At 42.4% G+C, this 144179-nt stretch overlaps 2 protein-coding genes across 5 annotated transcripts; both read left to right on the top strand.

The window, feature by feature from the left end:
* Positions 1-32586: 32586 nt before the first annotated feature.
* On the top strand, positions 32587-92293 carry LOC120052454 (guanine nucleotide-binding protein subunit alpha-11). Of its 3 annotated transcripts, XM_038999373.1 has the most exons (8): positions 32587-32659; positions 33568-33804; positions 77160-77344; positions 78510-78664; positions 81630-81758; positions 84239-84368; positions 86310-86463; positions 86866-92293. In XM_038999373.1, the coding sequence occupies exons 2-8, from the start codon at positions 33669-33671 to the stop codon at positions 87054-87056; spliced, it is 1080 nt and encodes a 359-aa protein (XP_038855301.1). In that variant the 5' UTR covers positions 32587-32659; positions 33568-33668; the 3' UTR covers positions 87057-92293. The 3 variants fall into 3 exon arrangements, with proteins under 3 accessions (XP_038855301.1, XP_038855303.1, XP_038855302.1); XM_038999375.1 differs by lacking the exon at positions 81630-81758 and adding an exon at positions 80978-81106 and having other exon boundaries at positions 32616-33804; XM_038999374.1 differs by lacking the exons at positions 32587-32659; positions 33568-33804 and adding an exon at positions 62720-62791.
* A 323-nt stretch (positions 92294-92616) lies between these two features.
* Positions 92617-135425, top strand: LOC120052453 (TLE family member 5-like). Of its 2 annotated transcripts, none has more exons than XM_038999371.1 (7): positions 92617-93561; positions 122028-122116; positions 124799-124862; positions 128901-128945; positions 130387-130449; positions 130794-130868; positions 131937-135425. In XM_038999371.1, exons 1-7 carry the CDS (start codon positions 93535-93537, stop codon positions 132162-132164), a joined length of 591 nt encoding a protein of 196 aa, XP_038855299.1. In that variant the 5' UTR covers positions 92617-93534; the 3' UTR covers positions 132165-135425. The 2 variants fall into 2 exon arrangements, with proteins under 2 accessions (XP_038855299.1, XP_038855300.1); XM_038999372.1 differs by having other exon boundaries at positions 92619-93561; positions 131940-135425.
* The last annotated feature ends 8754 nt before the right edge of the window (positions 135426-144179 follow it).

Here is a 144179-nt window from a genome sequence, read left to right as displayed (position 1 = left end):
CCTATTCCCCCCAGGAGACTGAAAAGATTTGGCATGGGTCCTCAGATCCTCCAAAGGTTTTACAGCTGCACCATCGAGAGCATCTTGACGGGTTGCATCACTGCCTGGTATGGCAACTACTCGGCCTCCGACCGCAAGGCACTGCAGAGGTTAGTGTACATACGGCCCAGTACATCACCGTGGCCAAGCTTCCTTCCTTCCAGGACTTCTATACCAGGCGGTGTCAGAGGAAGGCCCTAAAAATTGTCAAAGACTCCAGCCACCCTAGTCATAGACTGTTCTCTCTACTACCGCACGGCAAGCAGTACCAGAGCGCCATGTCTAGGTCCAAGAGGCTCCTAAATAGCTTCTACCCCCAAGCCATATACTCCAGAACAGCTAATCAAATGGCTACCCTGACTATTTGCATTGCGCCCCCCCCCCCCCCCCCCCCCCCCCCAGAATGCTGCTGCTGCTCTGTTATTATCTATGCATAGTCACTTTAATAACTCTACCTACATGTACATATTACCTCAGATACCTCAACACCGGTGCCCCCGCACATTGACAATGACTCTGTACCAGTACCCCCCTGTATATAGCCCTCGCTATTGTTATTTACTGCTGCTCTTTAATTATTTGTTATTCTTATCTCTTACTTTTTTTCTCATTTTTTTCTTATAATTGCATTGTTGGTTAAGGGCTTGTAAGTAACATTTCACTGTAAGGTCTACACCTGTTGTATTCGGCGCATGTGACAAATACAATTTGGTTTGATTTGATTTGATAATAGTCTATACATTTTTGTAGGCTGGGGCCTACTGGACTGAATATAAACAAATTCAAAACAGAATTAGGATTGGAATCATAGGCCTATGTCATAAGACATCATCATGTGATATTTATGCTGCAATAGTTTGTGTCGGGGGCTAGGGTCAGTCTGTTATGTCTGGAGTATTTCTCCTGTCTTATTCGTTGTCCTGTGTGAATTTAAGTATGCTCCCTCTAATTCTCTCTCTCTACCTCTCCCTCCCCTCCGGGAGGACCTGAACCCTGGGACCATGCTTCAGGGCTACCTAGCTTGGTGACTCCTCGCTGTCCCCAGTCCACCTGGTCGTGCTGCTGCTCCAGTTTCAACTGTTCTGACTGCGGCTATGGAACCCTGACCTGTTCACCGGACGTGCTACCTTGTCCCGGACCTGCTGTTTTCAACTCTCTCTCTGTCTCTACCGCACCTGCTGTCTCTAATTCTGACTGCTCGGCTATGAAAAGCCAACTGACATTTACTCCTGAGGTGCTGACCTGTTGCACCCTCTACAACCACTGTGATTATTATTATTATTTGACCCTGCTGGTCATCCAACAGCTGGGCCTAAAATAATGTATAAGAGATCATACAAATACTAATCCAAGATGGCGCTGTAGTAGGACGTGTGTATCTGTCTTTGTCTTATCCCGTGTAAATAGCCAGTCTTTTTCGTATATATCTTAATCTCACTTGCTATCTATGAACTAAATATACTTATCCGCAACCCGCCTCACTCAATGTGGTACAGATCTGCTATTTTTATTCCTTATAACTGGAACTTCCATCAGGAGCTTGCCAGCTAACTAGCTACTAGTCTTTGTTAGCCACGGCTTGCAGTCCTCGCCTTTTCTTCCGTCATCAGCCAGCCTTAGCTCGGGCAACACCTGCCAGTCTGCACAGCGCGATATCAAGACAGAGCATATTGGACTGCTTCTCACTACCATATCACCGGATTCCTGCCGCTCTGGATCATTACTCTGGATCATTGCAGCTAGCTAGCTGCAAACGAGTGGCTACTGTTAGCTAACACCTCTGTCCCGAAGCAAGCACCAGCTTGAGCTAGCCTAGAGCTAGGCCCATACACCAGCTAATTCTAGTGCTACAATTCCTCCTTTGCCAATTAGCCTGGACCCTTTATTGTCGACACGGATCCCGCCGATCCATCACGACTGGACTGCTGACGTGATCGCCCGATGTGGTCTCAACAGGCTATACTGTTACGAGGTTGCCAAAAGAACCATCTACTAGCCCCGGCCCGCTAGCTTTTCTGAACGCTGTGTCCCCTTGCCTAGCGTAGTAGTGGACTACCGAACGTCACCCTGATTCACCTATTGCTGCTCTTTTGACCCTATGATCACTCGGCTACACAGCTGATGCCCCCTGGACTGTTTCAATAACACGGTACCTCATTTTGTATACCTGTCGTCCCCAGCCTCAAACTCAGGTTCTGTATGTACCTAACTGACCCGCATCGCCATTTACCCGTTGTTGTCTTAGCTCTCCTGATCAGCAACTGTGATTGCTTTATGCCTCTCTCTAATGTCAATATGCCTTGTCTACTGCTGTCTTGGCTAGTTTTTACTATTTTATTTCACTGTAGAGCCTTCAGTGCCACTCAAAACGCCTTAGATAGCTCTTTCGTCCCACCCCACATATGCAGAGACCTCGCCTGTCTTAACTTGTCCCTCCAGAGACAAAATCTCTCTCATCGTCACTAAACGCCTAGGTTTACCTCCACTGTACTCACATCCTATCATACCCTTGTCTGTACATTATGCCTTGAATCTATTCTACCATGCCCAGAAATGTATTCTCTGTCCCCAACGCACTAGACAACCAGTTCTTATAGCCTTTAGCCGTACCTTTATCTTACTCCTCCTCTGTTCCTCTGGTGATGTAGAGGTTAACCCAGGCCCTGTAGCCCCCGTAAAAGCCATGGTTTCATGCATTTTAACATCAGAAGCCTCCTCCCTAAGTTTGTTTTATTCACTGCTTTAGCACTCTCCGCCAACCCTGATGTCCTAGCCGTGTCTGAATCCTAGCTTAAGGCCACCAAAAATTCTGAAATTTCCATCCCCAACTACAACATTTTCCGCCAAGATAGAACTGCCAAAGGGGTGGAGTTGCAATCTACTGCAGAGATAGCCTGCAGAGGCCTGTCATGCTATCCAGGTCTGTGCCCAAACAGTTCAAGCTTCTACTTTTAAAATCCACCTTTCCAGAAATAAGTCTCTCACTGTTGCCGCTTGTTATAGACCCCCCTCAGCCCCCAGCTGTGCCCTGGACACCATATGTGAATTAATTGTCCCCCATCTATCTTTAGAGTTTGTACTGCCTCATTGCCTGCGTTCCTAACAGGTCCGCGGTCAAACGACCACCCCTCATCACTGTCAAACGCTCCCTAAAACACTTCAGCGAGCAGGCCTTTCTAATCGACCTGGTCTGGGTATCCTGGAAGGTAATTGACCTCATTCCATCATTAGAGGATGCCTGGTTATTCTTTAAAAGTGCTTTCTTCACCATCTTAAATAAGCATGTCCCATTCAAAAAATGTAGTACTAAGAACAGATATAGCCCTTGGTTCACTCCAGACCTGACTGCCATTGACCAGCACAAAAACATCCTGTGGCGTACTGCATTTTCATCAAATAGCCCCAGCGATATGCAACTTTTCAGGAAAGTTTGGAACCAATATACACAGGCAGTTAGGAAAGCAAATGCTAGCATTTTCAAACAGAAATTTGCATCCTGTAGCACAAACTACAAAACGTTCTGGGACACTGTAAAGTCCATGTAGAATAAGAGCACCTCCTCCCAGCTGCCCACTGCACTGAGGCTAGGAAACACTGTCACCAACGATAAATCTATGAAAATCAATCATTTCAATTAGCATTTTTCTACGGTTGGCCATGCATTCCACCTGGCTACCCCTACCCCGGTCAACAGCTTTGCACCCACAACAGCAACTTGCCCAAGCCTCCCCCACTTCTCCTTCAACCAAATCCAGATAGCTGATTTTCTGAAAGAGCTGCAAAATCTGGACCCCTACAAATCAGCTGGGCTAGACAATCTGGACCCTCTCTTAAATTATCTGCCGCCATTGTTGCAACCCCTATTACTAGCCTGTTCAACCTCTCTTTCGTGTCGTCTAAGATCCCTAAAGATTGGAAAGCTGCTGCGGTCATCCCCCTCTTCAAAGGGGGTGACACTCTAGACCCAAACTGCTACAGACCTATATCTATCCTACCCTGGCCTTTCTAAAGTCTTCGAAAGCCAAGTTAAAAAACAGATCACCGACCATTTCGAATCCCACCGTACCTCCTCCGCTATGCAATCTGGTTTCCGAGCTAGTCATGGGTGCACCTCAGCCATGCTCAAGGTCCTAAACAATATCATAACCGCCATCGATAAAAGACAATACTGTGCAGCCGTATTCATCGACCTGGCCAAGGCTTTCGACTCTGTCAATCACTGCATTCTTATCGGCAGACTCAACAGCCTTGGTTTCTCTAATGACTGCCTCGCCTGGTTCACCAACTTCTTCTCTGATAGAGTTCAGTGTGTCAAATCGGAGGGCCTGTTGTCCGGACCTCTGGCAGTCTCTATGGGTGTGCCACAGGGTTAAATTCTCGGGCCGACTCTTTTCTCTATATACATCAAAGATGTCGCTCTTGCTGCTGGTGATTCTCTGATCCACCTCTACGCAGACGACACCATTCTGTATACTTCTGGCCCTTCTTTGGACACTGTGTTAGCAAACCTCTAAGCAAGCTTCAATGTCCTACAACACTCCTTCCGTGGCCTCCAACTGCTCTTAAATGCAGGCAAAACTAAACGCATGCTCTTCAACCGATCGCTGCCCGCACATCTAGCATCACCACTGGACGGTTCTGACTTAGAATATGTGGACAACTACAAATACCTAGGTGTCTGTTTGGATGGAGAGTTTACAGTCTAGACTCACATTAAGCATCTCCAATCCCAAATTAAATCTAGAATCGGCTTCCTATTTCACAACAAAGCATCCTTCAATCATGCTGCCAAACATACCCTCGTAAAACTGACTATTCGACCGATCCTCGACTTCGGCGATGTCATTTTCAAATTAGCCTTCAACCCTCTACTCAGCAAATTGGATGTAGTCTATCACAGTGCCATCCGTTTTGTCACCAAAGCCCCATATACTACCCACCACTGCGACCTGTATGCTCTCGATGGCTGGCCCTCGCTTCATATTCGTCGCCAAACCCAATGGCTCCAGGTCATCTATAAGTCTTTGCTAGGTAAAGCCCTGCCTTATCTCAGCTCACTGGTCACCATAGCAGCACCCACCCGTAGCACACGCTGCAGCAGGTATATTTCACTCTTCACCCCCAAAGCCAACTCCTCGTTTGGCCGCCTTTCCTTCCAGTTCTCTGCTGCCAATGACTGGAACGAATTGCAAAAATCACTGAAGCTGGAGACTTATATCTCCCTCACTAACTTTAAGCATCAGCTGTCAGAGCAGCTTACCGATCATTGCACCTGTACATAGCCCATCTGTAAATAGCCCACCCAACTACCTCATCCCCGGAATTGTCTGGAAATATTCCATGGGAAGTTAAGCCCCAGAATTTGGGGACTTTTGCTTCAATTCATCAAAAAAAGTTAGCATATAACAGTGAACCTTTTTTGTGGGATACACATAAGGCAATTCTAGGTCTTGTGGCATATTTTGGTTAAACTTTTCCCAAATCAATGGAATTGCAACCCTCTGCATGCACAGTTCATTCTTCCATTACATGTGCAGTACACTCTTACATCACATGTACAGCTGATTTGCAAGATCTTGCATACCAATGAGATGCTATTGAGCCTACACTACTACAGTGTCTGAGCCAAGGACTACATACTTTCTCGTAAGTTTTGATTGCAATACTGGGTGGGGTGAATATATTTTATATGACATACATGATTCTTTTGTTAACTAGTAAATAGTAGCCTACAGAAAAGTGTGTTTAAATCATTTCTAACTTGTTAAAAATTTCTGCTAGTTAGTTTTTGCTACAATGTGGGTTTTAGCTTGCTTGAGCCTGCTAACTGAGGAGTGTTAATTCACCTGTTTCCATACAGGTTTCATTTTAAAACATTTATCTTACAAAGGAGTTGTTTAATCTAACTGCTTTACTATTTATCTGTAAATGGAATTGTATTTTGTTTTTTTACTCATTTATTTCTAATCTTTACAGGTAAATGCCACAGGCACTATCTGATGTGTGGAGACATTTCACTGCAGCTCATGTAGAAGGAAAAGCTGTGTACATTTACAAATACTGTGCCAAATCATATGTGAAGAATGCAACAAAGATGCAGAATCATCATGCCAAGTGCATAAAGTTCCCTCAGCATTCACAACAAGCAACCTCTGACAAAAGTCCCTCTACTTCTATTCAAGGTGAAAATGATGAATCAGACACCTTATCGATAACAACAGCTCATGGTCCTCCTGGAATCAGAAGTTGTTTTTTGACTCAATGGAGGAACGTAGTCAGAGAAATGCTGATGAATGTCTTGCTCGAGCTGTGTATGCAACTGGTTCACCTCTGATGCTCACAGGCAATGTGTATTGGAAGAGATTTCTGAATGTTCTTCGCCCAGCATACACCCCTCCAACCAGACATGCTTTATCTACTAATTTGCTGGATGCAGAGTTCAGCAGAGTTCAAGTAAAGGTCAAGCAAATCATAGAGAAAGGAGACTGTATTGCAATCATCTCTGATGGGTGGTCAAATGTTCGTGGGCAAGGAATAATTAACTACATCATCTCCACCCCTCATCAGTATTCTACAAGAGCACAGACACAAGGGACAACAGACACACCGGTCTCTACATTGCAGATGAGCTGAAGGCAGTAGTCAATGACCTTGGACCACAGAAGGTATTTGCACTGGTGACAGACAATGCTGCGAACATGAAGGCTGATTGGTCTAAAGTGGAGGAGTCCTACCCTCACTTCACACCCATTGGCTGTGCTGCTCATGCATTGAATCTGCTCCTCAAGGACATCATGACACTGAAAACAATGGATACACTCTACAAGAGAGCCAAAGAAATGGTTAGGTATGTGAAGGGTCATCAAGTTATTGCAGCAATCTACCTCACCAAGCAAAGTGAGAAGAATAAGAGCACCACATTGAAGCTGGTGTCGTCATCATGTTTGACAGTCTCCTGGAGGGGAAGGAGTCTCTCCAAGAAATAGCCATATCGCAGTCTGCCGATATGGACAGCCCCATCAAGAGGATCCTCCTGGATGATGTATTTTGGGAGAGAGTGGTAAGCAGCCTGAAACTCCTGAAACCTATAGCAGTTGCCATTGCATGGGTTGAGGGAGACAATGCCATCCTGTCTGATGTTCAGACTCGGCTTGAAGATGTAAGAGAAGAAATACGTACCGCCCTGCCCACTTCAGTGTTGCACCAGGCAGAGCAAACTGCAGTTCTGAAATACATCAAAAAGTGTGAAGACTTCTGCCTGAAGCCCAAACACGCCGCAGCGTACATGTTGGACCCCAAGTATGCTGGCAAGAGCATCCTGTCTGGTGCAGAGATCAACAAGGCCTATGGTGTCATCACTACCGTGTCTTACCACCTTGGCCTGGATGAGGCCAAATTTTCCACGTGCCAAATTTGAGGCATTTTGAGCCTAACAATGAGCCATCCTCAACAAGGTTGGAAAGTAAGAGTGAAGATGAGGCCTCAGTCTGATGTTCAACAGGTGGACATTGAGGAGGTCCAGGGAGAAGACATGGAAGCCTGAGAGGAAGACAACCAAAGCTTTAGTTTCTAGTCTATCATTTTACAGAAATATGTTGATATGCGATGGATCATTGGGGATCATTCAATATTCCCTTTCTTTTGTTGTTTAGTGAAATCATCCCATGTGAAGAGTCAACTCATTTAATTAGTTTTTTTATTTCTATGGGAAGGATTTAATCATTTGCAATTATGTTTACTTATGATAAGGTAAAAGGTTTATGTTTCTGTCTCCATATTATATGATAAATATATCCAATGCAAAAAACATATACATTTAAATGGTATTAATATGAATTATTTACATTAATTCCCATAAATTCCCCTTTAATTCCCACTGAAAGTTTCCACCTCTGAATATTCCCCAAAATGTGCAACCCTAATAGCGAGTATGCACTCTAGTCAACTGTCACGTGTGCTCCCTCTCCGGCCTCTAGGTCACCAGGCTGCTCATTATGGAGCACACCTGTCACCACCGTTACGCGCACCTTTGCCGGATCGCCAGGCTCCCCTGCTTCCACCGGCTCGTCAGGCTCTCATGCTTTTGCCGGTTCGCCAGGCTCCCCTGCCTCAGCCGGTCTGTCAGGTTCCCGCGCATCAGCAGGGGTGACCGGTCCGCTCCTGATCCCCGGGATCGTCCCTTTGGTTGGCGTCCTGAAGCTGCAGCTGAACGCGCCGGGAAGGGGGTACCGTCACGTATGCTCTCTCTCCGGCGCGCTAGGTCGCCATGCTACCGCGTCTCAGCCAGATTGACAGGTTTCCCGCGCCTCAGCGGAGGTGACTGGTCCGCTGCTGATCCCCGTGATCGTCATTTTGGTCGGCGTCCTGCAGCTGGAGCCGCGGGTCCCTCTCCAGCCTCCAGGTCACCAGGCTGCTCGTTATGGCGCACACCTGTCACCATCGTTATGCGCACCTGCACGTCTTCAGACTCACCTGGACTTAATCACCTCCCTGATTACCTTCCCTATATATGTCACTCCCTTTGGTTCCTTCCCCAGGCGTTATTGTTTCTGTTCCAGTGTCATGTCGGTGTGTTGTTTGTGTTTCTTGTTTTGTATTTAGTTGCATTTTATTTATTGAAACACTCACTCGCTGAATTTGCTTCCCGACTCTCAGCGCACTCCTTATATCAACAGCTCGCAGATAGTGTGGGTAGGACTATAGCCTACATGATGAGATTATTGTGGACAAAATAATTGCAGCCAAGCACGCATCGATGCTCATGTCACCAGAATAAGACCCTCGATATTTATTGGAAATTATAATCAAGGTCATGCAACTTGCAACTTCACCACCCTGTGAAGTTCATTTAATCTGTAGCCTAATAAACTGCATGGTTTCCAGACGAGTTGTAGTGGGAGCACCACATAACATGCCATGACTCAGAGCAGCGGTCTACCCTAAACCTCAACTAAATATTTGAATTAAAAATGTGGAAATTAAGCACGTTGAGACTAAACTGCTTGGTGTAACCCTGGATTGTAAACTGTCATGGTCAAAACATTGATGAAACAGTAGCTACAATGGGGAGAGGTCTGTCCGTAACAGCGCTGCTCTGCTTTCTTGACATTGCTGTCAACAAAACGAGTCCTCCAGGCCCTAGTTTTGTCACACCTGGACTACTGCCCAGTCATATGGTCAAGTGCAACAAAGAGGGACATAGGCAAATTACAGTTGACACAGAACAGAGCAGCATGGCTGTCCCTAAAATGTACACGGAGAGCTAACATCAATGACATGTCAATTTCTCATGGCTCAAAGTAGAGGAGGGATTGATTGCAGAGATTAATTGCATCACTACTTCTCTTTATGAGAGGTATTGACATGTTGAAAGCACCAAGCTGTCTGTTCAAACATCTAGCACACAGCTCAGACACCCAAGCATACCCCACAAAACATGCCACCAGGGGTCTCTTCACAGTCTCCAACAAATGCAGCCAAATATGTGATGAAAAAAGAAACCAACTTTGCATGATTCTAAAGCTACAGGGGATACAAATGAAAAGTGATATTTGAGACCTCTCTCTAACAAATTAATTGTGCACAAATAGTTTTTCCAGTTTGTGAGTGTGTGATATGGGGGCGGAGAAAAGTTTATTTTGACATTATATAGACAAACCTTTATAAACAATAACAGCTATGTTGACCACAGGGGGTTGGTGGTACCTGAATTGGGGAGGACAAGCTTATGGTAATGGCAGGAGTGGAATCAGTGGAATGTTATCAAATACATCCAACACATGGGTTCCATGTGTTTGATGCCATTCCATTTGCCCCTTTCCAGCCATTATTATGAGCCGTCCTCCCCTGAGCAGCCTCCACTGATGTTGACACTGCCATGTTGAGCTGAGCCTTGCTGTTGGAGATCCACTACAGTGTCCTTCCGACTTTCGGCTGTCACAGATGCACCTCCCCCAACTTCACTCCTAGATTTTTGTCTACAGTCGGTTCCTTTCGCCTTACCACTCAAACAAGCCCATTGTTAACAAGCTTATCAAGCTATAATCTTATTGGTTGAAGAATTATTCCTACCAAAAAGCACATGAATGCAACCAGAGAGAAAGAGGCGAAGTGATTTTTACGCCTCGATCACACTGACAGCTTCATTGCACAAAATGGTACGCAGCATCATCTGGATATGTGTGCAACAAAAGTTCAACATTCACCTACTGCTACCATTTCTGTCAATCCGTGTGTGCATACAATTTGATGCATACGTTCGATAAATCCAACGCATGCACCACACAGAACGCACTGCAAGTGCATCTGCAATGCTGCAAGGCAAACGCAGCGTTCCATTGGTGTACTAAAATACAATGACGCTGCCGGTGTGATTAAGGCGTTACTCCACCCAAAATCTGTCCGTGATAATAAGCCCACGAAGTGAGGAATTTTGTTTGGAGGTCAATGAAAGTGTCGGATTTGGTCAACCAAAAATGTAATTGCTAATTTGCTACGCAAGGCTTATTTGATCAACTAGAAGTTTCGTAATGGTTAGGTTCTTCTGAATGCACTGACATAAGTTTGAGCACATGACATCTCGGCAACTTTGAAAAAAACTATTTTATATTGGAGTTGTGCCTGTTGTCATAGAGATAGATGCTCATCATGGATATAAGCCGTTTTAGTGTGAACATTGCCATTGAGAGCTTTCACCATTTTAAACTAGTTAACTGTGTGGGGATTCCTATGAGTTGGGAGCAATCAGCCAAGGAAGAAGAAGAAAATTTACTACTTTAAAATGGAGATAGCCTCAATGGCGCGGGCCTCTATTTCTATGGCCTGTTGATCACATACGTATCTGCCTTCTCATCGGCTAGAATGGTCCCATCTGATCTCGCCTCCTCCCACCTGCCTTCCATCTTTGAGGACCTGTATTACCGTTTTTCTTCTACTTTGTTGGGGTTTTACGGCAGACTACATCCAAAACGTTATATTGCCGCCGCCTACTGTGTGGGATGAAAATAGGCGGCGGAGCCGGTGATTTTAATGCAGGAAAACTGAAATCGGTTTTACCTCATTTCTACCTTCATGTCACCTGTGCAACTAGAGGAAAAAAACTCTAAATCACCTTTACTCCACACACAGAGATGCATACAACATTTTCCCTCACCCTCCATTTGGCACATCTGACCATAACTCTATACTGATTCCTGTTTACAAGCTGTGAAGGAAATTTTACTTTGTGCATCTTGGCTTTGTTGTCATAAACAATAATTGGTTCTTGCCTGTGCCTGGTAAAGATATGAGGGGGGGGGCGTCATGACCTCCTCATTTAGAGTATTTGGCAGAATGCCCAGAATATGTTCTTTAAGTTAAGATAGGAGACGGTGCCAGAGACATGCCGGAACCAACCCTATAAACTATGTCTATGTAACGTGTCTGTAACCAGAATATAAGGGACCCGTTAGAGCTCCTGACAGACGTTCACTATGGTGTATCAAGTTTGTTGGAACCTCTCCAGTTAACTGATAATAAACAATGATTAATTTAAGATTGACTTTGGGTGTCCCTGTGTAAGAATTTCCATGACAAAGCAAAAACTCAAACAGGAAGTACCAGTGGCGCGCTCAATACAGAAGTGGTCCGATGACGTGGATGCTAATTTACAGGACTGTTTCGCTAGCACAGACTGGAATATGTTCCGGTATTCATCCGATGGCATTGAGGAGTTTACCACATCAGTCACAGGCTTCCATAATAAGTGCATTGACAATGTCGTATCCACAGTAACAGTACGAACATATCCCAACCAGAAGCCATAGATTATAGGCAACAACTGCACTGAGCTAAAGGCTAGAGATGCTGCTTTCAAGGAGAAGGACAATAATCTTGACAATTATAAGAAATCCTATAATGCCTAAGATTGAATCCTACGACACCGGCTCTGACGCTCATCGGATGAGGCAGGGCTTGCAAACTATCAAGGATTACAAAGGGAAATCCAGCCGAGAGCTTCCCAGTGACGCGAGCTTACAAGAAGAGCTAAATGCCTTCTATGCTCGCATCGAGTGAAGCATCACTGAACCATGCTTGAGAGCCCTAGCTGTTCCAAACGACTGTGTGATCACGCTCTTCATAGCCGATGTGAGTAAGACCTTTAAATAGGTTAACATTCACAAGGCCGCAGGGCCAAACGGATTACCAGGATGCGTACCCGGCCCATGTCTTCACTGACATTTTCAACCTCTCCCTGAACCAGTCTGTAATACCTACATGTTTCAAGCAGATCACCATAGTCCCTGTGCCCAAGAACGCCAAGGTTACCTGTCTAAATGACTACCGACCCGTAGCACTCACATCTGTAGCCATGAAATGCTTTGAAAGGCTGGTCATGGCTGACATTAACACCATCATCCCAGAATCCCTAGACCCACTCCAATTTGCGTACTGCCCAACCAGATCCACAGATGACACAATCTCTATTGCACTCCACATTGCCCTTTCCCACCTGGACAAAAGGAACACCTACGTGAGACAAAAGGAACACCTATGTACATCAGCGTTCAACACCATAGTGCCCTCCAAGCTCATCACTAAGCTAAGGTTCCTGGGACTGAACACCTCCCTCTGCAACTGGATCCTGGACTTCCTGACGGGCCGCCAGCAGGTGGTGAGGATAAGTAACAACACATCCGCCATGCTGACCCTCAACACAGGGGCCCCTCAGCGGTACGTGCTTAGTCCCGTCCTGTACTCCCTGTTCACCCACAACTGCGTGGTCACTCACGACTCCAACACCATCATCAAGTTTGCCGAGTAATGCAAGGTCTCTTTCATGATCATGTAAAACGTCAGTTGCTATGGAAATGGGATGTGTTTTTCAATGATGTTAAAGGTAATTATGATGCAACTAAATTTATGACGGTGATACGATATGGATTACAATTATCATCATGAATATTAAGGCTATACTCACTTCATGATACACACAGACACTCAACCATGCAAATTGGCAGAGTTATTATTTATTTGGACAGCACACATTATAGTCTTACTCTTACTCACATTATAGTCTTACATCGTACACACTCACTAAATCACATCCAATATCATACACATCAACCTATTCAGATTTACTACACACATAATATCTTGTCTCAATTTTCTAACATCTGTGGCATTGGCTCACAGGCAAACAAACAGGCAAGGGAATAAAACAAATATTGATAGAACCTATTTCTTGATTTCTAAATATCAGACATTTGAAAGCTCTAATTTTGACCGTCATAACACCTCTGATGGCAGTAACTTTACAAGCACTAATTATGGTCAGTTTAGACTGAGAATAGTATCTACTTATGGTAAGGGGTGAAATAAGTATAGCCAGTTATAATTGCAATGGTTTAGCAGATTATTAAAAGAAAGAAGATCAGTCTTTACGTGGCTAAAAGAAAAGGAATATAACATCTATTGTTTACAGGAAACTCACTCTACATCCTTAGATGAAGTTGCGTGGGAAAAGGAATGGGGTGTTGAAATCATTTTCTGTCATGGACAAAGGAACTCAAAGGGTGTGATGATATTAATTAACAAAAATGTTGATCTGAATGTGCAAATAGTCAGGAATGATTCGCAAGAAAGGTGGATCTTTTTGAATATGAAAGTGGATGAAAAAGAGATTTGGCTCATTAGTCTATATGGTCCAAATCAGGATGATCCATACTTCTTCGAAAACATTTATACCAATATATTGAACTTATAGGCAAAAAATGATTATATCATTATGGTAGGAGATTATAACACAGTGTTATGTACTTCAATGGACCGTAAAGGTAATCACCCTAGAAACTATCACCCTTTCACCCTAGAAACTACCACATATCCCTCTCTGGGATATGTGGGACGGTAGCGTCCCACTTGGCCAATAGCCAGGGAAAATGTAGAGCGCCAAATTCAAAAAAATGATATAAAATCAATCTTTCATTAAATCACACATGTAAGATACCAAATTAAAGCTACACTCGTTGTGAATCCAGCCACTATGTCAGATTTCAAAAAGGCTTTTCGGCGAAAGCATAAGATGCTATTATCTGATGATAGCACAACAGTAAACAAAGAGAGTGTAGCATATTTCAATACTGCAGGCACTACCCAAAACGCAAAAATAAAATCATGCCTTACCTTTGACGAGATTCTTTTGTTGGCACTCCAATATGTCCCATAAACATCACAACTGGTCCTTTTGTTCGATTAATTCCGTCCATATATATCCAAATTGTCCATTTATTTGGCGAGGTTGATCCAGAAAAAAACAGCTTCCAATTTGCGCAACGTCACTACAAAATATCTCAAAAATTACCTCTAAACTTTGCCAAAACATTTCAAACTACTTTTGTAATACAACTTAAGGTATTTGTAAACGTTAATAATCGATCAAATTGAAGATGGGTCTATCTGTTTTCAATACAGGAGATCAACAAACTAACGCTACTTTTCTAGTCTTGCGCAACTCTCAAACAGTACACATGACGTTACACTGTTTCCAGGTGGCCTTACTTCTTCATTGCACAAAGGAATAACCTCAACCTATTTCCAAAGAGTGGTGACATCCAGTGGAAGCGGTAGGAACTGAAAACAGGGTGATTTGAAATCCAGTATTCCAATGAAAACTCATTGAACAGACAGTGACCTAAAAAAAGAAAATAATTAATGGTTAGTCCTCGGGGTTTTGCCTGCTACATAAGTTCTGTTATACTTACAGACATGATTCAAACTGTTTTAGAAACTTCAGAGTGTTTTCTATCCAAATCTACTAATAATATGCATATTTTATATTCTGGGGATGAGTAGAAGGAAGTTGAAATTGGGCACGCTATTTATCCAATAGTGAATTTGCTGCCCCCTTTCCTAGAGAAGTTATGGAAATCACAAATATTATGGACACATTAGAAATAGTTGATATTTGGAGACTAAAAAACCCTGACCTAGTGAGATATACATGGAGAAGACTTAATCAAGCTAGTCGTCTTGACTATTTTCTTGTCTCTTTCTCTCTTGCATCAAAGGTTAAAAAAGTTTTAATAGGAGACAGAACGCAATCAGATCATCATCTAATTGGCATTCACATAACTCTTATAGATTTTCCACGTGGACGGGGATATTGGAAATGTAATTAAAGTTTACTGGAGGACAACTTATTTTTAACTAAGACAAAATAATTTATAACTGAATTTTTCCAGTATAATATAGGTTCAGCAAATCCCCTTATTGTTTGGGATACTGTCACGTTCCTGACCTGTTTTCTGTTAGTTTTGTATGTGTTAGTTGGTCAGGACGTGAGTTTGGGTGGGCAGTCTATGTTTTCTGTTTCTATGTTGGTTTAAGGGTGACCTGATATGGCTCTCAATTAGAGGCAGGTGGTTTTCATTTCCTCTGATTGAGAGTCATATTAAGGTAGGTGTTTTCACACTGTTTGTTGTGGGTGGTTGTCTCCTGTGTCTGTGTAAGTGTATGTTGCGCCACACGGGACTGTTTTCGGTTTTGTTTGTTCGTTCGTTTTATGTAGTCAGTTTGCCTGTTCATGCGTTCTTCGTGTTTAATGTAAGTTCGTCGTCCAGGTCTGTCTACGTCGTTTATTGTTTTGTAGTTTATTAAAGTGTTGTCGTGTTTTCTGTTTTGTAAATAAATATTATGTCGAATCGCAAAGCTGCATTTTGGTTCAATCCCTGCTCCTCCTCTTCGGATGAAGAGGAGGAGGAAAGCCGTTACAGATACCTTTAAAATGTACCTCCAGAGGTCATTCTATTCAATATTCATCAATAATAAAAAAGCAGTTTCTAGCTAAAGAGACAAGACTAACAAAGGAAATCCATGAACTAATAGTACAGGTAGATAGCAATAAAAATGATACTACAGAGATACAAAAGAAGTTAGAGGAAAAACAAAAAGAACTTGAGGATGTCACGATCGACCATGGAAGAGAGAGAGGACCAAGGCGCAGCGTGTAAAGAATGCATCTTCTCTTTATTAAGGAGATGACCAAACGAAGCAAAACAACAAATCGAAGACCGTGAAACTAAAACCGACTAAATGCAAAACATGCAAACTTGACACAGACCTAGACACAGACTAAGACAATGACCCAACAAACACATGATGCCTATGGCCGCCTAAAATATGGCTCCCAATCAGAGACAAATGAAAGACATCTGTCTCTGATTGAGAAACCACTCAGGCAACCATAGACATACCTAGAAACCCTCACTAAACCATAGACATACCTAGACATATTCACTCAACACAAAACCACACACACAAAACCCAACAACCCCTTAACCATATAATCACCCAAACACAAACCTCCCCCATGTCACACCCTGACCTAACAAAAATAATAAAGAAAACAAAGATAACTAAGGCCAGGGTGTGACATAACCCCCCCCTTAAGGTGCGAACACCGGGCGCACCAACATAAAGTCTAGGGGAGGATCCGGGGTAGGCCTTAATATGGCGGCGGCTCGGGTGCAGGACGTGGCCCCCACTCCACCATAGTCGATCTCCGCTTCGGTGTCTCTGGTAGATCCTGGCTGAATGGCGGATTCAGCCGATCCTGGCTGGCGGGCCACTCTGGCTGATCATGGCTGGCGGGCGACTCTGGCTGATCATGGCTGGCGGGCGACTCTGGCTGATCATGGCTGGCGGGCGACTCTGGCTGATCATGGCTGGCGGGCGACTCTGGCTGATCATGGCTGGCGGGCGACTCTGGCTGATCATGGCTGGCGGGCGACTCTGGCTGATCATGGCTGGCGGGCGACTCTGGCTGATCATGGCTGGCGGGCGACTCTGGCTGATCATGGCTGGCGGGCGACTCTGGCTGATCATGGCTGGCGGGCGACTCTGGCTGATCATGGCTGGCGGGCGACTCTGGCTGATCATGGCTGGCGGGCGACTCTGGCTGATCATGGCTGGCGGGCGACTCTGGCTGATCATGGCTGGCGGGCGACTCTGGCTGATCATGGCTGGCGGGCGACTCTGGCTGATCATGGCTGGCGGGCGACTCTGGCTGATCATGGCTGGCGGGCGACTCTGGCTGATCATGGCTGGCGGGCGACTCTGGCTGATCATGGCTGGCGGGCGACTCTGGCTGATCATGGCTGGCGGGCGACTCTGGCTGATCATGGCTGGCGGGCGACTCTGGCTGATCATGGCTGGCGGGCGACTCTGGCTGATCATGGCTGGCGGGCGACTCTGGCTGATCATGGCTGGCGGGCGACTCTGGCTGATCATGGCTGGCGGGCGACTCTGGCTGATCATGGCTGGCGGGCGACTCTGGCTGATCATGGCTGGCGGGCGACTCTGGCTGATCATGGCTGGCGGGCGACTCTGGCTGATCATGGCTGGCGGGCGACTCTGGCTGATCATGGCTGGCGGGCGACTCTGGCTGATCATGGCTGGCGGGCGACTCTGGCTGATCATGGCTGGCGGGCGACTCTGGCTGATCATGGCTGGCGGGCGACTCTGGCTGATCATGGCTGGCGGGCGACTCTGGCTGATCATGGCTGGCGGGCGACTCTGGCTGATCATGGCTGGCGGGCGACTCTGGCTGATCATGGCTGGCGGGCGACTCTGGCTGATCATGGCTGGCGGGCGACTCTGGCTGATCATGGCTGGCGGGCGACTCTGGCTGATCATGGCTGGCGGGCGACTCTGGCTGATCATGGCTGGCGGGCGACTCTGGCTGATCATGGCTGGCGGGCGACTCTGGCTGATCATGGCTGGCGGGCGACTCTGGCTGATCATGGCTGGCGGGCGACTCTGGCTGATCATGGCTGGCGGGCGACTCTGGCTGATCATGGCTGGCGGGCGACTCTGGCTGATCATGGCTGGCGGGCGACTCTGGCTGATCATGGCTGGCGGGCGACTCTGGCTGATCATGGCTGGCGGGCGACTCTGGCTGATCATGGCTGGCGGGCGACTCTGGCTGATCATGGCTGGCGGGCGACTCTGGCTGATCATGGCTGGCGGGCGACTCTGGCTGATCATGGCTGGCGGGCGACTCTGGCAGGTCCGGGCTGAGGGACTCCGGCAGGTCCGGGCTGAGGGACTCCGGCAGGTCCGGGCTGAGGGGCTCCGGCAGGTCCGGGCTGAGGGGCTCCGGCAGGTCCGGGCTGAGGGACTCCGGCAGGTCCGGGCTGAGGGGCTCCGGCAGGTCCGGACTGGGTGGCAGCTCATGACTGGGTGGCAGCTCATGACTGTAGGGCAGCTCATGACTGTAGGGCAGCTCATGACTGTAGGGCAGCTCATGACTGTAGGGCAGCTCTGGCAGCTCCTGACTGTAGGGCAGCTCTGGCAGCTCCTGACTGGCTGGCGTCTCTGGCAGCTCCTGACTGGCTGGCGTCTCTGGCAGCTCCTGACTGGCTGGCGTCTCTGGCAGCTCCTGACTGGCTGGCGTCTCTGGCAGCTCCTGACTGGCTGGCGTCTCTGGCAGCTCCTGACTGGCTGGCGTCTCTGGCAGCTCCTGACTGGCTGGCGTCTCTGGCAGCTCCTGACTGGCTGGCGTCTCTGGCAGCTCCTGACTGATGGACGGCTCTAATGGCTCGGGACAGACGGGCGGCTCTAATGGCTCGTGGCAGACGGATGGCTCAGAAGGCGCCGGGCAGACGGATGGCTCAGAAGGCGCCGGGTAGACGGATGGCTCAGATGGCGCCGGGTAGACGGATGGCTCAGATGGCGCCGGGTAGACGGATGGCTCAGATGGCGCCGGGTAGACGGATGGCTCAGATGGCGCCGGGTAGACGGATGGCTCAGATGGCGCCGGGTAGACGGATGGCTCAGATGGCGCCGGGTAGACGGATGGCTCAGATGGCGCCGGGTAGACGGATGGCTCAGATGGCGCTGGGTAGACGGATGGCTCAGATGGCGCTGGGTAGACGGATGGCTCAGATGGCGCTGGGTAGACGGATGGCTCAGATGGCGCTGGGTAGACGGATGGCTCAGATGGCGCTGGGTAGACGGATGGCTCAGATGGCGCTGGGTAGACTGGCAGCTCTGACGACTCGGGGCAGACTGGCAGCTCTGACGACTCGGGGCAGACTGGCAGCTCTGGCCGGCTGAGACGCACTATAGGCCTGGTGCGTGGTGCCGGAACTGGAGGTACCGGGCTGGGAACACGCACCTGAAGGCTAGTGCGGGGAGATGAAACAGGGCATACTGGACCCTGGATAAGCACATTAGGCCTAGAGCGTGGTGCCGGCACTGGTGGTACCGGGCTGGGAACACGCCTCTCAAGGCTAGTGCGGGGAGCAGCAACAGGACACACTGGGCTCTTAAAGCGCACTATAGGCCTAGTGCGTGGTGCCGGAACTGGGGGTACCGAGCTGGAGCGGGAAGGTGCTACAGGAGGAGCAGGACTAGGGAGGCACACAGGAGACCTAGTTCGTGGAACTGTCATTCCTAGACGGTTAGCACGCAACTCAGGACGAGCATGGAGAACTGACTCAGGTAACATCACCTCCCGCACACGCTCTGTCGGGTGGATGTCGTGCCTCACGCACCAACACAGCAGCTCCCTCCTTTCACTCTCCTCCAAACTCCTCAATAAATCCTTAACAGTCTCTGTATCAATCCCATTGCTCACCTCCAATCTCCGAACCACTGGCTCTGGTTCCCTCCTTTCACACTGCTTGGTCCTGAATGGTTGGGTCATTCTGTCACGATCGACCATGGAAGAGAGAGAGGACCAAGGCGCAGCGTGTAAAGAATGCATCTTCTCTTTATTAAGGAGATGACCAAACGAAGCAAAACAACAAATCGAAGACCGTGAAACTAAAACGGACTAAATGCAAAACATGCAAACTTGACACAGACCTAGACACAGACTAAGACAATGACCCAACAAACACATGATGCCTATGGCCGCCTAAAATATGGCTCCCAATCAGAGACAAATGAAAGACATCTGTCTCTGATTGAGAAACCACTCAGGCAACCATAGACATACCTAGAAACCCTCACTAAACCATAGACATACCTAGACATATTCACTCAACACAAAACCACACACACAAAACCCAACAACCCCTTAACCATATAATCACCCAAACACAAACCTCCCCCATGTCACACCCTGACCTAACAAAAATAATAAAGAAAACAAAGATAACTAAGGCCAGGGTGTGACAGAGGAACTTATTCAAGAAAGATCTAATGTAGTCTATTACAAAAATTAAAGCAAACTGGATGGAATATGGAGAAAAATGCACATAATTCTTCCTGAATCTCCAATACAGGAACGCTAAGAAAAATAATTTGCAGAAACTCGTTGCTGAAGACAGAGTCGTCTATGATTCTCCGAATGATATTTTAAAAGAGGAAGCTAATTATTTTAGGCAGATGTTCTCTTTTCCATCTCATCCCCTCCCACTGAATGAAGATTACAGTAAGGAATTCTTTCCAAGTAATATAAAAATGGAAAATTAACAAATGTACAGAAAGATCAGTGTGATGGCCAAATTACAGAGGAATAACTTTTTGAGGCTATTAAATCCTTTCAGTCTGGAAAAACCCCAGGGCTTGATGGCATACCGGTAGAGGTATATCAAGCCTTTTTTGATATACTAAAAGCGCCATTGTTAAATTGTTTAAACTACTCCTATAGAAATGGTAGTCTATCAGGTACTCAGCAGGAAGGTCTGATTTCTCTATTATTAAAACAAGATCCAGATGGCAAATATAAAGACCCAGTCTATCTAAAAAACTGGAGACCCCTTAGACTTCAATGTTGTGATGCAAAAATACTAGCAAAATGCATAGCTTTCAGAATTAAAAAGGTTTTACCAGGTATTGTTCATCCTGACCAGACAGGTTTTTTACATGGACAATATATTGGAGATAATATACGACAACTACTAGAAATAATAGAACATCATAAAACATCTAAGAAGCCAGGCCTGGTATTTATAGAGGATTTTGAAAAGGCATTTGATAAAGTAAGACTGGATTTTATTTATAAATGCCTGGATATTTTCAATTTCAGTGATTCTCTTATAAAATGGGTAAAAATTACGTATAGCAACCCCAGGTGTAAAATAGTAAATAACGGCTACTTCTCAGAGAGTTTTGAATTGTCAAGAGGAGTTAAACAAGGGTGTCCGCTGTCACCATATCTATTCGTTATGGCCATTGAAATGCTAGCTATTAAAATCAGATCCAATAACGACATTACAGGATTAGAAATCCAAGGCTTAAAAACAAAGGTGTCCGTGTATGCCGATGACTCAAGTTTTATATTAAGTCCACAAACTAGATCTCTGCAATGTCTCATTGAAGACCTAGATAACTTTTCTGTACTCTCTGGACTAAAACCTAATTATGTGTACAATATTACGTATTGGATCTTTATAAAATACAACTTTTACATTACCCTGCGCAGTTTACCTATAAAATGGGCTGGTGGTAAAGTAGACATACTTGGTATTCATATCACAAAATATATAAATAAGCTCTCCACAATGAATTTCAATAGAAAACCTGTAAAAAAGATCCTGCAACCATGGAGAGGTAAATACCTGTCTATTTATGGAAAAATTGCCCTGGTTAACTCCTTAGTCATATCTCAGTTTACTCAGTTATTTATTGCGCCGCCTACTCCTGATGATTCATTTTTTCAAATCAGATGAGCAAATAATATTTTGCTTAATCTGGGACGCACGCTAAACCAGACAAAATAAAGCGTGCCTATCTATAAAATGAATATGGATGGGTTGAGATTATTAAATATAAAAGCACTAAACCTCTCTTTTAAAGTTTCACTTATTCAAAAGTTTTACTTGAACCCTAAATGTTTCTCAAGTAGATTACTAAGAAAAGCTCATCCATTGATAAAAATGGCCTTTTTGCCTTCGATTAATTGAAAATTATAGTTTTTTCAAAATATCTCTCTTTTTCTAACAAGCATTGCAGAGCTGGCTACAATTTCAATTTCATTCCCCTGAAAAGATAGAATAAATATTACAACAAATATTATGGCTGAACTCAAATGTGCTGGTTAATAAAATACCTGTATTTATGGGAAAGATGTTTGAAAAGGGTATTTTGTTCTTAAATGATATTGTAAATTGGAATGGTAGAGTTTTGTCGTTCATGGAGTTATCAGAATTGTACGGGAAGGTCTGCTTTAAACAACCAATTGATTACAGCATTACCCCAAAAATGGAGGAGGCAGGTGGCAGCGGGAGGAGGTAGGGAACTGGTCTGTCTGCCCAATATAAAGGATCAAAACTGGCGATGGAATAAAAATAGCATAAATAGGAAAGTATACCAGTTTCATTTGAGGACCAGGATGTTGACAACTGTGCCATACAGATTGCAAAATAGTTGGGAAGAGATTTTTGATGTACCGATTCCATGGTACAGGGTGTATAAGTTGATATATAAAACAACGCAAGACTTCGTGCTTTTCAGCTAAAATTATTATATAGAATTCTTGCCACCAACAAAATATTGAATATTTGGGGCATAAAATCATCGAAGCTCTGACGATTTTGTTGTGAAGATACAGAATCAATAGACCATTTATTTTGGTATTGCCCTTAGGTAGCCTGTTTCTGGTCTCAGGTTCAGGAATGACTGAAAATGCATAGCATTGATCTAAAATTGACCCTAGAAATAGTACTGTTCGGAGATCTGGAGAGACCAGGTCAGTCAATTACTAATATACTAATACTCCTGGTAAAAATATTTATCTTCAACTTGCAATCTGTTGATTCCATTCGATTAGATAGATTGAAATTGTACATTAAACATCACAGCATAGTTGAAAGATATATGTTGCGTAGAAATCCGAAGAGGGTGGCCAGCAGAGATAGGTGGGATGGGCTGAGGGAAGCGGAGGGTTGGGATGTGGAATTGGAGACAAGTGGGAGTGGAGTTGCTGTGCGGGAGATAGAATGATGGTCAAAGACAAAAGTCAAAAATAAAGTAAAAATAAAACATAATAAAAAGTATGTTTGAATGACACTGAGGGGCAGTGATTTTACAGCTAATGCCAGTTTGCCTGAGGCTGATGCCGTGCAGGTGTTTGTACACATGCATATACACACACTCTTGTTCAAATAAGCGCATACAAGAACACACACATACATGTAATGGTGCCAGACATGCACACAAACATACAGTTGAAGTCGAAAGTTTACATACACTTAAGGTGGAGTCATTAAAACTTGTTTTTCAACCACTCCACAAATTTCTTGTTAACAAACTATAGTTTTGGCAAGTCGGTTAGGACATATACTTTGTGCATGACACAAGTAATTTTTCCAACAATTGTTTACAGACAGATTATTTCACTGTATCACAATCCCAGTGGGTCAGAAGTTTACATACACTAAGTTGACTGTGCCTTTAAACAGCTTGGAAAATTCAAGAAAATTATGTCATAGCTTTAGAAGCTTCTGATAGGCTAATTGACATAATTTGAGTTAATTGGAGGTGTACCTCTGGATGTATTTCAGGCCTACCTTAAAACTCAGTGCCTCTTTGCTTGACATCATAGGAAAATCTAAAGAAATCAGCCAAGACCTCAGAAAGAAAATTGTAGACTTGCACAAGTCTGGTTCATCCTTGTGTAACGGATGTGAAATGGCTATCTAGTTAGCGGTGGTGCGCGCTAATAGCCTTTCAGTCGGTGACGTCACTTGCTCTGAGACCTTGAAGTAGTGGTTCCCCTTGCTCTGCAAGGGCCGCGGCCTTTGTGGAGCAATGGGTAACGATGCTTCGTGGGTGTCAGTTGTTGATGTGTGCAGAGGGTCCCTGGTTCGAGCCCGGGTATGGGCGAGGAGACGGACGTAAAGTTATACTGTTACATTGATGCTGTTGACCCGGATCACTGGTTGCTGCGGAAAAGGAGGAGGTCGAAAGGGGGGTGAGTGTAACGGATGTGAAATGGCTATCTAGTTAGCGGTGGTGCACGCTAATAGCCGTTCAGTCGGTGACGTCACTTGCTCTGAGACATTGAAGTAGTGGTTCCCCTTGCTCTGCAAGGGCCGCGGCCTTTGTGGAGCGATGGGTAACGACGCTTCGTGGGTGACTGTTGTTGATGTGTGCAGAGGGTCCCTGGTTCGCGCGAGGGGACGGACGTAAAGTTAAACTGTTACACTTGGTAGGAATTTCCAAACGCCTGAAGGTACCACGTTCATCTATACAAACAATAGTATGCAAGTATAAACACCATGGGACCACGCAGCCGTCATACCGCTCAGGAAGGAGACGCGTTCTGTCTCCTAGAGATGAACGTACTTTGGTGCGAAAAGTGCAAATCAATCCCATCCCAACAACAGCAAAGGACCTTGAAGATGCTGGAGGAAACAGGTACAAAAGTATCTATATCCACAGTTAAACGAGTCCTATATCGACATAACCTGAAAGTCCGCTCAGAAAGGAAGAAGCCACTGCTCCAAAACCGCCATAAAAAAAGCCAGACTACGGTTTGCAACTGCACATGGGGACAAAGATCGTACTTTTTGGAGAAATGTCCTCTGGTCTGATGAAACAAAAATAGAACTGTTTGGCCATAATGACCAGCGTTATGTTTGGAGAAAGAAGGGGGAAGCTTGCAAGCCGAAGAACACCATCCCAACCGTGAAGCACGGGGGTGGCAGCATCATGTTGTGGGGGTGCTTTGCTGCAGGAGGGACTGGTGCACTTCACAAAATAGATGTCTTCATGAGGAAGGTAAATTCTGTGGATATATTAAAGTAACCATCAGTCAGGAAGTTCAAGCTTGGTCGCAAATGGGTCTTCCAAATGAACAATGACCCCAAGCATACTTCCAAAGTTGTGGCAAAATGGCTTAAGGACAACAAAGTCAAGGTATTAGTATGGCCATCACAAAGCCCTGACCTCAATCCTATAGAACATTTGTGGGCTGAACTGAAAAAGCATGTGCGAGCAAGGAATCCTACAAACCTGACTCAGTTACACCAGCTCTGTCAGGAGGAATGGGCCAAAATTCACCCAACTTATTGTGGGAAGCTTGTGGAAGGCTACCCGAAACATTTAACCAAAGTTAAACAATTTAAAGGCAATGCTACCAAATACTAATTGAGTGTATGTAAACTTCTGACCCACTGGAAATATGATGAGCGAAATAAAATATGAAATAAATAATTCTCTCCTATTATTCTGGCATTTCACATTCTTAAACTAAAGTGGTGATCCTAACTGACCTAAGACAGGGAATTTTTACTAGGATTAAACATCAGGAATTGTAAAAAACTGAGTTTAAATGTTTTTGGCTAAGGTGTATGTAAACTTCCGACTTAAACTGTATAGATGGCATTGCTGTTATGATTTTAGTTGTCCTTGATGTCCTTTGTGGTTTTTTTTGCATTGTTGTTTGCTGTTTTCTTTTTTTCCCTTTTTTTTCTTCTTTTTTCTCTTTAGTTCATTCTCTTGGTTGTTGGTGCATTGGGGGGTTCTTGCGGGTGGGAAATGGAATGAATTGTATTATATTTTTCTTCTTCGGGGGGGACTGTGGGACGGGTCTTGAATGATTGAGGGACAGCTGTTGGGGAACTGTGGGGGGATCTTGGAGGGTTCGGGTTCACGTTTTTTGGCCTGGTGGGAAATCTGTCAATGTGCCCTTGAGCAGGGCATTGATCCTGGATGCTTCTGTGTGTCGCTCTGAATGGGAATCTGTTGGATGACTGGTATCGTGTAGTTGTTGAGCAGCTTCACTGCTAGTATATTGTATATTTCGGATATTCAATAAAAAACTGTAATTTTTTTTTAAAGTTTGCCAATGACACGACAGTGGTGGACCTGATCACCAATGACGCTGAGGCAGCCTATAGGGAGGATGTCGGAGACCTGGAAGTCTGTTGCCAGGACAACAACCTCTCACTCATCATGGACAAGACAAAGGAGCTTATTGTGGACTACAGTAAGCGGAGGGCTATTCTCTCTGCTACCGCACAACAAACGGTACTGGAGCACTAAGTCTGGGACCAAAAGGTTCCTGAACAGCTTTTACCCCCAAGCCAAAGGACTGCTAAATAGTTAGTCTGGGTAGCTACTTGATTACCTCAATTTCCTCGTACTGCTACCCCATGTATAAACCCAAGCTATCATTGCTCATTATGTATTTACTCTTGTGTTACAATTTTGTTAAAAAAACAAACTATTTTTTACTATTATTATTATTCATGATGCCCACTGCCTTCTTCCTTTGTTCCTCAGACACACAATTAATCAGGACCTGGTCACTGATTGATCCTACTTTTCCCCGCACAAGATTCACCTTCTTCGAGACCCCAAATGGGTCTCACAGATTACCATCCTTATCAAAAATTGCGTCCCAACAAGAAACAAATCCTTGTCTGACATATACTTATCATCCCCTTCAGTTTTCAACACTTTCTTCTTTATCATTCCATTATTTGATACTACTGTTCTCCATTCTTCTTCTACAACTCCACTCAACTCACGTCTCGAAGTCTGATAGCCGAAATGGCGGCGAGTAGTGCGGACGAAATGGAGGAAATGGAGAAGGTTGGAGAATCAACAGCTGTGCTGGAATGTGAACCGTATGGGTGTCAGTTTTGATGATATGGGAGGATGAGGGTCAAGGACCAGAATGGTCTGTAGTGGAAAGACATAGGAAGAAGAGATATCATGATACAGAAAGCAGTGGTGCGCATAGTAAAGAAAGTATAAAGAAAGCCAAGGTAGGAAGCAAGAGTAATAATGTTTTGGAGTGGAAAGTGGTGATGGTGTTTGATAAGACCACAGGGCCTCATTTACACCCTATCCGACTAACCAACGCTGTAGAGAAAGAGATAGGTGAAGTCAAATGAGTTCATTGGAAATGGTAGATTGTTAATATGTTGTGTTAGCCTGGCTCAGCAAGGGAAGATTCTGCAAATGGAAAAGCTTAAAGGGAAGAAGATTAAAAGTAATGTTCTCTTATACTAGTGGAGTCATCACTGGGGTCCCAATATCTATTTCCATAGATAATATTAAAGAAAATGTGAATTGAGGCAGAGTTATTGAGGTTAAAAGGTTGATCAGTAGGAAAGGAGGGTCAAAGAAGTGAAAGCTTATCAGTGCTGCTGAAGTTTGAGTAGGTTTTGCCTGGAAAAGTACAGACATAGTGGGGCAAAAAAGTATTTAGTCAGCCACCAATTGTGCAAGTTCTCCCACTTAAAAAAATGAGAGAGGCCTGTAATTTTCATCATAGGTACACTTCAACTATGACAGACAAAATGAGAAAAAAAAATCCAGAAAATCATATTGTAGGATTTTTAATGAATTTATTTGCAAATTATGGTGGAAAATAAGTATTTGGTCACCTACAAACAAGCAAGATTTCTGGCTCTCACATACCTGTAACTTCTTCTTTAAGAGGCTCCTCTGTCCTCCACTCGTTAACTGTATTAATGGCACCTGCTTGAACTTGTTATCAGTATAAAAGATACCTGTTCACAACCTCAAACAGTCACACGCCAAACTCCACTATGGCCAAGACCAAAGAGCTGTCAAAGGAACACCAGAAACAAAATTGTAGACCTGCACCAGGCTGGAAAGACTGAATCTGCAATAGGTAAGCAGCTTGGTTTGAAGAAATCAACTGTGGGAGCAATTATTAGGAAATGGAAGACATACAAGACCACTGATAATCTCCCTCGATCTGGGGCTCCACGCAAGATCTCACCCCGTGGGGTCAAAATGATCACAAGAACGGTGAGCAAAAATCCCAGAACCACACGGGGGGACCTAGTGAATGACCTGCAGAGAGCTGGGACCAAAGTAACAAAGCCTACCATCAGTAACACACTACGCCGCCAGGGACTCAAATCCTGCAGTGCCAGACGTGTCCCCCTGCTTAAGCCAGTACATGTCCAGGCCCGTCTGAAGTTTGCTAGAGAGCATTTGGATGATCCAGAAGAAGATTGGGAGAATGTCATATGGTCAGATGAAACCAAAATATAACTTTTTGGTAAAAACTCAACTCGTCGTGTTTGGAGGACAAAGAATGCTGAGTTGCATCCAAAGAACACCATACCTACTGTGAAGCATGGGGGTGGAAACATCATGCTTTGGGGCTGTTTTTCTGCAAAGGGACCAGGACGACTGATCCGTGTAAAAGACAGAATGAATGGGGCCATGTATCGTGAGATTTTGAGTGAAAACCTCCTTCCATCAGCAAGGGCATTGAAGATGAAACGTGGCTGGGTCTTTCAGCATGACAATGATCCCAAACACACCGCCCGGGCAACGAAGGAGTGGCTTCGTAAGAAGCATTTCAAGGTCCTGGAGTGGCCTAGCCAGTCTACAGATCTCAACCCCATAGAAAATCTTTGGAGGGAGTTGAATGTCCGTGTTGCCCAGCAACAGCCCCAAAACATCACTGCTCTAGAGGAGATCTGCATGGAGGAATGGGCCAAAATACCAGCAACAGTGTGTGAAAACCTTGTGAAGATTTACAGAAAACGTTTGACCTCTGTCATTGCCAACAAAGGGTATATAACAAAGTATTGAGATACACTTTTGTTATTGACCAAATACTTATTTTCCACCATAATTTGCAAATAAATTCATTAAAAATCTTACAATGTGATTTTCTGGATTTTTTTTTCTCATTTTGTCTGTCATAGTTGAAGTGTACCTATGATGAAAATTACAGGCCTCTCTCATCTTTTTAAGTGGGAGAACTTGCACAATTGGTGGCTGACTAAATACTTTTTTGCCCCACTGTATTTATCTTAATTTCAATTCCTGAGAATTTGTCCAATCCCCATTGCGGTGTTTTAAATGCCAAATAATGGGACATATAGTTGTTCAGTGTAAAGGAAAGGAAATATGTGCCAAGTGTGGAGAGGGACATGATTACGGTGAATATGGGAGCAATGTGAAGGTTAAGTGTTGTAATTGTTAAGGGGAACATAGTGCAGCATTTGGTGGATGCCAGGTGCAGAGAGGCTAGAGAGGCTCACAGATATAGAATCAGTCATTATGTATTGTATGCAGAGTCTGTAAGATAGATAGGTGGAACTACAGTGCGGAATGATGGAGCTTCCATGGCTGCTCCTGTACTAAGTGGACCAAATGTCGTGCTGGTGAATCTGCTGGTCCTGGCATGGTTGAGACCTTTTCAGCAAATCTTGCACTCATTAATGTGCTGTGTCAAAGGACACTTTGATAGTGAATAAAGTTAACTTCATAGCTTTCATTGGTAAGGTTATCAACACGACTTGGGTTGTGGAAAGCAGAAATGCCAGGTTGAAGGTTATTGTGGATACGGCAAAAGAGTTACTGGGGGTAACAGATGTTACTTTTGAAAAGGTTGTAGACATGCTGAATAATCCTAATTGTTTCAGCATGATATAGATTAAGTTTAATGGGTTGGGGGGCTTGGGAGGTTGTTGTTTCACTTTGGACATCCACTTCCGCCATGCTCCTTCACCTTGTATGGTGTCTTATTTCCATTGTTAGAGCGGTAACTCTAATATCTTATAGGGTGTCCAATCAAAAATGCTTTTTTTGACGAATGGGTAACATAATGTTAATTGTGTAGATACTCTAGGGAAAACAAAGGTCTGAACCTCATGTCTTTACCATAATCCGTTCAAAAGTCATTGGAGTTTTAACGCTTGTAGGATGGCTAGAATTAGGGTGATTAAATCAATTGAGGCCAGAATGAAATCAGGAAAATTGCATCGCGTCAGCTAGAATGGGTTCTGTGCAAGAATTAAGGCTAATGGCTACCTGACACGCCCACTTTCCTAATGAACTCATCATCTTACTTTACGAATCTGCAGAATACAAAACAATATAGAGGTAAGATGGATATCGATTTTCAGACATGACATAGTATTTTCATGTTTTAGTAAACGCTTGTCCTATTAATTCAAAATTCCTGTTCTTTTTAGAAGATTTCTCACAAAAACAAGTGTATCTCAGTGAAATGTCAACGGAGCACTGAGCATATCAAGCTTTTTATTTTCAAAGCCTTTTACATTTAATTCAGCTCCTGTCATGCTAATTTTGCTTTTTGCGACCCGCAGAAACAACTTTGAAGACAACAACCAAAAAGTGTAAAATCCTCAAAAGCTGTTACTAGAAACCTGCACCGCTACTGTCAACAGAGCTCCATGCTTATTTTCGGATGTATTAGGTTACAAAATTGCCTAAAAACACTTTTTGGATATAATGTTAATATGTTAGAGAAAGACCCCACTGAACGATTCAGAACCTTAATACTCATATTTATCTTGCCAAAACTGATTTTATACCATAAGGAAGTTATATTCCACTACTGAAGGGGGTTTCATCACCTAGGCAGATATACAGTACCATTCAAAGGTTTTTCTTTATTTTTACTATTTTCTACATTGTAGAATAATAGTGAAGACATCAAAACTATGAAATAACACACATGGGATTATGTAGTAACCAAAAAAGTTCAAAGTAGCCACCCTTTGCCTTGATGACAGCTTTGCAGAATCTTGGCATTCTCTCAACCAGCTTGATGAGGTAGTCACCTGGAATACTTTTGCAACAGTCTTGAAGGTGTTCCCACATATGCTGAGCACTTGGCTGCTTTTCCTTCACTCTACGGTCCAACTCATCCCAAACCATCTCAATTGGGTTGAGGTCGGGTGATTGTGGAGGCCAGGTCATCTGATGCAGCACTCCATCACTCTCCTTCTAGGTCAAATAGCACTTACACAGCCTGGAGGTGTGTTTTGGGTCATTGTCCTGTTGAAAAACAAATTATAGTCCCACCAAGCCCAAACCAGATGGGATGGCGTATCACCGTAGAATGTTGTGGTAGCTATGCTGGTTAAGTGTGCCTTGAATTCTAAATAAATCACAGACAGTGTCACCAGCAAAGCACCATCACTCCTCCTCCTCCATGCTTCACGGTGGGAACCACACATGCGGAGATAATCCGTTCACCTACTCGGCAGCTCACAAAGAGACAGAGGTTGGAACCCAAAAAATCTCATTTGGACTCATCAGACCAAAGTACAGATTTCCACCGGTCTTATGTCCATTGCTCGTGTTTCTTGGCCTAAGCAAGTCTCTTCTTCTTATTGGTGTCCTTTAGTAGTGGTTTCTTTGCAGCAATTCGACCATGAAAACCTGATTCATGCAGTCTCCTCTGAACAGTTGATGTTGAGATGTGTCTGTTACTTGAACTCCGTGAAGCATTTGTTTCTGAGGCTGATAACTCTAAAGAACTTGTCCTCTGCAGCAGAGGTAACTCTGGGTCTTCCTTTCCTGTGGCGGTCCTCATGAGAGCCAGTTTCATCATAGCGCTTGATGGTTTTTGCGACTGCACTTGAAGAAAATGTCTAGTTCTTGAAATTTTCCTGATTGACTGACCTTCATGTCTTAAAGTAATGATGGACTGTCATTTCTCTTTGCTTATTTGAGCTGTTCTTGCCATAATATGGACTTGGTCTTTTACCAAATAGACATATCTTCTGTATATCAACCCTACTTTATCACAACACAATTGATTGGCTCAAACGCATTAAGAAGGAAAGAAATTCCACAAATTAACTTTTAACAAGGCACATCTGTTAATTGAATTGCATTCCAGATGAATACCTCATGGAGAAGGTTGTGAGAATGTCAAGAGTGTGCAAGCTGTCATCAAGGCAATTAGTGGCTACGTTGAAGAATCTCAAATATAAAATATATTTTTATTTGATTAACACTTCTTTTGGTTACTACATGATTCCATATTTGTTATTTCATAGTTTTGATTGATTCACTATTCTAATACAAACTAGTAAAAATCAGGAAAACCCTTGAATGAGAGGTGTGTCCAAACTTTTGGCTGGTCCTGTATATATAATAGACAATCTTTTATTAAACCATGTTGTATTCCTGACATCACAACTAGGAAATAGTAACTTCGATGAGTATATGAACATGGGCGGCAGGTAGCCTAGTGGTTAGAGCGTTAGGCCTGTAACCGAAAGGTTGCTGGAATAAATCCCTGAGCTGAGAAGGTAAAAATCTGTCGTTCTATCCCTGAACAATGCCGTTAACCCACTGTTTCCCGGTAGGACGTTATTGTAAATAAGAATTTGTACTCAACTAATTTACCTGGTAAAAAAAAAACCGCGGCAGTGACTAACAACGTTTGACAGGGGATGGGCGTTGTCCATCCAGTCATATCTGGAACGGTGGTTGACGTTCCTCGAAAGAATATAGTTCGTCACTAGTTGTCATAATTATATCTAAACCACGCCAATTTCTACAAATTACCGTCTTAAACTGTGATTTCAAACCTAACTATAACCACTGCTAACCTTTATATAATGACCAAAAAGTACATGTCTGATTTCATGAATTTGTACGAGCCAATTTCGACTTTGTGGCTGGGGTAACTAGTGACAACCAAAGGAAAGAGTTTGTAGGTTTCTCTAACAAACTTTTGAAACCTGCCCGTAGACAGCGTAAACCCCACCCATTCACTTATGATTAACCACCCCCATTCTCCGTTTTGATTTGCTTTCGCTCTGTCAGTCACTTTTTCCCGAAGTGTCGCCAGCAACAAAGTAGTGTGTACATCACACCGAGGGATGAAGGAAAAAAATTCAAAGGGGGGCGAAAAACAGATAAGGTCATTTTTGCTGTCAGTTAGGTTTTTATACATTTTTGATAGCTAGTTTGAGTCTACCTAGCTAGCTACGTTTTTGGAAAATGTTACCACAATGAAGAACGTTAGCTAGCCAAATTTGGCGTTTTAGCTGGGCTAAATGTAATATAAATGGCTAGCTATCCATTTTAGCCAGCTAGCTAACGTTACAGCTAGCGGGTAAGCCATATTTAGCTAGCTTGCAAAAGCAACACACGAGATAGCTAGCTTGCTATCCTAGCTAAATAATAAAAAGATTTAAGGATTATTTTGCGGCTTTTATCTTTTTCTTAAATCCCTGTTGTGGTTTGCCTTTTGACAACTAGTTACTCCTTTAGTTAGCTGATGGACAGTTTCACAGACGTTCTTTGTCACTTCTCGGGCGTTTTAAGGTAACGTTATTGGTTCTGGGGCGGCTAGGCGAAGCAGGAGACTGTACAGATGTGGCAGCCAAGTTTGTCCCCTTGTCTCCGAGACCTGGGTTGGTAAGCACACGGCAATTTAGATGCGTTGGAGTTGATGCTACAGCCAACTACAACATTTGGCAAGAAATGTATTGTTCGTTTTTGGAGAGAAACGCAAAATAGCTAGCTAAGTTAGTTATCCAGATGACTGTCAAGTGTTAAGCTAGCAAATTCAGCTGTCGTCGCTGGCTAGTTGCTGTCGAGTTTAGCAGAGCTAACTGGGCCCTATTATCTATATTTGTGTCTGCTTCAACTATATTAACTCAAACTTGACAGTTGCACGAGACTTGCAGGCTGTGAAATATTCGGTGTAGCTGCTGCCAATGCTACAGTAGCTCGCACACAGGCGTCTTCGAAGGAGGGCAAACTTAATCGTAGGTAACTGACTACATTTGTTGCATCCACAACACTCATTTGTTTTTACCACAGGACTGTCCATTCTGATTTACAAAAGGGATCAGAACAATTATTTGCTACTAAGTGTGAGGCGTGGGCGCCCCATTCAAGTCGGGCTTTTAAATACTGCGGTGATGACTTTAGAATCCATGATGGCTTGTTGCCTGAGCGAGGAGGCGAAGGAGTCCAAACGAATCAACGCCGAGATCGATAAGCAGCTTCGCCGAGACAAGCGAGACGCGAGGAGGGAACTCAAACTGCTTTTATTGGGTACAGTAACATTAAACCATTCTTCCTCCATACACACCCCAAACCCATAATTGAATTACGCAGAAAGATGCCTGAATTCTTCAATTGCTTGAATTTGTATGTGTTTGCTCTAAATGTCGGAGTCAATAAGGCATCATTGCTGAAGTGATACCATTCATCAGGGCATAAATTATGCTGTTGCTATGTCTAATGACATGACAGTGTATTTGCTGTATAAATATTTATAGTATGCAAAGCAAGTTGCCCCCAATTACATAACAGGACTGCTGAAGTAAACCACAGTTTCCATATGTTGATAACGTTATCCGATTTATATAAAAACGATTTCACTTTATAATTTGAATGGCATTGAGAAGAACACAGTACTCGAAATCCTGCTACTACATAGGCCCAACACCCACGATTCTACACAAATTATGGTAACATTGAAATGGCCCATCTGTCAAAGCTGTACATTCAACAACACCAGTGATGTAGTGGTGCCTGGAGAAGTGGCTATACTGTAATTTTGCCAAAATGTTTTCCTATAGTTTTCTTTTTTTCTGATCTTTCAGGTTTTCACTCTCAATCACATTTTTGTTGTATAGAAAAAGGACACGTGATGTAAGTCCTCAACAATGCTTATCATCAGGAGACCATTTTTGAGGTCTGGGAAAAATGTGATTTTTTTGTTGTTGTTGTTACTGTATTGTTGTCATATTTATAAAAAAAATGTAACCTTTATTTAACTAGGCAAGTCAGTTAAGAACAAATTCTTTTGAACAGTGGGTTAACTGCCTTTTTCAGGGGCAGAACGACAGATTTTTACCTTGTCAGCTCTGGGATTTGATCCAGAAACCTTTCGGTTACTGGTCTAACCACTAGGCTACCTGCCGCCGTATGTGATGGCAGAGTTTGCAAATCAAATGCCATCCCGATTGATACAAATCATCATTATATCATTCTACCAATGATATAATGCAGTCAACATTTTAATTGGAAGGTTATTTTGGGAAAGCCTTAAGACATTTTTATTCAAACAGAGGATGATGACTGAATTACGCATGGCAAAGATTCAACCAAGGCTTCGGACCAAACTTATTCAATACCTGGTTAGAATATCCTGAGTTACCATTTACTGGTAGATATCATAAGTTCAAATTATTTTCTTACCAACCCTACTGGCTACCGATGTCGTTCTTCTCCGAGCTGCTCCATGCAATAACCAGTTGAGAGCTGTGCGCTCTTGCTGCCTAGATGCTAGTCTATTCCACTGAAACGGTGCGCATGTGAATGTATATTTCACGTTGGTTTGTGTAGGCAACTTTGTGCATGATTTCTCTCTTGTACTACATTTTTAATACGGCGTATACCTCCACTACACTACTTTGGGATTAAGAAGTGAAAAAGTGCCCACTGGAAGAAAAAGTGGGTATACCTGCGTATAGCCTCAACGACACCACTGAACAACAAACACTGGCTCAGTTGACCTTAGTTCACTCTAGATTTGTCCTCTGTTTTTATCAAAGATTAATTATGTTATCATAGATGTCTATAGTTTGAATGGCAAACTGAAATCAACTTTGCATGCATTACTAGAGTATAGGCTAGTTTACGCTGTTCAGTAAGTAAGCTACAGTGGGTTAAGTCTCATGGGTTCTGTAGTCAGAGCTAATGTCTCTTCAGATCGTTTTTGTGTTTTTATAGTTGGGGGAAAAGGAGCAGCAATTAAGAAAATAATTAGATCAGAGACGTAATCTGGAGCTTGGGTCACAAAATCAGACATCCTCGTGGTGGGACTTTTGTGCCTCTAGGGCTGACATAACTGAGCTGTATCACAGTGACTGTCAGGTTGATGACATGGTTGTAAAAAATACAACATAGAGGCTTCGTGGACAACATAGAGGCATCACACAACTGACTTCACCTTGTTCATACTTTTCTCTTACACGCAGAGGAGTTTAGTAGGGAGCGAAGTGCCATAATTTAACCCATTGGTGATGGTAAGTAGGGCCATAAGTTTTACCTGACCACATAAACTCTGGTTTCTAGTTATAAATTATCAGGTTTTCTTGGTGAGGTTAGGAAAAACTAATGGCCCTAGTAATGGCTGGTTTGATCCTGATGGTTTCTGTAATAGTAGCAACTGACCTCTATAAGGAGTGACCAATGTACAGTATGAATACCAGCATGGAAATAGTTTACTTTTACACAGCACTACAGCTTGGATCAGCACAAATGCTGGTGGAGTGGACATTAGTGTTGCGCTTATACCGAAACTGGTACTTTTTCAATAAATGGTTTGGTAGTAGAATTTGTTACGTTCGGTACTTCAGTCAAATGTGGCTCACGTGATAGACAGACTTGATCCTCTCAATCTGTGCAGCCCCTTTTATAGTGCAAAGTGTCTACTCTACTTACTCATTCATTGCTAGAGCTGTCTGGGCTGCATTGTTAGCTCCCCACTCATGCTGTACAGAAGTTAACACACTTCAATAAATGCAACACGGCATGTAGAGATGTTAAAACTGTTCATTACTGTTTTCGAAACAATGTCCATACAGGCTAGAACACTTTCATTATTTATTATTATTATTTTATTTTTTATTTTTTTTACAATTCAAGAGATACCAGTAGCTTCCAGCTTTAATTGTAGGCTAACTTTCCATGCTAGCTTACAGATGAATTCATTACCCTAGTACTTTTGTTTGTGATCATATTTAAACCGTAATGCAAAATATTCTGATTTCTAAGATGATTGTCACCAAAAAAGTATTAATTCACTTAGTCTCTCAACAAACTCATTCATGTCTTCGTCTCCGTCTCCCTCTCCTCCTGTCTGGTTTCCACTAGATTCCATAGCCACATTCTGCCTTGGAAATTACATCATTACTTTCTTAAAGAGACAGCGCACAATTTTATAAAAGAGAGCTTTTTGATGCAAATGTTGTTGATCAGTACAATAAAATGTTATATCAGTTGCCTATAAAATAAGTCCTAAATGGAAGGGATTGTCTCTAGCCCAATGAAATCACCTAATACAAGCTCAATAACTCTGCAGGCACACACTCCTATTGAGTAATAAGCATTCACCTGTGTTGTGAATAGACCTAGGCTACATCTTGATTTACACAGTTTATGAATAGAGATTTACCATTGTTTTGTAGTTAGATTTGTAAAAAACAAAGTCAAATTGATTCATTAATGCATACATGGCTGTCTCAAAAAAAATGGACATACAATTTTTCAAGTGTAATGGTGTGGAACTCAAGATGCCCAACGATTGAACAGAGCAGTTGCTGAGTTTCTGTCTGGATCAAGTGCCATTCTATGACTTTGGCTAATAAACTTTCTTTTTTGTTGTTGTTGTGGTATCGCAAAGGGCTTCAGTTAGAGTTCAGATATCAGCATTTTCAAAACGCAGACATCAAATAAACTTTTTTAACTATTTCACCTGCATTTGAAAGTCTTTTTTTGGTTCAATATAGTGATCAGGAGCGTGCAAATATAGTTTTCCTTTACAGAAAATACATTAGTGCAACACATTAGGCAGAAAATAGCTTAATTTTCAGAAGATGATGACAGAAATGCAACCCTGTTTGGCTAGCAGCTGCAAATTAATTGACAGTTAAAAAGCAAGGTAGGTTTTGCAAAATTGATGCATGGTCATCATATTTAATGTTTATCATACAATGTATGATATATATATATTTGTGATAATGACAATTACAACAATACTGACAACACTTATTTTAACTTAATATAATACATTAAAAAAAAAGTCTCAAATAAATAATGAAACATGTTCAATTTGGTTTAAATAATGCAAAAACACTGAAGAAAGTACAAGTGCGATATGTGCCATGTAAAAAAGCTAACGTTTAAGTTCCTTGCTCAGAACATGAGAACTAATGAAAGCTGGTGGTTCCTTTTAACACGAGTCTTCAATATTCCCAGGTAAGAAGTTTTAGGTTGTAGGTATTATAGGACTATTTCATATACCTTTGGCTATTGGATGTTCTTATAGGCACTATAGTATTGCCAGCCTAATCTCGGGAGTTGATAGGCTTGAAGTAATAAACACCGCTGTATTCAAGCATTGCGAAGAGCTGCTGGCAAACGCAGTAAAGTGCTGTTTGAATGAATGCTTACGAGCATGCTGCTGCCTACCACTGCTCAGTCAAACTGCTCTATCAAATCATAGACTTAATTATAATAAACACACAGAAATACGAGCCTTAGGTCATTAATAGTTTCCGGATTTGACCATATCATTTAGAAAACAAAACGTTTATTCTTTCAGTGAAATATGGAACCGTTACGTATTTTATCGAATGGGTGGCATCCATAAGTCTAAATATTTCTATTACATTGCACAACCTTCAATGTTATGTCATAATTATGTAAAATAATTACGGTCTTTGTTAGGAAGAAATGGTCTTCACACAGTTCGCAACGAGCCAGGCTCCCCAAACTGCTGCATATACCCTTGACTCTGCTTGCGCTGAACACAAGAGAAGTGACACAATTTCCCTAGTTAATATTGCCTGCTAACATGAATTTCTTAACTAAATATGCAGATTTAAAAAATATACTTGTGTATTGATTTTTAGAAAGGCTTTGATGTTTATGGTTAGGTACGTTGGTGCAACGACAGTGCTTTTTTCACGAATGCGCTTGTTAAATCATCACCCGTTTGGCGAAGTAGGCTGTGATTCGATGATAAATTGATTATTTGCAACGCACAACAAGCTAGTTAAACTAGTAATATCATCAACCATGTGTACCCTCACTTCACACCGATTGGCTGTGCTGTTCATGCATTGAATCTGCTCCTCAAGGACATCATGGCACTGAAAACAATGGATACACTCTACAAGAGAGCCAAAGAAATGGTTAGGTATGTGAAGGGTCATCAAGCTATTGCAGCAATCTATCTCACCAAGCAAAGTGAGAAGAATAAGAGCACCACATTGAAGTTGCCCAGCAACACCCGTTGGGGTGGTGTTGTTATCATGTTTGACAGTCTCCTGGAGGGGAAGGAGTCTCTCCAAGAAATGGCCATATCGCAGTCTGCCGATATGGACAGCCCTATCAAGAGGATCCTCCTGGATGATGTATTTTGGGAGAGAGTGGTAAGCAGCCTGAAACTCCTGAAACCTATAGCAGTTGCCATTGCATGGGTTGAGGGAGACAATGCCATCCTGTCTGATGTTCAGACTCGGCTTGCAGATGTAAGAGAAGAAATCCGTACCGCCCTGCCCACTTCACTGTTGCACGAGGCAGAGGAAACTGCAGTTCTGAAATACATCAAATAGTGTGAAGACTTCTGCCTGAAGCCCAAACACGCCGCAGCGTACATGTTGGACCCCAAGTATGCTGGCAAGAGCATCCTGTCTGGTGCAGAGATCAACAAGGCCTATGGTGTCATCACTACCGTGTCTTACCACCTTGGCCTGGATGAGGCCAAATTTTCCACCGTGCCAAATTTGAGGATTTTTGAGCCTAACAACAAGCCATCCTCAACAATGTTGGAATGTGACAGTGAAGATGATTCCTCAGTCTGATGTTCTCGGTGGACATTGAGGAGGTCCAGGGAGAAGACATGGAAACCTGAGAGGAAGACAACCAAAGCTTTTGTTTCTAGACTATCATTTTACAGATGTATGTTGAAAACGTTTGTGGGAGATCATTCAGTATTCCCTTCTGTTGTTCAGTGAAGTCATCCCATTTCATTAAAGTTCAATTTGTAATTACATTTTGTTTTTCTATTGGAAGGATTTAGTAATTTCAATTATTTCGACTTATGTTATATGGTAAATATATCCAATACAAAAAACATCTCCATTTTAAATAGTAATATTAATTTGCATATATTTCCGTTAATTCCCATATTCCCTTTAATTCCCACGGAAAGTTTCCACCTCTGAATATTCCCCCAAAATGTGCAAACCTAATCGTGATACTGAACCTGGTATCGACGTCAAAATTCTGATATTTCGACAACACTAGTGTACGTAATGTGAATTTGAAAATCAGTCTTTTGTACTTTACCAGGTCATGTTTTTGGTGCTCAAGAATGAAGTATTAGGCTTATTGTAGGTGACTATTTTATACTGGGAAATGTACAGTATTTTGAAGGTGTTACTGAAATGTTAGACAAATAGGCTATGTTTTGCTACATTATCAGGTAGATTTCCCCTCCAGAATGTGTTAAACTTGTTCAGAAACTCTGTCCATGTCTCTACACACACACTTGGAACTGCCAGTTTCCCTCTATTTGCTGCTCATAATTGCACGTCTTAATTGGTTCTTCTCAGTGTTAATGAGATTTGTTTGGAAGCCTATTTCTTAGTGTGTTTAAAACCATAGGCTTTAATCCGGAAACCCTGGATCATCAAGGTCTTTGTATAAGCTCATCTCTGTCAAGGGGCATTGGTTAACTAATAGTTTAATATAGCCAGCCGTTGATTTATTTTTTGACCACTGCCTTATTAATTCTGGAACAGTTATTGCCAATTCATAAGCCAACTAAGGCATGATGGCCTTTTTATGAAAGGAAATGCGAAGAACAAGGCCTAGCTGCTACACACAGTGTGTGAACGGAGGCCAGGAAACATGGGCATTCTGGGAGATTCTAGAGACTGTCAAATCTTTTCTGTGTTTTTATGTTTCAGGTTAATTCAGGAGAGAATATAGTGTTTGGCCTATATCTGGATTAAGGGTGGCTTTTGGGAACAAATGGGTTTCCAGGGATTTGGAGAAAGTTGGGCAAATTGTACACATTTTAATGAATGGCCTTAGGCTGAGTCTACACCTGACATTAAAAATAACTTCTGAAATCCAATTACATTAAACCATTCAGATGACAATCCATTCATGGGCTTTGTTCTGCAAATGTATCCCATCTCAAATATACACAGACATATATACATATTAGTAAATCTAACATCCCGATTCTCGAGCTGCAACACACAGACATGTATGGAGTTTGTGTTAACTGAAATGGAGATTAATACATCATTATTCGACATAACCACCCAGTGTCTGCCCCTCCTACTGTTTGTTGTGATGCTGAGTTTGCCGACTGTCAGCTGTACGTAAACACATGGACAAATCCCTTTTCCACTCTGTGGAAAGGTAAACCCCAATTCGGTGCGTGCTACATCTCCAATTTGCCTCGTGCGTCTGGTACTCAAAAAAATTGGACAGGGTTGGCAGATCTCTACAAATGCATCTATGTTGTGATAGGCTAACACATCTAGAAATTGCTACAAAGCAGATTTAAAACATCCATGTCCATCAGTGGAGGTGGTCAATCACTATTAGATCCCAAGTAAGTCTTGGGATCTAATAGTGTCTTGGGATCTAATAGGGCTAGGCTTAATTGTCATACAAATGCCCACAGTTATTGTCATTTTTGCTGAAACATGTTTTGAGCTTGTAATATATCATAATGCACCTTTTCAAAATTAGCTATGACATACCTAATGAATACAACATCGTTTTGGTGACACCCCTGTCTCAAAAACAAATAGTTTTTACCGCTTGGAACTTTTGGAAATGTAGCTTCTCCTCCTGACTGTGCCATACTGCTGGTAAAATGTGTTATCATACAAGGGTAACTTAAATAAGGCTTTAGACTGGCAAGCAGTGGACTGATTGTCTTGTCAGATAAGGTTTTGAGACACACAGGTTGAAATATACTCAACAAAAATATAAAAGCAACATGCTACAATTTTAACTTTTACTGAGTTACAGTTCAAATAAGGAAATTGATGAATTTACAAATTCATTAGGCCCTAATATATGAATTTCACATTACTGGGAATTCAGATATGCATCTGTTGGTCACAGATACCTTAAAAAAAAATAGGGGCGTGGATCAGAAAACCAGTCAGTATCTGGTGTGACCACCATTTGCCTCATGCAGCACGACACCTCCTTCGCATAGAGTTGATCAGGCTGTTGATTGTCACCTGTGGAATGTTGTTCCATTCTTCAAAGGCTGTGCGAAGTAGCTGGATATTTTGGCGGGAACTGGAACAAGTTGTCGATCCAGAGCATCCGAAACATGCTCAATGGGTGAGTGGAACATTTTCAGCTTCCAGCAATTGTGTACAGATCCTTGCGACATGGGGTTGTGCATTATCCTGCTGAAACATAAGGTGATGGGGTCGGATGAATGGCATGACAATGGGCCTCAGGATCTCGTCACAGTATCTCTGTGCATTAAAATTGCCATCGGAAAAATGCAATTGTGTTCATTGTCCATAGCTTATACCTGCCAATACAATAACCCCACCACCACCATGGGGCACTCTGTTCACAATGTTGACATCCGCAAACCGCTCGCCCACACAATACCATACACGTGGTCTGCGGTTGTGAGGACGGTTGGACATTCTCTAAAGTGACGTTGGAGGCAGCTAATGGTAGAGAAATTAATTCAGTTAACTTGCAACAGCTTTGGTGGACATTCATGTCAATTGCACACTCCCTCAACTTGAGACATCTGTGGCATTGTGTTGTGACAATTGTCCCCAGCACAAGGTGCACCTGTGTAATGAGCATGCTGTTTTAATCAACTTCTTGATATGCCACACCTGTCAAGTGGATGGATTATCTTGGCAAAGGAGAAATGCTCACTAACGGATGTAAATTTAAATATACACTACCATTCAAAAGTTTGGTCACTTAAATGTCCTTGTTCTTGAAAGAAAAAAAAAAAAAGTCTGTTAAAATAACATCATTGATCAGAAATACAGTGTAGACATTGATGTCGCAAATTATTATTGTAGGTGGAAACGGCTGACTTATATTTTTTTAATGGAATATCTACATAGGCGTACAGGGGCCCATTATCAGCAACCACCACTCCTGTGTTCCAATGGCACGTTGTTAGCTAATCCAAGTTTATAATTTTTTTAAATGGTAATTGATCATTTAGAAAACCCTTTTGCAATTATGTTAGCACAGCTGAAAATTGTTGTTCTGATTAGAAGCAATAAAACTGGCCTTCTTTAGACTAGTTGAGTATCTGGAGCATCAGCATTTGTGGGTTCTGAGAAATGAAGGCTATTCCATGTGAGAAATTGCCAAGACACTGAAGATCTCGTAGAAAGATGTGTACTACTCCCTTTAGAGCCAGTTTGTGCTACTCTGACCAGAATAGAAGGAGTGGGAGGCCCTGGTGCACAACTGCGCAAGAGGACAAGTACATTAGTGTCTAGATTGAGAAACCGACGCCTCACAAGTCCTCAACTGACAGCTTAATTAAATAGTACCCGCAAAACACCAGTCTCAACGTCAACAGTGAGAGGTGCCTCCGGGATGCTGGCCTTCTAGGCAGATTCCTCTGTCCAGTGTCTGTGTTCTTTTGACCATCTTAATCTTTAATTTTTATTGGCCAGTCTGAGAGATGGCTTTTTCTTTGCAATTCTGCCTTGAAGGCCAGCATCCCGGAGTCGCCTGTTGACATTGAGACTGGTGTTTTGCGGGTACCATTTAATGAATTTCTTTCAAAAACAAGGACATTTCTAAGTGACCCCAAACTTTTGAACGATAGTGTATAATTGTTTTTATTTAACCTTTTTTTACCTAGGCAAGTCAGTTAATACCAAATTCTTATTTACAATGACAACCTGCTGTTCCCCGGTAGGCCAACTGCCTTGTTCAGGGGCAGAATGACAGATTTTTACCTTGTCAGCTCGGGGATTAGATCTAGCAACCTTTCGGTTACTGGCCCAACGCTCTAGCCGCTAGGCTAACTGCCGCCCCATGTAAACAAATTTGTGCACAATATTGAGAGAAATAAGCTTTTTGTGTGTATGGAACATTTCGGGAATCTTTTATTTCAGCTCATGAAACATGGGACCAACACTTAACATGGTGTGTTTTTTTGTTCAGTGTATGTTTCTGAACGTTTACCTTATGGCTTCATGGAAGAAATGACCACCATGTCACAGTTCTTCTGTCTGTAGTTCACATAAGTTCTTGTCATGACTAGATTAGTCAGTCATGCTAGTTAGCAGCTGACTTTAAGTGTATGGCCCCAGTCATGAACACTGCTTCATACAATATTTCTCCTCAGAGAAAACAAGCCTGGCCTTCCTCAGCACAGTTGGCCTTGGTGAGGTCTCTGCAGAAAAGGAGGAAAGTAATCAAGATTAGACTTCACTGGCCCTTCTATAAGACCATAAAGTCAGGTTTCTTGTCGGTTGAAATGTGATGGGGAATTTCAACAAACCTCATTGGAGTTTTTCTTGATCATGTGACTCGTTTAGGAAAGCTACAGGCTGCATATCTGATTCCTGGCCCTTCCCACTGGTTAATACAGATGTAGAAGGAGCAAGGAAAGACATAAGGTAGGCCAAGGTATAATCTTGCCAGAAGTGTGAAAGGTTTTAGCAGCTCTGTTAAGAGTAAGGTTCCAACAACTCCCCAGTTCAGTGGCAGTGTGCAAGCAGGCATCTGAATTGGCAAGGATATTGTTAAACATTGACTAAAAATATCAAAGTAGAGGGGGAAATATTGCCCCGCTTTTCCTCCCAAATAAATAATGAGATGGTAAAATTAAAATGTTGAAAGATCAACTCTAAATTGCTGTAATCTTTCACTTAGGGGATGGAAAAGGATGTCAAATTTTGTTATTAGTATTCAAAGAATGACGGTGTGAAGCAATATGGCATCAAATGTAGTTTACGGAAGTTCAATCTTTAAGGCTGGTCTGAATGCTCATTTAACTTCATCCAGTAAGCATAACATAATTCACGTTGTTTCCTTTTCTACGGGCATAGTGGGAATGAATACAAACAGATCAGCAGAGCTTCTTGTTTTTTTTCTCTTTCCTGTTATCCATGTGCACATTATTTACCTATTTGCCTCTAAGCACGGCATAATAATGCACATTCCTCATGCTAGCTGTTTAACCTATGGGCTTTTGCAATCATCACCTTTGTCTCTCATCCAATGTGTGTAAATCTTGATGTATTTATGTCAAATTACCCTCGTTCTCGCATAAGGTGATTTTCAACAACAGTTTTCGAAAACCATCCACCTCCCAACCACCAGCAGCTATAACCTCAAGGCCTGTCATTGGAACTCCTTTCCCCCTCGAGGCCCAAACTATTTAAATAATGTCATATTGTATTGCGTCTTTGTTCGTTCATTTAAGCCTGAACTCGATTGAACTTGAGTTCTATCTAATTCATTCTCACTTAATTTAGGATCCATATTCACTACTGTTGATTCTGTAGTGCATTGTGCTTGGTCGTTCTTGTATTACGGTGGCATTTGTCACCCGCCTTTGCAACCATTAAAAACACGGCATGTGTTTTTGTTTATATTGAACGGTTTATGATTAAACAATGCAATTCCTTTATACTGCACATTTTTTACATTATTTTAAGGTACTTAGTGCAAGCAAATTGGGTTGTTTTTGAGAGTCTCTCTCTGCCCTACCGATTATCTCAAATGAGGTATGTGTGTTGCGCACGTGTAATAAACAGTCGAAATAATGAATTAACAGCTTCGGAAATTCATATTTTTCTAATAATTTATATAGCCTAGATAATTGCAATATATATATATTTTTTTACTGACTGGGATAATTGACTGGCCCGAAACATTTCTAAATCTTCCCTGGGCCAGCGGGCAGCCTGGAATGTTGAGCCCTTTTCATTGGTGTTACTGCCTTGAAAATCACTAATTCCAAAGATGAACAAGGACCTTGAGGATTCCCTCCAGTAGCAAACTGTTATCAGGGGAGGGGTCTATATTACTATATATTTGTTTTTAGCTAATCAGTCACATTTGAGAATTACATTGATAATTTGTCTGAATAGTGTTCAGTACACACAATTTGACAGTCTTTGTTACTCAATTTTAATGAGGGAAATTACATTGTGAGCAAAATGATTAGTCATTTCACTTTCATAAATTATTTTTAAAGGGTTAATGAACTTGGATTTGAGCATCTGTGGCCTCCATTTAAGAACGCCGATGTAGTGGTGGTTTTGTTGTGTTTCAGAACAAAATAAATGTGCTGTTGTTATTTGTGCTCTTCTCAGGGGTGTGGCTGATTGTGTTAGCTGTTTAGAGGAGCTGGCAGGCCGGCTTAGGAGGTGCACTCCTCGTTGTAGCAAATGAAAGTCACAAGTGAATAAATGTGTACAGAACTGAGCTGCAGCAGCAACAGCCGTGTATGAGGTTTACTCTGTTACAGAGTCTGGCATGAATGAAAGTGTGTGTGTGTGTGTGTGTGTGTGTGTGTGTGTGTGTGTGTGTGTGTGTGTGTTGGAGTGCATGTAATGTTCTTGTACACATGCCTGTTAGGTAGCTGTAATTATAAGTCAAGACAGATGGTTGCCTAGCCACCCAACCCCCCCGGTCCTACATTTTTGGTGTTTTGAAAGACTCTGCTCTCTGGAACAGAAGGAAGTGTATTTAGGCTGCTGAGCTCCAGACTCAGATCCCAGGCAGCTCAACTTGTTGATGTCCAAGACGAGCTCTCTTCTGGCTAATGAGAGGCTGCTCTGCTGTGAGTGGATTTGTGTCCCCAGCCCCCTCTGCCTCCCACTGGGTGGCCCACCTCTACCTCCCTCCACCGCCACTGTGCCAGGCAGCACATCCACTGACACACTTAGTCCCTGTGCTGGAACCCTCCAAGATATGTGTGTGTGTGAGAGGGAGAGCTGAGTGCCAGGACTCAGAAGTGTGCGTGTTCATCTCTCTGCTCTGTGTTTTCAGCTGACACATCGACTGCAGAGTAGGGATGTAGAGATTCGCCGATATGTATTGGTCCCCGATTTTAGAACATTTTTAAGATCCAGTGCATCAGTCTGCAGACCCCAAACCAATTCAAATGTAGCATGCATCTGTCAGAAAAGCGATTTCATTGTACCTTCCCAAAATACCTAATATTTTGTGACAACTGATGCGTCCTTTCCGCTCTCCTTCAGTGTCAAACTGCGTGTAATTGTGTTGAGTCATTGATCTACAAGTCATTTTGTATGTCGAACAGTCCCAGGCAATATCAGTAGGCTAGTCAAACTGCGCACTGTACTCAGCTTCAGGAGCTGACCAATGTGAGGTAGGTTGCCTGTTCCTGATCTGCGTGGTACTTTCAGCTAAAATGGCTTATGTGATATTGGGCTTTATTAGTTGAGAAACCTATGTAATTTGCTAGGTTATCTACAGTGGCATGAAAAAGTATGTGAACCCTTTGGAATTATCTGGATTTCTGCATAAATTGGTCATAAAATTTGATCTGATCTTCATCTAAGTCACAGCAATAGACAAACAGTCTGCTTAATCTATTAAAACACAAACAATTATATGTGTTCATGTCTTTATTGAACACACTGTGTAAGCATTCACAGTGCAGGGTGGGAAAAGTATGTGAACCCTTGGATTTAATAATTGGTTGACTCTCCTTTGGCAGGAATAACCTCAACCAAAAGTTGTATGTAGTTGCGGGTCAGACCTGCACAACAGTCAGGAGGAATTTTAGACCATTCCTTTTTACAAAACTGTTACAGTTCAGCAATATTCTTGGAATGTCTGGTGTGAACTGCTCTCTTGAGGTCAGGCCACAGCATCTCAATCGGGTTGAGGTCATGGTTCTGACTTGGTCACTCCAGAAGATGTATTTTTTTTCTGTTGAAGCCATTCTGTTGATTTACTTCTGTGTTTTGGGTCGTTGTCCTGTTGCATCACCCAACTTCTGTTGATCTTCAATTGGCCTTAAATTCTCCTGCAAAATGTCTTGATAAACGTGGGAATTAATTTCTATCGATGATTGCAAGTTGTCCATGCCCTGAGGCAGCAAAGCAGCCCTAATCATGATGCTCCCTCCACCATACTTAAGAACTTCTTATGGCTGAGATCCCGTTAACGGGATCAACTTGACAACAGCCAGTGAAAGTGCAGGGCGCCAAATTCAAATAACAGAAATCTCATAATTTAAAATTCCTCAAACACAAGTATTTTACACCATTTTAAAGATAAACTTGTTAATCCCACCACAGTGTCCGATTTCAAAAAGCCTTTACGACGAAAGCACACCATCTGATTGTTAGGTCAGTACCTAGTCACAGAAAAACACAGCCATTTTTCCAGCCAAAGAGAGGAGTCACAAAAAGCAGAAAGAGAGAAAATTCATTACTAACCTTTGATCATCAGATGACACTCATAGGACTTCATGTTACACAATACATGTGTGTTTTGTTCGATAAAGTTCATATTTATATCCAAAAATCTTATTTTACATTGGCACGTTATGTTCAGTAATGTTTTGCCTCCAAAACATCCAGTGATTTTGCAGAGAGCCACATCAATTTACAGAAATACTCATAATAAACATTGATAAAAGATACAAGTGTTTCACATGGAACTTTAGATAAACTTCTCCTTAATGCAACCGCTGTGTCAGATTTCAAAAAAACTTCACGGAAAAAGCACACCATGCAATAATCTGAGTACGGCGCTCAGACACAAAAACAAGCCATACAGGTACCCGCCATGTTGTGGAGTCAACATAAGTCAGAAATAGCAGCATAAGTATTCACTTACCTTTGATGGTCTTCATCAGAATGCACTCACAGGAATCCCAGTTCCACAATAAATGTTTGTTTTGTTCGATAAAGTCCATAATTTATGTCCAAATATCTCCTTTTTGTTCGCGCGTTTAGTTCAAAAATCCAAATTCATGACGCGCAGGCCAGACAAAGTCAAATTCCTTTACAGTTCGTAGAAACATGTCAAACGATGTATAGAATCAATCTTTAGGATGTTCTTAACATAAATCTTCAATAATGTTTCAACCGGAGAATTCCTTTGTCTTTAGAAACGAAAAGGAACGCAGCTACCTCTCACGGGGGCGCGCCTGAGTGAGCTCGTGGCACTCTGCCAGACCCCTTACTCAATCAGCTCTTATTCCCCCATCCTTCACAGTAGAAGCCTGAAACAAGGTTCTAAAGACTGTTGACATCTAGTGGAAGCCTTAGGAAGTGCAATATGACCCCATAGACACTGTATATTGGATAGGTAAACCTACAAACCTCAGATTTCTCACTTCCTGGTTGGATTATTTCTCAGGGCTTTGCCTGCCATATGAGTTCTGTTATACTCAGACATCATTCAAACAGTTTTAGAAACTTCAGAGTGTTTTCTATCCAAATCTACTAATAATATGCATATCTTAGCTTCTAGGCCTGAGTAGCAGGCAGTTTACTCTGGGCACCTTATTCATCCAAGTTACTCAATACTGCCCCCAGCCATAAGAAGTTAACAGTTGGGATGAGGTTATGATGGTGTGCTGTGCCATTTTTTTCTCCACACACAGGTTTGTGTGTTCCTTCCATACGACTCAACTTGAGTCTCGTCTGTCCACAGAATATTTTGCCAGTAGTGCTGTGGAACATCCAGGTGCTCTTTTGCGAACTTCAGACGTGCCGCAATGTTTTTTTTTTGACAGCAGTGGCTTCTTCCATGGTGTCCTCCCATGAACACCATTCTTCATTAGTGTTTTACGTATCGTAGACTCGTCAACAGAGATGTTAGCATGTTCCAGAGATTTCTGTAAGTCTTTAGCTGACACTTTAGGATTCTTCTTAACCTCATTGAGCATTCTATGCTGTGTTCTTGCAGTAATCTTTGCAGGACGGCCACTCCTAGGGAGAGTAGCAACAGTGCTGAACTTTCTCAATTTATAGACAGTTTGGCTCACCGTGGACTGATGAACATCAAGGCTTTTAGAGATCCTTTTGTAACTCTTTCCAGCTTTATGCAAGTCAACAATTCTTAATAGTGATGCAACTATGACATTTTTGCCGATACTGATATCCGATATTTTCCTTGCCCCCCAAAAAACGATACCGCTATTGAAAATTTGAGGCCTTTTTTAGCATTCTATTACAGTTAGACCGCTGTGTCCGTGTGTATTAACTATTTAAGGCACCTCATATCAGTGCAAGAGGCATCACTACAGTCCCTGGTTTGAATCCAGGCTGTATCACATCCAGCCGTGATTGGGAGTCCCATAGGGAGGCGCAAAATTGGCCCAGCGTCGTCCGTGTTTGTCCGGGGTAGGCCGTCATTGTAAATAAGAATTTGTTCTTAATTAACTGACTTGCCTAGTTAAATAAAGGTTACGCACCACACTGACCAAAATGTTATTTTGTTGGCATTTACGTATGTCCCCATTACCAGTAAAACATCAAAACCCATTTCTTTCACTTAATTGCTGTTTCGTTGTTCAGTCGTTTCATTCTCAACCTGGATTTTTATGGAACGCCATTTGGGTCTTTGCATGTAAAAAAAAAAATACACGTCAAATAACACTGTTTGACATGTCAGATAAGCTTGTTGACCAATCAGGACCTGAAAATGACTGCACGTCACATAATAATTTTTTTACGTAATTACTGCACGTCACATAATAATTTAACGTAATTATTGCACATTGATTACACTCACTCGTATTTCTCGTATGCCACAACGATTCATCGATACGTATTAGAGGTCGACCGATTATGATTTTTCAACACCAATACCAATTATTGGAGGACCAAAAAAAGCCGATGCCGATTAATCGATCCGATTTATTTTATTTGTAATAATGACAATTACAACAATACTGAATGAACACTTATTTTAACTTGATTTTACTGATGTATTATATTAATTTAGCCTCAAATACATAAAAAACATGTTCAATTTGGTTTAAATAATGCAAAAACAAAGAAAATAAAAGTGCAATATGTGACATGTAAGAAAGCTAACGTTTAAGTTCCTTGCTCAGAACATGAGAAAGCTGGTGGTTCCTTTTAACATGAGTCTTCAATATTCCCAGGTAAGAAGTTTTAGGTTGTAGTCCTATAATTCCTATAATAACTATTTCTCTCTATACCATTTGTATTTCATATACCTTTGACTATTGGATGTTCTTATAGACACTTTAGTATTGCCAGTGTAACAGTATAGCTTCCGTCCCTCTCCTCGCTCCTACCTGGGCTCGAACGAGGAACACATCGACAACAGCCACCCTCGAAGCAGCGTTACCCATGCATAGCAAGGGGAACAACTACTCCAAGTCTCAGAGCGAGTGACGTTTGAAAAGCTATTAGCGCGCACCCCGCTAACTAGCTAGCCATTTCACATCGGTTACACCAGCCTAATCTCGGGAGTTGATAGGCTTGAAGTCATAAACAGCAGAGCTGCTGGCAAAACACACGAAAGTGCTGTTTGAATGAATGCTTACGAGCCTGCTGGTGCCTACCATCGCTCAGTCAGACTGCTCTATCAAATCATAGACTTAATTATAACATAACACACACAAATACGAGCCTTAGGACATTAATATGGTCTAATCCGGAAACTATCATCTCAAACAAAACATTTATTATTTCAGTGAAATACGGAACCGTTCCGTATTTTATCTAACTGGTGGCATCCATAAGTCTAAATATTCCTGTTACATTGCACAAACTTCAATGTTATGTCATAATTACGTAAAATTCTGGCAAATTAGTTTGCAACGAGCCAGGCAGCCCAAACTGTTGCATATACCCTGACTCTGCGTGCAATGAACGCAAGAGAAGTGACACAATTTCACCTGGTTAATATTGCCTGCTAACCTGGATTTCTTTTAGCTAAATATGCAGGTTTAAAAATATATACTTCTGTGTATTGATTTAAGGCATTGATGTTTATGGTTAGGTGCAACGATTGTGCTTTTTTCGCAAATGCGCTTTTGTTAAATCATCCCCTGTTTGGCGAAGTTGGCTGTCTTTGTTAGGAAGAAATAGTCTTCACACAGTTCGCAACGAGCCAGGCAGCCCAAACTGCTGCATATACCCTGACTCTGTTGCAAGAGAAGTGACACAAATAAATTCATGTTAGCAGGCAATATTAACAAAATATGCACGTTTAAAAATATGAACTTGTGTATTGATTTTAAGAAAGGCATTGATGTTTATGGTTAGGTACCCTTTTCGCGAATGCGCACCGCATCGATTATATGCAACGCAGGACACGCTAGATGAACTAGTAATATCTTCAACCATGTGTAGTTAACTAGTGATTATGATTGATTGTTTTTTATAAGTTTAATGCTAGCTAGCAACTTACCTTGGCTTCTTACTGCATTCGTAACAGGCAGGCTCGTCGTGGAGTGCAATGAGAGGCAGGTGGTCAGAGCGTTGGACTAGTTAACCGTAAGGTTGCAAGATTGAATCCCCGAGCTGACAAGGTAAAAATCTGTCGTTCTGCCCCTGAACAACGCAGTTAACCCACCGTTCCTAGGCCGTCATTGAAAATAAGAATGTGTTCTTAACTGACTTGCCTAGTTAAATAAAGGTGTAAAAAAAATACAGATTTCCAATTGTTATGAAAACTTGAAATCGGCCCTAATTAATCGGCCATTTCGATTAATCGGTCGAGCTCTAATACGTATGCTATGATGCTGGTAAAGTTGTCTCGCGCACCTACAGTGCTGGTCATATTTTTTAAGTTAGCTAGTTCATGGATGCAAACAATGTCTTCCCCAAAAACATAGCAAAACGACATCCTTTTCAGTAGCTATATAGTTAGTTAGCTAGCTAACTATAAGATTCCATTTCATACTCAATGGAGTATGGAAGAAGCAAGGCCAACATGGAAGCCTTAACCAATTAGCCTGATGGTTCAGTCTGTTTTAGCTAGCTAACTATAGCTAGGTGTCATCTAAAATAACCTTAATTTATAAGACGTTCTTATTTGATTAATGGTCGGCCCCATCTATGTGAAGCTAGCCACAATAAGGATTAGCCACAATAGTGGACTTTGCGGTTAGCCTTCAAATAAAAGTATGTAATTGACAGTGATGCAAATGAATACAAATAGTAGAATTATGCCATAATTGAATAGATCATGCTAAACGAGGTTGGAATGTTACTTATTTCATACGTATCTCACTGTACAGCCTTACCTATGGATTGTGGCTCAATGACATGGGGTTTCAGTCTACTCCGTGACACCCAGAGAACATTAGCATTGTAGCTCTTATTGCAGGACTGTGAATTGAGACACATTTATTGTCAACCTATGTGTATTGATAACACTATTCCCGAGGAAAAATAATACTGCATGGTTGTTTGAGTCTGATAACTCTGAGGAGGACGTTAGGGAAAAAATATATTGGGTATTGAGTAGACTGATACCCCATTTCATTGTTCCCCAATCCTTAGGCAAAGCTGTACAGTGCAATATGAATGTCAATTGTAACCTTCTGCATCACTTTCAAAGAGGTACTTTTATTTAGAATGAAAACCGCAAATTCCACTATTGTGGCTAATCCTTATTGTGGCTAGCTTCACAACACACAACCCGGTCAGGTCGAGCCTCACTAGCCAGATGAAGCTAGCTGGCTGCTTATAACGTTAGCTTTGGGCAACAGGGTTAAGTAGCTGGCTAGCCATTTATTTTTATGAACTGAAGTTCAATTTCAATAGGCGAACAACAAGTGGCTACCTGGCTAATACTTAGCAATGATTTAAGAATCATTGTGACTAAGAATAGTGAAAATGACTGCAGTTTCTACTGGTCATTGTTTTCAGGCTGGTTGTATTGGTGCTAGCTAGGTACCAAGCTAAAGCTAGCTAGCTACCCCAGAAGTTGCGGTTGAACAAATAATGCTTTATTGCCAACACGGTATTGTAAACCCATCGTTCGTGGCGGTGTTTGGTTGTTTGCAGACTTTTTTTGTACAGCTTTGACAGTGGTACTGATAGCAGTGGTGGTGCTTGGCTCACACAACATTCTATAATAGAACGGTGTTATTTGACGTGTCAAATTTAAAAAGCTTATTTAACGCGTCAAATGGTGTTATTTGACGTGTATCATTTTTGACACGCAAAGACCCAAACGGCTTCCATAGTATGTCGTGAAGCTAATAGCAGTGACGCTATTACTGTCTAACTCCGGTAGGGCAACATCTGAACAATGGCGCACTTGGTAATGTTGGTGTGTACCGGTGCTCGACCAGTCGCAAAAGCCAGCATCACCCACGACAGAACGGTTGATTGTCAAGGGCAATGAATTCCGTTATCTTGCCGTTAATGGATTTTGCCTTTGAATTGTCTCGCTGAAATGTTTTTACTCTTTCAAATGACATCTCGACTTGTTGACTGCTCGATCCACACAGAAGACATTGTGGGCTAGGTTAGGAATGCTGTGTTGCACGTGTAGTGCAACATTTTATGTGGCGTCATTATGTCATGTACCTATGTTATGTAGGTATGCACGTCAGCTTTGACATCGGTTTTTCACATCGCCGTTAAACTAGACATCGGGCAGATACCGATGTTGGCATTTTTTGCTAATATCGGCCAATTTCCAATATGTTCACCGATATATCGTGCATCCCTAATTCTTAATCTTAGGTTTTCTGAAATTTTGTTCGAGGCATGGTTCACATCAGGCAATGCTTCATGTGAATAGCAAACTCACATTTTGTGAGTTTTTTTTATATTGCAGGGCAGCTCTAACCAACATCTCCAATCTCATCTCATTGATTGGACTCCAGATTAGCTGACTACTTTTGGAGAATTCATTAGTCTAGGGGTTCACATACTTTTCCCAACATACACTGTGAATGTTTAAATTATGTATTCAATATAGTCAAGAAAAACTGTCTATTGTTGTCACTTAGAGGAAGATCAGATCACATTTTTTGACAAATTTATGTAGAAATCCAGGTTAATTCCAAAGGGTTCACATACTTTTTCTTGCAACTGTTGAAAATTGTAAGCTACCGGAGAGAGCTCATCTGGCTATACCTGCTGAACAGCGCTTACAATAGATGTTCATGTTGACCATTTGTTCATGTTCACCATCAGCAATAGTTTTGGTAATTTTACTTTAAAGAATCAGAAAGTATTCAGACCACTTGCCCTTTTCCACGTTACAGCCTTATTCTAAAATTGATTAAAATGTTTATTTCCCTCATCAATCCCTCATCAATCTACACACGCTACCCCATAATGACGAAGCAAAACATTTATTTTAACATTTATTACAAATTTTTCAAAAACTGATTTACATTTTACATAAGTATTCAGAACCTTTACTCAGTACTTTGTTGAAGCACCTTTGGCAGCAATGACAGCCTTGAGTCTTCTTGGGTATGACGCTACAGGCTTGGCACACCTGTATTCTTCTCTGCAGATCCTCTCAAGCTCTGTCAGGTTGGATGGGGAGCGTTGCTGCACAGCCATTTTCAGGTCTCTCCGGAGATATTCGATCGGTTTCAAGTCCGGGCTCTGGGTGGGCCACTCAAGGACATTGAGACTTGTCCCGAAGCCACTCCAGTATTGTCTTGGCTGTGTGCTAGGGGTCATTGGCCTGTTGGAAGGTGAACCCTTTGCCCCAGTCTGAGGTCCTGAAGCAGGTTTTCATCAAGTATCTCTCTGTACTTTGCTCCGTTCATCTTTGCCTCGATCCTGACTAGTCTCCCAGTCCCTGCCGCTGAAAAACACCCCCACAGCATGATGCTGCCACCACCATGCTTCACCATAGGGATGGTGCCAGGTTTCTTCCAGATGTGACGCTTGGCATTCAGGCCAAATAGTTACATTTTGGTTTCATCAGACCCGATCATCTTTTTTTCTCATGGTCTGAGAGTCCTTTAGGTGCCTTTTTTGCAAACTCCGAGGGCTGTCATGTGCCTTTTACTGAGGAGTGGCTTCCGTCAGGCCACTCTACCATGAAGGCCTGATTTGTTGGAATCATGCAGAGATGGTTGTCCTTCTCCCGTCTCAACAGCGGAAATCTGGAGGTCTGTCAGAATGACCATCGAGTTCTTGGTCACCTCCATCTCACTGTGGAAAAAGTGAAGGGGTCTGAATACTTTCTGAATGCACTGTATATGGTCATGTTTTAGATATACAGGGTGAAGTTAATCATTTCATAATGAGGATGCTACAGCAATTGCTTTTGTGAGGCGTACTTCATGGCTGAAGCAAGGGAAGAGAAGACCACTAAAAACTTCCAAATGGTCAAAATCATTCGATTTTGAGATGGGGGGGGGGGATTAAATCCAAAGTTATTGGTCGTGTACACATTTTGTACCAGGTCGGCCCCCCCTTAGCATCCAGAACAGCCTGAATTCTTCAGGGTATGGAAAAGTTTCACAGGGATGTTGGTCCAGCAACTGCACGATGGCATCACACTGTTGCTGCAGGTTGGACAGTGGTACACTACCACCACCAGCATGTACCGTTGATACCAGGCAGGATGGGTCCATGGACTCATGATGCTTACGCCAAATCCTGACTCTGCCATCAGCATGACACAACAGGAACCTTGATTTGTCAGACCAGGCAACGTTTTCCACTCCTCAATTGTCCAGTGCTGGTGATTGCGTGCCCACTGGAGCCGCTTGTTGTTTTTAGCTGATACGAGAGGAACCTGGTGTGGTTGTCTGCTGCAATAGCCCTTTTGTGACAAGGATCGACAAGTTCTGTGTTACGAGATGCCGTTCTGCACACCACTGGTGTACTGCCTCGCTATTTGTCTGTGGCCACTGTTAGCTTGCACAATTCTTGCCATTCTCTTTCAACCGCTCTCATCAAAGAGCTGTTTTTACCTACAGGACTGCCGCTGACTGGATGTTTTTTATTTGTCTCATCATTCTCTGTAAACTCTATACACTGCCGTGTGTGAAAAGTCCAGCAGGGCGGGCGTTTCTGAGATACAGTATCCGGCGCGCTTGGCACCAACAATCATACCCCACACAAAGTTGAAGGTGCAGAGCAGTGTACTGGGCGGAGCCAAGCTAGTGGTGACAATTTAAGTCTGATGGCCTGGAGATCGAAACTGTTTTTTAGTCTCTGTCCCAGCTTGATGCACTTGTACTGTCTCCGCCTTCTAGATGGTAGTGGGGTGAACAGGCTATGGCTTGGGTGTCTGAGGTCCCTTTGCTCTTCATGGCCTTCTTGTGACACCGGGTGTTGTAGATGTCCTGGAGGGCAGGCCTGGTGATGTGTTGTGCTGACTGGACCACCCTCTGGAGAGCCCTGCGGTTGGTGCAATTGGCGTACCAGGCAGTGATGCAGTACAGCCCGACAGAATGCGCTCAAGGGTGCATCTGTACAAATTCGTGAGGCTCTTAGGGGCCAGGATGAATTTCTTCAGCCTTTGTTGTGCCTTCGCCACACTGTCTGTGTGAATGGAATATGTAGCTTTTCACCCTCTCCACTGTTGATGTGGGCTTGATGACTCTGCTGTCCACAATCCGCTCCTTTGTTTTATTTGACGTTGAGGGGGAGAGCTAATCATTGGCTATGACACAGCTAATTTGTAAACAATCAATATTAATACATTAGTAGGTAAAACACTTGGCAAGGTAGTAGGGTGAAGGTGATTTCAGAACCAAAGTGTGTGGGGGGGACAACATGCTACATTGCCCCCCCCCCCCCCAATCTGTTAGTGGGGTGGTAGATGCCTAGTCTCCCTTATGGCTCAACTCATAGTACAGTACATACAACATTTACACACACAGTCAGCTCAGACTGATCCAACTCAGGCTGCGTTTACACAATCAGCCCAATTCAGTTTTCTCTCTCTCCACTAATTGTCCTTTTTGACCAATCAGATCCATTTTAGACAGTTGGAAAACTGAGCTAATTTGGGAATCTCGTCTTGTGTGAGTCATTTTAGGGGAACACTGGTGCAAGTCCCTAGATCCACACCTTTATTGGATGTGGTTGCTGCTGTGTCAGTGATGACCAGTGCATTTATGTGAGTCAGGTCTACCCTAGACATTTCTAGGGGTGTGTGATTCTGCTCAGGGAAATAGACTAACTTATTTGCTTGTACCCCCCCCCAAGAGCTATTCATATTTACTTTGATAGGGCATATGTTAATTCTGTGTGTTTATTTTATGACTGGTTCTGTTTAATTTGCACATACAGCACCTGTTGAGATGCAGAGGAGATTGGGTGGTAAGACAAAGTGTTTGTTTTTCGGCGCACCCAAATAATTGTCTTTGATTTGACACCCATTATGTATTACCAGCAACTGTACTGACTAAGGCACACCACTATTGAGCACCAGGCTGACACTAAACTGCCTCATTTACTCATCCATAGCTGCTAATGGCCCACACACAGGCCCGGTCCTGGCTGTTCTGCTGCCCCCACGTGAGACAAAAAAAAATCCCGCCCTCATGACATTGTCATAAATTTGATCTCCAGCCTGTAGGCTACAGAAAGCGTTAGTCTTTCTATTGTAGGCTATTGGCTACATGATTTGTAAATTTGGTGGAGCGCTACAGAGGTGTGTCTTTCCAACAGAATGCTGTTAGAGAGGGACACTGAGCATGGACAATATTTTGTGCCCCTGCTTTTGATAGTGGGTAGACCTACTGCTTACCCAATAGATAGTTTCATATCGGGAAATTTATTTTTGAGATGTATCGTTTGGACAATATTGCAATATTATTATTTTTGAACGTAGCTTTAGTTTAAGTTCAAATATACATGTGAAATTTCTTTGAAATCATACTACTTAGCAGTTACAGCTACTTTGCTGTACCTGCACCAAAATTCCAGTATTTTTACTTCATAACTTTTTACTTCATAACTTGTTATCCATCTTCTTTTTAAATAGGGAAACAATTTGTTTTCAGCACTTATTTCCATGACATATCAAAACTTGTTTTCTCATGGCTCTCTTGTCCATCTGCAGCAGACATATGGTGAGCATTATGTTTTGAACATCGAATTGCAATCAAATCACAGTATCAAATCGCATTATGTATAGAATCACAATACATATCGTATCGTGATAATATTGTATAGTGAGTTCACTGGCAATTCCCAGCCCTCCTAAATGGTAAGGTAGTCTATATGTGTTGTTGGAGGTGCGTCTTGGTCAGTTTAGCTCGGGAAATGCCGCTCCGTCGAATCCTGCCTAATGGGCCCTGCCCACTCATGAGCTTATTTGAAATATGAAATAGCTTGTACAGCCTGACCTGTCATTCTAGTTTATGGCACACAACATAGCTGTATTAAATACAAATCTAGGATTCTCTATCTGCTTCAGCCAACCACATGCATTTGTTTTGTGTACCAGTAGTCTCACTTGCCATTAATTATGGCCCCATCTCTCTTGAATGCTCTGAATTGTCTTTCATGTGTGAGCTGACTGCTGCTGCCATCAAAATGAATCACCTGATTTTATCTATATAGAAGCTATCAATGGGACGTTCAAGACAATCTCCACCCAGCTATTAATGGAATGTAGGAAATCTTAGCAACATGTTAATCCTGACCCCGGGATGACTCGGCTAAATCTAGAGTACACCTTTGCCCACAGTGGGTGAGCTCAGTCTTCCACAGAGGGATAACTCAAACTGTTGCAGATAGAGGCGTGCCTCTCTTTTGAGATGGGAAGCAGTGGCATTGTTTTTTTCCAAAGTGGTGTATTATCGCTGTGTTAATGTTAACTGGTGGTGGCTACAGTGAGATGAGACCAGTGTTTTTTGTACCATTGAAATTCTTTGGCGGCCCGGCTAAGCATTTTTATTCGGGTCGCGTAAGTCCAAAGTGTACAAAATGGTTTTTTTGCATATTCGGGATGGAAAATACTTTGTCTACTTAAACTTAAAAGATCACCAAAATAAAAGCTATACACTCAAGGAGAATTTGAAAAATCCCAAAGCAATGATTTTAAGAGTATAGATTTTGTTTGAGCAAAAAAACACTGCATTAGCCATGGCAAAATGTGTAGAAAGGCAGGAAATTACCTTTTAAAACGGCACAATTTTCTCTTCTCCATGGCAGAAATATGTAGAATCACAGGAAATGTGCTGTAAAACTGCAACCTATCTCTCAGCTGCATAGCACAATGAGTCGAATTGCAGGATATTGGCTTAGAAATATAAATGTTTCTCCACACCGCCATGATGGGGACTTCTACAATTCAGCTGTGCTGACCGCACCCCCTGCCACGCCCACCACATTTTTGATCCAGAAAAACCCTGGAGACTAGAGGGTGTTTGCATTGGAGCTTTATCGCCATGCAAACTGTAGAGTGGCCCCAGGATTTCCATGTCTAATAATCACTAGCGTCCTAGACAGAGCTGAGACTGACCGGCATAGAACAGTTAGTGGTGGAGGCTGTGAGGTCTGCTCTGCTGCTGCTGAGGTAATGACCGTTCCAATGTCTTAGTGGCTTGGAGTGAGGTGTCAACAGCTGGCAAGTTGTGGCAACACCATGTCACCAAGGTTGTGGGTTTAATTCCTGCCTGGGCCTCCTACTTAAAATACTGTACAGTGTCGCTTTTGATAAAATCGTAAGGTAAATGGTAACCATATTGTAGGTTAACCCACATAAGTATAGGCCTAAAATATATTCACTCACCTTATGGGCCACTGTGACTGCAGTGCTTCATCAATGGAGTTATTTTCATTTTGTTCTAATGAGATGTAGACCCAGCAATCTAGAAGTGTCACATTAGACATGGCTGTGATTTACACACTGACACTGAGCACCTAGGCCGTCCTGAACGGCACAGAAGTGCATATATCAGCCTGTTCTAGGAAGTTATTCCTAGACACCGTGCTTCTACATCTGCATTGCTTGCTCTTGGGGTTTTAGGCTGGGTTTCTGTATAAGCACTTTGTGAGATCTGCTGATGTGAAAGGGCTTTATATATACATTTGATTTGAAATGAATGAACAGACCGCATGAGATTGTGTATTTGGTATGAAAATTGCTCATTGATAACTGGGCAGTACTGTACTCTGTGCGAAGAAAGGCTATGGCCTGGTACTTGTCTACTGAACAAAAATATAAACAACAATTTTACTGAGTTAGTTCATATAAGGAAATCAGTCAATTGAAATAAATAAATTAGGCCCTAATCTATGGATTTCACATGACTGGGCAGGGGCACAGTCACACCCACTAGGGAGTCAGGCCCAGCCAATCGGAATGAGTTTTTCCCCACAAAAGGGCTTTATTACAGACAGAAATACTCCTCAGTTTCATCAGCTGTCCGGGTGGCTGGTCTCAGACGATCCCGCAGGTGAATAAGCCAGATGTGGAGGTCCTGGGCTGGCGTGGCTACATGTGGTCTGGGTTGGACGTACTGCCAAATTCAAAAAAATTACGTTGGAGGCGGCTTAAAGTAGAGAAATGAACATTCAGTTATCTGGCAGCAACTCTGGTGGATGTTTTCTGCAGTCAGCATGCCAATTGTATGCTCCCTGTGGCATTGTCTTGTGTAGGGTTGACCCCATTTAGTCGATTGTTTGCTTGATAAGCTATTGGTTGACAGATTTCTTTAGTTGAGAAGTAGCAAAAAAACATTTTATCATGGTGTATAAGACACCCATCTGATTCGCGCTGAGTGGCCCGGCATTGTGGAGGCCTGGGGATGGCACAGTCCATCAGTCTGACGTGCTGTTGAAATTGTATATGGTTATTTTACATAAACAGTGGTGCAACACTAATAAGAAAATACGGTGTCAACTCTCAGTGATTGCTTTTGTTTGTTTTGTGCATATGAATTGATCAGTAAAAAATATTGAACCTATTTAATGCAACCTTTGTGGTTAATAGATCGCAAAGCAGCATACGACTGACTTTTTTTATTTTTTATTTTTTTTTAATGCATCTAAAGTGCAATTGCACTGTTAAGCTCATGTCTGAAGCCTGGGGGATTTTAGGACGTACTGCGGATCGCTAAAATATCCTAATGATTATGATCACACTTCCTCAATTCAAGTATTATGGCAACACTATAGGAAAGATCGTTTACAAACTTGGGAATCACCTGGACATTTTGAAATACTGTATATTCACGCCTAGATGCCTAGAATTAAAATCCTCCAGGCTTCCATCATAACTGTCAATTTGTTGGGGAAAAAATCAAGAATTACAGGGTTTAGTTTAGAAAAAAATAATCCAGTCCGAATTGTTCTCTGGAATCCTGGACATTCTGGAGTAACAATTACAACCAACGTTCTCTAGTAATACTAGTCCCGTGCGAATAGGTCTTTGGTCACGTGCATTCGATGCATACATTGGTCAGGTAAAGAGAGCAAGGGTTGAGGGAATATGAAATGTTTTAACTAAACAAATTAGGGATTTCAGTAACAACTTTTCAGTCAGAAATGGCTGTAATTATGTTGCAGCTTCAGCAACACTGACAGCACGATAAACACTTATGTGGTGGTTGCTGCAGCAGGGAGCAGAGCAAGACAATGGGTGCTAGTCAGTCACTAATAATTTTTTTGACACAGCTCACCAAGTCTGAGCCCAGCCCGCACAATCAAATCAATTGCTGGTCGGACTCCCTCTAGTCATTTGTGTATTTAATCAAACTGTGTGCTTAAAGCATCAGACAAGCTCAGTGAATATAGTTGATTAAAAACACATAGGATGTGTCAATATATGAAAAAATGCACATTAAATGTTGACCAATCAATTGGTTGAAAGAACAGACGACTCTTAGTCAACCAATATTTTTTTGTAGTCTGGGACAGCCCTAGTTGTGACAACTGCACTTTTTAGTGGCCTTTTATTGTCCCCGGCACAAGGTGCACCTGTGTAATGATCATGCTGTTTAATCCGTTTCTTGATATGCCACACCTGTCAAATGGCTAGATTATCTTGGCAAAGGAGAAATGCTCACTAACAGTTATGTAAACAAATTTGTGCACAAACTGAGAGAAATAAGATTTTTGTCCGAACATTTCTGGTTTATTTTATTTCAGCTCATGAAACATGGGACTAACCCTTTATATGTTGTGTTAATATTTTAGTTCAGTATAGTTCTAACCTGTGTTTGACTGCTCTGTTGGTTGAGCAAACAGTGATATTGACACACCCCGAGTTTCGTCAGTTCTGTGGCAGCTTGTGAAAGCCTTAACCAGATAACCCTCTCCTATGTCACTCTCAGCCATGGCATTGCTGCACACTTGTGTATCCCTGTCTGATCCTCCCTATTGGATCTAAGGTGAGTGAGTCTTTCCAAATGTTAAATTCATTAGGATTATGATGATGCTATGATACCAAAACACTATTACATGACATGTAAGATATGGGGCTAGGCCACCCCTTGTGGCCTAGAAAGGCCTAAACCTTTAAGACCGTGTCTGATGTGTGTCTGCGTTGTCAGGCGTCACCAGCGTGGGCTTCGCTTGCTCAGTCCCTGTGTTGCTTTCTCTGAGTTCCAGAAAGAGAAGTTAGACGGTCGGAGCGCATTTAGATTAACCCAAGGAGAGATTGCAAAGCCCACTAGTCCTTTACCCAGTGGGAAATATGTCTATTCCAGTACTGCTAGTTCTGATTTAGATGGGAACCAAAATAGGCAAAATAGATTGACATCTAAGTCCTTTAGAAGGAAAAGATTGTTGGGAACGCTCTCCAAACTGGAATAGAGCTGCTCTCCACAGAGAGAGATGCTCTCGCTCTCCCTCTCTGTCTCGCTCTGTCCACTCAGTGGATACTCAGATTACTCCTCTGATTTCAGTCAGCGGAACAAACAGAATCTGCTAAAGACAGACGAATCCACCCGGATGGCGATTTCTCCTCTCCGACCCACTCCCTCCCTCCTACCCTCCTGATGCTTATCATTGTGTTAGAGGCACGGGAGAAATGACTGTCATTTGGTCTTGTCGTAAGGCTGCAGCCTGTAGGATCCATGTCCAGGCTGAGGAAGTGCCTTGGCAGCGGGTGGTGAGGCCGGAGCTGCATCTTAAGTCTTAAACAGAGGCTAGGTGAATATGGAGGATGTCTACCAATTTGGTTTCGCCTGTCTAGTTCTTTGATCTTAGTGCATATGGAGGAAAGGAGACAAGAAGAGGACACAACGGAAGACTATTGAGATGTAGGCTACCTAGTGCCTACAAGTCTGCTCCACGCAGGCAGGGACAGGAAGCAGCCTTGACCAAGCTGCTGCTGATACACCAGCACAGACAGAGGGGGAGGAGGGACTGGGGGAGGGAGGGATCATCTTGTGACAGGGTCACGGGAAATGAATAAGGAAGAATTGTATATATCAGTACTGCAAAACTTGTTTGGAGCAGCTGTCCAACATCAAGACGGGAATCTTAAATGCAAATCTCCCCGGCCGGGTGGGTCCCCAAGTGTTAGGGTTTTGAGTTCCTTTAAAACCTGGCCTGCTAACCGCCAAACCCATTGAAGCCTCCCTGTGAACACAGCCTGGGGCCTCGTATCCAGCCAGTGTCCTGATGACATTCTGTTGAACTGGCTGCCTCATCGCATCGCAGGGGAACATTATGGGAATAATTTACAAAAGGGGGCCTTACTCCTCTACTATGTCAAACTTACTGCAGTTTTTTTCTCCTCAGTGAGGAAGCCAACCGCAGCCTCAAGTTATTGCCCTCCGTTAGTTTGGAGCGGAAAAGCATCCCCACCACAAAATGAAATGTATCTGTTTTGACTGATTTCTTTATCACTCCGAGCTCATGGTTATCAGAGAGGTTGAAGCCTGGTTCTGTGGTTAGGCATGACACGTCTCTGCTTCACTAATCTCTGTTAACCCAGAAGTAAAATCTTGCGTAATTTGGTCAGCTGCGTAGTTAACTTCTGTGCTCATAAGTGTTAGAAATTGTTAGAACCGGCAACAGTCTCTACCATCACACAATAATCCTTCCTCCTGATTCGTTTGATTGCTCATGCCTTGTCCAGTTCTTCTAATCGCTGACTCTCACACAGTACCTGGTATGACATCTGGACATTTTTACTAGGTCCCTTCACTTCCCTCCCCGTCTCCCTGGGCTGCCTCCAGGGTTCCATTGACTATCTGAGGTTCCTCTTCATTCAGTAGGATTCAGTGAGAGAGAGCGGTTTCAAGGACAGTGCACGTGAGACTAATTGTGTCCCTCTCATTGAAGTCAGACCGTCTGTAGGAAACACTGTCTAGCCTGAAAACAAGTTAACTGACTAGCAGAGCTCCTCTCTGAGGAAGACAAACTCCAGTCAGGGCTTTGACACATCAATGCAGCTTTATCACAGCGAGGAGAGTAAAGCGTACAGCACTACAACACACACACACACACACTATATATACAAAAGTATATGGTAACACGCGTTCAAATGAGTGCATTCGGCTATTTCAGCCACATCTGTTGCCCACGGGTGTATAAAATCGAGCACACAGCCATGCAATCTCCATAGACAAACATTACCAGTAGAATGGCCTTACTGAAAAGTTGTGACTTTCAACGTGGCACCGTCATAGGATGCCACCTTTCCAACAACTCAGTTCGTCAAATGTCTGCCCTGGTCAACTGTAAATGCTGTTATTGTGAAGTAGAAAAGTCTAGGAGCAACAACTGCTCAGCCGCGAAGTGGTAGGCCACACAAGTTCACAGAACAGGACCGCTGAGTGCTCAAGCGCGTAAAAACACTCACTCCAGAGTTCCAAACTGCCTCTGGAAGCAATGTCAGAACTATTCTTTGGGAGCTTCATGAAGTGGGTTTCCATGGCTGAACAGCCGCACACAAGCCTAAGATCACTATGTGCAATGCCAAGAGTCAGCTAGAGTGGTGTAAAGCTCGCCGCCATTGGACTCTGGAGCAGTGGAAACTCGTTCTCTGGTGTGATGAATCACCCTTCACCACCTGGCAGTCCAACGGGTGAATCTGGGTTTGGCGGATGCCAGGAGAACGCTACCTGCCCAAATTCATAGTGCCAACTGTAAGGTTTGGTGGAGGGAGATATATAATAGTCTGGGGGTGTTTTTTTCATGGTTCGGGCACCTTAGTTCCAGTGAAGGGAAATCTTAACCCAACAGCATACAATGACATTCTAGACGATTCTGTGCTTCCAACTTTGTGGCAACAGTTTGGGGATGGCCCTTTCCTGTTTCAGCATGACAATGCCACTGTGCACAAAGCGAGGTTCATGCAGAAATGGTTTGTCGAGATCAGTGTAGAAGAACTTGACTTGCCTGCACAGAGAGAGCCCTAACCCAATCCAACACCTTTGGGATGAATTGGAACGCCGACTGCGAGCCAGGCCTAATCGCCCGACCTCACTAATGCTGCAAGTTCCTGCAGCAATGTTCCAACATCTAGTGGAAAGCCTTCCCAGAAGAGAAGAGGCTGTTATAGAAGCAAAGGGTGGACCAACTCCATATTAATGCCCATGATATTGGAATGAGATGTTCAACGAGCAGGTGTCTACATACTTTTTGTCATGTAGTGTACACACACACACACACACATTATACGCCTACTGATCATTCCTTTATTAGAGGCTGTAAAAAATAATTCCAGATTAAATATAATAGGCCCTGGTTGGCACATTGTCAAAATGGACAATGTCCTAAAAAAAAGGCTTATGTCCTCAATCCATCCACCTAACACTAGGCCTATCCTTTGTTAGCCTATGTGTTTTTTGTATTTTTTTCTCAGTGCATGAAATGGCCTCGTTTTTAGGGCCTTCCTCTGACACCGCCTGGTATAGAGGTCCTGGATGGCAGGAAGCTTGGCCCCAGTGATGTCATGGGCCGTTCACACTACCCTCTGTAGGCCGAGCAGTTGCCAAATCAGCCAGTGATGCAACCAATCAGGATGCTCTCGATGGTGCAGCTGAAGAACCTTTTGAGAATCTGAGGACCTATGCCAAATCTTTTCAGTCTCCTGAGGGGGAATAGGTTTTGTCGTGCCCTCTTCACGACTTTCTTGGTGTGCTTGGACCATGTTAGTTTGTTGGTGATGTGGACACCAAGGAACTTGAAGTTCTCAACGTGTTCCATTACAGCCCCATCGATGAGAATGGGAGCGTGCTCAGTCCCCCTTTTCCTGTAGTCCACAATCATCTCCTTTGTCTTGATCACGTTGAGGGAGAGGTTGTTGTCCTGATACCACACTGCCAGTTCTCGGACCTCCTCCCTATAGGCTGTCTCATTGTTGTCGGTGATCAGGCCTACCACTGTTGTCATTGGAAAACTTAATGATGGTGTTGGAGTCGTGCCTGGCCGTGCAGTCATGAGTGAACAGGGAGTACAGGAGGGGACTGAGCATGCACCCCTGAGGAGACCCTGTGTTGAGGATCAGCGTGGTGGATGTATTGTTACCTACCCTTATCACCTGGGGGGCGGCCCGTCAGGAAGTCCAGGATCCAGTTGCAGAGAAAGGTGTTTAGTCCCAGGGTCCTTAGCTTATTGATGAGCTTTGAGGGCACTATGGTGTTGAACGCTGAGCTGTAGTCAATGAATAGCATTCTCACATAGGTGTTCCTTTTGTCCAGGTGGGAAAGGGCAGTGTGGAGGACAATAGAGATTGCATCATCTTTGGATATGTTGGGGCGCTATGCAAATTGGAGTGGGTCTACAGTTTCTGGGATAATGGCACTTCATGGCTACAGTTGTGAGTGCTACAGGTCAGTAGTCATTTAAGCAGGTTACCTTAGTGCCTGTGCCCAAGAACACTATGGTGGTCTGCTTAAAACATGTTGGTATTACAGACTCGGACAGGGAGAGGTTGAAATGTCAGTGAAGACACTTGCCAGTTGGTCAGCGCATGCTAGCAGTACACGTCCTGGTAATCCGTATGGCCCTGAGGCCTTGTGAATGTTGACCTGTTTAAAGGTCTTACTCACAACGGCTGAGCAGAGCGTGATCACAGTCTTCTGGAACAGCTGGTGCTCTCATGCATGTTTCAATGTTATTTGCCTCGAGGCGAGCATAGAAGTAGTTTAGCTCGTCTGGTAGGCTCGTGTCACTGGGCAGCTCTCGGCTGTGCTTCCCTTTGTAGTCTGTAATGGTTTGCAAGCCCACTGCTTGCCTTGTCTTGCTGCTCGGGCTTCTGAGGTCTGAAAGGAGTAGCAGCAGCCGCCATGCAGCCAAGTCTACGGAGACAAAGTCTACGGAGACAAAGAGAACAGATGTTAATGGGCTATTTCATGTTGCTCCCCAGCCTGGCATGTGTGCAACGATGGCAGAACAAACAGGGTGAGCGGGTAGCACTCAACACTGAAGAGAGGAAGAAGGACAGTGGGAGGGATAGAGTGGACGAAAGGATGGGTATTGAAGAGGAGACTACGTAGAGGGAGAAAGGAGGAGAACAGAGATCGAGAAGAGCTGCTGAAGCGGTGGAGACAGCCTGGGTACTGGGAGTGGAGAGGATAGCTTGTTGGAGTGGGTGAAGGGCCGACCCTGCCCACCACACGTTTTCATTTGAGGAGGCTTTCCTGACAGAGGTGCGACGGTTTCTGTCATATGGATTCTAAATCTCTGGGGGAATGGGGGTGTCTGGTTTGAAGCATGTCTGTTTTATGGAAATATATTCCCAAATATTTTATCTTTTAAGCTGTGTCTACTGAACTGACATGCATGATAGTTGCTGACACTGATGTTCAGATGAAGGGAATTCTATAATACCCAGTGGCCCTCAACTCAAACAGTGGTGTGAAGCCTACTGTAGCTGCTGGCAAAGTAATTAAAAACTTCTACTTTATCACTCCAGTCAGGATGCAACTTTTCAGTGGTACTGTTTTTGCCATGTAATGTATAAAACAAAATCAGACAACCCCATAGTAAAATAGTTTACCTAGTCGGCTTGTTTGTTCTATGTGAGAGATTCTTCTTGCGGTGTATTCAAGTTACAATAGGGAGGGAAACATGTATTCTGACAAGCAGTCCGTGCACAACAATTCAGTATGCAATTGCGGGATTAAACTTTTGAAAGCAGTTTTGGAAAATCTATTAAAGACTTTTGGACTTTGTTAAAAAATTGGGCTCCCAGTTTTTTTCCTGTTGCTACCATTTTATTTATTTACTCCTTCAATTGTGCAAGTGGCAGCGTTTTACAAATTCAGTTACTACCGGAGTTTCAAGCATGGTTTAGAAGCAGCTGCACAACAATAGTGATGGGTCGTTCATGAATGTAAGGCTTTTAAAATGTTGTTAAGTTTCTTTTTTGGGGAATGTCGGGAACCGAATAGCATATGTGAAAGAGCTGTTCATTTGGCTCCCTGATTTGCATACTTTTAATATAGCTTTTTTTACTCCAGACATCGATTATCTGCAGATAAATTGTAAAAAAATTCTCTGAAGATGGTAATTCCTAAGTGCAGGAACAATATAGTGAGGTGAGAGCCTCATTCTGTTCCACGCTAATTTTTTCAGTGCGTACATTTTTTTTTTTGCAAGTCATCTAATTTTGTCAGGTAAAAATGTCTTAACTCACATTTCACCATCTGACATAATGGTAGGCAATGTTTTAGGCTTTCAATTTTCAAATTTTTTCAAGTTACAAGACTGAACGAAGAGCTGTTTGAAAGCTAAATGATCCGGCTCACAGAAAAGACTCCCTCGCTACCCAACAGAGCTCAAAGGGCACAATGGTGTCTTAAAAGGGCGATGACATTGTAGTAGAAACAAAAAAAATCTAATTTTTCAAGTGAATAACAATCATACATTTTATATATTTAGAATAAAATTACTAATAATCACAATCAGGATGTGTCCAATGGGGTAAATGCAGATGGACAAACCCCATGCTTCAGCTTACAGTGCATTCGGGAAGTTTTCAGACCACTTTTTCCACATTTTATGTTTACATCCTTATTCTAAAATGTATTAATTGTTTTTCCCTCATCTACACACACTACCCCATGAGGACAAAGCGAAAACAGGTTTTAATTTTTTTTGCAAATCTATTTAAAATTAAAATAAAAAACCTTATTTACAAAAGGATTCAGACCCCTTGCTATGAGACTCGAAATTGTGCTCAGATGCATCCTGTTTCTATTGATCATCCTTGAGTTTCTACACCTTGGAGTCCACTTGTGGTAAATTCAATTGCTTGGACATGATTTAGAAAGGCACACACCTGTCCTATGTAAGGTCCCACAGTTGACAGTGCATGGTCAGAGCAAAAACCAAGCCGTGAGATCAAAGCAATTGTCCGTAGAGCTCCGAGACAGGATTGTCGAGGCACAGATCTGTGGAAGGGTACCAAAATAATGTCTGCAGCGTTGAAGGTCCACAAGAACACAGTGGCCTCAATCATTCTTAAATGTAAGAAGTATTGAACCACCAAGACTCTTCCTAGGCCAAACTGAGCAATTGTGGGAGAAGGGCCTTGGTCAGGGAGGTGACCAAGAACCCGATGGTCACTCTGACAGAGCTCCAGAGTTCCTCTGTGGAGATGGGAGAACCATCCACAAGGACAACCATCTCTGCAGCACTCCATCAATCAGGCCTTTTATGGTAGTGGCCATACGAAAGCCACTCCCCAGCAAAAGGCACATGACAGCGCTCTTGGAGTTTGCCAAAAGGCACCTAAAGACTCTGACCATGAGGAACAAGATTATCTGGTTTGATGAAACCAAGATTGAACTCTTTGGCCTGAATGCCAAGCGTCATGTCTGGAGGAAACCTGGCACCATCCCTACCATGATTCATGGTGATGGCAGCATCATGCTGTGGGGAATGTTTTTCAGCGGCAGGGACTGGGAGACTAGTCAGGATCGAGGGAAAGATGAACAGAGCAAAGTACAGAGAGATACTTGATGAAAACCTGCTCCAGAGTGCTTAGTACCTCAGACTGGGGCGACGGTTCACCTTCCAACGACCCTGAACACACAGCCAAGACAATGCAGGAGTGACTTCGGGTCTACTCTCTGAATGTCCTTGAGTGGCCCAGCCAGAGCCTGGACTTGAACCTGATTGAACATCTCTGGAGAGACCTGAAAATAGCTGTGTAGTAACACTCCCCATCCAAACAGACAGAGCTTGAGAGGGTCTGCACAGAATAATGGGAGAAACTCCCCAAATACAGGTGTGCCAAGCTTGTAGCATCATACCCAAGAAGACTCGATGCTGTAATTGCTGCCAAAGGTGCTTCAACAAAGTACTGAGTAAAGGGTCTGAATACTTATGTAAATGTGATTAACCTATTTTTGCTTTGTCATTATGGGTTATTGTGTGTAGATGAGGGGAAAAAACAATTGAATCCGTTTTAGAATAAGGCTGTAACGCAACAATGTGTAAAAAGTTAAGGGGTCTGAATTCTTTCCGAAGGCACTTGTAACTAGGAATAAAGAGGCCTATTCTGCACTTGAATTGCGTTCCCATGCAAAACTAGACAGATAGCTAACAACTAAGTCTTCAATAAAACTCCCAAGGTGTGACTTTTGTTGAATTAATATATTGAAAACGTTTGTTGTGAAACTGCAAAATACAGAAAATAATATACTTTATTATTCAATTCACATCGACATACTGTAGCTGTACATTATATATTTCAAGTTGAAGTTGCATAAATACGAAGCGCGTGCTAATGTACCATGTATCTGGCACGATGCCAAACCATATAACTAATTTTTACTCAATTGGTAATTGGCTAACTCTTTTAATTACTCTAATGTGCAACCACCTCTGTACAATAACAAAGCATATTACACTAGAAACAGTTACAAAACTTCAGTATTGTATGTTTTACAATTCGTTTACATGACGCACGAGCAAAGTAATACAGTTGACGGCATACATGAAAGGCAAGGCAATTTGTGTGAGTAAATGCAACCAACTAACATTGATAAGTAAGCAATTCTATCAATAACAAGATTATCATCACTAGCAATATGCTTGAATCGAACTTACAAACAAATATTTTCCGAGGCTGAAGCGTGACAAGAAATAACTGCACTGAAAGACCTGCACCGTAGCGTTGTTTTTAGCTGATTCTATGCGTGCAGAACGAATTCTCTACTTCTTGTTTTCGTACAGTCTTTCTAAATACCAGAAAGCTCCAATAGGGGGCGATAAACACTATGGAACACAATAAATCCATTTTAACCACTAATAAAATAATCTGTTACCTTCTTACAGGATGGCAGCACATGGCCAATAGTAAACAGTAGCAGCAACATGTGTGATGAGTCAAAAGTTATTGCAAAAATCACTGCAGATAGTCCGGGTAGCAATTTGGTTAACTATTTAATTAACGATTTAGCAGTCTTATAGCTTGGGGGTAGAAACCGTTCAGGGTCCTTTTGGTTCCTGACTAGGTGCATCGGTACCGCTTGCCGTGGCGGTAGCAGAGAGAACAGTCTATGACTTGGGTGGCTGAAGTCTTTGAGTGATGTACTGGACTGTCCGCACTACCCTCTGTAGCGCCTTGCGGTCATACCAAGCAGTGATGGAGCCAGTCAAGATACTCTCAATGGTGCAGCTGTAGAACTTTTTGAGGATCTGAGAGCCCATGCCAAATTTTTCAGCAAATGTAATCATGGTGTTGGAGTCGTTCGCAGCCACGCAGTCGTAGGTGAACAGTACAGGAGCGGACTAAGCTGCTTAAGGGCACCCTTGTTGAGGGTCAGCGTGGCGAATGTGTTGTTGCCTACCCTGTTGTTGCTACCCTCACCTGCGTCCCGTCAGGAGATCCAGTTGCAGAGAGAGGTGTTTAGTCCCAGAGTCCTTATCTTAGTGATGAGCTTGGAGGGCACTCTGGTGTTGAATGCAGATCTGTAGTCAATGAACAGCATTCTCACGTAGGTGTTCCTTTTGTCCAAGTGGAAAAGGGCAGTGTGGAGTGCAATAGAGATTGCGTCACCTGTGGATCTGTTTGGGCGGTATGCGAATTGGAGTGGGTCCGGGGTTTCTGGGATGATGTTGATGTGAGTCATGACCAGCCTTTCAGAGGATTTCATGGTTAGAGATGTGAGTGCTACGGGGCGATAGTCATTTAGACAGGCTACCTTAGTGTTCTTGGGCACAGGAAATATGGTTCTCTGCTTTAAACATGTAGGTATTACAGACTGGGTCAGGGAGAGGTTGAAAATGTCAGTGAAGACACTTGCCAGCTGGTCAGCGCATGTGCCGAGTATGTCTCCTGGTAATCCATCTGTCCTTGTGAATGTTAAGCTCTTTAAAGGTCTTAATCACATCGACCAAGGAGAGCATAATCACACTGTCATCTGGGATAGCTGATACTCACCAACATCTGTAGCACCTTGCGGTCAGGTGCCTTGCAGTTGCCTTACTAAGCGGTGATGCTGTCAATGGTTCAGCTGTAGAACTGTGAGGATCTGAGGACCTTCTGCTGGGTACAATAAAAGGTCACTCTAAAATGTGCACACAGTACAATCCCACAGATGTCTCAAGTTGAGGGAGCATGCAATTGGCATGCTGACTGCAGTAATGTTCCACAGAGCTGTTGCCAGAGAATTGAATGTTCATTTCTGTACCATAAGCCACCTCAAGTAATTTTAGAGAATTTGGCAGTAAGCCCAACCGGCCTCAACAGCAGACCATGTGTAAGGCTGATACACCAGCCTAGGACCTCAATATCTGGCTTCTTTACCTGTGGGATCATCTGAGACCAGCAACCTGGACAGCTGATGAAACGGAGTATGCACAGCCGAAGAATTTCTGCACAAACTGTCAGAAACCGTCTCAAGGAAGCTCATCTGCATGGTTGTCATCCTCACCAGGGTTTTGACTTGACTGCAGTTTGGCATCGTATCCGACTTCGGTGGGCAAATGCTCACATTCGATGTCCACTGGCATGCTGGAGAAGTGTACTCTTCACAGATTAATCTGGGTTTCAACTGTTCGGGGCAGACTGCGTGTATGGTGTCATGTGGATGAGCGGTTTGGTGATGTCAACGTTGTGAACAGAGTGCCCCATGGTGGCGGGGTTATGGTATGGGCATGCATAAGCTACGGACAAGGAACACAATTGCATTTTATCGATGGAAATTTGAATGCAGAGATATCGTGACGAGATCCTGGGACCCATTGTCATGCAATTCTTCCACCGCCATCACCTCATGTTTTAGCATGATAATGCACGGCCACATGCCGCAAGGATCTGTTCACAATTCCTGGAAGCTGAAAAATGTCCCAGTTCTTTCCTGGCCTGCATACTCAACAGACATGTCACCCATTGAGCAAGTTTGGGATGCTCTGGATCGACGTGTTCCAGTTCCCGCCAATATATAGCAGCTTCGCACAGCCATTGAAGAGGAGTGGGACAACATTCCACAGGCCACAATCAACAGCCTGATCAAGTCAATGCAAAGGTAGATGCCGACTGATTTTCTGATCCACGCCCCTACTTTTTTTTAAACGTGACCAACAGAAGCAGATCAGTATTGCCAGTCGTGAAAACTATGATGAATTTATTTCAATTGACTGATTTCCTTTTATGAACTGTTACTCAGTAAAAAAAAAAAATGATTGTGTGTTGCGTTTATTTTTGTTCAGTGTAATATTTGTGTTAACTCTATATAGTTGTGTTTTGTGGGTGGAACTGAGTAGGCTGATACCCCATTTCATAGGTAAGAGTGTAGTATTAATATCCAATATGGACAATAGACTGACTGGGAAGATTATTTTCCACAGTCATCAGTCCTGCAATAAGAGCTAATGTTAATATTTGTGTAAACGTTTGAGAATTGTTTTCTGTGGGTGTCAATGAGTAGGCTGATACATACCCAGTTTCATCAATGCACAAGCCATAGGTAAGGCTGTACAGTGCATATAAACTCAGCAAAAAAAGAAACGTCCTCTCACTGTCAACTTCATTTCAGAAAACTTAACATCTGTAAATATTTGTATGAACATAAGATTCAACAACTGAGACATAAACTGAACAAGTTCCACAGACATGTGACTAACAGAAATTGAATAATGTGTCCCTGAACAAAGGTGGGCTCAAAAGTAAGGCAGTATCTGTTGAGGCCACCAGCTGCATTAAGTACTGCAGTGCATCTCATCCTCATGGATTGCACCAGATTTGCCAGTTCTTGCTGTGAGATGTTACCCCACTCTCCCACCAAGGCACCTGCAAGTTCCCTGACATTTCTGGGGGGAATGGCCCTAGCCCTCACCCTCCAATCGAACAGGTCCTAGACGTGCTCAATGGGATTGAAGTCCAGGCTCTTCGTTGGCCATGGCAGAACACTGACATTCCTGTCTTGCAGGAAATCACGCACAGAACGAGCAGTGTATAATTGTCATGCCAGAGGGTCATGTCAGGTTGAGCCTGCAGGAAGGGTACCACATGAGGGAGGACGATGTCTTCCCTGTAACGAACAGTGTTGAGATTGCCTGCAATGACAACAAGCTCAGTCCGATGATGCTGTGACACCGCCCCAGACCATGACGGACCTTCCACTTCCAAATCGATCCCGCTCCAGAGTACAGGCCTCAGTGTAACGCTCATTTCTTCGACGATAAACGTGAATCCGACCATCACCCCTGGTGAGACAAAACCGTGACTCGTCAGTGAAGAGCATTTTTTGACAGTCCTGTCTGGTCCAGCGACGGTGGATTTGTGCCCATAGGCGACGTTGTTGCCGGTGATGTAAGGCAGGTCCTCACCAGTCCATTCTCTCTCAGCCTATTGTGGACAGTCTGAGCACTGATGGGGGGATTGTGCGTTCCTGGTGTAACTCAGTTGTTGTTGCCATCCTGTACCTGTTCCGCAGGTGTGATGTTCGGATGTACCAATCCTGTGCAGGTGTTGTTACATGTGGTCTACCACTGTGAGGACAATCAGCTGTCCGTCCTGTCTCCCTGTAGCGCTGTCTTAGGCGTCTCACGGTACGGGCATTGCAATTTATTGCCCTGGCAACATCTGCAGTCCTCATGCCTCCTTGCAGCATGCCTAAGGCACGTTCACGCAGATGAGCAGGGAGCCTGGGCATCTTTATTTTGGTGTTTTTCTGAGTCCGTAGAAAGGCCTCTTTCGTGTCCTAGGTTTTCATAACTGTGACCTTAATTACCTACCGTCTGTAAGCTGTTAGTGTCTTAAGGACCGTTCCATAGGTGCATGTTGATTAATTGTTTACGGTTCATTGAACAAGCATAGGAAACGGTGTTTAAACCCTTTACAATAAAGATCTGTGAAGTTATTTGGATTTTTACGAATTATCTTGGAAAGACAGCGGGCGGGGTAGTGCTCTAATACTTAAATGTTCTTTACACCTGCTATTTTATGTGTAGACTCAACATTCTCAAATTTACCATTGTTGGACACAACCGTTAGAAATGTCTATATAAAGATGCAAAAGGTTTGGGACCTGCACTGGGACAGTCTTTCACAACTTCCTTCACTCTCCATGATGAGCTCTGCTATTCTATGGTGCCTGATTCATTTAGTCTCAGGTCTGTAGTAGTAGTAGTATGTGTGGGCATCGGGAATGTCTGCACACAATATCGGCCACCTGAGGCTGTTTCTCTGCACAAATCTCTTCAACCACCCCATGCACTTGTAGCATTATGCACCTGCAGCGTTTTACACTTGTAGCATTATGTGCTAAGCTTTAGGTCTCTTGGTAGAAAGGAAACTGGGTTGCCAGGGCAGAAGTTTCACCTGTGAGTGTGTGTCTGTGTTAGTGCGCCCACTAATTGTCTATGTAAAGTCTTTATTTTCCCCAGGGGGCCATTAATTTTGCAGCACATAGTAAAAACAATGTACAAATTACAATAAATATACTAAAATACAATATGTCCAGCAATATGTAGACAGGATAGCTAGAAAATATTTTTTTGTCATTGTTTTGGCAATTCTCACACAAACGTCAGAATAGGGATGAAGCTTATTTGACATGCTTTTTACATTTGTATCACAAACAATTTTTGGGAAAATCTTGATGAAAGTGGCCATTTTTAAAGTGCCCACTTTTTAGACCTATACATGCCTCCTGAAAGACCCTATGATCTGTGAACCGTACATGATACAGAAAATATATTGGTGTCCTTATACTCTTATAATGTTTACATATGGAATATGTCTAGATAAAGAAAATATATCAAATAAATGTACTAAACATTAAACATCTAGTGTACCTTTTCTATTTAGTTTATTTTAAGACCTACTGTATTGTTTGAAACAATAAACTCTACAGATATATCACATTTCCAGAGTGAGCTCTGCTAATTTTACTTTAATCTGAGATAACTAAAATATTTTCGCCCTAAAGCAGGAATCCACATGAGGTGAAACTGCCACTTGCCTAGGAGCCTTTCTTAATCTTTTTTTTTTGTTTATAAAAGGAGTACTGGAGCATCCATCATTCTTGGTAAAAAATAAATAATAATAATCGTACATACCCTGCTGTTCAACTGCATGTGCAATGATGTCCGAGGGGAGAAAACGTGTTTGTTATTTCAAGTAACTTCCTCGTTGTAATTTTGCAAATGGACATGGCAGTTTCCCGGCTATGGATTCGATCTTAAACATAGGGAGCCTGTATCTGCGCTGTGAGGGATACAACATATTTCTTTGTGAATAAAAGAGTACCGCAGTGTCTTGGATAGTGGACTGCACTCTCAAACTGAATCCATTTGGGAGCCCCTGGTCTAATCTTTCCATTGTCCTGTCTGTCTACTCAGGCACTGGCGAGAGTGGCAAGAGCACATTCATCAAACAGATGCGCATCATCCATGGGACGGGCTACACTGACGAGGACAAAAGAGGCTTCACCAAGCTGGTGTACCAGAACATCTTCACCTCCATGCAGTCCATGATCCGGGCCTCCGAGACCCTCAAGATCCAGTACAAGTATGAACAGAACAAGGTGAGTCTGACTTGGGGATGGGGATTGGGGTCCACTCATTGGACAATGACCATATTGGTCAATGTATTTCATTATATATCTATAGGCTACATTAGGGATCACTAATGGGAGCAGCAAATGGTTAGCGGCCAGTCTTTGCTGATTTCTTTTGATTTTCCCATGATGTCAAGCAAAGACGCGCTGAGTTTGAAGGTAGGCCTTGAAATGCATCCACAGGTACACCTCCAATTGACTCAAATGATGTCAATTAGCCTATCAGAAGCTTCTAAAGCTATAACATCATTTTCTGGAATTTTCCAAGCTGTTTAAAGGCACAGTCAACTTAGTGTATGTACACTTCTGACCCACTGGAATTGTGATACTGTGAAATAAGCTGTCTGTAAACAATTGTTGGAAATATTACTTGTGTCATGCACAAAGTAGATGTCCTAACTGACTTGCCAAAACTATAGTTTGTTAACAAGACATTTTTGGAGTGGTTGAAAAACGAGTTTTAATGACTCCAACCTAAGTGTATGTAAACTTCTGACTTCAACTGTATGCATGTAACTTGGCATTGCATGCAGATATCCATAGCAAGTGAAATTGATGTATTTGAATTAGGACTGGTGAACCGGAGGTGCGCACCCATCAGGACTTCTATAGCCTAGTCATAGTATAGCCTAGGTGGGGAATACTACTATAAAATCGGCTACGGACTAATTCCCTTCTGGCATTGTCTGAATTCTCATCCACTCATAGGACCGCTCACTGGCAACTGTTTGCTGGCAATCTCCGCATCGAATTGTCCAGCCACAGCTTTATATGTCCGCACCATCAAATGCAAACCGTATTCAAATAGACCATAAAAGTAGCTGTAAACCATGCCATAAAACGTAATGGACTGCTACAGCTACTCCAATCTGCTCTGTCCAGGTACAGACACTAAGTCACTGCCGAGGAGAGGCCTGGATGTATCAATGGCAAGACAGTCTGTCTTTAGGCCTAAATCTATCGATAATAATCTGTACAAATGACCTAACATGTTCTGATTTAACTTTGATCAGAATGCAGAAATGTGTAAATAATCCTGGAGCACTGGTACAGTGAATGTGAGTGACGCTGTCCAACCTTTTACTCTTTTCAAACTGTTTCCCCTATCTGGTGTCCTCTTCCTCCCCCCCAGTCCAATGCACTGCTCGTGCGAGAAGTGGACGTGGAGAAGGTGTGTTCCTTCGAACAGCCCTACATCAGTGCAATAAAGATGCTTTGGACAGACCCTGGCATCCAGGAGGCCTATGACCGCAGACGCGAATATCAGCTCTCGGACTCAACCAAATAGTAAGTCTATTTCTGGCATACACACACAATAGCTACAGTGGTTAGAGATTGAGAAGCGTTAGAATGAGAGAGATTGAGATTTTTAAATTGAAGAGAATGAGTTACCATAATAGTGAATATCATCTCTCCCTGACTCTATTAAATAGTGTTTCGTAGGAGAAAGTGAAAGGGATTTAGAGACCAAAAGAAAGAGGAAAAAAACTGATGGAAAGAGGAAGAACAGACGGCAACGTTTCTCATCCTGCTCCACCTTAGTTCTATTTGAACTAACCTAACGAGACCTGAATTTCATGTTTGTTATGTAGAATTATAGGTCTGAATTTGTTCAACCCTAAAATGCAGAGTAAGCACTTTGTCACCATGACTAGTGCTTATAGCTTTCCAGGGACAAAACACTTTGTTGTAATATGACTCAGAATCAATGTAGTGATTAGACTACTCTGTATTTTTATGACTGATAAGGTTATCAAGACTGTAAAAATGAACCCAAATGTCCACATGGACCATTTTAGGATGTTATGATACTTGGCCCTAAAGACTTGCGCTATTGTGATTCAGCCCCCCTAACAGGGTTAGTGATAATTGTTACAAACAGATACTGCCTACCGTTAGTTTGTGAGGAGTAACAGGATACAGCTGTAATATATTAATGTACAGTGCCTTCAGAAAGTATTCATACCCCTTGACTTATTCCACATTTTATCAGTTTGAATTCCAAATGGATTCAATAATTTTTTTCCACCACACAATACCCCATAATGACAAAGTGAAAACATGCTTTTAGAAAGGTTAGCAAATGTATTGAACATTTAAGTACGGAAATATCGAATTTACATAAGTATTCACACCCCTGAGTCAATACCTGTTAGAATGACATTTGGCAGCAGTGAGTCTTTCTGGGTAAGCCTCTTAAGAACACCTGGATTGTACAATATTTGCACCAAATTTTTTAAATTCTACTGTCAAGTTGGTTGTTGATCATGGCTAGACAGCCATTTTCAAGTCTTGCCACAGATTTTCATGCCTATTTTAAGTCAGAACTGTAACTATGCCACTCAAGAACATTCAATGTCTTCTTGGTAAGCAACTCCAGTGTAGATTTGGCCTTATGTTTTAGGTTATTGTCCTGCTGAAAGGTAAATTCATCTTCCAGTATCTGGTGGAAAGCAGACTGAACCAGGTTTTCTTCTAGGATTTTGCCTGTGCTTAGCCCCATTCAGTTAATTTTTTTTATCCTGTAACTCCTCAATTACAAGCATACCCATAACATGATGCAGCCACCACTATGCTTGAAAATATGAAGAGTGGTACTCATTAATGTATTGGATTTTCCCCAAACATAACACTTTGTATTCAGGACAAAAACTTAATTGCTTTGCCACATTTTTTGCAGTATTACTTTAGTCCCTTGTTGCAAACAGGATGCGTGTTTTGGAATATTTGTATTCTGTACAGGCTTCCTTCTTTTCACTCTGACATTTTAGGTTAGTATTGTGGAATAACCACAATGTTGATCAATCCTCAGTTTTCTCCTATCACAACCATTAAACTCTGTCTGTTTTAAAGTCACTTTTGGCCTCGTGGTGCAATCTGAACAGTTTCCTTCCTCTCCGGCAACTGAGTTAGGAAGGACGTCTGTATCCTTGTAGTGACTGGGTCTATTGATACACTCTCCAAAGTGTAATTAATAACTTCACCATGCTCAAAGGGATATTCAATGTCTGTTTAGTTTTTTTTTAACCAATAAGTGCCCTTTGTGAGGCATTCGAAAACCTCCCTGGTCTTTGTGGTTGAATCTGTGTTTGAAATTACTGCTCAACTGAGGGACTTTACAATTATCTGTATGTGTGGGGTACAGAGATGAGGTAGTCATTAAAATAATTATGTTAAACACTATTATTGCACACTGAGTTCCTGCAACTTATTATTTTACTTGTTAATTAAGCAACTTTCTACTGCTGAACTTATTTAGGCTTGCCATAAGGAACTGAAGACTTGACTTTTCAGCTTTTCATTTTTAATTCATTTGTTAAAATTGAAAAACATAATTCCACTTTGACATTATGGGGTACTGTGTGTGTGTGTGTGTGTAGGCCAGTGACTACACATCTTAATTAAATCAATTTCCAAAATCAGGCTGTAACACAACAAAATGTGGAAAAAGTCAAGGGGTGCAATGTATGTGATTATCTGTATGTATTTCTGTTTCCATGAGAAAGAGAGGGTGTGTGGCTGGTTTTTGTCTGTATGCATGTGTGCAAGTGATTGTGCAGCGTCAGGCACATGTGTCATGTGTCCCCCTTCATTCCACAGTTACCTTAGAGATTTAGAGCGAATAGCGACCAAGGGGTACGTGCCCACTCAGCAGGATGTGCTGCGGGTTCGAGTGCCCACTACTGGCATCATTGAGTACCCTTTTGACCTGGAGAATGTAATCTTCAGGTACTGGTGTGAAGTGCTGCCTATACCTGCGCCACTATTCTGGCTCCACCTCCCCCCTACTGCTGCTGGCCGCACAGCCCTGGGTCCTGGTAGCGTGCTCTCTGAGACTCCTTCCTATCAGCAGCTCTGAGTCTGTCTGAGGCCAAATCACTACTCCTAACTATAACCGAAAAAGGGTATTTAGTCCAGATCTTATTGAACTTGCGGACTGCCTCAATTTGAACCCAATATAATAAAGGTTTTATGGGAAAAGTTTGGGGAAAAGCAAAACAAATGCAAGGTTTTGCAGAGTCTCTGAGAGCTGCGATCAGGTATTGTACTCACTTTCTGGGAGATGATTGGGGGGTTTAGTAGGTGGTAGAGGTGGCAGGTGAAGGGTCACCCCCCAGAGCTCTCAGGAATGGGTTCTCCTGTTTGGGACTGACTGGTCCCCTTGCTTTGGAGGGGGGTATCTGCTGTCATACTTCACTCTCTATCTCTGTCTCTCTTTGTCGTTCCTGTCTCTCTCTCTCCCGGTCTCTAGCTATCTAAGCGATCTGGATCGTATTGCTGAACCCAACTTTCTACCAACCCAACAAGATGTGCTTAGGGTTCGCATCCCCACCACAGGGATCATTGAATACCCTTTCGACTTGCAAAGCATCATTTTCAGGTAGAAAGACATTCACACTTTTGCTCCCTTCCCAGTGTTTTGTATTTCCTCTGAAATAAATAATTGTTTCAATATTCATGTTGACTGTGCGTTGTGTGATAACATCAGAGAACATTGATCATTTTCTCCCTCACAAGATCAACATGAGCAATGAATATCACTGAATCACCTGCTGCTTAATTTTATTCCTCATTGTTGTTTGATCTCCAGTTTTTACCCACCCATCATAATTGTCTCAGGCCCATCAAGTCTTTAATTTTCTCTATGTAATCCACGAGATGAACACTAAACAACACTTCAGCCCCTTGCTTTGCATGGTACAATACTGGATGGAGTAGAACGATGAGCTAAATATCAGCTAGTCATCTGAAGATTTAGTCATCATAACAGGGATGTTGAGAAACCGTGTACTCCAGGACTGTAACCAGTCTGGTGTCATTATGATGTAACCAGGCATGCTGCCTGTTAGTGTCGTCTGGGCCAAGCCAGTCGAGCTGAGGGAGGGGGAGGCCTCCTGGAAGTGGCCAGGCGGAAGAGACTGATCACTGGGCACCAAGGTGTAGAACAGCCCCCTCCTCCTCCAAGAAGATAATCATGAGGAGATGAAACCAGCGAACAAGAGCGATTACAAAAGAGTGCAAATCGATAGGAAGCCAGCATGTCAGCCCCTCCTACGCGCAGCAACGCTAGAAATAACTCCCAGGCTCACAATGAGGTTGGACTCGAGGATCCCTCCATCGCTTCACTCTACTGCTACTGGATGGATAGGCTGTGAATCACTACAGCAGTGTTTAAGGACATGTAGCCTATATAATAATATATTACAGAGATATTCCTCAGGATTGAAGCAAATCCAGACGATCCGCATTTAAATCTCAATGAGAATATTTGGCTAGTCAGGGAGAGACTTGTGATGCAAGGAGCCCCCCTCTCCACCCCAACCCAATGTGTGTTAGAGTGATGGGGTCTGGTGCAGCCCAGCCCGGGTTGTACTCACAGCAGCTGCACAAGGCAGGCTTTCATGAGGACAAAGTAAACATGCATGTCTGCTGCGTTCGGCCGTGGCGCTTCCCTCTCTTAATTGCCTTTTTGAAGTGGTTGAGAATGTCATGATTTCTCTGGGCTCATCCTCCATAGGAGAGCCTATCCTTCTAAGTAGGTCACCCATCACTGCTACAGGAAAAGAGGTCGACTGATGCGAAGGAGCTTTTATTTTAGGCAGGCGTCCTAGAGGACCCCATTTATCAACGCCCCCCGCTTCTCACTTTGCGGAAGAGCCAGCCAGGGACGGACAGAGGTAGCTGCTGCTCACTAGGCTAGGAAAGAAACCCTGATCCTCCTTTGATAACATGGATATAGACTAATAGATCTCTCCCATCAACTAAACCACTGTTGGAAAATAGGAGGATTTCTGAGTTGCATGATGGCTAATCTGATCCATCATCTATGAATGCAAAATTCTATGAAATCCATGAAAATAATGTTTGGAAAACAACTGTAGCAGTATTCCCAAATCCTTGCCTCCACTCGGTACCCCTGCTTGATCTGTGATGGAGCTGCCCTCTGCTCTCCCATTCTTCCCCTCTCCCTGTATTCTTTCCTTCCCCCTCTGTATCTTCCCCTTCTCCCCCTCTAATCCCCCTTTCCTCTCTCCTTTTTGCACTGGCCTACCTCCCCATACTGCTGCTGGGCTTGTGCTCTGAATCTGAAGTCACTGGCTGACTTAGATGCTGCTTCCAAGCAGGCTAATGCCGTCCCGATCTGACCTCTCTGGCACACCGGCATCCACTTGGCTAGGAATGGGCTGGGATGTGGCTCTGCACAGTGCACACCTTTTCTTTTTGGTTCAACTTGGGTCGTTTAACTGTCCTTGCACCTTCTTTGATTTACTGTATGTTGCATTAGTGCATAATAAGTTATCAAACTTAATTGTTATCAATTTAAGTTATTGATAGGATAATACATGTCGCATGTACAGTATGCAATGTTTAATTCTCATACGTTAACATATAACTGCCTAACTGACAATCCTGACCAGAAAGGAACATAATGTCCACATAATCATGTTTTCCAAATAGTTGTATATGATGGTGAACACAATCAAGTGTGTTTGAGTGCTTCTTTGCACTGATGTATTTTAAAAGCAGATCAGAAAGGTATACATCTTATTGCATTAAAAGTGTTCTCAATTGTAACTAAAATGCAGTAATTTCCCAATGTAACAATCATTTTAATTCCTTGATATCCATTATATTTTTGCTTTGTTTGACAGTTAGTCGTATTCATTGCTAGATTTTGGGCATTATGAATCCTGAAACGGGACTAACCTCAAATGTTTAAGTTTCACCAAATGATTTAGTTGGATACCCTAGTTACCACAATAAAACCCCTTTTTAAATTGCCATCAATGTCTGAATTTAGCCTAATTTTGAAAACTGCTCTCCTATATTCATCTCTCCATACTGGTCCTGTCCAATCAGGATGGTGGATGTAGGGGGTCAGAGGTCAGAGAGGAGGAAGTGGATCCACTGCTTTGAGAACGTCACGTCCATCATGTTCCTGGTTGCCCTCAGCGAGTACGACCAGGTTCTGGTGGAGTCTGACAACGAGGTGAGATTGAACACACACACACACACCAGGCACACTGTCATTAGTCTCTTATTTACAGTCATTCGGTAGATAGTAGCTTCTTATATCCTGCTTGTTTGTGGATGAGTGTATTTTGTTTTGTTTTCCATTTTGCTGGTGTCCCTTTGACTGCAGCTCCATATGAAATGAGGATAATATGATCAGGCTGTTTAGTCATCGGAGAGAGCTGGTTTAGAACAACAAACTGTCTGATGGGTCATATGACAGAGTGTTTCATACAGCACTGCACCACGTTGCCAGGCGGAGCAGAGCGGAGTATTTGGGAGGGTAGAGACATCCACATCCTCCTGCACTGCTCTCGCTACTGGATCTACCTGATCTGACAGTAAACATCATGTCACAGGAGCAGCAGAGCAGGCCCTCCTTACACAGACAGGATGGGTGCCTCTGCATGGAGAATGGGATTATATAATGCCAAAGATCTGCTCTCACATAGACTTAACGCAGACCACAGCAAACTCACAAGAGCAAAGTTAACCCTAACATGTGCATTACTCCATCCATTATATTTTTCAACTACATATTTATTGATTCCTCCCCCTAAAATTGGTGAACTTATTTGGAGGATGGGAATAATACATCTCATCACTACCCCACCTTTATTTCCTATAAATGCCATGGGAGTCTTTGTAAATTGGTCTCTAGGGTACAATGATATTTTGTAAGCCATATGATTGTTTCACTAGACAATTTCATTGTTTTTATCAAGTGCAGTCAGGCATTTAAAATTACACTGAATTGAGTTGTATGCAGTGGCAATTGGCCATGTGTTTTCTAACCAGATTCTTCTTCTTTTTTTTAGGCTAGATTCACTATTTTGTTAGAACTGCTATTAAATCAAGCCGTATCTTGGATTAATATGAGCTCATGAATGACCAAAGTTTTTATTATTTAACTAGGCAAGTCAGTTAAGAACAAATTCTTATTTACAATGATGGCCTACTGGGGAACAGTGCCTTGTTCAGGGGCATAACAACAGATTTTTACCTTATCAGCTCGGGGATTTAATCTAGCAACCTTTCGGTTACTGGTTCAACGCTCTAACCACTAGGCTCCCTGCCACCAAATATATGGGTATGCTCTAGTAGAGAAGGGGTTGTTTCTTCATAGGAAAAGTAAGATATACTGTCAAGTTTTTTTGGCCCAATAGATGAATTGAAAGCAATAAATTGGTTGATTTTAGGTGATTGAACAGAACAAAATGTTAACACTAATTAGCATATTTGTTAATGTTTTTGCATGACATAGAATAATGAAAACATATGTTTGTTTTTCATTAACCTAATAATCACGCTAAAAACATCACCACTGTTGGCTCATTTCAAAGCAAGAAAACCAATTGCATATTTGAATAATAGCTACATGTAATAAAAGTGTAGGTTTGTTTTACATTACCTCATTTTGTGCCTGCCATTTGTCTGTAGGCTACTCTGCAAGCAAGCTAGCATTTTAGCTTCTCACATCTCCCCCATGTGAAATAATCAGATTTATAATGAAATAATATACCCTGGCAAATATTCTTATACTTGCCAGTGCAACCTACACATTTTTTCCAGTTTTGATATACTGCTTGAATGTATTCGCTCCCATATCATCAAAAATAGAACATTTATCATGTTTGCTCACAGAGAAAAAGCACATTGCTAGCAGCTGTTTTTACCGTTTCAAAATAGCCTGGAATCACGTAGATATTACTTCTAAACAAAATACCTTTTGGGTGGACTTGAAGGCCTCAAAGTTCTTTGGTTTATTGTTTAACAGTCGCTGTGATTATATTTTGTTATCTATGCAAAATAGACTACTTTGTGCATAGCCTATATAAATCAAATAAAGGAACCAAGTGAGTTCTGACCATCCTTTCCTTTCTGTCCCTATCGCTCTACCTCCCTCTTTCTCTGTCAGAATCGGATGGAGGAGAGCAAGGCTCTGTTCCGGACCATCATCACATATCCCTGGTTCCAGAACTCCTCCGTCATCCTGTTCCTCAACAAGAAGGACCTATTGGAGGAGAAGATCACTTACTCCCACCTGGTCGACTACTTCCCCGAGTTTGATGGTAAACAACTCTTTACCTTTATTCTAGCACCTCTCTGCACTGGCTAATGTGGCCATGTCCAGTACCATGGCAGCTACGGAGGCAAATTATCAAATATAATGCATATGATATATTTATTTATTATTGGAACATTATTCATTTCAAACTCTATAGGTGGCATGAACAGACCTGAATGTATTTTTGTTAGTATTTAGTGACACCGTGTGGCTAGACAATGAACTGAAATGTAATACAAATTCACACCATTCAGGATTTTAAATCGCTTACCTTTTGAGATCATGTAACGTCATCCTTTCAATTTGAAATGTTGTGTGTTCGTTGGTAGCACAGGTACAGTGATGTGTCCTGTTGCCTGTAGCTTTGGGATAATGTGTGTGTGTGTGTGTGTGTGTGTACCCCTAGGGCCCCAGAGAGACGCTCAGGCGGGCCGGGAGTTTATCCTAAAGATGTTTGTGGACCTGAACCCTGACAGCGACAAGATCATCTACTCCCACTTCACCTGCGCCACAGACACAGAGAACATCCGCTTTGTGTTCGCTGCCGTCAAAGACACCATCCTGCAGCTCAACCTGAAGGAGTACAACCTGGTGTGAGAGAGAGAAATTGAGAGAAACCGGCAGCCCACGCAGAGTACACATCTACACACACACACCAACAAATGAAACAGTACACACACTAACACACACACCTGCACTAACACACACACATGCAGACACATTCACCAACATGCATTTACACACACACACACACACACACACACACACACACACACACAAACACTCGATCACACATGCGTAATATATTCCAGGTTCTATTCACCCCTGGTCCCAACATCATCCTGCTTCTTGTCTATGGTTTAATTGGATGTGTTTTTCCAGCTCCAGTCATTTCCCCCCACTCCTCTCTTCCCTGCCCACTGCAGCCTGACATCCCTCCTAATGTCACCCGCGCACACAAACACCTATATATTTATAATATATATATATACTCGGAGGCTGCTCTGACTTGACTTGGTGGTTGACAGCTCTCATTTGTCACCTGGTTTGGCTTGCGTATCTGGGTCACCCCTGTTAAAGGAGGGGGGCTTGGGGGTGGGTGGGTAGGTAGGTAGAGGTCTGTTTTGATTTGGTGGCTTGGATGCTGGTGTGATTTAAAGGAAGGAGAGATGAGCTGAGGTGTAGGAAAGCAGGAAAATGCCAGTGTCCCCCCTTCACAGTCAGCAGGGTCTGTCTGCGGGATGGGGGGGACTGGGCACCCACCAGTCTGCAGGGGGTTGTGGGTAACTGCATAGAATATCGTTGGAGCAGGTGCGGGTGGTGCTGAGGAAGCTCAACTCTACATGGTCTTTGAGGTGTGTTTTTTCCAAACCTCACGCTAGGCTAGAAGTCACCTTGCACTGTTGAATGTAAAAAGTGTGTGTTACAATCAAGTGGATGCTCACACAGACAGAGCAAGGGTGGGAGAGATGAAGTAAATTGATCTGTGTATATTAAGAATTATTTTAGGTGAGTTTATTGACTATTACTATTGCTACTACCGCTTTCCCGATGAAGATGTTAATTGAAGATGAACAAGACCGCAGTGTTTCTCATTTCCAAGAGGAAAGTCACAATTATCCAATAGAGGATGTAACCTACATGTTTGGAGACTCTTAGTTTCCTCAATCCACTGCTCCCCGTCCCTTAGACAAAAAATCATTTAAATTTTTCACAGAACCACTTGTTGAATTGGCAGCATCTTGTAACATTCTAAAACTAAAACGACAATATGAATAAACTGCAGCACTATTTATATTTAATTTGTCATGATTTTTACTCCTTAAAATGCTGTACCATTTGCCAAATGTATTATGTTTTGTTTGCTGTAGATACAATCAAGTTGCCAGTATCAGTTACATCCCCCAAGACTGTTCAGATACAATGAACAAAACCAACTTGTTGGGGAATGGGGTGATGGAGATGACTGAAACGAAATGTGTATATTTACATGTGTGTCTTCTCTCATAGTTGCATTGAAAAGTTTGGGACATTAATTTAGGCCAAACTAATTTATATTTGCCGTACTATACAGTTTCTTTTGGACAATTGCCTAATTAATTACAATTGTTTGATACTGTTTCTGTGAATTTTTTTACATTTTGGTTATCTTCCAATGAAGGTAAACAACTTGCTGTACTTGTGCAGATGACATAAAGGAGCAATAGTTTGTTGTAATAAAGAAATCTTTAGTGCTGCCAGTTAACTTAAGTCACAAGTTGGTCCTCCACCCGGTGTCAGTACAGCTTCTCTTTGTTAAAGGTATTGGATATTTTTTCCCTATTTGGCCAATATTTTGAGAAATGGTAGTGATAAATAAGAGTAAGTCTTTTTTTTATTTGTTTAATTTATGGACCAGAGCTCTAGATGTTGTTCATCTGACTCTTCTTCCCTGCTTCCATCTAGAAGTGTCTCCATCAGATGGGAGACTGGGAGAGACGGGGTCCATACTGCTGTAAAAAAAAAAAAAGATTTTATTGGCAAGTGATCTACCTTTAGAGACATCATACTTGGTAGTTGCAGTTATATTCTGTTTCAATTTTGAAATGCTTGAGAATGGGAAGATTCTTTTCTGTTTTGGGTTGGTGCATTATGCAAATAGAAAAAAAGAAACTCATCAGTGGTTGAATTTAACTGGTCTGTGCTTGCATTTTTGTAATTTAAGATTTTAGTTTGGTATTGGTTTTAATCCCATATCTTGTCTTTTGCTTGATAGTTAAGATTCCATAGCTAACAATATGTCGATAGGTTGCTATTTTGTCTTCAACGTAATTCAGGTGAGTTTTCATAACTTTTCATTATAAGGGCTACTACTAGCAAAGTTGACAGATAATTAAAGGACTCTATGGGTGATATAGAGCAATAGGTGCAATTAAAGTGGGTGTTATGAATCAGGGAGCCAGTGTTGGGGTGTGTTGATGCCAAGGGGAAGGCCATTGCCACAGGTTGAGTGCAAACTGTCCAGGGATGCCAATTGGTGATCATTGGAGGATGAATTCTGCTGGCTATTTGCCTGTGAACTTTGACCAGCCCGTTTGGGCCCGAGCAGAGCCTAGTAAAATCACAAGGGGATTGCATAGCTGCCTGCCTCAGCCAATCTTTAGTGTGCTCTTCCGTTCCCACCTGCCATTCATGTCTTCAGCTTGGCTTTAGTCCATTGTTGTGGATGGTTTGTGTTTTATGTGCCCTACTAGTCATGTTTCTATGCTTGACATTTATATACTAAGAAAGACCATGACTGGAAGACGTATGATTGCCACAGTGCTATTTGCACTCCAGAGAGCGTAGGGTGAGAGCGGTTAGGTGAAACTTAACACTTTAGAGAGTTATCATGATGACAGACTTGTTTTTCATATCTTGTATTTTTGGTGCCAAAAATAATGGCCAAATTGAGTGCAGGGTGCCCAAATATTTTTCACATTCTACTGTACATGGCAAGCACTTACCCTGCAAAGTGAAGTTTGTGCTCTGTTTAAGATCTTGCTGTGTGTTTACAATTACATTGAATTGCAACCTAAGAATGTTTTGCCCATAATGTTGGCTTGGGTATACTCTTCAGTCCCCCTTAACTAATGTCCACTGTATACTAGCCTGGCTGAAAGGTCCAACTTTTACCTTTCCTCTACATTGTCTCTACGTCAGTTGTTAAATGGTTTGTGCAATTCATGGAAATATCTATAAATGTTGTTTTCATTGAAGGTGGAAAAGTATTACCTTTTTTTGGACTTAGTTTAATTAAGTGCCACAGTGTTTTAAAAATGTTGAAACATGTTGGACATTTTGTAATAACTTGTCATTTGGCCAACCCACGGTGGATGTGGCCTTGTCGTGAAGGCAGCTTGCGAGTTGTCAGGGATGTTTGGTGTTGCACAACTTGTATTTGAAGGCCTTTCTTTGTTAATTAATGGTCCCACACCTAATACTTTATATACCACATTATTTGTGAACTGTACATAAGAAGCAGAAATATGAATGCTTCCTGTGCAACTGCAGATGAGGTTTTCAACTAAATTTGAAATTTTGTCGTGATTGCATATGTCTGAACGGATGTTTTTGGTTTAACTTGTTGAGCTTGTAGGCAAGTTTTCATTTCTCTCAGGAGTACGAAGGTCTCTTGCCAGGGCAGGCTGGACTGAGATGTTGCCAGTGGTACTTCAGATCACGACCAACAAGGCAGCTTGTTTTTGAATTGTTTTAGAGTGGTTACTGCTTCTCTGCTGCTCTGTTACCTCAAGAAGCACACTCCCTTTGACCTGTGGTTTACTTGCTTAGGTAGAGTAGGGTTTAGTTCTACACATGACACTCATGCTGGGCTCTCTTCATGCTTGTAACCCCCCAGTGGTTTTGCATTAATTTAGTTACATTGTACACCTTTTGCGCTCTTTACTGTTTGCGCTCTTTACTGTAGGTATCTGCATCAGCTTGTGATCCAGTGGTTTTGAGGTGTATGATGTGCTGTGTGGTTGCTTCGCTCCAAAAAACACTCTACGAATGTCTGGCGCAGGCCTCCCTCCCTGCTGTTGGCAGATATGAGAATGCTACCATGGGTTTTCTGGGCATACAGTCAGTGTCAGTTTAAACCAAGTACATTGGTTTTCTCCACATGTGGACTATGGACAGTGTATGTAGCTGTGTTATGTGCACCCTCTACAGCACGCTAATTGAACATCACAATAACTAGTAAGAGAACATGAAAGAAGTACTGTCGTCACTAAAACCAGCACAGTGGGGATTGAGGAAGGGATACACTACTAGAGGCAAGTCCATGCCATAGACTGACTAGCACTACAGTATATACAAACAGTTGCCACCATTTTTCCATACAGTTCATTTTGAAATAAGCCTGTTAAACTTTATTTATTGTAATGCTTTGCCAAGTGAAGGTACCGAAGGGGTAATATACTGTAGCAGTTGGATTCATTGTTGAATGAATGAATATGGTGTTTTTTTAGAATATCAGCTGTTGTCTCCTCTTACTTGATCTTTAATCCTTTCTTTCTCCCGGGTCAATGCACTGAACCTGCGCTGCAGCAATGGGACTTCCTGCATTCATGCAACTTACATGTTCATTCAAGCACGTTTTGTTGGTACTATGAGATGTGTAAACACTTTTGATGGTTAATGCTTTTTCTTGAGATCCATACTGATGTGATGGATGCACAGAAATGCTAAAAGCTATCATTGCATCTTTTTGTTTCTTTTGTAAGGCTGATGCATTACCTGAACTCTTGTATTTAGGAGCACTTAATATGATAGATTTTTAAATAAGAGGTTAAATAAACTTTGTGTAGTGGTGTATAAATTGAAAGTAATGTCTTTTTTTCTTAAGTATACCAAATGTAAATTATGTACAATAATGAATGTGCCAATCCCCTTTCTTTGTAGAGCCAGACTCTTAACAAGTGCCAATGTTGTGAAAAATCATAATAAGGACCTATGTATTTCATGGTCCACTTTTTAAAACAAATAAACACTAAGTATGTGATTTAAGATTAATAAATAAATGAAAAAGGTGAATTTTATTCTGTATTTAATGATAAACTGCTGTTTTTAAAGAAATCACATTTTAATTGCATGTGTTGGTTTGGGTGGGGGGAGGGGGAGAAACTGTATTAATGCAAAGCCCTTCAGAAAAGGGACCTAATGGGTATTGATTTTCAGTATTTTTCTTTTGTATGTTTCATTTCAACCACTGTTGCCTGAACCTCATTCAAACATGAAAATGATTTTCATAGCCTTCTCCTTTAAAGAAAAAGTATGTTTTAAATTGGAATAAAATGTGTTCCTATACTCTGTGCTGGTGTTCTGCCTGTATATTATGAACTCATTTATGAACAATTAGCTTTTGAAATATAGCCTATGCTACACCTTTTAATGAGGCTTTATGATCCTTTATAATCCAGAAGACAAACTTGATACATTTTATGTGGTTGACACCACAGTGGGAAACAATAGAAAACAAAAATTAAATACAGCTAGTGTTTTTATTCAAGGTGGAATTTGTGTTCCCTTCCACGAGGGGCGCTAGTTATTTAGCCATTACATTTCTGGGATGACGTTTGGGGCATGTTTAGAAGTGCAACGTAGAACGTTTCAGATAGAAATACATTTTCTTTAACACCCACTGCGTTCTATTCCAATTGGCATAGAATATGATTTGTTCTGTACGGTGGATATCTTTGTGGGGCGTTTTGTAATGTCGCAACTTGCCTCAGGAATGGAATGTCGACTCTTCAGCCTCAGCCACAAATTCGGATTTCGGCTAGGGACAGATTTGACAGAGGCTGAGCAAGTGTATACTTTAAAGTTTACTATAAGATTTGTTAATGTAATGATTTAAGCTTAAGTCGTTTTTTTGCGCCAACTGTTTGTTTACCAGCACTAGTTAATAAACGGGAGGAATTCAATTTAAGCGAATACGGAGATACATTTTGTTATTTTTGCGAATTCGAACAGTTTTCCCTCTGAAGCGTTGTGTGTTAACGGACATATAGCTTTAGCTGGCTTTGTTGCGTTGGCGAAAACACACGGTGAAAGAAGACCGAACAAAAGAAACCACGAAAAGACCTAGCGTTATCCATAACATTTGTAGTTATATGCATATTATATTTAGCTAGCTAGTGTACTAGTTAAGTTACCTATAAACTGAAAACTAACGTTAGCAACAGCGATTAATCATTTTGAGCGACAGCCTTTGAAGAATTAAGAAAGGACCATTCAAATGGTCGAGGTTTGTATTTCATCACCAACGAAAACGAGATTCCAGCTGGTAGCTACTAGGCTACTTTTGTCGAGTGATATACACCTGGACAAACAAGAGATATTGATTAGCTAGCTAACGCCAGCTGGATCACCAATTTTGGGGACAATAACTAGCGTTCGCTAGTGATCTGGTCAACTCGTGCGATTATTGGCTAGATTCGAGCTTGCAAATACGGACAAAGAGGGGAACAACAAGCCAATATTTTTGTGGCTGCATTTTGAATACTCATCATTCATCGTATTTGGGAAGGAAAACAATAAACAAGGAATTGACATGATGTTTCCACAATCCAGACATTCAGTAAGTGGATTTAATGTCATATTCGGAGAATCACTAGATTATTTTCTGTATTAAACTTGTTTGTCTGCGTGTGCCAGTTAGATTGTATCTAGTTATACAATGAGCATACATTGTATTGCATCAAAGGTTTTTATGCTTTCAGCATGTCACTTCCATCAAGAAAAATGATCGTCACATTTTGTTTCAAATCTGAATTAAGCAGACCCCCTGGGGCAATTTGATTACCAAACCAGACATAAATTAGGGCCTATTTATGCCTAACTACCATGACCCGTATTATGCCTACTTGTTGTGCCCATACATTTGTATGCCGTTTGTTGACTGCGATTTCACAGGTTATTAGTTAAAGTGGAAAAGAATCATGCTCATTTCCAAGTATTTACATCAAACTGTCGGTGACACAATTACAATATTTGTTCTGTTCAATACAGAATCGGCATGATTTGCATTGCTAATGAATTTGGATTGCAAGGCAGATGGGAAATGTAGAACGGATGGCTATTTTACTGTAGCTACAAGTATACAAGCCCGACAACGTAATGCATACAGTGTAGCGATTACTCTTACAGGGAGCCCCAAATGATGACATTGAAGAAGTTGAGGGACTTTGCAGACATGATACAGGAACTGGGGGGAGATTTGGTTCATGTCCAATGTTAAAACATTTAACATAATTAACTTTCGAAAGACAGGCAGTTCTGATATGATTTGTTGGCAATGGAATTTATAGTTTCTTTGACAACGATAAGTACGGCTGTCTCTACATGATTCTCTTGACAATAAAATACTTAAGTTGAGTATCTACCTTAGTATCCAGAATATACTGAGGGGTAGAGCTGGTACTGGCTTGTGATTCATATGGCCTGCAACCCATGTAGTAGGTCTGTGTTGTGCCTTAATAACCACGTTTCCATCCAGTTGTTATGCAAGTATAGTAATGGCGTATTAATAAATAACATGAAAAACACGACAGGTGTTATGGAAACATGAAGTGTCGGTACAATTTCGTTTTTTTGTCGGTAAAATGAATTGTGTGAAAATTGATGGCGTAAACCATCACTTGGAGTCACGGGATGATATGCCAAGTTGTACTACAACAACGTGGGAAAGCATTAAGGGCCTGATTCAGACTTAGGAAATGAACGCTTTTTATAGGCACGCCTTTCATACGAACTTCTCAGTAGTACTTTTTCAGGCTTACGCTTCGAACACACCGGCAGTGTCATTGCATTTTGGTACACCAGAATTACTTTCATTTCCAATGAAACGCTGCGTTTGCCTTGCAGCGTTGCAGTTGCAGTGCGTTTACTCTTGTCTATACATTGGATTTATCGAACCTATGCGTCAAACTATGCATAGATGGCTTGACAGAAATGGTAGCTGAAGTTGAATGTTGAACCTTTGTTGCATACATGTGCAGATGATGCTGCATTCTATTTTGCGCAATGATGCTGGCCGTGTGATCGGCAGCATCATTGCATTTTGGTACACCAGAAGTAATTAATTTCCAGTGGAACGCTGCGTTTGCCTTGTTGCAGTGCGTTCTGTGTGGTGCATACTTTGGATTTATCGAATGTATGCTCAAACTGTATGCGTAGACGACTTGACAGAAATGGTAGCAGAAGGTGAATGTTGAACTTTTGTTGCATACACATCCAGATGATCCTGCATACTATTTTGCACAATGACACTATCGGTGTGATCAAGGCGTTACCTTATGCCGGTGCGTAATAGGCTTTGCAGGCGTTGTTCCCTTGCACGCACTGAATAAATGTAATTCACCTGGTGAAAACCCTCCCACTTGCTGTGTTTTTTCCTCATGGAGTTGTCATTCAATAGGGGTTTCAGTACATTTATATAAAGACATCTTTAAAAAATAAAACTTATTAGAGCATATGGAGAGAATGTTCAGAACATTAGGGATCAATGAGAGAAGGCCATGTAAATACAGACATTCGTCGCCTTTTCAGCACCAATTGGTACATTCAAAATACTCTATTGTATATTATTTGGGGTTAGGAAAGTATTTATGAATAATTAAAAAACAAGTTTGGATGCCTTTACACAAAATATATTGGTTTATCAAAAATACGCTGGTTTGATTCATCCTTAAAATTACCATATTCAACTGTTCAATCCATGACATATTGGAAGGTGAGAAAAGTGTAGAATATGGTTTGAACAGTAGTCTATAAATCTACCTTAATATTCTTCACTTATCATGGAACTGTGACAATGGTCCAGATGTAACGGATGTGAAATGGCTAGCTAGTTAGTGGGTACGCGCCAATAGCGTTTCAATCAGTTACGTCACTTGCTCTGAAACCTAGAAGTAGTGTTTCCCTTTGCTCTGCAAGGGCCGCGGCTTTTGTGGAGCGATGGGTAACGACGCTTCGTGGGTGTCAGTTGTTGATGTGTGCAGAAGGTCCCTGGTTCGCGCCCGAGGTCGGGGCGAGGGGACGGTCTAAAGTTATACTGTTACACAGACATCATGAACCGTGCACCAGGCTCCAGGTTTAAACTGATACATATGGTCTGCATTCCATAATGATTCAAATAGGCTACAAGTCCCAAATTATTTCACAACTTGTAATACATTAGCCTACTATAAACCACTATTGCTAGCGATCCTCAGGAACAGACACGCGAACGTGACAGAGGAAACGTAAACAAACAATATATAATGGTGCAAAGTGTAAGGAAAATAACAAGGTTATAAATGCATGCGGGTATAACTGACAGTGGCTACCGCTAGTGGCTAATATTTAACACAATACATTGTACTTTTTTAAATTATTTTTTTATATATACAGTGAAAAAGTCCAGGCATATAAATTAAACATTCTAGAAATCAAATAGGGTGTATCTGTAGACACATATTAATTTCTTTGATCTCCACCTAAAACAAATAGCGGGTGAATAGCATGCTAATGTCATGCTTAAGATCAAGGTCAGACTACGCATAGAGAGAAGTACTTAACTAGCGTCGGACCCCCCCAACCCCCACCAAAAGAGTTTGATGATGAGCTTGATGCAAATTTCCTATAAATATTGATGGTATTATTTTAATGCTGGTGAGATGATGATCAATGCTTGGCTGCAAGTTATCAAATAAAAATGATATTGCTCTTATCCATATCTTATAACCTACCCTGTCGACTTTATCAGAGAAATGTCTAGAGAGCATGCGGCAAAAACAGATTGGGCAAGTTTGCGACTTATCGCAAAAGATTTAGCAGCCATCGGTAGATGGAAACACATTGAACTTCTTGGTTTTTGCAAAAGTACTTTTTATGTGCACTACGTCATCACACACAGCATTTTTTTTCCTCAATAAGTCAGTTTAATGGAAACACCTCTCGTGGGAAAATGTGAATATTCTTTATGCATATTTTAGAATATTCACCAAAAAAATCTGTCTCCATTTGTATTAAAACCAAGCTATTGTGTGTAATGGAATGCATATTTCCCAGCATGAAAACAACTAACCCTGGTGGGTGCCTTTTTATGACTGGAATAGGCCAAATCTTTTTCCCAAATCCCAATTTCCCATGGTAATAGAAATTGGTCTATGGTATAAAAAAAAAACGGACTCTCAACCCATGATCACATAACTCATATTTGTGTACATATTCAAGTAAAAAATGAACACTTCGGTAAACGTCTATTTGAAATGTTAACATCACTGTCATGTGCTAAACAAGCAATTGCATTTGCACGGTGTTGGTGCTGTGTAGACCCTGTCGTTCACAGCACAAATAAAACCTGAAATGAAAGTTTTGGAATACAATGTCGGCAAAAACTATTACAAGGCTGGATGTGTATGTTACCACGGTGTGCTTGCTCCATAGCAACAATTTGTCACTGCCAGTGCCAACGTAGAAGGGGGAGGAATTGTTTGCTCAGGCTAGAGCCTGGATGTCTCATGATATGAATGGTGTGCCCTTGTGCATGCAGCCGCGGGATGCGTCTCTGTTCTAAGACAGGCAGTGTGTCTGAGAAGACTGCAAAGGTTCCAACCACTTCATCAGTGTGCAGAGGAGAAGGAAAGTGCTCCTAATTGTGTGAGAGACCTAACTGGATCTCCATCCCATTCTACAGAACCCTTCAACTGACTGAGACACTTTTTGTATTTTGAAAGTTATATCTTGAAAACTTGCTGACATGCAAAAAATTGTGGGACTCTTTCAACAGTGCACTAATGAAACAAATACCAAAATATAGTTTGGGAGTTTCCTTTTAAGGTCAACGGCATCATGAACTTTGCAAGTACCAGGACATTTTAGCCAAAAACCTGGTTGCCTCTGCCAAGAGGTTGAAACTTGGCTTCAAGTGAATCTTCCAGAAAGATGTCAACATTGAACCACGCTCCATGGTGGCGGTGGGGTTATGGTATGGGCAGGCATAAGCTACAGACAACTAACACAAATGCATTTTATCAATGGCAATTTAAGTGCACAAAAATATGAGATTGTGAGGCCCATGCTCATAATTTTATTTTAAGGTATCTATGACCAACCGATGCATATCTGTATTCCTAGTCATGTGAAATCCATAGATTAGGGCCTAATGAATTTATTTAAATTGACTGATTCCCTCATATGAACTGTAACTAAGTCAAATCAATGAAATTGTTGCGTTTGAACAAAAACAATGTAATTGAGAGTGAAAAGGAATCTTGTACAGAATCAAAATATTACAAAACAGTCATCCTGTTTGCAACAAGGCACTAAAGTAATACTGAAAAAAATGTGGCAAAGCAAATTAACTTTGTCATGAATACAAAGTTTTATGTTTGAGGTAAACCTAATACAACACATTACTGAATACCATTCTCCATTTTCTTCAAGCATAATGGTGGCTGCATCATGTTATGGGTATGCTTGTAATCGTTAAGGACTGGGGAATTTTTCAGGATAGAAAATAAACAAATGGAGAGTTAAGAAAAAAAGACAGCAGCTAAGCACAGGCAAAATCCTTGAGGAAAACCTGCTTCAGTCTGCTTTACACCCCCAGACACTGGGAAATGAATTCACGTTTCAGCAGGACAATAACCTGAAACACAGGGGCAAATCTACACTGGCGTTGCTTACCAAAAAGACAGTGAGTGGCCGAGTTACAGTTTTGACTTAAATCTATGGCAAGACCTGAAAATGGTTGTCTAGCAATGATCAACAACCAGACTTTTTTGAATTTTGAAAAGAATAATGGGCAATGTTGGTGTGAATACTTACAGTTGAAGTCGCGAAGTTCACATACACCTTAGCCAAATACATTTAAACTCAGTTTTTCACAATTTCTGACATTTAATCATAGTAAAAAATCCCTGTCTTAGGTCAGTTAGGATCACCACTTTATTTTAAGAATGTGAAATGTCAGAATAATAGTGATTTATTTCAGATTTTATTTTGTTCATCACATTCCCAGTGGGTCAGAAGTTTACCTACACTCAATTAGTATTTGGTAGCATTGCCTTTAAATTGTTTCATTTGGGTCAAATGTTTCGGGTAGCCTTCCACAAGCTTCCTACAATAAGTTGGGTGAATTTTGTCCCATTCCTCCTGACAGAGCTGGTGTAAGTGAGTAAGGTTTGTAGGCCTCCTTGCTCGCACACGCTTTTTTAGTTCAGCCCACAAATCTTCTATAGGATTGAGCTCAGGGCTTTGTGATGGCCACTTCAATACCTTGACTTTGTTGTCCTTAAGCCATTTTGCCACAACTTTGGAACTATGCTTGGGGACATTGTTCATTTGGAAGACCCATTTGCGACCAAGCTTTAACTTCCTGACTGATGTCTTGAGATGTTGCTTCAATAAATCCACATAGTTTTCCTTTCTCATGAAGCCATCTATTTTGTGAAGTGCACCAGTCCCTCCTGCAGCGAAGCACCCCCACAACATGATGCTGCCGCCCCCGTGCTTCACGGTTGGGATTGTGTTCTTCAGCTTGTAAGCCTCCCCCCTTTTCCTCCAAACATAACAATTAGAGGTCGACCGATTAATTAGGGCCGATTTCAAGTTTTTATAACAATCGGTAATCAGCATTTTTGGACACCGATCATGGCCGATTACATTGCACTCCACGAGGAGACTGCGTGGCAGGCTGAGTACCTGTTATGCGAGTGCGGCAAGGAGCCAAGGTAAGGTGCTAGCTAGCATTAAACGTATCTTGTAAAAAACAGTCAATCTTAACATAATCACTAGTTAACTACACATGGTTGATGATATTACTAGTTTATCTAGCTTGTCCTGCGTTGCATATAATCGATGCGGTGCCTGTTAATTTATCAATGAATCACAGCCTACTTCGCCAACGGGTGATTTAACAAGCGCATTCACGAAAAAAGCACTGTCGTTGCACCAATGTGTACCTAACCATAAACATCAACGCCTTTCTTAAAATCAATACACAAGTATTTATTTTTAAACTTGCATATTTAGTTAATATTGCCTGCTAACATGAATTTCTTTTAACTAGTGTGCAGCAATTTGGGCCACCTGGCTCGTTGCGAACTGTGTGAAGACCATTTCTTCCTAACAAAGACAGCCAACTTCGCCAAACGGGGGATGATTTAACAAAAGCGCATTATCGAAAAAAGCACAATCGTTGCACGAATGTACCTAACCATAAACATCAAATCATTTCTTAAAATCAATACACAGAAGTATATATATTTTTTAACCTGCATATTTAGTTAAAAGAAATTCATGTTAGCAGGCAATATTAAACTAGGAAAATTGTGTCACTTCTCTTGCGTTCATTGCACGTAGAGTCAGGGTATATGCAACAGTTTGGGCCGCCTGGCTCGTTGCAAACTAATTTGCCAGAATTTTACGTAATTATGACAAAACATTGCAGGTTGTGCAATGTAACAGGAATATTTAGACTTATGGATGCCACCCGTTAGATAAAATACGGAACGGTTCCGTATTTCACTGAATTAATAAACGTTTTGGTTTCGAAATGATAGTTTCTGGATTTGACCATATTAATGACCTACGGCTTGTATTTCTGTGTGTTATTATAATTAAGTCTATGATTTGATAGAGCAGTCTGACTGAGCGGTGGTAGGCAGCAGCAGGCTCGTAAGCATTCATTCAAACAGCACTTTCGTGCATTTGCCAGCAGCTCTTCGCAATGCTTCAAGCATTGCGCTGTTTATGACTTCAAGCCTATCAACTCCCGAGATTAGGCTGGCAATACTAAAGTACCTATTAGAACATCCAATAGTCAAAGGTATATGAAATACAAATGGTATAGAGAGAAATAGTCCTATAATAACTACAACCTAAAACTTCTTACCTGGGAATATTGAAGACTCATGTTAAAAGGAACCACCAGCTTTCATATGTTCTCATGTTCTGAGCAATGAACTTAAACGTTAGCTTTTTTACATGGCACATATTGCACTTTTACTTTCTTCTCCAACACTTTGTTTTTGCATTATTTAAACCAAATTGAACATGTTTCGTTATTTATTTGAGACTAAATTGATTTTATTGATGTATTATATTAACTTAAAATAAAAGTGTTCATTCAGTATTGTTGTAATTGTCATTATTACAAATATATATATATATAAAATCGTCCGATTAATCGGAATCAGCTTTTTTTGGTCCTCCAATAATCGGTATCGGCGTTGAAAAATCATAATCGGTCGACCTCTAATGTAAACTTCTGACTTCAACTGTATATAAGAGATTTCTGTTTTAATTTTCAATACATTTTATGAAAATGTCTACAAACATGTTTTCACTTTGTCATGGGGTATTGTGTGTAGATTTTTTTAATCCATTTTGATTTCAGGTTTTAACACAGTAAAGTGTAATAAGTCAAGGGGTTTGAATACTTTTTGAAGGCACTGTAGATACAATACCATTCAAAAGTTTGGGGTCACTTAGAAATGTCCTTGTTTTCCATGAAAACATACATGAAATTAATTGCAAAAGGAATAGGAAATATAGTCAAGAAGTTGACAAGGTTATAAATAATGATTTGTAATTGAAATAATAGTGTCCTTCAAACTTTGCTGTCGTCAAAGAATCCTCCATTTGCAGCCTTGCAGGCCTTTGGCATTCTAGTTGTCAATTTGTTGAGGTAATCTGAAGAGATTTCACCCCATGCTTCCTGAAGCACCTCCCACAAGTTGGATTGGCTTGATGGGCTACTCCCACAACAGCTCAATAGGGTAGCGATCCTATGACTGTGCTGGCCACTCTATTATAGACAGAATACCAGCTGACTGCTTCTTCCCTAAATAGTTATTGCTTAGTTTGGAGCTGTGCTTTGCGTCATTGTCCTGTTGTAGGAGGAAATTAGCTCCAATTAAGCGCCGTCCACAGGGTATGGCATGGTGTTGCAAAATGGATTATAGCCTTCCTTCTTCAAGATCCCTTTTACCCTGTACAAATCTCCCACTTTACCACCACGAAGCACCCCCAGACCATCACATTGCCTCCACCATGCTTGACAGATGATGTCAAGCACTCCTCCAGCAACTTTTCATTTTTTCTGCATCTCACAAATGTTCTTCTTTGTGATCCAAACACCTCAAACTTAGATTTGTCTGACCATAACACTTTTTTCCAATCTTCCTCTGTCCAGTGTCTGTGTTCTTTTGCCCATCTTAATCTTTTTCTTTTTATTGGCCAGTCTGAGATATGGCTTTTCTTTGCAAGTCTGCTTAGAAGGCCAGCATCCCGGAGGCACCTCTTCACTGTTGACGTTGAGACTGTTGTTTTGCGGGTACTATTTAATGAAGCTGCCAGTTAAGGACTTGTGAGGCATCTGTTTCTCAAACTAGACACACTAATGTACTTGTCCTCTTGCTCAGTTGTGCACCGGTGCCTCCCACTCTTTCTATTCTGGTTAGTGCCAGTTTGCGCTGTTCTTTGAAGGCAGTAGTACCCAGCGATGTACGAGATCTTCAGTTTCTTAGCAATTTATCGCATGGAATAGCCTTCATTTCTCAGAACAAGAATAGACTGATGAGTTTCAGAAGAAAGTTTTTTGTTTCTGGCCATTTTGAGTCTGTAATCGAACCCACAAATGCTGATGCTCCTGATACTCAACAAGTCTAAAGTAAAATCATTTTAAAAAAGAGGCCAGTTTTATTTCTTCTTTAATTAGAACAACAGTTTTCAGCTGTACTAACATAATTGCAAAAGGGTTTTCTAATGATCAATTAGCCTTTTAAAATGATAAACTTGGATTAGCTAACACAACATGCCATTGGAACACAGAAGTGATGGTTGCTGATAATGGTCCTCTGTAGTCCTATGTAGATATTCCATTAAAAAATCAGCTGTTTCCAGCTACAATAGTAATATGCAACATTACCAATGTCTACACTCTATTGCTGATCAATTTTATGTTATTTTAATGGGCTTTAAAAATAAAAAAGGACTTTTCTAAGTGACCCCAAACTTTTGAACGGTAGTGTATGTGTCAGATTAGAACTGTCATGATGGAAGATTTAAACTGGAGATTAAGATGTGAGATGCTCTCTCAAACTGTGAAATGCTTAAAGTAGAATATTTCTCCTTCATATATTTCTGTAATAAACTAAGTATATTCCAAGTTATGGTGACAATTTTAAGTTTACGCTATTTTACCTTGATTCCTATGCAATTAAGGTGTTATAATTTGAATGGTTTTAAAGCCCTATTCACACAGGACTAGTATTACTAGAGAACATTGGTTATGTAAGTATTACCCCTTCATTCTGGGCGTGATGATATTTCAACATGTCCAGGCGATAACAGGTTACACTGATAACGTGAGCTTGGCTTCCCAAGTTTCTAAATCGCACCAAACCGTCTTTGGTGTAGCGTCGCCATAATATTTGAATGAAGGAAGTGTGATCATAATCATTCGAATATTTTAGCCATCCAAAGTGGAAGATGTCCTAAAATCCCCCCAGCCTTCAGATGTGTGCTAAACAGTGCACTTTCACTTGAGATGCATGTGTTATGGATGATAGTGAACTTGTCATTTCAAAAAGTTTACCTTAGTTGAATTGCTGCTTTGCGATCTATTAACAGCAAGGGTTGCATTAAATATACACTTTTTTTACTTGTGCATTTGCCGATGTTCAATTAATTCATTGTCGCAACATATAAACAAAAGCATTCACTGTGAAAGTTTATACATGTAGGCCCTTCATATATAGGCTTTGCACAGCACATTTGTTTTAAGCATTCATTTATTGAATCAGTTGTTTTCTTGCTCAAACTTCGAGTAACACCTGTCAACCTTGGACATGTCTCTCAAAACACAGGGATGTCGAGTCGCACAGGACTAGTAGTATCAGAGGACCTTGGAGTTAGTAGGTTTTCGGCTGGAATTTTCGGCAGATTTGGATGGGACTTAAATTACTGATGTGGTAATTTGTGCTCGTGCACATAATTATCTCCCCCAATAAAACTACTCCCGCGCAAATGGGGTTTAAGAAAGCGAATGTGCTTCCAGTCCATGCGGTACTGTAGCAGTTACAGCATGATATCTCATCTTTCAAGCCCCTGTGACCAGCACCAGGTGGTTAAACCCAGGTGTATTTGCATACATTTGGTTGTGAGTGACTAACACAGATAAGCAAATGGCAGATGATGGATAAAACCATTTCTGCTGTAAGTAGAACCCACAGAACAGCTTGTCGCCACTGCTGCTAAATTTGGCAATATGGGAGTAAAATCTCAAACCTATAGACAATACAAGAAGTTTGGCCTTGATTCACAGGTGCATGATCACACACACACACCCAGCTCATTTAGCTTTATCATGCGTTCCCAGATCTGGTGCCGTGTTGGGAGGGTCAGGGCAGAGGATGCACAGGCATTATTAAGGCCCTTGAATTAATAGTACAGCCCCCAGACTTTCTCTAAAGCCTCCAACCGGGGTTGGGAGCTTAATCCCTGGTCCCCTGTATCGCCCATTAAACAAACTCCCACCCACCCCTGCTCAATCGCTCACTCTCTCTCTCTCTCACACACACACACACACTGTCTCACGCACACACATAAGGGTGCCATCTTCACCTTTCTCTAGCCAAAGCTGACATCCACTTGTCAATGCACTAATGATTGCACACCCATTTTTAAAATAAAGATTTCCCATGTCTTTCACTCTCCTACTCACCCATACACAACCTCAATAACAAGGGTACAGACATGTCTTAAAACACACACACACACAGATATCCTTAGTGGCTTCAATGGTCTCATCTGCTTTCTGTTTTTTTTTAACAAATTAAATGTGGAGTTTGACACACACAGCCAGCAGATGTCAGGGCTGCTCATTAGCATGCCAGAGGGCCCAGTGCCCCACCAACCCCGCGAGGGGGCACAGCTATTGAGGGGCTGAGTGCAGGCCACGGGTCACAGGTGATATGGATTTTTGTGCAGGGCCACACTGGCTGGTTTTTAAGTGACTGGGGTTGGGGGATTGGGACAGTCCAATTCCCCATCATGAACACACACATTCTATGCAGGGTATGCACACCATACACCTCTCCCCATCCTGGGTTCATACATCCCAGTTATGGAGGACTAACACACGAGACTGGTTCTGCCCCCCAAAAAACATTTATTTCACTAAAAGCAATTTCAGTGATTGCCAACTAGATGAAATGCTAACGCTAAATAATGTGGAAAATTTGACTTTGCCATTGCTGCAAGTGAGTATGTAAAAATATATATATATATTTTGAGCTCCTGGTTAGAATTCATTACTTCTCAAATCCTCCGAGAAGTGAAAGAACCACAGCATTTATATTGTGCTACCTGAAAGAGTTGTTTCTCTTATTATTCAGAGACCTGAAGATTGCATGAAGAGACACCTGTTACCGCCCATCTGGCCGCTCTCTCTATGATTGATGTGTATGTGTGGAGGTAGATTTTATGAGCCTCTGTTTTATGTGTTCATAAATAATTGCATGCTTTGTTTGTGGGGGTTGGCCTTTTGTTGTCTGCATACCTTATTCCCGAACCTGCTAAAGTGTGTGTGTGTGAGAGAGGAGAAAGAAAAGGACAAAGTGGAGGATGATGAAAGAGAGAAAGCAGAGCATGATGAGGATGTTTGTATGTGTGTGTGTCAGTGAGGGTACAAGCAGTATGTGTGGGAGTGTGTGAGGAGGGGGGGTTAGAAGTGGAGCAGTGCCTCCATCAGTATTCAGCAGTGGCTGTGTGGGTGGGGGGGTGTAACCGCACCCCTGAGCAGAGCACTGGACTGGAACAAAGCGGCTAGGCGAGGGGGCTTTTGATTGGCCAACCCCGGCACAGGCCCCAGACCTGCCAGAACACAGGCACTGCAGAGGACAGACAAGAGAATTAGCTGTACTCTCTCCCTTCATACACGCAAGGCAGGAGAAAGACTTGAGCAACAAAACACCTCATCTTGGAGCTCATTGAAAACCCCAGAGATCTATGGCAGGAAGCCCTCCCAGACTGGACTGGTAGTGCCCAGGGTTAGGCTGTGGGCCAGCTGGGTCTAACAATCCAGGTAGCTACCTTCGTTGTTTAGCAGATAGGAGTCAGGGTCCAGAGGGAGCATTTTAGTGTCCGATGCATGTCAGGTCTTCCAGCCTTCTACTTTCATTGTCCATTTTTTTATTTGTTTCTGAAGCTGGGAGTAATCATTGTACTGCCCTTTTGGATCCTTGTAAGTAATAACCTTGCTTTTTAGAACGAGACATCAATCACAGGCACAACCACACACACACTAATCTCACAGCCTCCTTCACCAGGATATTTTTAATCTTGCCCATGGTCTCCAAACCTATGGCCCTGTTGCCCTCACTGCTTTCCCCGCTCGTGACAAATTTCCCCTTGCGTGGCTGTCTCCTTCGGCTTGTTACAGCCCCTGTGCTCTTGCCCTGGCGTGTGTGTGTGTGCTGGTATGCCCTCCATGTCATTGCGTTGTGCGTTTGGACTGCCATGCTTGGCCGGCTTTGCGGTGGGGTGGGGGCTGCCTATGTATGCGAGTGCACTTCACTAGAAGTGATAAAAGTAAAATAATCACATTTTAAAGCATCTTAACTGCGTCTCTGGAATGGGGGTAAGCCCCAGCCTGGTCCATGGCGATAATAATCAAATTCCTGGCCCAAACCGGATTAGACTCCCTGTTGCTATGTCTAAAGCCCAGTCCGGCGCTTAAGACACAATCCAATTCCTCAGCCCCTAACATGCAGGGGTTAGCCCTGAGCCAGCCAGCTCACTCTACTGGGTACACTGGCTTTACAACCTCTAAGCTGGGGCGTTTAGATGGAATTGTTTGTGGGAGCTCTTCTTGGATGGAAGATCTTATCGTCCGTTGTAGTGTAGTCCTTGTTATGTAGGTCTGTGTGCAACACTGTAACTTTGGTGGATATTGGGGGGGGGTCAGGGTCAATGAGTTCCAGTGTCAACGCCCCTCTAGGGTGGTCCAAGGGCATGCCCCCCTCCACACCAATGTTTCTATATTACTTTAAACTGTGTTCTTACTCTTAAGTTCAGAAAGTCACCACCCCACCCCTTTAGCGACATTTAAATGTCAACCCATTATTCTATTTGTGCACCCTTTACTACGCTTGTATAGTATATGGTCTTGAATAACTAATTTATTATACCTAGTTCATTTAAAAGGAGTCGAGGCAGTCTGAGTCCAGAAACGTCTTACTTGGTTACATAATTTAATTGCTGTATTAATTCATAAAATAATTCAGTGACAGTCAAAACCTAATGCTTCAATATGGATCAAGCAGTAGACTTCAACATGAACATCAGTATGGCGTCATGCTCAAGCAATAGATTTAAAAAAAATACATAGCAACAACTCATCATTCACCATAAAGTAAAAAACATACACATTCAAAACAGTCAATAACCGGTTGCAACCTTATACAAAGGTGGGCATATAGTGGTACAGAGAGGGGTCAGCTCTATAGCCTCAATTCACTTAAATGCACCAAATACCTGTTTATGCGCGTCGCTGCCAGAAATGAAATTTGGGCATATTGTTTTCCTATCTATGGTATCCAGCTTCTCTTGGTGGATATGACAGACGGCAACAGTTCAATCTGCTTTGTGTCATTGTTAAACGCAGCCACGTCTTCAATCTCCATGACAACCAAATGAAATCAAAATGCAGGCAACAACATTTGTTATAGCATTTGGGCTACAGTCAGTGAAGATGAGTTGAACTGATAGTGCTTTTATAACTCATTCTCACCTGATGACCTGTTCGTCATCTCCCTGCCTCAACGTGAGCGGTGCTCTCTCTCTCTCCTATCTTTGAACCCTGCCATAATCACATGACCAAATACCATTATAATATGAAAAAAAATGGATGGCCTTAACAATGATTGGGTTAGCTTATTAACCAGATTTTTTATTAGCTAAATTATTTATTTACTATGTGGCAATAGGTATAGCTAGTGTCATGATGTTGCCAGGTTGGGGGTGGTTTATGACCCCCCCCCCATAAATACCTTTCCCCTTTTTCTCTCCACTCTACAGAATGGACTCTTGGAAAGCCCTTTGTTAACCTCTCTAGGGTATGTGGGACGGTAGCGTCTCTCCTCATCAACAGCCAGTGAAACTGCAGGGCGCCAAATTCAAAACAACAGAAATCCCATAATTAAAATTCCTCAAACATACAAGTATTTTACACCATTTTAAAGATACACTTGTTGTAAATCCAGCCACAGTGTCCGATTTCAAAAAGGCTTTACGACGAAAGCACACCAAACGATTATGTTAGGTCAGAGCCAAGTCACAGAAAAACACAGCCATTTTTCCAGCTAAAGAGAGGAGTCACAAAAAGCAGAAATAGAGATAAAATGAATCACTAACCTTTGATCTTTATGCAGATGACACTCATAGGACTTCATGTTACACAATACATGTATGTTTTGTTCGGTAAAGTTCATATTTATATCCAAAAATCTGAGTTTACATTGGCGCGTTATGTTCAGTAGTTCCAAAACATCCGGTGATTTTGCAGAGAGCCACATCAATTTACAGAAATACTCATAATAAACATTGCTAAAAGATACAACTGTTATGCATGGAATTTTAGATCCACTTCTTCTTAACTTCTTTGATATAGGGGGCAGCATTTTCACTTTTGGATGAATTGCGTGCCCATAGTGAACTGCCTCCTACTTTGTCCCAGATACTAATATATGCATATTATTATTACTAATGGATATAAAACACTCTGAAGTTTCTAAAACTGTTTGAATGATGTCTGTGAGTATAACAGAACTCATATGGCAGGCAAAAAAAAAAAAAAATCCAAACAGGAAGTGAGAATTCTGAGACTGGTCATTGTTAAACTCATCGCCTATTCAATTCCCTGTAATATATGGATCTGTTTGCACTTCCTACACCTTCCACTAGATGTCAACAGTCTGTAGAACGCTGAATGAAGCCTATACTGTGATGTGGGACCGGATGGGAGGTGTTTGAGTCAGTGGTCTGGCAGATTGCCAGTTCTTGGTCACGCGCATTCCTCATGATATCGCCATTACTAAGAGACTGAAAAGAATTCTCCGGTTGAAACCTTATTGGATATAAATGATAACAACATCCTGAAGATTGATTCTCTACTAAGTTTGACCAGTTTATTCGACTTGTAATATAACTTCAAAAAGTTATTTCGTCCGACGTTTGCCTGCATCTGCGCGAGTGTTTGGACACGTGTACTACACATGCTAACAAAAATAGCTAATTGGACATAAGTAATGGACATTATCGAACAAAACAACGATTTATTGTGGAACTAGGATTCCTGGCAGTGCATTCTGATGAACATAATCAAAGGTAAGGGAATATTTATGATGTAATTTCGTATTTCTGTTGACTCCAACATGGCGGAGAAATGTTGTTAAATCTGAGCGGCGTCTCAGATTATTGCATGGTGTGCTTTTTACGTAAAGTTTTTTTTAAATCTGACACAGCGGTTGCATTAAGAACAAGTGTATCTTTAATTCTGTGTAAAACATGTATCTTTCATCAAAGTTTATGATGAGTATTTCTGTTATTTGGCTCTCTGCAATTACTCCGGATATTTTGGAGGCATTTCTGAACATGGCGCCAATGTAAACCGAGATTTGTGGATATAAATATGCACATTATCGAACAAAACATAAATGTATTGTGTAACATGATGTCCTATGAGTGTCATCTGATGAAGATCATCAAAGGTTAGTGAATAATTTTATCTCTTTCTGCTTTTTGTGACTATCTTTTGCTGGGAAAATGGCTGTGTTTTTCTGTGGCTATGTACTGAGCGTGGCGTGCTTTCCCCGTAAATCTTTTTTGAAATCAGACATGTTGGCTGGATTCACAACATGTGTAGCTTTACTTTGGTGTCTTTCATGTGTGATTTCTTGAAAGATTGATTTTTATAGTAATATATTTGAATTAAGCGCTACATTTTTTTCTGGATTTTGGCCAAGTGAGACGCTACCGTCCCACCTATCCCAGAGAAGTTAATGCAACCGCTGTGTCAGATTTCAAAAAAACTTTACGGAAAAAGCACACCATGCAATAATCTGAGTACAGCGCTCAGAGACCAACACAACCCAAACAGATATCCGCCATGTTGTGTAGTCTACAGATGTCAGAGTAGCATTATAAATATTCACTTACCTTTGATCTTCATCAGAATGCACTCCCAGGAATCCCAGTTCCACAATAAATGTTTGTTTTGTTCAATGAAGTCCATAATTTATGTCCAAATACCTCCTTTTTGTTAGCGTGTTTAGCCCAGTAATCAAAATTCATGACGCGCGATCACTAGGTGCAGACGAAAAGTCAAAAAGTTCCGTTACAGTCCGTAGAAACATGTCAAACGATGTATAGAATCAATCTTTAGGATGTTTTTAACATAAATCTTCAATAATGTTCCAACCTGAGTATTCCTTTGTCTTCAGAAATGCAATGGAACGCAAGCTAACTCTCTCACGTGAACGCGCCTGGTCAGCTCGTGGCTCTCTGGCAGACCTCTGACTCATTCCCCTCTCACAGTAGAAGCCTCAAACAAGGTTCTAAAGACTATTGACATATAGTGGAAGTTTTAGGAAGTGCAATATGACCCCATTTCCACTGTATCTTGGATAAGCAAAGAGTTGAAAAACTACAAACCTCAGATTTCCCACTTCCTGTTTTTTTTCTCAGGTTTTTGCCTGCCATATGAGTTCTGTTATACTCACAGACATCATTCAAACAGTTTTAGAAACTTCAGAGTGTTTTCTATCCAAATCTACTAATAATATGCACATCCTAGCATCTGGGCCTGAGTAGCAGGCAGTTTACTCTGGGCACACTTTTCATCCTCACGTGAAAATACTGCCCCCTACCCAAGAGAGGTTAACATAGAGAGAGTATTGTAACATCAAAAGGTTGGGGAAAAGAACAATCTTTAGGTAATCCAACCAGTTGAAAGTATCCGTTGGTACTTAAAGAATATGATGTCAGATCAGTTGTCGTCTGAGACATTATTACTGATGATAGGATGACATAAACTGTATCTTGGAAAGTCTACACATTCTAGTTATCAGATTCATATAAAATCAACTTAAATGTTTAAATATGAAACTTTGTGAAAAGATTAAATGCAGTTTTAGTTTTTAAAACGAGAGAATTGTTTTCATAAGAAAAAAAATGCTCAATCAGTGGCCACGCCCACGTGAATAGGCATTGGTTGGAAATGATGAACCAACCCCTTTTCTCCACTTCTATAAGAGACCCCGTGACCCAATTGACTGCGAACTAAGCCAACCTCAGCGTGAGCTTTGGTTGCGAATGTTTGAACGAAATAAACATTGTGTTCCCGACGACGTGAGGACTGATGTCCATACGTTTAGAAGGGCGAATTTCAACGTGGAGGTGACGATTGCAACGCTGGAAGGATGAATTTTGACGATACCAGCCAGAAAATAGCATGAGCTTATATTAGGGCAACTTGGTATGAACTTTGAACTCTTATTCAGTAAAGAAGTGATACATCCTAGACGTCGAGTTATCAGCAGCCGCTGTAAACGTGCGTGGCCTAGGAAAGGACGAACAATCTCTTCGGAAAGACCGGGTACTACAACGTATCCGTTCTACCACACGACGACGGTACTACAACGTATCCGTTGTACTACAAGACGACAGACTACAACGTATCCTCCCAGAAATATTCTTCAAAGGACAAGGGAGATCTCTGCTGGGCAACCCAGCCTTCCATCTTCGACCAATCTATTGAAGCGCAGCTCAGAGTAAATATATTTCTTGCATTTTCCTTTTCCGAATGGGCGGTTATTTAGAATGCATACGATTCTGTATTTACGATGGCATAGCTTCATAAGGTCCGATAGAGACCCAATCCTTTTTGTTTCTGTTTTCCCACGCTTTCATTCAAACCCAACCCCCTTTCTTTTTGTAACCAGCCGTCATATCAGTTTCGTCCGCTAGGGATGTTTTCTTTTATGACAATTAGTAATCAATGTATGATCCTTCCTGTGTATATGTAATTCTGTGTGATTTATTTAGTAAATAAATAAATTGTATTGCTGATTCAACTTGTTAGTCAGGGTTCGTGGAGATAACCAAGAATTTACGACGTTCAGATGAGACTGAATAAGGTGACGATTTAATAATTGACTGCTATTGATATAAAAGATTACCAGGTCTTTAAGAGTTTATTCGGAAGACAACAGCTCTATAAACATTATTCTGTGGTGCCCCGACTTCCTAGTTAATTACCTTTACATGATTAGTTTAATCAGGTAATATTAATTAGAAAATTGATTTTATAAAATAGCATGTCATATCATTTAATCCATAGCAAAGACACAACACTAGCTAGCTAACTACATAGTGCCAGTCAATTCTGAATTGTACAGTGAAGTTTGCTAGCTAGCTATGTAGCCATTCATTCAGTTAGTTCTCAGCACTCCTCCCAAAAATATTATGTCCTGCACTTTTATCCTCTTTGACATTGTCACCTCTTTTTAAGGGCTCTAGCTACTTTTTCACTAGAGTGAACAATGACTCACTGAGTGCTGCTCATTTGAAACTGCAGATACTGTGCTAGCTAGCCATCTAACGTTAGCCTAACTAAAATATACAACTTAGCATTGCATCAGTCGGTACAACTCTTTTTACACAATATCTCATCACCAATAGTTTACTAGTTTCACAACATAGGAATACATTTATGAACTGTTCACTTATTTTTAATGTTCAAAACATTTATAGATTGGAACACTCATGAATTTAGCTGCCCAGGGCTAGCGACTTTTTTCATCGTCCCAGAATCGTCCCGAAGTGCAATTTCAACCATCCCAAATTAACATTTGTTGTTTATTTTTGTTTTGAAATGCCAACATGGGTTTACTCATGGACCTAGGTCATTCAGTGATTTTTAAAAGGCGAATAAGAGTACTACTGAAATAAATAAACGGGTCTGTCAAATGAGCAAGAAATTCACATTAAAAAAATGTGCCTCTAAAGAGGCCAACACTGGAATAATATTCAAATAAATGTTTCATAAATGGACAGGTAACAGACAAAATAAAAGAACTTGAGTAAATGAGGGATACAAAGTAGGCTGTATTGAAAGCAGCTGCTTCCACACGGCTGGTTTGTGAGGTTAAGTAATTAATTAACATCCCATCATGCTTAGGGTGATGTATAAAAATGCCCAGTTGCCTATTATTTTGGCTACCATGGCTAGAAGAAGAGATCTCAGTGACTTTGAAAGACACTCTCAAAGGAGCATAGGGGTTTAAAGTGTGTGGAATTTCTTGTTGAAGAATGTTGTTCCAGTCCTCCAATAGAGTTCCTGACACTTGTAGAATCTATGCCACGGTGCATTGAAGCTGTTCTGGCTCATGGTGGCCCAACGCCCTATTAAGACACTTTATGTTGGTGTTTCCTTTATTTTGGCAGTTACCTGTACATAAATAATTTGTCTACATCTCAAAGTGTAACCTATATGATAAGTCCACACCAATGTTAACATGAGGGAGGCGCCAGAAAATGTAACCAAACTTGAATGAGACTTTTAATTACATCAATATAGGCTAAACGCCAGTCATGTTTGACAAATGTAATGTAGGATAATAAACATTCACGTCTAAAGGCTATATTCTGTTGACCCAGGCCTACTCGAGGCACAGTTTGTTCAGAATTAAATGGTCACGAGCGGAGAGAAAGGCCAGTTACTATTGTGCACCGACCACACCCATCACCCACCTTGCAATCTGAGAGGAGGCAGTCAGCATTTTGAAACTATTTAACCATAAATGTAATTGTATTAAAACCTGGAGATTTTGTCATTTTCTGAGGCACGTTTTAGGCCTACCTTTCCAAGTAGCCTTGCCAAATTCAGACCATAGAAATGTTGAGGGATTTTTTTTATAAACACTTCCTTATGCCATTGTAACCAGCATTTCTCTCATGTTCTATTACTTTTCAAATCAACATTCTTTCATTATTCAACAGACACTGCTGTGTGCGCATTGGTGCGCTTATAATGTGAAGAAATACATTTATAATAATTTTAAGCTAAACGTTCTGATCTGTGGCATCAACCTCATTTGCATTTTTAACATGTTTTGATGTAAGCCTACAGTGGTTGTATGGATTTTGGATCTATGGTGCCAGAACCATCCCAGACATATTTTTTACGGCACGCCCTTAATTATGATCCCTGTAGCTACCTCTCCTCAGCGAACACCACAAAGAGAGAGAGCAAGTGCGTGCCGCTGAACTGTTACTGCAGATCAAAGCAATATGTCAGCCGGCTGCCTCTGGGGAACGGGCGCAACCGAAAGCATATTTGGTGGTTGGGGATCCAATCATATACTGAACAAAAATATAAACGCAACATGTGAAGTGTTGGTTTCATGAGCTGAAATTTAATGATCCCCGAATTTTTCCATATGCACAAAAATGTATTTATCTAAAATGTTGTGCACAAATGTGTTTACATCCCTGTTAGTGAACATTTCTCCTTTGCCAAGATAAATAATCCACCTGACCGGTGTGGTATATCAAGAAGCTGATTAAACAGCATGATCATTACACAGGTGCACCTTGTGCTGGGGACAACAAAAGGCTACTCTAAAATGTGCAGTTTTGTCACACAACACAATGCCACAGATATCTCAATTTTTGAGGGAGTGTGCAATTGGCATGCTGACTGCAGGAATGTCCACCAAGGCTGTTGTCATTTTTGTTCAGTATACTTTTGTTTTGTAGAAAATGAGGAACTGAGTCCGTTTTAAAGCCACATAAAGCCAGTAGCTGCCTGGTGCTTTACAGTCTGAAAATATTTTCAAATCCATCAAACTGATCATGGTATAATATTGGGGATGGGGTCAAATTTACGTGTTTCTAATATTGGGGGGGCGTCATGTCCCCGTCCCCCAAATTACGCACATCTGTGTGCTATGTTTGTTTACTGTCGCTATAGGAGTCCATCTAAGGCAGTAAACAATGTGTTTCAGGTAGGTTTGTGTTGAGGTTGTGTTGTCCATATGCGTTAGTAAGCAGATTTGCGTTGCGTATCATATTTCCCTTATCCCCCTCTAATTATTTGTCTATGAGAGATTCCCTGCTGGTTCTGTTCCACCCTGAATGTGGTGATGCAGAAGTTGGTCATGGCAATATCCTGTCATTGGTGACTGATTAGAACCCCCCCCCCCTTCCTCTCCTCCTCTCTCGCTCTCTCCTCAGTCTTCCCGTGGAGATGTAAACAGGGAGCCGGAGCTCCAGGAAATGCAATCCCCACACTGCTGTTCCCCTCAGGCAGGATTTACAATTGAGGAGGATGTTTTCTGATGATACTCTGTGTTATTGTCGGCGTGTGTGCGCATGCATGAAGCATAGCGTGTGGTCTGATCTGCCGAGCAGAAACAGGATTGGGTTTGTAATCCTTGTTAAGATAGACATTATGGTGCGGAGTAGATTTCACTTGGATTATATGATTTTATTTTTTCAATAGTTGGGCTGGGTGGGGGAGGAGTAAAGGGATGGGTGGGGGCTGCACATTTCCTGAAATGATGAATCCCATGTAGTCAGTGAAGACTATTGCCCCACCAGAGCACAAAGCTTTTTAATGCTTTAATTGCATCTCAAAGGAGTGGGGAAGAATCAAATTAGGGATTGTCCTACATTTTGGAGCTGTGTGTGAACAGTACTTGTTTGTGAGAGAGGCAGTGTAAAAGTAGGCTGGATTTATTTATGTATGCGTGTACATGATTCATTCCAAGGACTAGGTGTTGGCTTCACTGGCAGCAGCAGAGCATCTTTATGGAGGCTTATCTCTCTCTGCATTGAGACGTGCTGACTTCACAAACTAAAACACACATTTGCGCACTTACACACTCATACTTACAATACACATTCTCACATGCACGTACACACACGCACACACATTTTACACTCTCACAGCGAGCAGGCACCTTTTTTCGTCACACCAGATGGCATGTGTCACAATATTACAGCAGTATTTCATTAACATTATGTGCATCCATCTGTTGTGTGCTCTAAGGCCCCATAGAGCCTCTTGTTTCGGTCACTTTGCAGCACTGCACCATCAACAGTAGACTCAGTACTACTGCATGTTTATATAGCCTAGAGTACCTCAAATCGAATCAGTTTATTGGTTGCGTACACAGATTTGCCGATGTTATCGCCGGTGAAGCGAAATGCTTATGTTTTTAGTTCCAACAGTTTAGTAATACCTAGCAATACAATAACAATCCACACATAATCCAAAAAGTGAAAAGTAAAAGTTTGACATTTCGTAACGAGTAATATCAGAATGAGCAATGTCAAGGTATATAAATTCTGGGGAAAAATCAGACATCACATGTGGGTGAGGTTAAGGGTAAGGGGCCTACATGGTTGGGGGTGCCCGAGCCACAGATCTAGGATCAGAATACCCTACCTCAAACCCCAGCCTTTACCATTTAGATTGGGGGGGGGAATATGACCCTGTATCAGTGGTTAGGGGTAGCTTCTACCTACTCCTGGTTGGAGCTTTGTTCAAAGCAAGGCTGATAAACTACTGTGGGAGGAACACTGCCCCCCCTCCCCCCCGGAATGCGCTACCTGAGGCTATTGACTCCGATAACCTTTTGGTATATTAAGTTTTTGCATACTGTTACACACTGAGGAAGCCAGAATCCCTCCCCCTCCCCAGTCCTAGCTCTGTCTGGGGGCTACCTGCAGGGTCAGGCTGACTATAGCCACGGTTTGCTTTGTCTTTGCAACGGTTGGCTGGATAGATGTTAAAGGTTAGATCAATTGGAATTTGGAGCCTGTAGGCTATGTTTGTGTAGAGATTTTGCTTAGTGATAACTATGATTGTAATGGATGAGGCCTACTTGTATGTAGCGGTTTTCACTTGTTCTCCAAGTGTTTTGATTGTAGGGAATGTGGCTTAGCATTTAGCCTTCCTTTGTTTTAGGATTGTTAACATACTGGCTATCAAAAGTCTGTAAATCTTTTCAAAGTTAAAACGGGTTTGGCAAAACCTCAAGTCAGTCAATCTGTCAGATCTGGAACCAGTTGTGTTCTTTTTAGGAAAAGGTGTCTACTATTAGGCGTACCTCCTGACGTCACATTATCTACAGCAAGACAGAGGGTGCACATTTCCAAACTGGTTGAATTGTTGAAATTATAAGGAAAATAATTGTGTTTCAACATGTTGTAAGTGTTGTCCAAACTCCCAATGTAGTGAGACTCCTTTTAGTGAAGAAACCCATTTATGATTCATCACAAACTTCAATTCTGCAATGTGTTGAATGGGATTCTGAATGTGACAGGTCATTTTTTTGTATAGCTGTTATTATTGCAGATTTGCAAAATAATATATGCAGTTATGCCTTGCTTTGAAACTCTTTAGAGTGGGAACATTTTAGAGATTTCCCACTTGACCCATTATGCAGTCTGCAAAAAAAAAAAGTGAAAACGTTCCTATTTGGCTTTAAAGCTGCAGTGAGTCTGGCACAAAGACGCAACTAAACTGAACAAAAAAAAACACAACATGCAACAATTTCAAAGATTTTACTGAGTTACAGTTCACATAAGGAAATCCGTCAATTGAAATTAATTTATTAGGCCCTAATCTATGGTTTCAAATGACTGGGAATACAGATATGCATCTGTTAGTCACAGATGCCTTCAATAAAAGGTAGGAGAAAACCAGTCAGTATCTGGTGTGACCACCATTTGCCTCAAGCTGCACGAGATATCTCCTTCGCATAGTTGATCAGGCTGTTGATTGTGGCCTGTGAATGTTGCCCCATTCCTCTTCAATGGCTGTGTAAAGTTTCTGGATATTGGCTAGAACTGAAATGTTGTTGTACGCGTCGATCCAGAGCATCCCAAACATGCTCATTGGGTGACATGTCTGAGTATGCAGGCCATTTTCAGCTTCCAGGAATTGTGTACAGATCCTTGCAACATTGGGCCGTGCATTATCATGCTGAAACATGAAGTGATGGCGGCGGGTGAATGGCACGACAATGGGCTTCAGGATCTCGTCACGGTATCTCTGTACATTCAAATTACCATCGATAAAATGCAGTTGTGTTCGTTGTCTGTTGCTTATGCCTTCCCATACCATAAACATTGTTCCCTCTTAAGCCGCACACCACCTCCAGGACTGCCACGCTGAAGAAATGCCAGGCCGCGCAGAGAAAGACTTCATTGAGTTCGCCCCATTTAGTTTGTACTATATAGATGTTTTTTTCTGTGAGCGAATCAACATCATAGCAGCCCCTTTTTCAATACAACAACAAAAAATCTAACTTTGCAAAATTCAGTCTGTGACTTTGTTGTAGGCAGAGCCAATGTGCAACAGTGTAGAATTCTATTGGCAGGTAGCCCACGAGTGGGCTTTCAATCACCCGTGAGTTAATGCATGTTTCAGAGCAGAGCGTGTGCACATTTATTGATATTCTTTGCTAGTTAGCGAGTAATTAGCCCAATTAATCAGCAGAGGGGTAGCCTACATTGTCTAATTCTCTGTATGGTAATAATAAATCATTTTATTTTGAAGTGGTTTCTTGCATCATACAATGTACAGTTACCTATTTGGCCCATGGCGTTACAGCCTAAGTAAAAAAACATTCAAGCCCTTCATAATGTAAACTTTTTAAGTCTCATGCAATGTAGGCCAGCATTGAACTCCACATATAGGTGTAGGCTATATATGTGAAAATGTTATGGGATTTGCTCCATTGGTTTTGTTGGTATGCCTACATTATGCTTGATAGCCACAATAGTCTATTGGCTACTGTCTATTGATAGTCTATTGGCTACTGTCTAAAACTGTAGGGGTACAGCCTCAGTGGTCACTGTAAACGCGCACTGGAAGTTCTCGCAACGGTCATGGTGCACTCTGTTCACAACGTTGACATCAGCAAACCGCTCACCCACATGACGCCATACACGCAGTCTGCCATCTGCCCAGTACAGTTGAAACCAGGATTCATCCGTGAAGAGCACACTTCTCCAGTGTGCCAGTGGCCACCAATGGCGAGACTTTTCCCACTGAACGCCGAACTGCAGTCAGGTCAAGACAACAAGCACGCAGATGTACTTCCCTGGGATTATTTCTGACAGTTTATGCAGAAATTCTTCGCTTGTCCAAACCCAGTTTCATCAGCTGTCCAGGTGGCTGGTCTCAGACGATCCCGCAGGTGAAAAAGCTGGATGTGGTGGTCCTGGGCTGGTGTGGTTGTGAAGCCAGTTGGACGTACTGCCAAATTCTATAAAACGACATTGGAGGCAGCTTTTGGTAGAGAAATTAACACTCAACTCTGTGGCAACAGCTCTGGTGAACAGTCCTACAGTCAGCATGCCAATTGGACTTTCCCTCAACTTGAGACATCTGTGGTGTTGTGTGACAAAACTGCACATTTTAGAGTGACCTTTTATTGCCCCCCGCACAAGGTGCACCTGTGTAATGATCATGTTGTTTAATCAGCTTCCTGATATCACATACCTGTCAGGTGGATGGATTATCTTGGCAAAGGAGAAATGCTCACTAACAGGGATGTAAACAAATTTCTGCACATTTTAGAGATGCTTTTTGAGACTGGAATATTTCTGGGATATTTTATTTCAGCTCATGAAACATGGGACCAGCACTTAACATGTGGCATTTATATTTTACATCCACTACCACCACTGCTTGTAAAGTGTAATGACCATACAATACCCACTCGTACTGTTGAGTCATTTCAGCAAACCATGACACCCACCATCGCAGATTTTTCTGAAATTGTTTCTGTAGTTAGAAACCGGTAAGATTGACATTATTTTGTATACTTCTTTTAAAATCTGAAAATGTAAGCTAATTGACTGCACCCAAATTGGCCATTTTAACTTAATAGGATTCAAATAAGTTCAATAAATATAGTACCCTACATCCGATTGGGACAAAACTTCTTCCTACCAATGAGTAAGATGAGGGATCCCCCCCCCCAAAATGCTCTAGCCACCCACAGACCCCACGCCAATTCCACCCAACAACCAGTATACAGTATCAGTTCTCTGTTTGACAAGTAGTATGATGCTGGGGCTTGGAGTATTGCTTCTTCATACCCTGTTCAGAGACATTAGCAATTGATGTCTCTTGCATTATTTACCATAAAGTAGTTTGAAAGTATCAGGTTTTGACCACTAGATGCCGCTGTTCCTGCTATACCACCACACTTATCTATTGCGCTGGTCTCTTGTGTTTTTTTATCAACTAGATCACAACATTTCCTTTGCAACTTTGAGTAGGAAACTAAGATTTGGCTCATGATGAAAGTAAATTGTGGTCATCCTCACAATTCAAGCCAGTCCTCCATAAAAGCACATTTCACCATGAGGCCAACGGTGACTTTCTAAAACAGTTAGTTTAATGGCTGTGATTGGGGCGGCAGTTAGCCTCGTTGTTAGAGCATTGGGCCAGTAACCGAAAGGTTGCTAGATCGAATCCCCGAGCTGACAAGGTAAAAATCTGTCGGTCTGCCCCTGAACAAGGCAGTTAACCCACTGTTCCTAGGCTGTCATTGTAAATAAGAATTTGTTCTTAACTGACTTGCCTAGTAAAATAAAGGTTAAATAAATAAATAGGAGAAAACTGAGGATGGATCAACAACATTGTAGTTACTCCACAATACTCACAAAAATTACAGAATGAAAAGCATGAAGCCTGTACAAAATAAAATATTCCTAAACATACATCCTGTTTGCAATCAGGCACTAAAGTAATACTGCAAAAAATGTGGCAAAGAAATTTACTTTTTGTCCTGAATACAAAGCATTATGTTTGGGGCAAATCCAACACAACACAACAACACATCACTGAGAACAACTCTTCATATTTTCAAGCCTGGTGGTGGCTGCATCATGTTAAGGGGATGCTTGTCATCGGCAAGCACTAGGACGTTTATTAGGATTAAAAGAAACAATAGAGCCAAGCACAAAATCCTAGAGGGAATACCTGGTTATCTGCTTTCCAACAGACACTGGGAGACAAATTCACCTTTCAGCAGTACGATTACCTAAAACACAAGGCCAAATATACACTGGAGTTCCTGAGTGGCCTAGTTACAGTTTTGACCTAAATTGGCTTGAAAATCTATGGCTGTCTAGCAATAGTCAACAACCAACTTGACAGAGCTTGAATTTTTTTAAATAATGAATATGCAAATATTGTAAAATCCATGTGTGCAAAGCTCTTAGACTTACCCAGAAAGACTCACAGCTCTAATCATTGCCAAAGATGGTTCTAACATGTATTGAATCATGGGTTTGACTACCTATCTATTCAAGATATATTTATTTTATTTTCCATCAATTAAAAAAATAAACAATGTTTCTTCCATTTTGGCGTTCAAATATTTTGTGTAGGGTCATTGACAATTTAAATCCAATTAAAATTAAAATCATTTACACTTTAATCCCACTTTGTAAAACAATTTTTGGGGGAAACGGTTGAGGGTGTGAATACTTTCTGAAGGCATACTGAGTCCATGCAACATTTTTACTTATGCTTGCCATAACAAATGTGTTGAATACTTATTGACTCAAGACATATCAGCTTTTCATTTTTTATTAATTGGTAAACATGTCTATATAAATCCACTTTGACATTGTGTCACTTGCCCCATAATGCCATAATCTCAATTTAATCAATTTTAAAGTCTGGCTGTAACACAAAATGTGGAAAAAGTCAAGGCGTGAATGCTTTCTGAAGGCACTGTATCTGAATCCTATAATTTTAAATGGTACATTTGGGTGCAATCAATTGGCTTAATTTCTCCTTAATGTTTCAACAGTAACTACAGAAACGATCATCTCAGATGGTTTCTGTCAATCCCCATGTGCTTTTTGAGGTGGAACGACCCTAGTGTGAGCCAGGCCAGACTGGTTTTATTTCACTGACGTGTTTTGATGGTGTTTGTCTGTCTGTCCATCTTGCAGGCTTCATCGCAGCAGCTGAAATTCACAACCTCCGATTCGTGTGACCGAATCAAGGACGAGTTCCAGTTCCTCCAAGCACAATACCACAGGTATCCATTTAGCACTGTTTCTCACACAAACCCTTCAACCAAGGCTTATCTGAGGAACTAGGGGTTAAGATACTAAACCTGTCTGCTATTTGCAAATACTCTGAGCATAACCATATCTTTGTAGGTGAGTGTACAGATTAGAACACTTGAATTATATTCTGCTATGGGTTATGTTGCGTAAGTATACCGTGTACTAGAGTACACTGCTGCACATGGTTCTGTGCAAAAGCCCACTGGAATAACCTACATGATTAGAATATCAAATAAATCACAGCAAGACTAATACATTTTATTTCGCCCCACTGTTTAACCCCCTTCAGAGGCAGATGGAAGCAGGTGAAAGAATACGTATTCTAGGAGTGTGCTGTTGCTCCAGAGGAGAAGACATGACAATAGGGCATATGTTTTAAGAGCAGCCCAATGGATGTGTGTGTCAGTTCTATTTAGAACCCTAGTCTAGAACTTTGTTCTCTTTCATGTAATAGAAAGCACTGTTATTGATGTCCTGCTATAACCACAACCTAACAAAATTGGCAATTGCTAGATGGTACAAGGTCATTTATTTGACCTGGATTGAGATGTACCAGAGAGTACAGTGTATTGCTCTGTTTGATTCATGACTAAATGTGTGGAATTTGTGGATCTCATGTTACCCAAGGAAGGTTTCCGCTTTATGGATTTCTAGCCTTTGAAGCAGCAGGGCTACAACTGCCTCTGATTCCCTCCCTCTATTTACCTGTGGTATAGGAACTAGGAAGTGTATTGGCTGAGGTTTTCTTTCCTCCCTGTTCTATTGAGCTTCATCAGAGGAGAAGCAGATAAAAGCCTGCATGTTTGTTCATTGTGTGAAATTTCTGTCTCTGATCATCAGTCCATTCCTAGTGTAGTAGGAACACCTCAGAGCCTGGGCTTTGGTGTGTAATTCCCTAGACAACCCACCGCCCCACCGTTTAACCCCCTTCAGAAGCAGTTGAAAGAATACCTTTTCTCTACGCCGTATTCAGAGCTTGCATACACGCTGCCTAATGACTTGAGCTGAGGAGCCATAGACGAGGCTTTGTAGAACGCTGCGTTCAGCCCTTTTAGGGAAATGTTCTGCAGGTGGCCTCCTGAGCATAGTAGTGAGCATTGTAACTGTTGCCCCCCCCTCCCCCCTCACATGCATAAATAGATCAGGGAATACATAAATCAAAATAAAGATGACAGCAGGAGCGATTTAGAGGCGGAAGGAGCGGCAATAAAACTCCATCAAAGTGTCGTTTGAGAGTGTCTCTCCTAGCCCCCGGGCCACCTCCACCAATCACAGGCGCACAAAGACAATCACAATCCGCTCTCAGGTAGGGTGGCAGCAGGGGAGGCTGGTCGTCATGACAACCAACCCCTGTGTTTGCGCACGCGCTGCTGCAGATATTATTATTTATTTTAGGAGGGAAAAGCGATTTGGCTAAGTGAAGGCTGCAGGCGAAAGAGGAGTAGAGACGGATGGATGGAGGGAGGGAGAGCTGTCTGAATGAAATGCGCCCCCCTGAGCACTTGTTTGGTCAGAGAATCTGGGGACTGCTGTTGAATTGTAATGAGGTTTATTCTTTAAAGGAAAATATTTGTTTGTAAAAAATAACTAAATTTTAGATGTAAATGGCATGTTATAGAAGGGTCCAGACACCAGTTTTTTTTGGGTGATTTCACTTGTTTTTGATAGACTTACCCCAAACAACGAATCACTTCCTCACTCTCGAACATGAACAAACACAAATGCCTCCTTTTTCGAAAACTGCAAAGCTCTGTGTATTGTCATTCTGAATCTCATCCCTAATCTTCTAGTCCCCTATGCAGAAGTCCAGACCGGGTTTGTCCTTATAGTATAAACTTATGTTTATCAAAAACAAGTGAAATCACAAAGGTGTCTGGACCCATCTATAACATGGCATATACATCAAAAATAGAGATTTGGTTGTAAATCCTTTAACCTTTTCACTTTGGGCTGAGTTAACAGCGCCGCTGATATGATCCCATTTGCATCAACTATTTTTCCATGTCAGTGACGGAATCAGCGGTGGCTATGAGCAGCATTTTCCCAGTTAGGGACAATGATGAGGATTCGCCACAGCTAACGCTCTGCCTAATTTGAGTCTTCATTCACAGTGACGCTGACGGCACAGATCTAGATCCCAAAAACAATCTTAACGTAAACACACCATTATAAACCCTGGTCTGATATTCAGAACTGCTCCCTCCTGGTTAATGTTGATGCACTGGAACGCTCTACAGAGGGGGATGTCAACACTGATGCCATGCCAATATGAAAGCTTGTGATAAGTGGTGTGACAGTAGAGACTTGGCCTCCTTTGTCCTGTCACCTCCTGTAACTCTTGCAGCGAGCGCTGTGACATGATTACAGCTAATGGCTGTCTGCGACGCATCACAGAGCAGAGCTGCACATCCACGTCATCCACATCCACCAACCGTCCACTTTTTATAGACAGGACATTTAAATCACTCTGGGTATACATATGGGTATTTTATTAGGGTTTATTTGGGAGGCTTTTTTAAAAATCTTTTGGTGGATTGACACCTTGATAGATCCGATGAGGGAAGGATGAAGTCATTTCCTGTCTTCCTGAAGAGGTATGAGTGATGCTTCCTGGAGCCTAAAGATTTTCTATTTTGATTTCTTCTCTGCAGTTTGAAGCTGGAGTGTGACAAGCTGGCCAGTGAGAAGTCTGAGATGCAACGTCATTATATCATGGTAAGTTTTTTTTTGTGTGAGTGCTACTGTGAGTGACCCTGCTCTGTCAATGTCACTTTTTAAAAGGACATTCTACTCAAATGCATTAAAATGTAATGATGTTGACACCATCTGAAATATAACTGATGCACTGTAGGGAGATGAGGAGCAAGCGCTCATGTGTGCGACTGCTAGGTCTGTTTGGTACAGATATACACTGAGTACAAAATATTAAGAACTGTTCTTTCCATGACGTAGACTGACCAGGTGAAAGCTATGACCCCTTATTGATGTCATCATATCACTTCAATCAGTGTAGATGAAGGGGAGGAGACAGGTTAAAGAAGGATTGTTAAGCCTTGAGACATAGGTGTGTGTGTATGGGTGCCATTCAGATGGTGAATGGGCATGACAAAATGTTTCATTAAGTGCCTTTGAATGGGGTATAGTAGTAGGTGCCGGGCGCACCGGTTTGAGTGTGTGAAGAACTGCAACGCTGCTGGGTTTTTCACGTTCCACAGTTTCCTGTGTGTATCAAGAATGGTCCACCCTCCAAAGGACATCCAGCCAGTGGTCGAAAACAGATCATTGATGGAAGAGGACAACGGAGGCTGACACAAATTGTGCAGAGCAACGGATGGGCTACAGTTAGTCAACTGACAGTCCAGTACAACATTGTTGCCCAAAGACCCATAAAACAATGCACAACTCGTCATACCTTGACACAAATGGGGTATGGCAGCCGACGACCTTAGCGTTCAACTATTTTCAGCAAAAAGACAAGGAACTGCGGTTCCAGTGGGCTAAGGAACGAAAACACTGGACACTGGAGAATTGAAAAACATTGCCTGGTCTGATGAGTCCCGGGTTCCTGCTCTTTCAAGCTGTACATGCATCCATTATGCCATGTGTTGACATTACAGGCTGTTGGTGGTGTTATGTTGTGGGGTGTGTTTTCATGGCACTCATTGGGAGCCTTGAGCAGTGTTTGAATGCCACAGGTAGGGCTGGGCGATATGACGATATATATCGTGTGACGATAGAAAAACGTCTATCGTTTCATATTATGCTCTATCGTTTATTTTGTTGTCGCAAATCACGCTCTTTACAGCAATATTTTTCGTCAATTGGACGTCGCTTTGCGTTTTTCACCTGTGGAAGGAAATTTGCAACACAAACAAACATGGAGGAGAGTGAACGTGACACAGACCACGGAGACACGGAGCTCTTACCTAAAAGAGGGGCTACTTCGGTCGCATGGGCGTGGTTTGGGTATGAAAAGTCTGACACGGACCAGAAAACCGTCCTCCGCAAAATATGCCGCAGGCCGGTCCCGACAACAGGCTCAAACACCACTAACCTCTTTTACCACCTACGCAAGAATCATGTGAAACAGTACGGAGAGAGTCTACGGATGAGATGCAAAAAGTACAGTTGAGTGCTCAAAACAAACCCCCTACTCAGACGCTTTTGCCCGCGGCACACCATATGGCAAAGAATCACGAAGATGGAAGGAGATAACAGCTGCCGTTACAACTTACATCTGCAAAGACATGGCCCCAATTTACACGGTCGAGAAACAGGCGTTTCGTGAGTTGGTGCTAACACTCGACCCAAGGTACCAAATGCAAATACATTTTATTTGTTGAGTATAATTCAAAATGTAATAAGAAATAGGCCTTTACATGTGGTCATTTTATATAAATTATTTATTCATTGAATTTACAGAATGTATGTCGTGTTATTTATCGGGATATGAAATGAGCGATGTCGGATATGAGATTTTGGCCATATCGCCCAGCCCTAGCCACAGGATATCTGAACATCATTGCCAATCAAGTGCATCCCTCTGCAAATTGTTTTTTTTTTTCGTCTCAGGGAAGCTCATCGCGTGCTTGTCGTCCTCACCAGAGTCTTGACCTGACTGCAGACTGCTGGAAAAGTGTGCTCTTCATGGATGAATCCCGGTTTCAACTGTACTGGGCTGACGGTGTGTATGTCGTCATGTGGACAAGCGGTTTGCTGATGTCAACGTTGTGAACAGAGTGCCCCATGGTGGTGGTGGGGTTATGTTATGGGGAGGCATAAGCTAAGGACAATGAACACACTTGCATTTTATCAATGGCAATTTGGATGCACAGTTACCGTGACAAGTAACTGAGGCCAATAGTTGTGCCATTCATCCGCTGCCATCACCTCATGTTTTAGCATGATAATGCACGGCCCACTGTTGCAAGGATCTCTACACAATTCCTGGAAGCTGAAAATGTTCCAGTTCTTCCATGACCTGCATACTCACCAGATATGTCACCCATTGAGCATGTTTGGGATGCTCTGGATCGACGCGTACGACAGTGTTTCCGCCAATATCCAGCAACTTCACACAGCCATTGAAGAGGAGTGGGACAACATTCCACAAGCCACAATCAACAGTCTGATCAACTCTATGTGAAGGAGATGTGTCACGCTGCATGAGCCAAATACAGATGCATATCTATATCCCTAGTCATGTGAAATGATTAGGGCCTATTTCATTTCAATTTACTGATTTCTTTGTATGAACTGTTGATGAACTGTTGCCTTTTTAATTTTTTGTTCAGTGTATATTTGGGGCACCGCTGCTAAATTAATATAGGGGAAACACTGCATTCATACCACCTACCACCACCTCTACAGGCAGGGTGATGTTTAACACTGCAACAATATGTCAACAAAACATATTTTCACCTTTTATTCTAGGACATTTTTTTTTACAACAAGTCATTGAATTTGGCACCATTTCAGTCTAGCAACTACAACATACAGCAATATTGAAAATACCATCTCGCTCTTTTACCTTTGTCTCCTGTCTATACTCTCCCACCCCTTCCTCTCTAGCCCTGTGCCCATCTCTCTCTCTTTTTTCCATGTCATTGTTCTCTGGCTTTCTGTCTCTCTCCTCCCTCTTATGATTCCTCCTCTAGTCTCTTCTGTGGTTCTTTTGTCTCTGGTGTTGTCATCCTCTCTTCTCTTCCCCCCAACACATACTCTCCACCTCTAGCTAATCTCATTGTCTCTGGCAAGGCCCATGTAGCTGTCTGATTCTGTCTCTAATTGATCCGTTGACTGGCTTAATCTCATCTAATCTGTGCAGTGCTGCACTCGTATCCATCAGCGGATCAGTGTGTGTGTAGCCCCAGCCTGGTCCACCCTCCCTTAATTGCCTATCGGGTTCCCCTGCTTCACCGGCTGCTATCGCCAGCACCTCCATTTCCCCAGCACCATAATTGCTTTAGGGACGTGCAGTTTCGGCTGGACAGCCTGCGTGTTTTTGAACGCTGGAGCCTGTGCCCTCACAGACAGAGCTGGTGATTTAACAGGGCTAATGCTTTCGGGATATGAAAGTGGTGGCTTTCCAATTAAAGTGGTGTTGGAGGGCCAGTAGGAGGCACTCTTTCCTCTGGTCTAAACAAAGATCCCAATGCCCCAGGGCAGTGATTGGGGACACTGCTCTGTGTAGGGTGCTGTCTTTCGGATGGGACGTTAAACGGGTGTCCTGACTCTCTGAGGTCATTAAAGATCCCATGGCACTTGTCGTAAGAGTAGGGGTGTTAACCCCGGTGTCCTGGCTAAATTCCCAATCTGGCCCTCAACCATCACGGTCACCTAATAATCCCCAGTTTACAATTGGCTCATTCATCCCCCTCCTCTCCCCTGTAACTATTCCCCAGGTCGTTGCTGCAAATGAGAACGTGTTCTCAGTCAACTTACCTGGTAAAATAACGGATAAATAAAAAAATGCTGAGCCACTGGCCTGCTCATTAACACCGAACACACACACACACACCATCACTTTCCGTCTCACAGCGACACAGGAGGACAACAGGGTGGGTGGGTGTAAAGGGTTTTACCTGGTGTAACAGTAATGACATGATGCATGACAACCAGGAGATGTCTCTGTGGGACAGAAGGAATGCATATAGCTAGACAATCTGTCTACACTTTACAGGGCATAATGGAGTTCCCCTCTTTCTGTTATTATACTGTATAACAACGCCTCATCTTCCTTCTGCTTTACAGTACTATGAGATGTCCTATGGGCTGAACATCGAAATGCACAAGCAGGTAAGTCTCTGTCTACGTTAATAGGAAACCCTTCTTCAGCAGTGCTGTCAGAGATGGGAATCGGTTCTTATCATCATGCCCCCTGTAGACAGACAGTGAAACATCTCTCTCTGGCATCGCTGAGAAAACATCTAAAGGAAGGAGCAGTACAGTACTGCGCAGGGTAAAGCTCTAGTCTCTGTATATTACTACATGGTCAGTGAAGACAGCAGTATGCTACTCTAAGGGGCTAATCCGGTGCCTACAGATCGGGGGGGTTTTGCTGGGGGGTGTGGGGTGGTAATTTATGGGCCGGCTACTGGGGGAGAGCGATGGGCCTCTGTGGACCCGGCCTTATCTGTGACCTTGTCTGGCGCGCTAAAAGATTGACGGCTCCTCCCTGACAGCCACACCGGCAGCAAAGAACACGCAGTGAAAAATCTAGTCGCACACACACGCTTGAGAACATACAAGCACACAAGCTCATACACACACAGCCCCCCGCTCTGCCTCATGAGTACAATTCATCACCCCTACTCCTTTATCTGGCGGGGATGAAATATTTAGAAAATCAGGGGGGGCGCTGTGTGTGCGCTTGTGTGTGGATCCCCAATTATGTTAGCGTGTGTGTGTGTGTGTGTGAGACTGGGTGCAGATTAACTGTGGCAGCATTAGAGGGTTGAAATTGAAGGGGATGTGTAGAACTGAATGTCGGGGAGAATTCACCTCTGTGTTTTGTGTTCAGCCTGCTCTTTCTCTCTCACTGTTTTCTCTAAATTTTTCTCTTTCTCCATTTTTATATTTTTCTTTCTCTTTTTAATTTTTCTCTTTCTCCCTTTCTTTCGTTCTCATTTTCTTTCGTTCTTTCTCCCTTTTTTTCTTTCGTTCTCTCTTTCTCCTCCCTAAGCTTTCTCTTCTCTCCAGCTGAGGAGCTCCAGACAGTTTAGTCAGCTTGTGCTGGAGATATATTCAAAAGGGGTTATTGTTTCTTCGTCTCCCTCCACTTAAAAAATAAAATAAATCCCATCCCTGCCAGTTGCAAGACCCCCTCTCCGGTTAGCTTGAATGAATTGTTCTCCCACCTGACAGAACATTCGGCATTTCCTCTTACTTTCGTGTGTGTGCATCATATTCTTCCTCACATATAGAAAGAGGCACAACATGCATTTTAAGAGGAGCGCGAGATGTCAGTGTGCATGATGATGGAGTGATAAGTGTGGTGTTTCGTCTGGAATGGCGGTGCGTAGTAAATGAGTGTCTTCTCAGATATCACACTGAATTAGAAAGTAACACAATTAACACTGCTTTGCATATTGGAGCTTGTTATGATAATTACTGCTGGAACGTAAGGTAATATATATGTGTGCTTGTGAAGTGCTCTTTGGGAGGGTGGGGTATATGTTAATGTGAGACTGAGGTGGTGTTAAATGAAGCTAAGGGCTGATGTGTTTTATCTCCTCAGGCTGAGATTGTGAAGAGATTGAACGGGATCTGTGCCCAAGTCCTCCCCTATCTGTCCCAGGAGGTAAGAACACCCTCTAACCCCTGACCCCTAACCCCACGTGGTGCCCTGCAGCCTGGAATGAGATCATTCTTATTTGACTCCTCTCCCCCATATATATCTCCATTCATCATTGCGAGCCCTGTAATGAAAGGGTCCAGAGCGCTCTGCTGTGATCCAGATAAGATATGCTAATTTGTGTCCATGACGAGATGACACATTACAACATGGGAGTGGATCATTGATTCTCCATCAAAGCCCAGCCTTGTGTTAGTGACTTAATAATTGAATGGGCGATGAGCACAGGGTCAGTGTTGGTAGTATTGAGCCATCCAACCCCCCCGCATGTGTGTGTGTGTGTGTCCCAGCACCAGCAGCAGGTCCTGGGAGCCATTGAGAGGGCCAAGCAGGTCACCCCTCCAGAGATGAACTCCATCATCCGGGTAGGCTGCTCCCTCCAGGATGTCCTCTATGGGTTTGACACTCATCACTATCTAGCTATCAATCTATCATTATGATGATGCATCTGATGCTCTGGGTTTTAATGGAGCTTTTGTTTGGTGCTTTACATGATGATGATGATGATGATAAAAAGGTCTTTGTCTGGAATTTGTCAAGGCCCAGTTGTACATTTTGTGGAATGGATGTGCACAGTTTGTACACTTTCTTTTGTAAACTTAAGTTGAAAATTGTAATTTAGCAAATAAAGACTAACGGCATTGACAAAATGATTGGCACCAACGACCAAATGAAGCATTCAAAGACAAGAACACTCTCCCTACAATCAAACATGGGGTTGCTTTGCTGCCCCTGGTCCTGAATGTGTGCAGGACCTTGTGAAATCAGTCAATCATCAAGGTTTTTTGGAGTCCAATGTTTAAAAAAACTGGGTGTCAAAAAAAAAAAGTGTTTATAAACTGTGACTGTTAAAGGTTGTTGGTCATCCAACAGGACAACGACCCCAAACACACATCAAAAGCACCCTGGAATGGTTCCAGAAGAAGCCCTGGACTGTTCTGGACTGTTCTGGAGTGGCCAGTGAAGAGTCCAGATCTGAACCACATCCATAACCTATGGCAAGAGCTAGAAACAGCAGTTGGAGAAGTTTGCTGTAGAAAAGTGGGCTAAATTGCCAATTAAAGTTGCAGCAAGCTCATTGGTGGCTACAATAAGCATTTGTTGGGAGTTATCTTGGCCAAAGGCTGTGCAGTGAAATTACTAGCTCCATGGTGCCAATATGTTTATCCATGCCATTTGTCTTTAATTTTTTACATTTCAAATTGTCAACTTCCGTTTACAATATAATGTATGGTTCTGCGATGTTGAAAATCCAATAACGTTTGGAGACCAAAAGTTGTATTCAATTTGAACTTATTTTCAAAGAAATAGGTAGTTCTTTTAAGAAAAGTGCATGGCTGTCAATATATGTGTGTGTGTGTGCACGTGTTAGAGCCATATGTACCCATCTCTGTGTCTCCCCTGTGTTTGAGCTGTGTGTGTGTTGTCCACAGCAGCAGCTCCAGGCTCACCAGCTGTCCCAGCTCCAGGGTCTGGCCCTGCCCATGACCCCTATGCCTCTGGGCCTGAGTCAGTCAACCCTGCCGGCCGTCACCTCCTCTTCAGGCCTATTCTCCCTCTCCTCCATCCTGGCCTCGCAGGCCCAGCTGGCAAAGGAGGAGAAGGCTTCTCGCGAGGGAGCTGACAGCCACCGTGAGGAGGACGGGGACAAGTCCGACTAGAGCTCCCTTCCGCCCTCCACCGCATATTAACTACCGCTGCGTCAGAGGGCTGTGGTCCTGTCGGTCCTGTATATCTGCTATCTATCCATGCCAGTCCCTCTCCTCTACCCCATCTCCCCCTTTAGTCCTCCCACTTAGAATTCTACGGCCTATCTGATGCATTTGCCGTCATTCCAACTGCTCCAATTTGTGTACAGTATAGATTTTTTTACTATCATTTCTTTCATGTATATATCTTTTTATTTTGTATTTTATTTTTGTGATTTGAGCTTGACTTGTCTTTTTGCTCATTTGTTTTTCCCTCATTCTGCTCCCTTTATGGCCCAGTGGTAAATGGATCTGTGTTTTTACACCACCCTGGCTGAGCGTCTCCTTCCTCTCTCTTTTACCAAGGCCCACCTGGGAGCCTGAATGTCACATAGTATAAGTGGAATAACAAACCAGAAGAGATCCAACAGACAGGCTCGCGTCACCCAGATCTCTAGCCTCTGTTGTGTCAACTTGATTCAGTTGGTTGATGTGGGGTAACTCTCACTACTGTTTTCATAAACAGACTTTTAGACAAGCAACAGCAAAAACTGTCTGTGAATGTCTGAATCCTAACGTCAAAATCCTGCATTGATATCAGTGAGAAAATGTTCTGAAAATTTGTTGTCCTCACTTTGATTTTCAGGTTAGGATTCCTCCCCAGGTTAAGGAGAGTAGTTGAAAGATGTCAGTCTTCTTGGTGAAGCGTGTAACTTGGTAACTCCAGTCCCCAGACAGCCCTGTCTAACTAACTGAGCTACTTTAGATCGCTTCCATGAAAGGCATGCTATCAATACTATCATAACAGTTTGAATGTACAGATCGCAGCGATGATTAACATTGTGCGAGATAGAAAACACCCTTCAGATCTTTTCTCTCCCTGGTGGTGATGCAGTAGGAGAGTGCACGTTGCCTCTTCAACACTAGAAAGCAGTAAGTCTTTTAGAAAGCAGCTCTGACATCCACTGAGTCACCTCTTTTGAACGGGGATCTCTGGTCTATTCTAGGAAACAGGTTGACATCTCGGTCTCATGTTAGGCAGCGGCATAGAACAAAATGTCCACTGCGCACGCTATCTTTTCACTCAAAAGATGAGTCTCTGTAAGAAGAAATGATGCATGATTTAGCTCTCGTATAGAATACATATACAGCACTCACAAATGTGGATGCATTGTCCATGGCCAATGAATAGTTTTAGATGAAAGTTTTTGATCAGTCATTTGAGTAGATAAAGCACAAATCGCCATCATTTTGGTGTGCATTTACATTTTAAAAAAAATATATATATATATATTTTCTACAAACCCCAACATGTTTCTCTCAGCCTGTTGGAGAAAGTGTGCGATTATTAGCTGGACCTGTAAGTGCCGCTGTAGGCTAGAACTAAAGGTCGAGGCATCTTTAGAGCTATGGAGAATGGTATAGAAGATGTGAAGCTGACTGCTGGTTTTACTGTACGATTGGGAAGGGATTGGTGTTATTGTCTAACCATTGTTTTGATCCCAGCCTGTTATACAGCGTGTGATGTATTGTATGTTTTTTGTATTCCCCTTATATTAATAGACATCCTCTCTGTTTGATGGTGGGTTACACTGTGAGGGTGTAGAGATCTGTGTAAATGTCTTAGATAACTGATTTCATAGCCGTATGTGAATGCATTCATAAACCTCTGTAATATAGATTTGAACTTTGGTCAGTCAGTGGTGAACCTGGGATTGACATGTGGCTAATGGCTGACATGTGGCTAAAGTCTAATACTGCTTGTGAACAGCACAACTTACTCTTATCGACATAAACAGTAGTGATATGCAATGCGTGTGGGTAGATGCACACAAACACATGTCTCTTGGAACTGTATTCCTTTCTATTAGCGAAGAAATGTTTTAAAGTTTGGTCCACATTTTCTGTGATCAATACACTTGTTTGAATATTATCGATATGAAATAGAATGAGAGTAAAAAGCTTTTAAAGATTCCGCTAAATTAACAATGTATTTGTTTAGTAGTGGAGGGCCAGTTTATGTATACACTTATACTTCTAAAGCTTTATGTGTACATGTAGGGTGTCCACCCACTCTGCTCAGAGTGGGTGAAAACACGCTTTGGTGATAATTTCACTTATATTATAAAATACATTTTACCAAGACAAAAAAGATTCTTCATGTTCTGAATCGATCAGTGGGGTCTTTAACATATAATTTCCATTATATCCCAAAAGTCTGATTTCGTAAAACTAATTCATCTGATAATAAGCACTGAGTTCTGTTGACATAGCGGTGGTGGTTTCGCATAACAACATTTGAGGATTTGACATTTTGTGGTTGTCTTCAAAGTTTCCGCTGGTCGCATGAAGCTAAATTGGCATGGCATGAGTTGAATTAAATGTAAAAGGCTTTGAAAATACTCTGCTCTGTTGACATTTTGGAGATACGCTTGTTTTTGTCAGGAATCTTCAAAAAGGAATAGGAATTTTGAATTAATATGGAAACTGTATGCTAAAATATGAAAGTACTACATCATGTCTCAAATCGATATCCATATTACCTCTAATTTATGTCCTGCGGCTTCGAGAAGGAAGATGTGTTCAACGGGAAAGTGAGCCTGTCAGGTAACCAGTAGCCTTAATTCTTGCACGGAATCCAGCCTAGCTGACACAATGTAATTTTCCAGATTTTTGACCCTGTTTTTTCTCTGGCTTCCATTGATTGTCACCCTAATTCTGGCCATCCTACAAGGTTACACACTCCAATCACTTTTGAATTGATTATGATAGAGAGATGCGGTTTGGACCAATGGTTTTCTTAGATGAGTAACATTGTTTTGCCAATTGGTCAAAATATGCGTTTTTGATTGGACCACAGGTATATGGCTGCATCTTCTGTGTCTGTCCTGGATGATTCCTGTGCTCTGTTCTACAGTACTAATGTGACACTAGAGGAACTGCAGTACTTTGACCTATACCTGTCCTTTACCCGTTGCCCCGTAGCGTGAACCATTGTAAGCATTTTGAGCTTTGTATAGGTCATTTTTTGAATACATATTTTGTGTATAATGAAAAAAAACTGAAGTTCATACTTTGGCGCCCAAAAAAACAAACAATTTGTGTCATGTAATTATAGCTTCATTTAAAGAAATGGTGAAATGTAAAAATAACAAACATTTACTATAAATAAATAAAATGTTCTGCAGTAAGGAAGTACTTTTGGTGCCTTTACAAATAAAGTCAATCAAATCACTTGTTGTCTGTCCTGTTTTGTTCTTGTGCATCTTGTCCCAGAGGCAATGCAGTGGAGCTGAAGCATCAAGGGTGTAATGTTACTACATTTCTCAGTATTACTACTAAATGAAGGATGACCTTTTGATGACTAATACTAGCCTAGTAGTCTGAATGCCTGTGGAGGTTTGAGGTCCCTGTAGTTCATTGTCACTCCACACGGCGGAAGTGTTGATTTAAAAACATCCTGTGTCATTTCTACACTGTGCTGGATAATTGCTGAGGTGTCCCTCCATGTGTGTCTGTGGCAGATGCATGGAGTAGTAGAGGAATGGTAGTGCATGTCTGTTCCAAGGCGTTCCTGAGTTGTGGTTTAGCTTTTCACCATCAGATGTTCTGTTTTATTATTGTACCCCAGTTGGTACCGCTGCACAACCCTCATGTAGATATCCCATCTATCTGTCAAACGCACAACTTGTGTCATTGCATTCATGGCTATTTGTATTACACACACACACACCCAGATAGTGTTACGTGCACACACAGGCGGTTACACACACCCTATCCATATTGGTTATTTCTGCTGTGCGTGTTGAATGACAGTGTGCCCTTGGCAGTGTGAGTGTTGAATGACTGTGCCCTTGGCTGTGTGTGTTTGTGTGCTCGGAGGCAGTGTTGGTGAAACCTCAGCTACTGTGGCTCCAACCCGCTTCCTCCTCTCCTGCCTGCTCTGTCTCTCCCCAAGGACTCTGGATCTGAGCCCAGTACTTAAATAAATATGAAAGTGCCCTATTTTCTGTGTCAGGATACAGGACTCCTCTGAGAAGCACTGATGTGGTGGGAAGTTTTTTTTCCCTCTGCGACACAGCACATCGTACGTAAAGGCTGAGAAAATCATTTGGATTTCACTTCAATGGCTATATTAGCAACACTAACACATCATATACAGTGTCTTTTTAGATGTGTGAATTGTTAGATACTACTGCACCGTTGGAGCCAGGAACACAAGCATTTCACTACACCCGCAATACATCTGCTAAATATGTGTATGTGACCAACAACATTTGATTTGATGGAAATGCCCAGAAGATCATATTGTGATGTTGTTGAGTAACCATGTGCATGTACTGAGCAGAGGAGATAGAGGGGAGCGCCTGAATGGAGAGCAAGAAGCGTTTTGATTAATCATGATTGACTCATTCAGAGCCGTCGCTGCTTCCCCCATCACTCCCTCGCTCCTGCTCTCCTTGATGGCTTGATTATGGAGATGCTCTCTCTTCATCTCCTCCTTTCTCTCCCCTCTCTTGCCTCTCTCCTCACTCTCTCTCATCCCTATCTCTCTCTGTCATCCCTCTCTCTCCAAGGCGATATATGCTGTGCTGGTTTATTCATGTGTCCCAGGGAACGGAAGCTGTCAATCTCTGTCTGCTTCTCATCCATCCTCCTCCCCTCCATCCCTCTGTCTATCTCTCCTCCTGTCATTCCCTCACTGACTCCCTCTGTCACTCTCCCTCTCTTTTGTTCTGTCTCTTACATCTGTGGCGGTCTTTTTGTTTTTTTTCTGCAAAGGCCTCCCTATTTATCTTAATCTTCATTTATTTCTCATGTCTTTCTTTTACACACACACACACACACACACACACACACACACACACACACAGACAGTCCCAATTTAACCCTTGTTTCCTCCCTGTCAATCTCTTTTGTTTTTTCTCATCTGTTTTCCCTCTGTGTCTGTCTTCATCTTCAGTCTCTGTATGAGTGGAGTGTATGGTATGGCTCATCCCAGCTGGAGAAGTCCATGTTGACACGACCCAGCTGGAGGAGTCCATGTTGACACGACCCAGCTGGAGGAGTCCATGTTGACAATTCATCGCGTAACAACGAAATGTGGAATAAGTCAAAGGGTATGAATACTTCCTGAAGGCACTGTATCCTCTTCTCACTGCCTCTCTATTCTGTCCCTTAGGTAGGTAGGTGTGTGTGTGTGAGAGAGAGAGAGAGGGAGGGGGGGGAGGATGGGTCTCATCATTGGTCGGCTGTGGGATTTGCGGTAGCTGTTTTTGGTGATCTAGTAGCAGGAAACCTAACTGGAGAAATGAGGACTTAAAAGTTTAATGGAGTCATGTGAAATACACACAACACCCCCCCCCCCCCCCTTTTCTTCACTGCCTATCCATTCTCCTTCACTGTCCTTCCCGCTCTATCTCCCCTCTCTCTCATGTCCTCCTCTATAATTCCCTCTCACCTTCTATCTATTCTCTCTTTATCTCTGTTCTTGCTCAACATCTTCCTTTCTCATTTCCCTCTCTCACCCTACCTCCCAATCTATCCTGACACTATTATCCCTCCTCACTCTCCCACCCTCTATCGTTCTCTCTTCCCCTCTCTCTATGAATCATCCTCCCCCTCTCTCCAGTGCTAGTGAGAGAAAAAAAGAGTGAATGAGAGGAGAGGCAGTACTTTTGGTGTTCAGTGTAAAGCCCTCCCCAGTGTGGGAGTGAGCTGTTACCCAGCTGTCTGTGGGGCTTCCTGCCTGTCACTTCCCATCCCAGTGACACCACAGCTGCAACATACAGAGCTAGCTAGAGTTCCACCTGGCCCCATCCTTACACACACCCCTCCTCTCCACCACCTACTCTCTGGCTTTCATAGACACACACACACACACACACACACACACACACACACACACGCAAGACACACACACACTGACTCACATTCACGAACACACACACCACTGACACAGTGTTGTAGACTCCCCCTTGCTCAAAGACAAATTCATTCAGTGTGCACTCCTCCTCCTAGCTCTATTAGCAGCGTGCCTCCTCACCCCCAACTCTCTGACTGGCTGGCTAGCAGTCCTCTCTTCCTCCCTCCCTCCTCACCCCCAACTCTCTGACTGGCTGGCTAGCAGTCCTCTCTTCCTCCCTCCCTCCTCACCCCCAACTCTCTGACTGGCTGGCTGGCAGTCCTCCTCTCTTCCTCCCTCCCCCACCCCCACCTCTCTGGCTGGCAGTCCTCTCTTCCACCCTCCTCCCCCACCCCCACCTCTCTAGCTGGCTGGCAGTCCTCTTCTCTTCTTCCCTCCTCACCCCCACCTCTCTGGCTGACTGGCAGTCCTGCTCTCTTCCTCCCTCCTCACCCCCACCTCTCTGGCTGGCTGGCAGTCCTCCTCTCTTCCACCCTCCTCCCCCCCCCCCACCTCTCTAGCTGGCTGGCAGTCCTCTTCTCTTCCTCCCTCCTCACCCCCACCTCTCTGGCTGGCTGGCAGTCCTCCTCTCTTCCTCCCTCCCTCCCTCTGACTCTCATGTCAACTGGGGCTGGGTATAGGGTTAGGTTGGAGCTGGAATCTGGATTCTTGGGAGGTGTGTGTTTGTGTGACTGCATATGACTGTGTGTGTTTGTTACTTTGTGTGTGTGTGTCTGTGTTGATCAGTGAGGCTGGCTGTGGTGTGGTGTGGCCCGGTAGGCTCAGGGGTCTCAGCCCAGCTGTGTGACTAAGTCTGCTGTTTCTGGAAAGCCCTTTCATCCTGATCCTCATCTCTTATTCATCCCTTTACAACCTCCATCCATCACGACTCTGAAGTAGGAAAGCACCTCCAGCTACATGTACAATAGTGCCTTTCTTCACTATATCTTTCTGTCACACGGTCTCTCCTCTTATTAACTCCTGTCTTTTTGCTAATGTTCCCTTGTCCCAGATAGTAAGCAACAGTGTGAGTGTCAATGGCATGATAATGATAGGGTTATTACTGTTGTAAACACAGACAAGCTAAAGTAACATCTTCTCCAGTTGGATCCCCCTCTTTCAGTCAGTCAGTCAATCAGCCCTGTGAGTCTTAGTACTGTATGATGGTACTGTTGTCCCAGTTTGCCCTCCCTCTCCAGTCTCCACTCCCAGAGGGCCGTGCTCTGGCGCTGGCCTGCCCCTAAGCTGTGGTCTTTGGGCGAGTGGCGTGTGGTTGTGGTGTGGTCATACTGTGGTCTCGTTGCACTGCCAGTGTGGTTCTTCCTGCTCTCTCAGACTGGGGCCTGTGACTTTCTGTCTGCTGACTGGCGTTTCCCAATGACACCCTCTGTGGATCTGCTGTGTGATTAGAAAGCCAGTGTACATACATGCACACACACACACATTCTCTGACTCTTTTCGAGGGCTCCTGAGTGGCGGAGCAGTCTAAGACACTGCATCTCAGTGCAAGAGGCGTCACTATAGTACCTGGTTCGAATCCAGGCTGTATCACATCTGGCTGTGATTGGGAGTCCCATATGGTGGCGCACAATTGGCCCAGCGTCGTCGGGGTTTGGCCGGAGTAGGCCGCCATTGTAAATAAGAATTTGTTCTTAACTGACTTGTCTAATTAAATAAAGGTCAAAATAAAAAATGTAAATGTACACTCTACCTTCTCTGGACCTCTCATAGCTCTCTTTCCTACTGTCGATCATCTCATTATTACACTATGAGAGCTAGTGTGCTCCACATCCTGAATAATCTGGCAATGAGCAGAGAAAAGTAATTTACCATCATAGCCTGCCATGAGGCTGGATTAAAGGTCAGCTCTCCATTCCAGGTTATATGATGGTGAAGACAGGTAAGGATAGAAGCACACACTACAGCACCAGTCTATCCACAGTGAAGCAGCAGCAGTAGCCAGTGTCTAATGAGTACAGGTAGTGTATGTCACGGCTGCATGTGTAGAAGCCATTAGAGGCTCTATGGGAGATTTGTGAGACAGGTGGCCAGGGGGTCAGATGCGGCACAGATACGCCCCACTGTGAGGTCAGAGACAGGGCAGAGGATGGGGGGGGGGGGGATAGGGAGAGAGAAGAGTGACAGAGAGGTGTAGAGAGAGTGAGGTATAGGGAGGGAAGAAGCGAGAGGGAAGGAGAGAGTTGTGGAGAAATGGGAGAGAGGGATCTGAGGGTCACTGAGAGGGGAGAGGTACAGCTGGGATGCGGTTGGAAATAGACAGAAGGGGAAGGGGTTGGCATGATTTGATTTAATTCAGTTCAGTTATATTTGTATAATTTTCTCTGCAGAGGACTCAACAAAGCCACACAATCCCACTGAAAGTACTGTATGTCTACAGCGACAGTGATGATACCTCATTGACATGAAGTATTGGGACAGATTCAGGGTAGTATTAGTCTTATTTGGGGGTGAAGTGTGTGTCCTGTATATGGTGTGTGTGTATCCATGTATGCATTTGTGTGTGTGGGCTTTGGGATCTGGTGTGTGACGATAGTGGTCACTAGTGTGACAAGGGGTGTCATTCTGCAGTCATAGAGTGTGTGTGTGTGTGTGTGTGTGTGTGTGTGTGTGTGTGTGTGTGTGTGTGTGTGTGTGTGTGTGTGTGTGTGTGTGTGTGTGTGTGTGTGTGTGTGTGTGTGTGTGTGTGTGTGTGTGTGTGTTCGATCGTGTTTGTGCAGTGTGTGTGAGAGTATCCGTGTGTGTGAGAGTGTCAGTGTGTGAGTCAGTGGTGTCTAGTGGTGAGTCAATGGCTGCTGACAGCTGTGGAACATGCAGTCACAGTGCTCCAGTCCTGAGGGAATCCCTGACTGGTGCAACCTACAGAGCCTCACCAGACAATGCCGCTGCTGCCCGCTCAATCACTCTGACATTTACTCTCACAGGGAAACAACCACACTGAAGGGAACTCAATGCAAAATGGCAGCTCACATACTGTACACGCTGATAAGAATTCAATACAAAACAGAAGCCCACTATACAGGTGTATTTTTACCCTAACTGTGGGAAAAGTGTCAAGTATCAGCACTACAGGAAAAGGAGGGCCGAACACGCCCCCATTCACATCTACGGAGCTGTAGTCAAGCGGGTTGAGAGTTTCAAATTCCTTGGTGTCCACATCAACGACAAACTATTATGGTCCAAATACACCAAGAAACTTGTGAAGAGGACACGACAATGCCTTTTTCCCCTCAGGAGACGGAAAAGATTTGGCATGGGTCACCAGATCCTCAGAAAGTTATGCAGCTGCACCATCGAGAGCATCCTGACCAGTTGCATCACCGCCTGGTATGGCAACTGCTCGACATCCGGCCGTAAGGTGCTGTAGAGGGTAGTGCGTACGGCCCAATACGTCACTGGGGCCAAGCCTCCCGCCATCCTGGACCTATATACTGGGCGGTGTCAGAGGAAGGCCCAAAAAATTGTCAAAGACTCCAGTCACCCAAGTCATAGACTGTTCTCTCACTTTACCCCTTCCTACATGTACAAATTACCTTGACTAACCTGTACCCCCGCACATTGACTCGGTACTGATACCCCCTGTATATAGCCTCATTATTGTTATTTAATTGTGTAACTTTTTACTTTAATTTATTTAGATAATATTTTCTTAACTATATTTTCTTAAAACTGCATTGTTCGTTAAGGGGTTGTAAGTAAGCATTTCACAGAAAGGTCTACACCTGTATCCGGCGCATGTGACAAATACATTTGGATTTTATTTTATTTGAAAACTGAATTTTCTCATAAGTGCTTTTCCCCCAGAACCAAATTCTTCATTACACTTCACCCACTTCCCTCCTCTTTGTGTGAGTGTGATCTTGATGTCCCTACCATCCACCAGATGGTGTCATTAGGCCAAATGATGTAGATGTCTCTCTGGGTCCCTCTCTCATCACCCCCCTCCCCATACCCCACCACCATCCATCCATCCCACAATCATGTCTCTCTTTCCATATTTTTCACTTCCTTTGTTGATGTACTGTATCTCATTTCCGCCGTTGTGCTTTGATGATATCGAGAACATGTTCAAATGGAATGTGGGAGAGGGGGATGTAACATCTGGATTTCTATTTGGAACATGTTTTAAATGTGCATAATTGAGTGAGGGTCGGTTTTTGTATAAATGATTGTGGCTGTGTTTACGTGTGTTCTGTAAATTTATATTTGTATGTATATTTATCAGAGGAGGCTGGTGGGAGATTAAGATCAATATCACTTTATTGCTGAATTACCCACAAGCTCCAACCCAAATTTTACTTCTGCTTTTAACAAACACACGCACATACACATTAATAAATATTTATGTATCTGCATCTGCGTGTGTGTATGTGTTCGTCACAGCACGCCTGCCCATTTCCATGCACGTGAGAGTGTGTATTAGTTACTCTCAGTTCAGGGAAGGGTTCATGTTGTCTGTAACAGGATGGATTCCCAAATGGAAGACTATTAGCTGCTGAACTTAATTGGCATGACATGACCCAGGCACCCAGCCAACCTGCCTGGACATTCCACAGCTGTGTGTGTGGAGAGAGGGATGGATGGGGAGGAAGACAGGTAAGGAGGGAGTGAGGGAGATAGGGAGAGAAAAAGGGAGGGAGGGAAAGAGATGGGAGGGATATTAGTACCTCATCTGTTTATCAGCCCATCTATCTTTCCACTTCTATCTGCTTCCATTCTGTAAAACAATACATATTTGAGGCCTATAATGTTTTGCATGTGAATAATAATACAAATAGACGATTAAACAGCTTATCACATACGTGTGTTGTGTAGTCAGTTTCCATTACCGGATTGCCTGTAGTGTTTTAACTGTTCTGTTTTAACATTTGGACTTGGCTGGGTACAACAAAGTAAGCCTTCCTCAATGTGGTTTTCTGTTGAACATAGGACATTTCAGGGCTTTATCTGGTGTAATGCACCAGATCTTGTGTAATGCAGTTCCTCTCTCCTTTTGTTCACATGGATGATCACACCAGTGGCGGTTGGTAACGTTTAAGATGAGGGAGGACGAGACTTTTTTTTAATGAGCTTTAATGGCCTTATTTCTATTACAGCATGTTGGATGACTGTCATTCATATTCCATTCACCCAGCTTAATGGAACTTTGAGAAGTTTAGGCTACTACATAATACTGCAGTTTTCCCTATACCAATCATGAGGTTGCTACAACCTAGCCTATGAATGAAAGTTTACAACGTAGGTGCAGAGGTCGAGAGAAATTTGAGTAATCAAGGTAACAGACAGTGACACATTCAATACAGCCTTGCACACTCTTGCCTGCATCTAGCTGATCTAGGGTGTAATCATTAGTCCAACAATTGCAAACGAGAGTTTCTATTGGACATATTCAGGTATGTGTATCTTCGTTCCATTTGCTTCCATTTAAGAAACGTTTTTCAACAGAATCGGCGGAACGAATACACGCCTGATCACACACAAACACAGTTTACTTTCATAGCAGCCACAAACAAACAGCATGATCATTTTGCTCGTTGTATAATTCCTTCTAGCATCTACACGCTCTCGTCCTCTCACCTTTTCCATTCGCTTGTGGATTTCAGTACACAACACATCAGCTGGCTGCGACCAGGCGTAAAAACCTTTCCAAGCCAAACTTTCATATCATTACCGCTAACCACTACACACAGCCTACATCGTTGTCACCATATTAGCTAACATCATAGTCAACATAGCTACTAGAACTAACGTGTTAGTAAACCCGCTACAATCATGCAGTACGCTGTAGTCAGCAAGCAGTTTAGCAGTTACATTGGCAAGCCCTGATAGAAGTAAATTAATAAAACCAAAAGCTTACCCTGACTTGGAAGAGTTCCAGTGTTGGATAGCCAGATAGCTAACATAGCATCCTTCTCTGTTTGAGCCGGGTGTTTGAGTAGACTAAACTAGCTCGCTGCATTCACTAGCTAAGTGAAAGTGAAAGAAATACAAAGAAATATAGCTAGCTCTCTCTCTCTCTCTGAGTCAACTACTCACCACATTTTATGCACTGCAGTGCTAACTAG

Source organism: Salvelinus namaycush, chromosome 8 (assembly GCF_016432855.1).
Source record: "Salvelinus namaycush isolate Seneca chromosome 8, SaNama_1.0, whole genome shotgun sequence".
Taxonomy (NCBI): domain Eukaryota; kingdom Metazoa; phylum Chordata; class Actinopteri; order Salmoniformes; family Salmonidae; genus Salvelinus; species Salvelinus namaycush.
The sequence above is the reverse complement of the archived record's forward strand: the minus strand, read 5'-3'. Positions and strand labels throughout refer to the sequence as shown.

What these genes read in the sequence shown, in the direction of transcription:
- LOC120052454 (XM_038999373.1), top strand. Translation starts at nt 33,669, where the DNA reads ATGACTTTAGAATCCATGATGGCTTGTTGCCTGAGCGAGGAGGCGAAG. An exon ending in CTCTCGGACTCAACCAAATA is followed by an intron (nt 78,665 to 81,629) that starts GTAAGTCTATTT and finishes CCCGGTCTCTAG; the next exon opens with CTATCTAAGCGATCTGGATC. An exon ending in TGGTGGAGTCTGACAACGAG is followed by an intron (nt 84,369 to 86,309) that starts GTGAGATTGAAC and finishes TTTCTCTGTCAG; the next exon opens with AATCGGATGGAGGAGAGCAA.
- LOC120052453 (XM_038999371.1), top strand. Translation starts at nt 93,535, where the DNA reads ATGATGTTTCCACAATCCAGACATTCA. An exon ending in TTCCACAATCCAGACATTCA is followed by an intron (nt 93,562 to 122,027) that starts GTAAGTGGATTT and finishes TCCATCTTGCAG; the next exon opens with GCTTCATCGCAGCAGCTGAA. An exon ending in AGATGAACTCCATCATCCGG is followed by an intron (nt 130,869 to 131,936) that starts GTAGGCTGCTCC and finishes TGTTGTCCACAG; the next exon opens with CAGCAGCTCCAGGCTCACCA.